This window comes from Carettochelys insculpta, chromosome 28 (genome assembly GCF_033958435.1).
Source record: "Carettochelys insculpta isolate YL-2023 chromosome 28, ASM3395843v1, whole genome shotgun sequence".
Classification (NCBI taxonomy): Eukaryota; Metazoa; Chordata; order Testudines; family Carettochelyidae; genus Carettochelys; species Carettochelys insculpta.
In genome coordinates this window covers 688,657-824,918 of record NC_134164.1, presented here as the reverse complement: position 1 = coordinate 824,918, position 136,262 = coordinate 688,657, and the positions used below count along the sequence as shown (strand labels likewise).

The 136,262-nt window shown below is 45.4% G+C and overlaps 4 protein-coding genes across 10 annotated transcripts; 1 reads left to right on the top strand and 3 right to left on the bottom strand.

The window, feature by feature from the left end:
• Positions 1–13,114: 13,114 nt before the first annotated feature.
• SLC35B1 (solute carrier family 35 member B1) lies at positions 13,115–19,702 on the bottom strand. The gene is made up of 9 exons (XM_074978997.1): positions 19,425–19,702; positions 17,870–17,973; positions 17,121–17,251; positions 16,267–16,297; positions 15,897–16,057; positions 15,392–15,518; positions 14,453–14,559; positions 13,992–14,145; positions 13,115–13,446 (listed from the first exon to the last, which is right to left on the bottom strand). Exons 1-9 carry the CDS (start codon positions 19,631–19,633, stop codon positions 13,394–13,396), a joined length of 1,077 nt encoding a protein of 358 aa, XP_074835098.1. The 5' UTR covers positions 19,634–19,702; the 3' UTR covers positions 13,115–13,393.
• A 5,397-nt stretch (positions 19,703–25,099) lies between these two features.
• FAM117A (family with sequence similarity 117 member A) lies at positions 25,100–83,096 on the bottom strand. 7 transcript variants are annotated; one of them, XM_074979364.1, is made up of 12 exons: positions 83,011–83,096; positions 79,186–79,321; positions 78,438–78,592; positions 78,232–78,359; positions 61,637–61,731; positions 38,250–38,416; positions 33,830–33,925; positions 33,119–33,223; positions 32,605–32,739; positions 29,676–29,898; positions 27,902–28,055; positions 25,100–26,878 (listed from the first exon to the last, which is right to left on the bottom strand). In XM_074979364.1, the coding sequence occupies exons 4-12, from the start codon at positions 78,246–78,248 to the stop codon at positions 26,536–26,538; spliced, it is 1,335 nt and encodes a 444-aa protein (XP_074835465.1). In that variant the 5' UTR covers positions 78,249–78,359; positions 78,438–78,592; positions 79,186–79,321; positions 83,011–83,096; the 3' UTR covers positions 25,100–26,535. The 7 variants fall into 7 exon arrangements, with proteins under 7 accessions (XP_074835465.1, XP_074835464.1, XP_074835466.1 ...); XM_074979363.1 differs by lacking the exon at positions 83,011–83,096 and adding an exon at positions 82,763–82,896; XM_074979365.1 differs by lacking the exon at positions 83,011–83,096 and adding an exon at positions 82,449–82,467.
• Positions 83,097–83,108: 12 nt separating this feature from the next.
• On the top strand, positions 83,109–98,676 carry KAT7 (lysine acetyltransferase 7). Its single transcript, XM_074979361.1, has 15 exons — positions 83,109–83,308; positions 85,288–85,435; positions 85,708–85,884; positions 86,098–86,337; positions 88,269–88,351; positions 88,584–88,673; positions 89,819–89,917; positions 90,096–90,206; positions 90,910–91,101; positions 91,695–91,784; positions 92,508–92,648; positions 93,882–93,975; positions 94,642–94,788; positions 96,128–96,234; positions 96,843–98,676. The coding sequence occupies exons 1-15, from the start codon at positions 83,294–83,296 to the stop codon at positions 96,942–96,944; spliced, it is 1,836 nt and encodes a 611-aa protein (XP_074835462.1). The 5' UTR covers positions 83,109–83,293; the 3' UTR covers positions 96,945–98,676.
• A 2,093-nt stretch (positions 98,677–100,769) lies between these two features.
• TAC4 (tachykinin precursor 4) lies at positions 100,770–108,643 on the bottom strand. Its single transcript, XM_074979301.1, has 4 exons — positions 108,292–108,643; positions 105,422–105,521; positions 102,717–102,769; positions 100,770–100,820 (listed from the first exon to the last, which is right to left on the bottom strand). The coding sequence occupies exons 1-4, from the start codon at positions 108,403–108,405 to the stop codon at positions 100,770–100,772; spliced, it is 318 nt and encodes a 105-aa protein (XP_074835402.1). The 5' UTR covers positions 108,406–108,643.
• Positions 108,644–136,262: the final 27,619 nt, after the last annotated feature.

Below are 136,262 nucleotides of genomic sequence, written 5' to 3'. Positions count from 1 at the left end.
AGTCCCCTGTGCTCTCAGGGGAAGTGCCCCACTGCACCTCGCGTATTGACCAGCCTTACCCAGCCTGCCTAGTGACCTCGCACACCTGCTGTCCTTCCCTTGGGCCTGCCGGGACCAGATAGCCAAGTGGCGTTTACTGGAGCAGCAGGGTGCAGGAAGTAAAGCCCCCGGAGAGAAGGGGTTTAAAACAACACTTTACTGGCGCATCTCTCTCCCTCTCCCCTAAAGGTTTCAGAGGAGTAGCCATGTTAGTCTGCAGCATCACCAAAAACAAACCAAGAAGAAAAGGAGTCCTGTAGTACTTTAAAGGCTAACAATTTTATTTTTCAGGTAATGAGCTTTCTTGGGTAAGAGAATCTGATGAAATGGGTCTTACCACTTCATCAGATGGGTAGAAATAACAGAATTCATAATTTATATAGTGGCAAAAAAGGGGGTGGGAGGGAAAAGAAAGTTAACTTGTTAGTAGGATCAGTTGATGAAGCACATTAAACTGGTCCTGTTAGTGACAGGTAACTTCCTTTTTTTGTTTTTATATGTACCCTGGATTCTGTTATTTCCACGCATCTCATGAAGTAGTTTTACCCATTAAAGTTCATGACCTGATAACTTTGTTAGTCTTTAAACCATAGGACTGCTTGTGAATTTGAAGTTACAGAGTAACACAGCTACCCATCTGAGTATAACCCTGAGCCTGTGATCAAGATACATCTACTGTGCATCTAAGAAAGGGGATTTTCTGCATCACCTAAGGCTGGGGTCTGCAACCAGCAGCTGCGGAGCCACATGAGGTTCTTTAAGGACTTGTTTGCAGCTCCTGATATTATAATTGCAAAGTAAACAAAAAAAAAACCAAAAACCCTCATTGTTATTTTCTATAAACAGTGACCATCTAAAAGCCCAAAAATGAACAACTCACATCTAAATAGCAAATAATATGCAATCTTGAAACACTGAATAACTCCCCCCCTCCCCCACAAGTGTCCTCCAGAGAGAGAGAAGGTTTGGGAGTGAAAGTCAGGGACAGTGGTACAAACACACACTCAAAATGTAAGGAAATAGAATATGTAAAAAGTTTGTGAACATCCTGCATTAAACATGTATCACATTACAGATCATTGTGTGTGCACTATTCTTAAAATAGGGGCTACAAAAAGTATGGTTTGAAGTTATTTATTAAGGAACATCTTGTCTTCACCTGCATTGTGGCTCCTGAATTATTGAGTTTTTTACTGAATTGGAAAAAGTCACTTTTTGGTATTTTTGGTTGCTGATGACCTGACCTAAGGATACTGGTCCTAGTTATCTGGTGTCTTGTCCCCACTTGTAGTCAATATCAGATGCTTCTGAGAAAAGTGGAGGGGACCTAAAATATATTTGGGCCATGTCTACATTAGCCCCAAACTTCGAAATGGCCATGCAAATGGCCATTTCAAAATTTACTAATGAAGCGCTGAAATACATATTCAGTGCCTCATTAGCATGCCGGCAGCGGCTCATCCAGACGGGGCTCCTTTTCGAAAGGACCCTGGCAACTTGGAAATCCCGCTTTTCCTAACAGCAGATAGGAATAAGGGGATTTCGAAGTTGCTGGGGTCCTTTCAAAAAAGAGCCCCGTCCGGACGAGCCGCGCCAATTTCAAATTGCTGTGGCTGCTGGCATGCTAATGAGGTGCTGAATATGTATTTCAGTGCTTCATTAGTAAATGAATTTGCATGGCCATTTTGAAGTTTTGGGCTAGTGTAGACATAGCCTTGGCCAAATGAATAGTGGGAGGGGAGGATAAATTCTTCCTGATCCCTGTAGATGACTGTCTGATGCATGAGGTTTATAGATATGAGAGGGGTAGCCATGTTAGCTTGTATCTGCAAAAACAATGAGAAGTCCTCTGGCACTTTATAGACTTTGTTCACGAAAGCTTATGCTCCAAAATATTGATTAGTCTACTAGGTGCCACAGGACTTCTTGAGGTTTATAGAGTATGTCTATGCTTCCATCGAAAGTATGACTGCAGCTCGTGTAGAAAGGAACTAACTTTCATCTCGGTAGCTTGAATAACAATAACAGTTTATTATCTGCAGTGGATTGATACCTGACTCTTTTTTCTAATATGGTCAGAAATGCCAGGTCTCTTTTGATGATTTCAATTTCTTATAGTGAGAATTCTGAAAGACTAAAATATTTATGGTCAATTGTTCATGGTATTATAGTCATGTTGGTCTCAGGATATTAGAGAGACAAAATGGATGAGAGAATATTTTTTACTAGACCAGTTTGATAGTGAGATAGAGAAGCTTTCAAGCTTATTCAGAGCTGAAGACGAGTTCTGTGTAGGCTTATAATGTCGTCTCTTTCACTTATAGTGGAAGCTAATGGAAATGTTCCTTCTAGTCTGCTGATTGATCAGCTACATTTGGATTCAAGGGTTTATGGTTAGATCAAGTAGAGATGGATTCTTACACTTTCAAGATTATCCATGTGTCATTTAGATAGGTGTTCATTTTTTATATATATCTTAAGAAATGTTTGACTACATGAAGAACCCATGTTTCCCAATAGGTTTGAAATGCCATTTTTTTTTACAATTGGAAATTAAATGCAGTTGAATTATGAAAAAAGATGGAATTCCTTCCAGCCTTCATATGAAGTGTTAATTGAAGTCAGTCCTGCCCTATTCTGTAGCTGTACAAGTGGAAGTGAAACATTCACACTTCGAAAAGATGACATTAGTGAGAGCGCTGGACATTTCCCAGGTGGAGGAAACTGCTCAGAGCTTGAGAATTTGAACAGTGGTGCACTGATGCGAGTTTTGACACTAGCATGCATGTGCACTGGAGGGTTCTGTATACCCACAAGTGTGGGGTATAAATTCCCAATAATAATCTGAATGATATGAGACAGATTGTGTTTTCTGCATGAAAAGATAAAGCAAATGCTAATGTAGAAATGGCTTTGGAGGTGTTGTTTCTATAGCCTTTGTGTAGATAGATGTTTGATTTTATGTGAAACTGATTAAACTGATGTCCTTGAAACAGTTGCATGTAAGAATTGTAAACAGCTTCTGCTTTTTAATATTCACTTCTTTAGTTTTAATTATGGTGTTCCTATATTTTCCCTTTCAATTTACTAAAATGTAAAAATGTAATTAGAAAACAACTGGGTTCAGAGAAAGCTGCCAGTGTTTCTACATCATGATTAAATATATCAGCCATCCCTTTTGTGAGAGACTGAAAAACTGGATTCTCATAATTATCTGCATGTTATCCAGGAAAGAATCTGTAACACGTACAGATACAAACTTATTGAAAATGCAGCACTAATTAAAAACTCATGCAGGCTCCTGATGATCAAGAGGGTATGAAAACAGTTATTTAATTATTTCCTCTATTTGCTATCTTTGTTACAAAAACAAACAAAACCAATCTCTAATTACTGAAGAGACTTAATGACGCTTTTATCTATGCAACAGTCAAACATACAATGGAAGTTATTTCATTCACTTCTCCTTGTGCCAGGGGAAATCTGCACAGCTCATTTTCCAAATGTAATCCCAAAGGAATGCTTCGGTGTATTCATGAGCAATAATGGGCTCAGTCGTAGCGCTGAACATACGGCTATTGTTTGTTTTTTTTAAAGTCAAGATTTTCGAAATGAATCTTTACGGTTTCACCATGAAATTTTGACAATAGTAACAGACACTCACAGATTTTTTAATCTAACATCCATGAGGGCATCTGCTCCTGAAAGTACAGGATTCTTCCTTATGCCTAGACAAAGCTTACATCATAACAATTTTGGACGAAATAAGTAATTAGCTTCAGTGCACTGGTTCAGTGCACCAAGATGTGGCAAGTGTCTGCACAATCTGATTTTTTATATATATATATATATATATAAAAGAAAGCAGCTGAGATTCTGCAAACCTGTAGTTTATAGATTCTATTTTCAAGGGAAAAGAAACTAGTGGAATCCGTCTTCTATAACCATCCTTCCCCTAAATTAAATTCTCAAAAGAGTAGTTGAAAGTGAGATAGAAGGGCTCCTGTATTCAATATTTTCTTCATGGGAAACTGACAGTAATTAACACTTGTATTTTCAGAATGCTGTATAAATATTAACTAATCCTCAGTGACCCATGAGGCAAGGAAGTTAAATATTACAGTATTATCCTTTTAAAGTGAACCACTGGGAGATTCAGAAACTTATTCAAGGTCACACAGCAAGTCATTAGCAGATTCAGGATTACTGTAGAACTGCGTAGTTTCTGGTATTTAGTCCTGTGCACAGACCGCTAAATTACATTTTATAGGTGATGTTCATCTGGGATTCTAGATACAGGAAGAAAAGATTGTGTGCTTTTATGTGTGTGAAGAGATGATCAGCATTATTTTAATGATTGTGAATCCTGGACTCATGCTCATTTCCTAAGTTTTATTCTTCTATCTTCTACCAAATTTCTCATGTTACTTTGAGCAAGTCATTTAACCTCTCATTTCAGTTTATCTGTCTCTTAGTATGGGGTTATTGACTATCTCACATGACTGTTGTAATTTAGTAACTGATTTGAAAGTGCTTTGAAATGATTTGATGACAGGAATATAATGACAGTATGTGGTGGGCTGCTGCAGCTTACTTTGCAATAAAGAGACCTGCTTATGTTTCAGGTAAGAAAGATGCATTTAATATACAAACATGAAAAGATTCCTAGTCTGAATCTGATGTGCGAGACAAATATTAATGCCAAGATTCATTATCTTAGGTCAGAATCTAATGGTGCTATCCCTGTACCAAATCTTGGGCCCAGATCTGAGTGCACTATAGTGTGTCAGGATTCACTTTCCCATGGACTAGTGTTCTGTTTCAAACCTAAACCCTTATTTGTGAGAGGGCCAATTGTGTTAGACAGCCCTGGTCTCCTTTAGAGAAAAATCTGATTTTGAGATTTTAAGTGCAGGCAGGCAGTTTCTGGTTCTATTTTTGCACCTATAGGAAAAGTATCAAAGTTAATTTCTAAGTGGAAGAAATCATACTTTAAAATTTGCCATTACAAGGAAATAATTCCCTGATGCCTTGGAGTCAGTGCTTTGTTTCTTGTTAGAAGCATCTCCTGTCTTCCCTGATGAGCCTGGCTCTTGTTTTCAGCGGCTGGTTTACTTTAAGATGCTTTTGATCCTGTATTCATTAAAACCTGATCCTGCTGCTTCCCACCAGCCCTAATGGTCTGTGAAATTATTTCTGTTTCTCTAAGCTGCTGTTAACTCTGCCATCGCCTACAGAGCAGAGGAACTCAAAAATATTGTCCAAAGTCCTCCAATTTACTCAAACCTGTTTCTCTCCCCAAACAAAAATTAATCTTCAGTGTTATCACAGCAGTCGGTTTTAGTGGAGAAGTCTAAAGCTTTTTATCATGTCTGTTTCTCACTCTGCAGGTGCAGGAGGATAATCGCACAAAGGACTAGGAAATAGAGAATGATTTAGCCAGTGTAATGGGAGGCAGGCATACCTGAGTGAGAGAAAAGGGGCTTAAACAGACAGCCATTAATCAGGATTTTAAAAAAGGAAGAACTATAGAGGAGGGTGAGAGAAGAAAGTGAATGAAGAATGAGATGAGAAGAGAGTAAAGTACATTAAAGAGAGATTTTAGGAAAGTAATAATAGCTATTTAAAATTTAATTTAGGTTGAAAAGGAGAGAGTGGAGATAAGTAGGAAAAGAAAGATTAAATTGTCGCCTCGCGGGGAAGGAGAACAGTATCAAAAAGGGATAAAGGACAAGAAGATGAAAAGAAGACTGAGATTCCATAGCCTACTCCATTTGGTTTTAAACTCTTAGTGGTGATGTCAGGGTACATATCTATGCAAGAGCACAACTTAGATTCCACTTTTTTTTCCCCCACTAATGGAAAAATACCTCATTTATGTCAATGTACACACTTCAGTACAGAATAAAACAATGAGAGCTCATATTAATTGAGATTTATACAGATTATAATTATAAATTGCAGCACTCGTCTTAAAGCATTTTAACAGGACTCTCTGGTTTTTCCCTATGTTCAACTAATCACTTGCTTTTGCTTGTTTCTGCTTCCTCAAGAGCAATGTCTTTCAGTAGGCCTGGAATATCATTGAGTTGTTGTAATCAAAAGTGGACAATATAACATTCAGATGTTTAGTTTTACTGTACCTTTATCAAATAAATCTTTAGGAAACATTGATAGAGAACTTGAGATGTTAAACGGCACGCTATGACATCTAAAACAATTATGTTAAAAGTTAAGGTTGCAAAGTCAAGCACTCAAAAGATAGGAAATGCCAGAATTGAATTTCTCCAAGTAATTTCAATTTGCCACTGTGTGCATATACATTTTCGTAGCCCATAGACAATTTGAATGACTTTGAATGATGGTATGAGATCATGTAATTAAAGACTGTTTTGTCTGCGCAAGTATCCAGTCTCTCTTAATGAACAAATAGTTATTTAATACTTTTAATCCATTACATTGAGTATGTGCCACCAGGCATACTTTTCACTGAAGGTGCTTTGGTTGCAGTGGTTGAATGATTCACAAACATTAATGAGTTTATGTTCACAGTACCCTTCTGAGGTTAGGTAATATTATTCCCACTTGACAGCTGGGAAACTGAAGCACAGAGAGATATTAAGGCCAAAAACTGATAAATATACAAGTTGAATGCTTACAACTGCAACTCTAAAGTAGGTGTCTCACACAGGGCACCCATAAAATGAGGGACACATTTAGTGGTCATCTGTAAAATTTTTGGTGTAAGTAATTTTCCCCAATATCTCATCGGAACACTGTAGTGCAGGCAGAGATAGAATCCAGTTCTCTGGGGTGACATTTGACTACTTTAACTGTGAAACTGTACCCTTTCTTCCTTGCCTTATTCACACAACAAGCTCCCTGACTATAAAATTCCAGTTTATGACCAGATGAAGCTCCATCCTGTACACCAAGAAAGGAAGCGATCTTATGGAATAAATAGCATGGGATCATGTAATTAAAGATTCCTATAATACATTTTTTTATATTCTACTAGAAGACTTACCTGGCATTGCTCCTCAACTCAAATAAGTGTTGTTTTTCTTCATTTAAATCACTGTCCTGGAGTGGAGCTGGGGATGTGGGGGTGTTCAGTATTCAGGCCATCCTGGGGAGAGAGGAGAACTTCAGTTCCCTGACCACAGCAACTTGGGCCAGGTGAGAAGCACCTGCCCATGGCTGCTGCAGTGGGCACAGCTGCGGGAGGGGTGTATTTCCCCAGGCTGGAGGAGAGATGGACACAAAGAAATTCTCTGAACGACATAGTAGATAGCTGTCCCTTTCTCCATCCCTATATCCCTTGCTGATCTAATGGAATTATAGTTGTTCCAGTCCCCATCTTTGTTCCCTTGTTGTCCTCTCAGCCTCCTGTGGTCATTGTACAGTGTAATTGTTCCTCCTACCAGACTTGTTCCCTTCCATTTTATGAAATAGTCTAATTCCAGGCACATCCAGTTGTCCTGGCACAACCAAACCCTTACCTTAAGTTATGATAAGAGGAAGCTGCATACCAAATTTGATGGTCCTAGCTCTTACTGTTTAGGACTCACAGACAGACACAGTTTCTGAAATACATGTAGTAGAAATAAAGAGGGACCAGACTGTGGCAGCCTCAGTTGACATCCCAAAGCAATCCCTTGAAGCTGTTGCGAGTGAAGGTGAGAGAAGAAAGCAGAAGTGTGTGTCTGCCACATGGCTAACTTTGATAGCAGTTATTTTTCCATAGAATTGCATTCTGCTGTTCACTAGTGCTGCCACACTCTGCCCCCTACTGTAAGGCTGAGGCAAGCCTTCATCAGAGGGACCTCACCCTAAATACCTAACATGAATTCTGTTGACAGGTGGCACAGCAGCAAGATTGTAAGCTTTTTGGAGCAAGGATCTCCTTTGTGCTCTATTTGTATATTGCATAGCACAATGCCATCCTATTCCACAACTGGGGCTGTAAACCCCACAGGTTACTTAAAGGAGAGAGGGTTAAACTCCTTGGAAGGCAATAGATAGATGGGATAGGGACAGGATGAGTTTTACCACCAAAAGAAGAAGTTTAGCAGACATAAGCTGAGTGTGGCTCTAACCAATGCAATAAAAAAGTAGCCATGTAGCACCTTAAAGGCTAACAAAATAATTTATTAGGTAATGAGCTTTCATGGGGCAGACCCACTTCTTCAAATGTGGAACTAGTGCTAAAAGTTCTCTCTCTGTTGTATATTTGTGGTGCCAGTTCACTTGCAGCACTATTTCCAGATCTGAAGAAATGGGTCTGCCCTATGAAAGCTCATGACCTAATAAATTGTTTTATACTTGCACACATCTCATAGAACTGAAAGGGACTTTGAGAGGTCATTGAGTCAGGTCCTGCTGTGAGCACAGGGGACTTATCACGATCCCTGACATTTTTTTCCCCCAAATGACTGTTTTTTTGTTTTGTGAAGATATAGACTAACACAACTACCTCTCTGTCACTGTCTAACCGATGGAATACTCAATAGATTGAAACTGCTTCTGTGGACCATGAATGGCCTGATTGTACTTCCAGCTGCTGTAGTCCATGTATGCACCTGAAGGGGGAAGGATGCAAAAAGGGAACTCATTATCTAAATCCACTATTTTGTCTGTCAGCTAAATGTCTCACAAAAGGAAATATATTTATGCACTTCTCACATATATCTCCCAGGACACTCTCCAGCACTCTCTTCCACCTACCAGAGAGAGACCCAGAAAGGATCGCCCTGTCTGTGTTGGACCTCTTGGTCACTACTAGTCTTGGGTCTATCTCAGATATAAATGTAAGGATAATTTTAATGTGACCAGTGAGTTTTGGATACTCAGCTTGAGATACTTTAAAAGGAACCAGATTTTCAGAATTTGGCTGCTCAGCACTTTCTGAAAATGATGCCCCATATTTTGGGAATACCAAGTTGCTATTTCCTTTAAAAACAAACAAACAAAAAAACCCTCCTGTTGAGTGTGATTCCAAGCATAAACCCAGAAATTATAAATCACTTTTGAAAAATGACAGCCATAAAATAGCAATAATCAAAAGTAATGAGCAGTTGTCAATGACTATTTAATGCTGTACTTGTGTACTGTGCCTAGAAAAGTATCTACTTTATACAGCCAGATGCACCCTTCATGGACTCTGTATTCATACAATAGTAGATTGTTTGGAGAGCGTTTACAGCTGTAAGCATTTAAACAAAAGGCTGATGGGGTTGCAGGAGACATAGTAAGAAGGAAAGGATGAAGAGGAAAGCTGCCAAGCTGTTCCCTCTTGTGGATGCTATTTTTTCAGTCTGCTGTAAAATAAAACTTCATATTTCTTAGCTGACAACCAGTTTCTCCTAGAGGGACCTTGCACATAAGCATTGCAGCAGCATAACCTGCTTTCTGTTCTATATATGTGCATGATGATGCTTCTCATTTCCCAGGAAGTGACAAGATTCTTAAGAGGATTTTGCTAGAAGTGCTTTTAAAAACAATGTCTACAATGCCTGTGGCTGCTGCTGTGAGTAAAGCCAGCAATTTGTTTTCTACAAGGATGAGAACAGGCAAGTGTGCATGCCTCCCATATGGATCTCACTGTGGAAACAGGGAAGGCTCAGTATTTGCTCTTAATGACTTGCCTTCATTATTTTATCGCTCAAGGGGAGTAGACAGAGGAGGACCTTGAGTCCCAAATTTTATTTCTGCTGTGAGCCCAAAGATTTTTAGAAATGAGTATTAACCAACGGCTTTTCTCGTTCCTATGTAATACTATCAAAACAAAAAGCAGTCAAGTAGCACTTTAAAGACTAGCAAAAAATGATCATTTTTTGCTAGTCTTTAAAGTGCTACTTGACTGCTTTTTGTTTTGATAGTGTATAGACTAGCACAGCTTACTCTGTTACTATCGGAGGGGTAGCCGTGTTAGTCTGGATCTGTAACAGCAAGGAAGGGTCCTGTGGCACCTTATAGACTAACAGAAAAGTTTTGAGCATGAGCTTTCGTGAGCACAGACTCACTTCATCAGATGCTGGTCTTGGTTCCAAGACCAGCATCTGATGAAGTGAGTCTGTGCTCACGAAAGCTCATGCTCAAAACTTTTCTGTTAGTCTATAAGGTGCCACAGGACCCTTCCTTGCTGTCTGTTACTACGTAATACTAATATGCTTAAAATGAGAGCTCCTCCTAGTGGACACTTGCTACATTTTCAGAAAGAGAGAAACTTTTAGGGGTATAAAACAAAAAAGCTGATCTGCAGTGGGTCTACCCCATGAAATCTCATTACCTAACAAATTATTTTGTTAATCTTTAAAGTGCTACATGACTGCTTTTTTGTTTTGTGAAGATACAGAGTAACCCTCTGTGACTATTAAGCATCTTAAGGACATGTCTTCACTAATTTCCCTAGATCGATGGATAGGGTGAGTGATACAGTGAAGATCAATTTGCACTGTCGTGTCTAATGTAGACAAACTGCCAAGCACTCTCCCATCAATTCTGGTACTGCACCAAACTAAGTAAATAGTCAGTGGGAGGGCATCAGCTGTTGATTTATCACTGTGAAGATACTGCAGGAAGCAGACCTATGTAGTGTTATTTATGTAGCTAAAGTTATGTTATGTTGGTGGCCTGCAGTAGTATAGATGAAGCCTAGTACATGAATTGCAGAGCAGACAGAAGAGAGAGGAGGCAGATGTGCTGTGTTCTGCACTTGCTGTTTTGCTTGCAATCTAAATCATGCACTTGTCAGCACCTCTGCCAATTCTCTTATTAAAAACCATTTCCAACCTCTTCCATCTGTATAACAGGACAATAAAATACATTGAAAGCCACTGAGTTTAGGCACAAGTCTGTGATTCTCCCTCACCAAACTCTGACAAGTCACCCAACAGATAATTACATGTCTTAGTTTGATCAGAGGTGTTATCTGCAGGGTTCGGCAGTGGAGAATAGTAGTTAGAGGGTCACAGAAGAGGGGTTTTTTTTTTTTGTTTTTTAAAAAAAATGCTCCATGGTCCTGACAACTTGGTGTCTAAGGTCTGGTAAAAAATGACTAGTCTTCCTTGGACTTGCAGTGCACACCAGGCTTAAACTCAGTTATTAATAAGAGATTGAATGTCATATCCTAAAATGTGCTGGGTTTATCTAAAGGAAGGGGAGCCCTGGTTCTACTGAGCTTGTTGGTTGGGAAGTAAGCAGCACTCCAGTAAACCCTGTTTAGGTTAAGTGTTTGTACTACTACTGGTACATTCAGCAATGAACGTCCTGTGGCACCTTTATAGACTAACAAAAGTTTTGAGCATGAGGTTTCGTGAGCACAGACTCACTTCATCAGATGCTGGTCATGGAAATCTGCAGGGCCAGGTATAAATAAGCCAAAGCAAGGCTGGGGATAACAAGGTTAGCTCAGTCAGGAAGGGTGAGGCTCACGCTCAGAACAAAAGTTCATGCTCAAAACTTTTTTTGTTAGTCTGTAATGTGCCACAGGACCCTTTATTGCTGTTACAGATCCAGACTAACAGGGCCACTCCTCCGATACTCTACAGTACATTGTTTATGCAAGGATTTCAGGCACCAGTGCCTTATTCTCACATAGGGCAGGGGCCAATCTTCTAAACAGAGGTTTAAAGGGCAAATACAAGAGACTACCCAAACACAGAGCCATCCTAGAACAACTTTACTGCTACTCCAGTTTCCTCCAGCATAAATTTATGGAGTCTTACCTCCACCTTTCTTCAAGGTGCATAGGCCACATACATCTCCCTTCACCAGTGCAAGTCTTCCTCCTTGAAAGGAGGAAGGATGGCCTTGTAATAAAGACACTGCACTGAAAAGTCAGGAGAGCAAACTCCAATTTAGCTTTGCTGTAGGCTCCCTGTACAGAGTCAATTCTGTCAGTCTCATGCTGAGCTGCAAAAATGGGGTGCTGAGAGGATAAAACTGTATCTACTGTGGGGAACCTACAGAGGGACTAAGGATAGCTAGATAAATAGAACCAGACACCAGCTTATTGAGTTCAGCAAGCTACATTTCATGGTGAACACAGGACTTGGTTAAATGACAGGATTCTCTACTACAGAGGACATGTTTGCTCTTAATTGATCAATATTTAAAAAAAAATAGGAAGCTAGTGAGGAGCTGGTAGCAGGAAAAAAAATTCTGGACAAATTTTAATCTTTCCTACAAGAGTTCAATTTTAAAAGAACTGTGTCCTTGGGGAAGAGTGGTCAGACATTAAGAAGATTAATGAAAGCCACTGTGGGGCCAGAAAGGTTGCAGGCAGTGTGGGGAAGAACAGAATTGCAGCAGTCACTCAGGAAGGTGATCAAGATCCCATCTGGAGGGGCAAGAGGCCAAAGCCACAGAACAGATGGAGATGAAGCCGCAGCTGGTGGAAACACGCTTTCATGTGTAAAGTTTTCTCTTTGGAGAATTTTGCTCTCCAACTTTGAAGGCATCGTTATGTTAATAGCTTCGCCCCCACCAACACTGCAGAGACAGCCAGTGCGCAGGGGAGCTGCTGCTCCACAGTTCTCAGTGATGCTGGTTAATTAGCAAGGGCACTTTCAACATTTAGAAGCATCTGTCACAAAACCTTGGCATGGTGTCAGCAGCAGAGGGTCTTGTTTCTTCAACAGCAGAGGGGGAGGGATGAAAGAGAATTAATTTGGCCCCAAGTGGTTAAGCAGATGGAATGAAAACTGCAGAGCCCAGGACTTTGTTACATATACCAAAGTTGCTCTATTTTAAATATTGCTGATGGAGAGAAGATTACAAGCTGTGTACGCTTGGTGTATGAATGAAACTAGAACCCTGCTAGTTTATGGCTTCACCAGCCATCATCTAAAGACCCCCATTTGCTTAGGGGCAGATGGGATTTCTCTTTCCAATAACGTCACTCAGTCCTGGGTTTTTGCTACACTGCATCAAAGTCAGACTGAGAAAAAGACCGACGTGCTTTCCTCAGGGATATGGTGAAGAAGAAATGCTAGTTGTAGTACTCATACACAGAGAAGGCGGCTTTCCAAGAACAATCAGAAGGCTGCTTTGAAATAAAAGGTCAGGAAAATTATTGTTCTCTCCTTTTCTTTAATAAGGGTCTGAGGTGTTTCTTCTCGATAAGTCTCTAATTTCTCCCTGCTACTGAGACCCATCAATGCAGTTTTGATTGCAGGGGGGAAAAAAGCTAAGCTCTTGATTAAAATTAACACTTTTAAAGCACTTCATAACTGAAATGGAAAACCCATTCCCTTCCTCTGGCACCCATCCTGAGTCCAGTTTCATGACAGATGTCGAGGTACAACACAATAAGTTAAGAGTTCATTCCAATTTTGCAGAGTTCAGAAGTCTAATGTGGTGTCTTCTTTGATCCCTTTCCAAATTTTGCATCAAGTCCAAGACCTGCAGAGAAATCAGGAAAAAAAAAGAAAACGAAGTAAGAGAAAGCCCAAGGCATTCCTTAAACAAGTACAGTCAGGTCTCTCCATAGCACAACATACTGAGGCTGAATTATTTGAGAGACGATGGGAATCTGTGAAACTTTTTAAAGAAAGTCTCCCAAAGCAACAGGATCTGTGTCCACAGCGGTAGCTGAAAAGGTCTCTCCATCCTTTCCACATCCCCTCCCCCAAACACCAAGACAGTGGTTTTGCCCGCAGGTGTCCAAGAAAATTCATTTTCTATAATCTGATGTCAGCCCATCCCCTGCTTAAACACCACCACTCTAATGGCTAAGGAAAGACTTCAAAATGCTGGGCTCTCATGCAGCGCTTCCTGTAAGTTGTGTGCTTGGGTAGCCACCCAGGAGAAATTCTAGTGTCACCCAGCTGGTTAGCAAAGCTGGTTATACTGGTGGTGCACATCTGCACATGCTTCAGTGCTTGTAACAAAACTTATTCTGCACATGGATGGTAAAAATCAGAGGGCACACTGCTCCCAGGACTTACCCATGAACACCAGGACAGTCCCCACCCACTGCACCATGGTGATTGGGTTGGCAAATAAAATGACAGATGCTAAAATGGTGAAGAATTTGCGTGTTGTTGTGATGATTGAACAAGTCAAGGGTCCAAAGTATACCACAGTCATGAAGATGAAGCTCTGGAAGACGGAGAGAGATTCAGTTTAGATGAGAAGGAAGATCTCCAACATGAAGATCCATCTTAAACAGTTAATGAGAATGTTTTGGCAAAGAACAAATCCCAACTGCAACTTGAAGATATTCTTATAAGACTTAATGCTGAACTGTGACCATCTTGATTCAAAAATGCTGGCTCAACAGTGAGCAAGGAGCAGACTGACATGGCAAGACGACCAAACAACTTCACACAAGTAGACAACAGCTGGGTCATTAACTGTTCCTTGGTCATTAAATGTCTGAGGCCAGGGAGCAAAGAAAGTTACTTACTTGGCCTAGTGTACTTGTCAAGCCGAACAGCAGGATGTTGTAGAGGATACTGGGGTAGCGTTCAGCAAAACTCAGGAATTCCCAGATCTCCCCTGTGAAGAAGATACCTGCAGAAAGTTTAAGGGAGCAGGATGAACTCAAGCCAGAAATCCCAAGCAGGAACATTCATACTCCTAAGCTCACGTTCACTGTAACTTAACAGCAAAGATGAAGTTCTGCCCAAAGAACACCAGTGGCAGAAAGCTTTCAGCCACTGTACCATGCCAGCTTGTTTTGGAAAAGAAAACAGCAAATCAGCTGTCCCTTTAGGATTTAACTCCTGGATGTTGTCTGTCTGAACTCATTGTTTGCAGCCAATAAAGGGGTTCTAGGGTGTCAGAGCAAGGAATCAGACACTGCAGCAAGATGTAAAAATGTCATCTTTGCAAAGAAGATGTCCTTCAGATTCCAGTTTTCATCTACATTAAGGCCTCACCCATCAAGGGAACACGTACAACAAATATCAGTCATGAAAGTAACAATGACAAAAGACTGTACCTTTCACTACGTATCACAGTTCTGTTGACAGCTATCTTTAGAATCTCTTTCACACGCACCCCTTAACCGGAACAGGAGGTTTCTGTTTAGAAACCTGATGTGACCTCATTCTTTGTCAAGAGAGCCACCAAACTGTAGCCTAGGAAACTATAACCTATGCTAGGGAATTATCCTGCAAGCAAGAACTGTTCAGACATGTGAATGTGGCTTTGGTAATGGCACTTTGAGGAAACAGTGTCCCCTGCTGGACATTTAAGAAACTACAGTACAATCTCCACCGATTAGGTTTAAAACAAACATCTCTGCAAGACTCACTAGGTCCTTTTCAGAACAAGAGACAAGGTTCTGGCCTAGAGGATCTTTCAAATGATTCTTCAGGTCAGCTCACTATGGATTCCTTACCAGCCCCCAGGAACAAGGTGGACCACAGATTAACATTTAGCATCATGTGATTAGAACCGGTTTGATAATGAGCTCTCATATGGTCCTGAGACACTCCTGTCAGTCCATCCAGTGTTAGTGACAGCAGCTTAGGGGAAAAAAGACAGAGGTTGGAGAAGACCAGAAAAGAACTCCCTGCCAGCTGCTCCCTTCCTGGAACATGCATTTAAATTCTGTAGTTTTCTTGTTTCCATCAGTTTGTTTAAACACCCTTCAGAGGGCATTACAGAGAGGTGCCAGACATGCCTGTGCTAGCACTTCCTCCCACGTCACCATATGGTAGTGTGCAAGCACATCCCTCTGAAGCAGAAGGAAGATTACTACCCAAGCATATTAATGCTGGCTTTGTGAATCCCTGTTAGTGTGCAGGTTGAGGCAGAAGTTGGTACTAGTAATTGTTTTCTTTTGAACTTTTCAGCAACACAAAAGCACAGAGATTCTTATGCTTCAACAGCCCAGTACTCACCAGGAGGAGTTCTCCATATCCAAAGATGTGGTCATCAGCACTGTCACTTCCCTTTTTAGGTTTGTACATGAACAGGGCCACACCTGTGACTATCAGCAGCACACACAGGTATTTCGCTAGTGGATACTTCTTCCTGAGCACAGTCACCCCTAAGAGCATGACTGAAAAGAAAAGAGGATTGGTAAGGCGCTCCCCAAAACATTCTGGTAGGAATCTACTGACTCTGTCCAGTTCTGGATTTAACTGAGAAATGCACAGATAGTTTTGGAGCAGACCTATTGCATGAGCAGCTGGACTGTTTCCAGGAATGCAATCCGTGGATTGCTTATGGCAAGAGAAACACACAAAACTATAACTAGTAGCTGCTCACCTGGAATGGGCTTACAGGACTTCCCAAGGACCTGTAAAGAGAAAGATTATCTTAACTGGCTACCTGCTACAGCCTGCCCCACACCAAGCCAGTGGACCTCTGGAATTGCTGGCTTGGATCTGATCTGCCGCACATTTAATTCACTGTCCTATCTGACACTGGTCAGCACCAGATCCATCAAAAAATGCAAGAAACGCTACAGCAGGTGGGAAGGGGAATCATCTGCTCCCTCCCCAGTGCAGGTTTCTGACAATGGCTTAAACCCTGAAACATGAGGCTTGTTCCTTCTCCCAGATTTGATTTTTAAGCATTTCCTCCTATAATTTTCCAGGTTTGTTATGCAGCTGGATAGCTAGTCCTTCATGGAACCACAGACTCCATCAGCACTTTGCTTTGTAGGAATAGACCGTAAAGAAAAGCAACAGAATGCCATCCCCTAAAGTAACAGCAACGAAGGGTCCTGTGGCACCTTATAGACTAACAGAAAAGTTTTGAGTTTCTGTTAGTCTATAAGGTGCCACAGGACCCTTCATTGCTGTTACAGATCCAGACTAACACAGCTACCCCTCTGATACTTGATCCCCTAAAGTGTCACTCCTGAGGGGCAGAACAGCAGTGTCTTGCACAGCTAATCTTTATTCTAGAGATGAATGTAGTCTTTACTTAAAATCAGTCCCAGTCACCGTGCACTGATGGACTACAGAGCCTCTCACGTGCCAAGGTGACAGAATTAGAATTTGCAGAACTCCTGAGTGGGGAAAAAAAGACAACTCTGGAAAGTTTTTTTTTAAAAAAAAAAAAAAAAAATAATGCAGCCTTCTCGCTAACAGACCAGTCCACCTGCTTCTTCTCACCTGAGTTGGATAGTTGACGAACTGTAGAGCTGAGTTGCTGGAAACCATAGCACCCAGATAGGAGAGTGAGCAAGCTGCATACAGCCAGTTCTGGGTCCGATCCACCCTGGCACCATCAAAAAGCTTGATCACTGTGGAGAAAAAATGTACAAGAAACAACCCTGGGCTGATGTAACTGGGCACTGGTATCCAGAGGTTATTGCACAGGACCAGAGGTATAAAAGCCACATTCTAGTCACTTTCTTTTCTACAGCAGAGAGAAAACTGTCCAGATCTCCAACACTACTCTGTTCTTGGCTCACGTGCTTGGAGGTACACTGAATTCCTAAAGCTTGGCATAGCAGAAGAAAAATTAAAAACACCAAGGGAATACATATGGGACCCCCTGAGAAGGGACAAAATCTCAAGACATCCTTGCCAACAGTAAAACCACAGTGAATTAAAAGAATTTAGGATCTGGTTTTATGCAATGCCTTAATAAAGAATTTTATGGATGAAAGTAGGTTAGCCAGTAGTGCAATGTCTATGCAGACAAATGGAACAGTCACTGTGTGCTCAACAAGAGCTCACAATCCCCTAGCAATTATGACCTGGGCAAACACTGGTATTGGGAGGGGGAGCCCCACAAATATGGAAATGTGTCACAATACCAGCCCACAGGAGAAGGAAGTGGGACAGGAGTAAGACTCAAAGCTGTCCTGGTGCAGAAAAATTAGGGGTGAAACAGTGACTGGCCTTGGTGCACTTACCTAATCTGGCAAAGATGGCACTGATCACACATTGAATGAAAACCAAGGTCAAAGCATATTTGAATTTTTCCTGCTTTGCACCTTCTCCGTATTTACCTCTAGTTCTGTAGGAAGAAATGAATTAAACAGGATTGAAAAGGGAAAGAGGAACACAGAGGAAAAACTGCAACAAAATCCCTGTCACACATTTACTCATTCTTGCTTCCTAGGAGGTGTAGCCCAATGGCTTACCAACCTTTTCACACAAACATGTAGCTGTACCTACTGATTATACCCTCTCCTCCTTCCATTCAGCTGTACTTGCACTAAGCCTGTAGCAGAATGAAGCTTCTCCAAATTAGTCACACAACTGCCAAAAAACGCCCCCCCCCCACATGGGATCCTGAGGGTTCTCCTAAAAAGATGGGCTTTCCTAGAATACTCAGGAGAGATGACATGTCCAGCTTCTACTGTTCTGCAGAAAGTAGGGGGACTCCACACTGAAAGTGTGCAACTTACATGTCTCTTGTAAGACTTATATACAGGGAAAGAGAAGTCATTTACATGCTTTGCTATAAGTGTTCCTCGTCCTCTGGCTAACAAGGGGCAGCCCAGATCCCAGGTCCAGAGGGGATTCCTACAGGTGCTGATGTAAGACCCAGGCCAAAGTGGTCCCCAGTGCTTAGACAAAAACCCACAATGGGCAGGGATCACTCTTACGCCCTCCTGTAAGACTTGGGATGGGAGGATGGAACTACTCAAAGGCTCTCCTGCAGGATGGGGCAAAAGTGTCTCAGAGGTGGGAGATGTGAGTCACCTGAAGAAGACCAGCAAAGGGACTCCGATGTGGGGAGAGAAAACACGATAAAAAGTGGGTAAAAAACCCACTGGCTCAAATTCTTTACTGCAGGAAAAGGGCTCCACCGTGTCAGGGACTGTTACATACACATTTTCTGGCAGGAGGCAGGGAAACGGGGAGAGTGGGAAGTCACACCAGTAGGGAGCCCGGTTGGGGTGCTCACAGGATCTCCAGCAGGGCCCAAAGGAAGTGCAATCACTCACAGAAAGACCCCCAGTAGAGCAGGGGCTCCCCAGCCCAGGGCCTGGGAGGCGGTGGGGGGTGTCCCGGGGAGGCAGATCCCCGGGGGAGGGAAGGGGATACCCGGTAAGGGAGATTCTGGGCCAGGAATGGGGAAGGAACCCGGGGAGGCGGCCCCAGGCCGCGGGGGGAGGGGGCGGAAAGGGGGCCCCAGGCCGGGGGGAGGGGGGGGAGGGAAGGAACCCGGGGAGGCGGCCCCAGGCCGCGGGGGGAGGGGGGGGAGGGAAGGAACCCGGGGAGGCGGCCCCAGGCCGCGGGGGGAGGGGGGGGAGGGAAAGGAACCCGGGGAGGCGGCCCCAGGCCGGGGGGGGGGGGGGGGGAGGGAAGGAACCCGGGGAGGCGGCCCCAGGCCGGTGGGGGGGGGGAGGGAAGGAACCCGGGGAGGCGGCCCCAGGCCGGTGGGGGGGGGGGGAGGGAAGGAACCCGGGGAGGCGGCCCCAGGCGGGGGGCCGGGGGGCGGCGAAGGAGGCCGCTCACATGCTCTCCTGCAGGATGCCGTAGTAGAAGTAGCACGCGAAGACGCCCAGGAAACAGACGGGCAGGCGGAGCCGCTCGGGCACCAGGGCCCCGCCCGCGCTCGCCCCCATGGCCGCGGCGCTGGGCCCGCTCAGGGCAGGCAGCACCTCCAGGCGCACATCGCGGAGAGGAACCGGCAGGAGCAGCTGCGGCGGCGCAGGGGGCCTCATACAGGCTGCCTGAGCGCGCCCGTCTCCCGAGCGCCGGCGGCTCGGCTCGGCTCGAGGCTGCCCTCGGCGCTGCCGGACCCGGCGAGGCAGGAGGGGCGAGCCAAAGGGGCGGTGGTGCCGCTTGTGGCATCGAGAGCGTCCTGCGAGCCCACGCGGGCTAGATCCGCCGCCGCTGACTCTGTCCTGTCACGGCCGAGCCCCTGTACCGCAGATTTGTGATCAGGCAGCGCCTTGTCCGCAAAGCTCGGGGGCCTTCCACAGCGCCGCTGCTCTGCAGTGACGTATACCAATGTGGAGATCACGGATTGGCCCCATGGCCCGAAGGCGGGGCAAGGCGCTCTGTTTCCTGCTTGGTCTTAGCGTCCGCCGAGTTCCATGGCTGCATGAGTACTTGTCACCCCGCCCACGGGGATGCTCTGGGGGAATGGGGGGGTGTCAGGAAGGAGAGGGGAGACGGAATTTGTAGGAGACCCCATGGCCCTTACTGGTCACCTCTCCCCCTGCACTGTGCCCCCCCCAGCCTGCCTGTGACCTTGTCTCTTCCAATGGCACCAGCCCATGCACCCAACCCCCGGGGCCCCCTGAAGGAGCCAGGCACTAGCCCGCTTTCCAGCCACGGTAGGTTCACTAATACATCACCTTGGGCTCCATTTGCTGCAGTAGCAAACTCCACTCAACGAGCAGTTGATGGAATTTGTCCTTTGCAGTAGGAACCAGTGGAGTCCTGAAGGGCTGGAAGTAACCCCCCACCCCATGTTAGTGCTGACCCATTTGGCCAAGCCACAGCGCCAGGTGTGTGACACAAACGTAAAGCTCTTTGGCAAAACAGAAATGGCATAGTTGCCAGTTGCCCTTTAGCTCAGGCAGTAGAGCACTGGCCTTTAGCCCCTATGATTGTAGGTTCCATCCCTGCTGCTAGCAACTCAAGTCTGTCAGCATTACACAGTCTTCATTGCTTCAGTACAGCATGAGTGTATGAAATGGTTGTGTGCACCCTGGTGGGCTTAAAGGATGTCAAGTCCTTTGTGTGGCTTCTAGGCCTGGATTTTTGTTGTCACTCTGCCACTGAGCTCTTGGGGCCCTCAGGGTTGTCCCAGAAAAGAACCGCATGGCCCTGTGGGAAGTGCTGTACACAGAACTCGTCCAAAGAGTTTAAGTCACATTCAGGCACCTCAGTGGACTAAACCCACCTCTGAAGCTACAGGCTGAGGCCTGTGGTCAGGTCAGCAATTCCATGGACTTTTTTTTTTTTTTCCAGGCACAAGGGTCAGCTCTCTAATGTAAGAGCTTTTGTTGAGTCTGTAGAGGGAGTGGAGGTAGAGGGGCACCTTCCCAACCCTCACCCTCTTCCACTGCAACTTCCAGGTGCGCTTTTGCAGGAGCCCATTGAATCTGCAGGCAGAGCACCACGAACACTTAGGCTACATCTACACTAGCCCAAAACTTCAAAATGGCCACATTCAACGCCTCATTAGCATACGGGCAGCCATGGCACATCAAAATTGACAGGGCTCCTTTTCAAAAGGACCCCAGCTACTTCGAAATCCCCTTATTCCTATGTTCAGGCCATGGCCACCCGCATGCTAATGAGGCACTTGGCTAATTTAAAGCTCTGCACAGGTGAAGATGGATAAGCTGAAGGGACTTCCTGATTATGTAGGAGCATTTTGTGATCACAAGATAGGCAACAGGCAGCCCTCTGAAGTGGGAACAGCCTGCTGTCCATCCCTTGCTACAGCCATGGCTGTTAAAGAAGGCCTGCTCACAGGAGAGGGTTCTCAGGACAGAGCCATTCCCCAGAGGAGCAAAGGGACCATGACAGGGAGTAGGGGTGCAAGTGCAGCTCTTGCCAGCTCCCTTGCCCTTCAGGGAGTCATACAACTTCCCTGACAGCACCAAGCTAGGGAAAGCAGAGCCACATTTCCCCTCCTCAGCCCCTGCACAGGACTCAGCCTATGACCACAGAATCACACCCCCCACACACACTTCCCTCACCCATATAATCTACAACTACAATGAATTGCAGTTCCTCATTCTTGCCTGCCTAGAGATCACTTCACACACACCAACACAAGGAATGTTCTTTCCTCCCACCCATCTCCTCCTTAAAAGCAGCACCTTGACCCCAACTAGCACTTTGTCTCAGCTCTGTGTAGGGATTGGTGTTGAGACTGCACCCTGCACTGTAGGAGCCCAGGCCAGTCACATTGCTTGACTTCCTAAATCCAGAGCTTTTGGCCACACCTATGCAGAAACAGTGCACCTGTAGAAAGCAGGATGTGGTTGGGGTTGGTCAGTGGAGATTCAGCTCAAAGACAGACTTTTACAAACCATTGCAGTAGTCTGTTGAGATTAGCATTTTGCCAGCTTCCACAAATGACTTGGTTTGCTGTAATTGCCCTCTAAGCTGCAGCTGTTCTTACTGCCTTGCAAGAATGGTTATCAGCTGCTGGGCCAACTCCCCCATATCTGCAAAACCATTTATTTTTAAACAACCCCTACAGCTGAGAACAGATTTGACAGCCCAACTAGATCCAACTTGGTGGGAGCATAGACATGACATTGCCTCTAGCAGACAGTTACAGAGCTGGGAATAGGTTGCGTGTGGACTTGTCAGTGTGGTCATGTTGTTGAAAGAGGCACAGCACTTTCCCAGATTCAAAAGGGGGCTCCCTAAAGCAGAATCCCAATAAAAAGCTTCTCTTTAAACATTCCTGCCTTCAACCTCAACCATGCAGCACCGTGCTACCATCCAAGAGCCAGCATGCACCCTGACTCCTGAAGTGGTGTGATGGGAGAGGATTAGGAAAGTAAGAACCATCAGAGGTTTATTAGAACTTAATTTTAGTGGTAGAGAAACAGTTTTGTTTTTTAAACCCCCTGACAGCCCTTAATTTTAACGCAAGCTTTTTAGCTACCAGGCCCCCTGCCATATTTTTAAAGATCATAGAAGGACACTAAGTCAACTGGGGGGGGAGGGAAGAGTTCTGGAGAATGAAAAAAAGAGATGGAGGCACTGAATGATGCATGAAGTGCTCATAGTTCCTCCCTACCCATGCCAAGATGAAGCTGGCCTAGAATACACAAACCCCTCCTTAAGTGAACTCTGCTAAATTTAGCCATACAGGATTAATACTTGTTATAAAACTGATCTTGTCCCATTCTGTTCCAGAAGTCCAGGCTCTAAAAACCACTAGACTTTGAATAAAGAGCTCTTGTGTAATCTAGTATCTCCTCATTATCCATAAATTGGCAACAAAAGTTTTAGACAAACTACAAGTCAGACAAGAGATGAAATATTAACACAGTGGGTTTGCAGTTATCCAAATTTGCCATTACTTCTCCAGGCCAAACCTGATAACACTGGTCTATCTGCACAGCCCCCTTTCCATGGATGATTAAGCTAGGCTATGTTCTGCTGTCTGTGCAAAAAGCCAGACATTTCACCAACACCTCAGCAACCCAGAGCTCTACGAAGCTTTGGGCATTTTTGTAATAACCAGGGCACCCTCCATTCCCTTTCCCTCCTACCTTCAGCGGGAGGAGGGACAATCCATCTAGCTTGCCGAGGCACCTATTGCAGGAACTAGGCCAGCTCCAGTTAAGAGCTAAGAACAAGGCCCCCCCTGATTTTAAAGGCTGGCTCTGCTCTTGTTGTCTTTTCTTCCTCACTGCTTCTGTCTCCTTTCAGTAGTGGTTCTTTATTCACACAATCCCAAACTTCACTAAAATGGAGACCTGTGAAAGGAAGGCAGCGCCCAGCTGGCGTACTCAAGATTTAACTGCACCCTGGAGAGGGCTGAAGTGTGTCACTCAGGCTACAGGCAGGGGTGCAGAGACATAAATGCACAAGCTATTTATGAAAAGCCGAATGTTCCATGAGGTGGCCAGTTTGCCATCTTGCTCCCCCTGAATTATATAGCACACTTGTAAACCACACAGAGCTCATTACAGCCATAACACACCAGGGGCTATGACTTCATTCTCGAGGTGAAGCACTGAGAGAGCAGATGAGCACTGACCAGTACTGCAGGCCCCACACATGGCATTGAGAGTTAAGGATGGATTTTCAGATGAACACTGAAGAAAACACTACTCCTGGGGCAACACATGTAAGCTGTTCTAGTGCCTAGTTGCTATTTTTCTTCTCCACACAGGTTAGTCTGGTTGACCACCTTTCCCCCAGAGGCTGAGATATGGCAGGTGCGCATCAGACACTGTAGTGTTAGCAGAGCTGCAGGCAGCCTGACTTGCAGTGTCAGGAAGAGGTCATTCTAATTCGGGTTTTGATTTCATATAAAGTGCAGGTTTAAGATGACTTGGCCTGTTAAAAAGCCTCCCCCCCTCCCTCCCCCTGCCAACACACAAACACAGGACTTTGGTGTTTCATCCCAAGGTGGCAACAGCTGAGGAGCTAGGAGCAGTCTGGAACTCCTCGTGGTAGCATTCCTTCCTCCTCCCCTAGTGCAGTATCAAATCCCAGTTTAGGAAACAGCTGGACTCAGAGGGACTCAAGGTTTCAGAAAAATGCAGTGCCTTGTTCACTGCACTTCCCATGCTCCGAATTCCCAGCTCACTCACTCAGTACATTTCCTCTGCAATTTTCAATCAGTTTTTGCCAGAGGTGGAAAAAAGTACCCACAAAGTTACTTGAGTAAAAAGTACAGCTGCTGGCTGGGGGGTGGGGTGGAGGAATGTACTTTAGAACAAGTTGCCAACCTCCCTCTAGAAACCTACTTGCATAAAAGTACACAACTCGCATCTTGATTGTACTCAAGTACTCAGAAGCAAAAGCAGCTGTACTTTTACTCAAGTAACTTTGTGGGTACTTTTTTCTATCTCTCGCCTTTGTTACCAACAGCTTCAGAGTTCCCACTCCACCTCTAAAATGCCATGACCACTGTCAGAGAGTTAAAGTGAAGTAGATTGTTTTGCAGCTCATGCAGTTGGATGAAGATGGGTTTATGTACGTAGGCGTTTTCCTCCCAGCCAGCTGCATTTCCTCTCCACAGCCCAATTTAGAAGCTGTATTCATACTGCTAAGATGAGCACACATCTTTAATACATTACAGAGAAGCAATTTTAATACTAGCTGCTGCTTTGCTTATGTGGCTACAGGCTAGAAACAGTGACTCCTAAGCTAAAAACAGGACAAGGAGCACTTGAGGTGCAGCACACCAACCAGTCTCTGGCATCGCATATGCTCTGAAGTGGAGCTCCAGCACGTCTAGTGGAGAGCAGTAAATAGCACTGAATCACTTCCTTTGCTGTGCACCAGCAATAGGCTGGCAATTGCACATTCTAAGCTGAAGGTACAGCATCAACATCTAGGGCCATTGCAGCAGAAAATGCCGTCTCTCCCGCCAGTCCTTTCAACAGCCATTGATTAAGCTACCCGAAGATTCCTGTTTAGACTGAAAACGCTCAACCACCAAAGACACAGAAAAGGAGCTCTGGGTGCCTGGAATAATTATTTTTTTAATTGGTAACACCAATATCTGCAAAAAAACCCACTTCTGAACACAAGACAAGATAACTCCAAGGCTAACATTCCTCCTTTAAGCTTTGCAATACATACATAAAATACAAACTTCAAACAGCTGCAAAAATAGTGTCTTTGGAAGAAAATAGAGTTTCTACATCAGATACAAGAAAATAGGCTTCTTCAGTACAACCCAGAGCCTTAGCAACAGAACACAAATCAAATACTTCCATTTTCAAGAGGCATTATAACCAGCATTCTTCATGTTATAGTTTCACCTATTTATAAGGCTGTGCTGGGAAAAGCATTGATAGGTCTACCAGGGTTCCAGACTCTTTCCCAGTTCTTACACGTGTGTCAAGTTTTTCCTGCAGCGAGACAAAATGGTTCCAATCCCCAACTTCCTGGGGCACAATCATTAATATACCAGAGCCAGTTGGGTCCGCTCCAGCATTCGGTTGGAAAGCAGCATGTAACATCTCTACTAGCAGCCATCTCCCACAAGTGAGTGGAAACCTTCTGTATGCAGCTCTGAGGTTTCCATCTCCTTCCCCTGCAAAAAGGCAATGGGGGCTTGTGCGATCCTCCACTACCTAACAAGGGATGCAGACAGCTCCGCAGCAGCGCCTCTCTCCTTGGTCAATCCTCAGTTGTATAAAAAGCTTCTCAAGAGTGCAGCTCCTCTGCAAAGAGAGGTCCCTGACGGCGTGCTGCAGGTATCCGATCTGCATTCTCTCTGTACAGCAAGGCATTCCCAGAGGCTCCTGAAAGCTGCCTGTGGCTATTTCAAAGAGTTAGAATACCCAGTAGTGGAACTGGCTCCAGCTCACTTCCTAGCCCCTCACCTTTCTCTTTTCTGTATACTGGGTGCTCAGTGGCTCAAGCTGTCTGTGACAGAGCAGATGCCTTGTCAAATTCAGCCCCATACATTCAGATAGGTAGTACCAGGCAGAGGAGGCAGTCATGCTGCTGGTGTCCCTCCCCCCAGGTGAAGGAAGTCCATGTGACAACTGCAGGGGTGAAAAGTGCTTGGAAACACCTGTCCCCTGAATACCTAGAGTAAGGCATGTCTGTCTTCTACAGAGCCAGGTAGCTTGAATTTCCATGCTGCTCCCAGCAGCAGAGTCCCAGCTGCTGTCTGACAGCAAAACAAAACAAGGACATTTCAACACAGGAGAGGAAAGTGCTTGAAGTACAGGGGGGCGGGGGGGGGGGGGGGCTCGAAGAAAGGAACCACACAACTAGCAGAGTCCCACGGCACATCGTATCTGTTCACCATTGATCTGGAGGAAACTTGCTGTGGTTTTCAACCCCAGGGCTTCCCATCCAGCCCTCAAGCCCCAAGTGCAAGGCACCACAGGCTGGTTAAGATGCACCAAAGAGCCACAGATGCTCTGCTGTGCTGGGTCTCCCAATGGCCTCAGACCACAAGGGAGCTGTGAAAGAGGACATTCTCTTCTGTCTGGCTGCGCTTCCAGTGGTCAAAGTTCAGGGGAGGTGATTTAGAGACCTCACTGAAGCCATCTGCTGCAGTGTCTTTCCGTGAGCCAAGGAAGGGGCCTGGGGCAGTGGACTGGCAGGAGGTGAACGTGCCTGGGGGCACGGGGCTGGGGTTTGCAGGGAAGCTTCTGAAGATGAAGCCCATGTTTGGAAAGAGAGGCTTTACCAGACTGACTGGACAAAAGGCAGAGCCTGTTGGGTTGAAGTGGACTTTGTTCTTATCAGGACAGGAGGGCAGAAAATTCTGATCAGGGCTGGGGGATCTGAAGGAGGGAGAGAAACAAAGGAAATTGATTAGGAAGGAAAGCCTCAGAGTGCATACAACTGTTCAGGCCACTGCAATTTTAGTGGTATGCGCTTGTTGTTTGGAGGGCACAGCTGTCTTAACCCTGCACAAGCTGGCCCCCTTCCCAGCAGGGAATCCCTGGAAACAGCCTGTTTAGTTCTTTCAAAACACAAAGGAAGCACACAGCCAGCACTGAGGCAGGGCAATGAGCGATCCAGGCAGAACACAACTCTTGGGCCAGATCTACTCTATGAACACAGATCACTATAACTGCATCACTCAGGTGTGAAAATCCACCCTCAGGAGCACTGCAGTTCTACTGAGCTAACTCCACATGTTGGCAGCACTGCCTCATAAGTGTCTCCCATCAACAGAGCTAATCCATCTCCAGGAGAGGCAGTAGCTAACAGCAGGAGACGTCTCTCCTTGGTGTGAAAGCAGCTTCACCAAGGTGCTACAGTGGGGCAGCGTTTGAAGGCTAGACCTCCCCTGAGAGGGAATAAGACTTAGTCACCCTTGGCAATGGTAGGACCCTCACTGACCTCTCTAGAGTTCTCAACTCTGCCACTGGGCTGCAGAGCAAAGGAGGGAAGCAGGCTGACTGGAGCCAGCAGGCAGTCTGAGCAGGACGGAGGGCCAACAGCCCCATCCTGCTGGAGGTGGGAAAGCAGAACTGGTTTAATTTAGGGCCAGCCCTGGTGTCCCATTGGGCATGGTGGTTAGGTAAGGAAAGGGACTGCACATGTGGCAGGAAGGCAGCCCCCATCTGTCAGATGCACTCTGGTTATTGCTTGCGCACCTGACCAGAGGGCAGCACATCTGAGGCTGGCAGGTCGCCCAAGAGCCCCAGTTTCCATCTGCTTTAGCGATGGATTTCCTTCGGGCTGGGACAAGGGGCTTCGAGGGTGTTGCAGCTTCCCTTGCCTCCACTGTATTAAGTAAGGGCTGGCACTGTCTCACTTAAACTCCCTCCCAAGGCACAGTCCCTGCTCGCACTTACAAAGCCTCTTCAAAGGCCCGGACTTTCTCACATCCCTCTGGAGGCTCCCGTTTAAACACGTAGCTGTGGTTAGGTCGAGGAGATGAGGCAAAGGCCAGGACTGGAGAGGGGCTGCCATCCTCTAGCAGGGAAGGAAGACTTTTTTGAGAAGATTCTAGAAGAATTCAACAAAGACCTTTTAATTCAACACAAGAGAACATAAGAACGGCCACACTGGCTCAGACCAAAGGTTCATCTAGCCCAGTATCCCGTCTGCCGACAGTAACCAATGCCAGGTGCCCCAGAGGAGGTGAACCGAAGACAATGATCAAGCAATTTGTCTCCTGCCATCCATCTCCCGCCTTCGACAAAAGGCTAGGCACCATACCTTACCCCTTGCTAATAGCCATCTATGGACCTAACCTCCAAATATTTATCGAGCTCTTTTTTAAACTCTGTTAGAGTCCTGGCCTTCACAGCGTCCTCTGGCAAGGAGTTCCACAGGTTGACTGTGCGCTGTGTGAAGAAAAACTCTTACTAGTTTTGAATCTGCTACCCATTAGTTTCATTTGGTGTCCTCTAGTTCTCATATTATGGGAACAAGTAAATAACTTTTCTGTATTCACTTTCTCCACACCATTCATGATTTTATATACCTCTATTGTATCGCCCCTCAGTCTCCTCTTTTCTAGACTGAAAAGTCCCAGTCTCTCTAGCCTCTCCTCATGTGGGACCCATTCCAAACCCTTAATCATTTTAGTTGCCCTTTTCTGAGTCTTTTCTAATGCCAATATATCTTTTTTGAGGTGAGGAGACCACATCTGCACGTAGTACTCAAGATGTGGGCATATCAGTTATATATAAGGGAAGTAAGATATTCTTTGTCTTATTTTCTATCCCTTTTTTAATTATTCCTAACATCCTATTTGCTTTACTGACTGCCGCTGCACACTGCGTGGATGTTTTCAGAGAACTATCCACTATAATTCCAAGATCCCTTTCCTGATCTGTTGTAGTTAAATTTACCCCCATCATATTATATGTATAATTAGGGTTATTTTTCCCCCCAGTGTGCATCACCTTACACTTACCCAACATTAAATTTCATTTGCCATTTTGCCGCCCAATCACTCAGTTTGCTGAGATCTTTTTGAAGTTCTTCACAGTCTGCTTTGGTTTTGACTATCCTGAACAGTTTGGTGTCATCTGCAAACTTTGCCACCTCCCTGCTTACCCCTTTCTCTAGATCACTGACAAATAAGTTGAACAAGATTGGTCCCAGGACTGACCCTTGGGGAACGCCACTAGTTACCCACTTCCATTGTGAAAATTTACCATTTATTCCTACCCTTTGTTTCCTGTCTTTTAACCAGTTCCCAATCCATGAAAGGATCTTTCCTCCTATCCCATGACCACCTAATTTACATAAGAGCCTTTGGTGAGGGACTGTGTCAAAGGCTTCCTGAAATCATAAGTAATGCCCTGCAACTCAATGGCATTCAGTTACCAGCAGTATCTCCAGTCAGACAGATGCTGAAAATTCCCAAGCAAGTAAGAAAAAGCTGCAGGACTCCTTGCAACTCTGGTTTGTTCCAGCACCTACCTAAGGCCTCCTATCCCACCCCACTCTCCCCATTTCTTGTTCACTCTTTGGGTTCCCACAATCCCAATTCAGCACACACTGGGTCAGTCACTGCACTGAAAGGCTTAATGTGTTCACACTGTCCTTCCCTTGCCTTAGTTGCTCTATGCTTGGAGGTGACTGTTCTTGAGCCTTCTAGCTGTTGCCATTTACCTTTCTCCTTGGGGTCAGGCAGCAGTTCTTCCAGGGCAGAGGAAAGTTCCTCAGTGGCAGCTCTTGCAGGAGCAGGTGGAGACCGGGGAGGCACAGAAGGGGATGGGGAGAGAGAAAGGCTGCTGCAGCTGCTACTGCTGGGTTCCAGCCTCAGCAGAGAAAGCTCCTCAGAGCCTCTCTGGGAAGGGGCTGGAGCCCTGTGGCCATCTGGCACATCCAGGATCTGAAGAGAGGGAAGCATACTGAGCAGGACTCCCCAGGCTCACCCACCTGTCATGCAGGTGGCATTTAGCGCTCAGCTGACTAAAGCAATCCTACTGCTCCAGACCATAGGCTTTGGGATTTATGCAGACAGGGACCAAACATCTACCTTCTCAGAACACATGGAGGTGCTGAATTAGTCATTTTGCTAGTAGACTTCACACCATTTCCCACTCTGACAGTTTAATGCCACACACCCTAGGCAAGAACATAGTATCTATGCTGAAGCAACATCCAGATACTTTAATCAGGCTTTGGGCCTTGCTGGACAGAGCCTTCCCAAATACAAAGAAGCCCTTGCTCTGAAGAGTTTATATAATCTTAGACAAGCAACATATAAATGGGGCAAGAGAGTCAACTCTATGCAGTCCTTTCAACCACAAACTCTCTGCATAGGAACTCTTCTGCATATGCACAAGGGGCTCTGATTCTCAATGGGACCATAGGAAACTGCCATAAATTAATATACTTTTGAACATTATGGCCGTTTCTACACAGGCCACTTACAAAGGAAAGTGTAGAAACAGCCCATGAGCACTGTCTCAACACTCATTACTTGGCTGTTTTAAGTGTCCCAGCAAAGGTGGGTTTGAAGTGGGATCTGGAACAGAGGCCCAGCTCTTAGGGTAGCATTCATACCCAAAAGACCTGAGGAAAAAGGTAGGATATGTGACAAACGAGCAGATAATTGCTAACATCCACTGGCAAAGGAGCCATAAGAGTTTGAGAACTTCCTTGATTGCTTCCAAGTTTTAATGATAAACCCCAAGCCCGTAAACAAGAGGAACAAGGGTCAATGGCTAGGGCACACAAAAGACCACATTTCCTGATCCCTGAAGTGTTTTTCATGGCTGTGAATTTGGGAAGATCCTACTAATAATTGATGGCATCAAGGAGGCTGAGCTATTTAAGGCCTGTTTTGCTTCAGTCTTCATTGAAAAATGGCCACATCAACACAACTAACATAGGGGAAAGAAAGTCAAGACAGAGAACGAACATATGGAAGAACAATTTGGTAAGTTAGAGGTATTCCAGTCACCCTCGGGTACTTCAGGAATTAACTGAAGCAATCTTAGAGTCATTAACATTATATTTGAGAATTTGTGGAAGAAATGGGTGAGGTTCCAGATGACAGGCGAATGGCAAATACAGTACCTAGGTTTTAAAAGGGGACCAAAGAGGACTCAGTTGCATAGTTATGTGCCTAACTTTGATACCTGTAAAGACAGTGGAACAAATTATTGACCAATCCATTTGTGTGCACCTAGAGGATAATGAGGTTATAAGGAATAGCCAACGTGGATTTGTCAAGCATAAATCACGCCAAACCAATCTAATTTGCTTTTTTCACAGGGCTACTGGCTCAGTGGATAGGAGAGAAGCTGTAGACATGATGTATCTTAATTTTAGTCAGACTTCTGATAGTTTCATATGACATTCTCATAAGTAAACTAGGGAAATATGCTCTAGATGAACTTAAAAGATGAATGCACAACTGATTGAAAGACAATACTCAAAGAGTAGTTATCAATGGTTTGTGTCTGACTGGGAGGGGATACTGCCTGGGACTCCATGATGTGGGGTCAGCCCTACATCTGGGACTAAATATTTTTATTTATGATGGATGACAAAGTGGAGAGTATGGTTATAATCTGCAGGAGACAATTGCAGATATACATCTCCTAGAACTGGAAGGGACCTCAGGAGGTCATCTTATCCAGTCCCCTGCCCTCTTGGCAGGACCAAGCACCATCCCTGACATCTATTTGCCGCAATCCCTAAATGGCCTCCTCAAGGGATGAGTTCACAACCCTGGGTTTAGCAGACCAATGCTCCAACCACTAAGCTTTCCCTCTAGGTCTGAGGACAGGACTGGAATTCAAAAGCATTCTGACAAATTGGAGAGCTGGTCTGAATTTAACAAGATGAATTTCATCTTGGTAAGTGTAGCGCAACAACTCAGAAAGGAACACTCCAATGCACAACTACAAAATAGGAACTTATAAACCAGGTGGTATACTGCTGAAAAACCTGGGAAAGAGGGAAGGGAAAGAGTTTAACAGTGGGTCAACTATAAGACATTTGTGCAAAAGGTGAACAACATTCTGGGGTGTATTTACAGGAGTGTCTCATATATAAGGTAATCCCTCTCTGCTCAGCACTGGGGAGACCACAGCTGGAATACTGTCCAAGTCCAGGCACTACACTTTAGAGAAGATGTGGACAAACCAGAGGGAGTCTGAGCAACAAAAATGATAAAAGATTTAGAAAACCTGATCTGTTAGGAAAAATTAAAAGCCTGCATTTAATATTCAGAAAAGATGGGAGACCTGATAAATCTTAGGTGTTAACAGCAGTTATGAACAAGACTGATCCATTTTCTCCGTGCCAACAAGTAGTGCAAGGGCTCAACCTTCAGCAAGGGAAACTTTGGTCAAATATTGGGAAAAACTTATACCGGGGAGTTAAGCTCTGGAACAGGCTTCCAAGGAGGCTGTGAAATCTCCATTGCTGGAGGAACAGCTTGGACAAACTCCTGTCAGGGACAGTCTATGTTCACTTGGTCCAGCATGAGTGCAGAGGCCAGCACTTTGACTTCAAGGTCCCTTCCAGCCTGATACTTATGATTCTAGGCTTTTAGAATCTATCCTGAAGGGACATAACTCACCCTGAGAAGCTCTTCATCTCCTTGTTCCTTCACGAAAACCTCCTCCAGCTCCTGATTTAGTCCCTCCAGGCTCCTATGTAAGCAGGGGTTGAGCCTCAAAACCGGAGATGCAGGACAGAGTCCAGGAGGGGAATCCTGTGACAACACAGAGCATCAGACAGAGGCACAGGAGTCCATTGCATCCATGCAAACTCATGCTACTATCCTAGCACAGCTGGGTCGAAACTACAGCTGTGACTCTTCAGCCAGGTTGTACTAAGAAGCCAGCTGATTGGGGAAGCCTTGATAGGAGTGTGAATTAAACCAACAGACTGCAGTCCAAAGCCTTCAGGGATGTGGAGAAGGGTGGGTGGTGTTCTTCCTTTTTGCTTAACACTGGATATCAGTATTTAAACATGGAGAACCATTTGGAAACAATTTATACTCCAGCAGGAACAGATCTGGACTATGCTCCTCAGCCTCAGTAGGATACATTGCAAAATGGCTTGGGAAAGAAAGGAAACCTGAAATATACCTGGACTGATCCAAGGACAGCATGATCCCCTGGGAGTGGGGAACTCCGGTCCTTCTCTTTGCCACTTAGCTTTGTTCGCTGGAGCTGCTGCTTCAGTTTAGCAATCTAGCAAACAAATTCAGCATACACAGAACTAGACAAGAAAACAGGGCTCACAAGCTAAAATTCACCATCCCCTCCCAGTTGTTCTCCCACAGGAAGTTACAAGACATCCCACAGTCAGTCAAGCTAGACCAAACCTTGAATATTTCCCAGAAGTCATTTCAACCACTTAACAGTGAATTCCCCTGGTTAGAACAATGCGCACAGCTTTCCCTCTCTACAAGTCCTGGCATATTAGTCTTCCATTTACACCATCAGTGGAGCTCACCTCAAAGGGTAGTGGGTGGGCATGGCTTCTCTGTAACTGATGTACCAAGATAGCCAGACCTACTCACCATGGGTGCCTGTTAAAGGATCTGGCTAGAGAAGGGACTTGCAGTTTATCCAACATAGGGTGGGTGAGGTGGGAAGAGCAAACTGGCCAGCAGGGTGAGATTTACAGGCACAGTAAGAATATTTGCAGCCCTCAAGCTAAGGGCTAACAAGCAAACAGGGGAGTTTAACAGCCCAGCTTCAGTTATAGCCTCTTTCCCCACCTTATGAGCAAGGTACTGTCCATAGTGAGTAAGACTTGCATTAGTTGCTAAGCTGTAGAAGGGGTCTGTTTACCTCTCTGCGGTGATCTGTGCTCCCCCAAGATGCAGAACGCTTATGAGTACTGGCACTGGCCTTCCCCACTTCCACTTCATGCCAGGATGTTGGAGTCTGAAGGGAAGAGATTATTTAGGACTGCACCCCAAACTGACTTCCAGGCAGGGGTAAGGCCTCCTAGGAAGGGAAGTGAACAAATACTGTCCATCCATCCTTCTATTCAGTCTCTCCTTCAGCTCTGAACAGACCATTTGGGGTTCTAGTACTATGCAAAGTAAAAACAAGGTTAGAAAAAATAGTTAAAATTCTAATGCTCTGAGATCAAGCAAATGTTTGCCTGGATCTGAAACTCTGAATCTACCAGGAGAGAATCACTCAACCAGACCCTGTCTTTATCTTCTGGGCAGGTACTTTAATATTAGCATGCAGAGCCAAAGAAAAAAAGCAGGCATATACACATGACCTCTCCTGCCTTTCGCAGAAATCCAGTCAGGGCTGGTGAGGGAGCGCTGTATTTTCCATCTCACTCATGCTAGTCTAGCAGAGTCAGCACAGTTCAGAGCAAGTTGTTGTATTGTGATTGCTAAATCAGATTTTTCCTCCTCCTCTCACCTGTCCAACCTCAATGAAGATGGAGTGCAAGTCCCTATGTGCCACCAAAAGCAGCAGCTGACTGGTGTCTTGTACTGGTGCTGATGCACTAGTGATGCAAGAAACCAGATTGACTCAGACCCATTGGAGTCTACAGGGCTGAGAGTAAACTGAGCAAACTGGAACTTACTGGGGAAACAGACCCTCTGGACAGTTTTACAGAACTCTACATTTTAATTATCAAAGCAATCATTTGCCAGTCTCCTCGCATTGGATGAGATATGGAGGTCAGAAAGGAGTCCCAAGGTACCTCATTTACACACACACACCAGCAGTCTTCTTCCCACCACACTGATATGTACCACAAACCAGTCATCCCAAGTCCCTCCCCTCCCTTCCATTTCTGTGGGAGGGCTGGATGTTAATTTCCTCCTCAGCCCTCAATGGACAAGCTGCCAGGAGGCGCAAGGACCTGAGAACAGTTGCTCTGAGCAACTCAGCTAACCTCCCTGGAGAGCTCATTGCAAAAGCGGCAGCTGTTTCAAACAGCCCTGTTGAGTCACGAAGGCAGAACCCTCTCTTCCGAAAGTTGCTTAAGTTACAGTACAAACCAGAGAGACAAGAGAAGCTATCCAGAAACGCACACGCTTTCCTCTGGCAGATTAAGCTTTGTACTAGGACACAGGTGATTTGCAGGTGGTCCTCCAAATTTCACAGACAAGCAAGGGTTGAACTAGACCCCCCAGGGCACCAGTAATTTATCATTCTACTCTTCTGTCAACAAGCTTGTGACTTTAAGCAGGGGATCCACTTTGGGACAGCAGCAGCAGCAGCACTTTTCTCTGGTGTGCCATGCACATACGAAGGATAGTCAGGCCAAAAACCTTAAGTGACGCCCTCTTATGCTGACAGATTGGACCCTGTTGCCCATTTCCAATAAGCCAAGAGAGCTCTTCCTTGCAGTGCCTGGAATTTGTTGCTACTTATTGGTTTCCAAGGAGTGAACAGACATGTGGCTGACCCAGCTTCACATTCACCACCCACATCAGAGCAGCAGGGGTCGGGACACCTGAAATGTATCCACCTGGGCTGCTACTGCACTAGTGTTAAAGTAATTCAGCTCTTAAAATGCTGGCCACCTCATATGTTTGTGAGCCAATGCTGAGAAAGAATAAATGGTCTTGAATATACAAGTTGTGTGTAAAATGCCACTGGTCCCTCGTAGCAGGCGTGTGTGTTGGCAGGGTGGGCGGCATGGGGTGGGCTATATTCCAAAGTTGTACTTGGTCTACTTTTCCTTCCAGTCACTGGACTTCCTTCAGGATCCCTCACCACCTTAGCATGCTGCAGACATCTACCCTAGTCTATGTCCTCCTAGGGCTAGGTAACCATGGCACCAAAGCATGTAGAACAGAGTCTAAAAAGGAAGAAAGAACCCAGCAGGAGTGGGAACGCCTGAAGAATGAGCATGCATGTGCCTCCTACCTCTCTAAGGCCAAGTCTGTCAGCAGAGAAGGAAATTACAGAACCTGTTGTACTAACTGTGGCAAAAACCACTTCCCCTCAGAGTGAGTGGGGACAAAATGCTTTGTGCAGCAGAGAGATGAAACCACAAGCTCCAATCATGTATAGTGCTGCCATCTTCGCCCTCCCACTGAGCACCTGCAGCTGCATCTAACTTAACCACCCTAAGATAGCAGGTCTACTGAGTTTTGCAAGACAGCTGATCAGTAGCTATTTAAAGAAAGGTGTGAACATGCAGTGGTCACCAGAAGTTCCAGGCTGTCAGCTTTATTGTGCCTGAAGACACTGAAAAATTCATTCAGTCCAACACACCACAGATAGCTACAGCATAATCTGCGTTGCCACAGTAAAAGTCTGAATGGGGATGACAGGTGGAAAAAACACAATATGGATAAGGCACAGGAATGGCAATTACAAAATTTGGAGCCTACTCCCAGTTTGGCCACAAGTTTACTGTGTGACCTATGCAATTCACACCACATGTGTCTCAATTTCTAAGGTTGGCATGGTATTTACCAGAGGTGTTTTTAAGCAGGTAAGATAATCATGGTTATTATCACCTTAGGAAAAACTAGTTAGTCCCTGTCTGAGGCATTTGCTACTTTAAAAACCAGTTTTATATTCAATTTGTGGTTACATAGGGCAGTAGATTTAGACTTGTACAAAAGAAATGTAAAATGACAGTGGGACTAATAAGAGTATATTTAATCACAATACTGAACAGTGCAATGCCTGTACATTAGGGTTCAGTATTTTCTCAAGGAAGCACTACAGGATGTGACTCATTTCAGTCTTCAATCCTGTATAAGCAAAAGTTGAAAACATCTGATTGCATGAAACAATAATGTAGAGTAGTGGGCTTGAAGAGGTAAGCCACTGAGTGCACACAGGGTTGCAGCATACCAGTGTAGGTCCGTTTGGTCATGCAACATTCTGTTCCAGTCTTGGACAGTTGTATCCCAGATTTGAAAAGACTCATTCTGTGCTTCCTGATCTTGCCGGACACTGAGGCAAGTATCTTTCCCAGTTTAAATCACACTTTTGTCAGTGTTCATGGGTGCCAGATCCCAATTAGCTTTTCCTCAGGAAACTGCTAACCCTATCAGTTTTTCCTCTACCAAACAGGGGTGTAAGCTTTCATGGGCAAAGACCCACTTCATCAGAGGTATGAGATCTGCATCTGATGAAGCGGGTCTTTGCTCACAAAAGCTTATGCTCCAAAATATCTGTTAGTCTATAAGGTGCCACAGGACTTTTTGTTGTTCTCGAAGCTACAGACTAACATGGCTCCCCCTCTGATACTAGACAGGGTGGTGATTACTTGTTTCATAGGTGTGCTGGAAGGTGTTTACACTATTGCTTGTAAAGAGCTTTCAGTCAAATGGAGGTACTGTCACCTCACTGACATGACTTGCTTTAGAGACTGCATTGATTAAATCCACACCAGGAATAGAGGTCAAATGAGCTTATCAGCATTTCAGGTACTGTGAAAACGAGGGCTTAGAAAGCAGATCAAAGGCCTAAAAAAATTACGCTCTGCGGTGGAGCTCCAAAACCTTAAGGTTAAATCTTCTCCCTCATATTCCACCCCAAAAGTACAACGCAAAGGAATTCCTTTCCTTTCTGGTCAGAATGCCCTCCCACCCCCTGAACTGCTCGAGTGCCAGGTTTGTTTCAACAGACAGTAACAGGGGAGAATACATTTAAATGTCACAATGGAACTTGGAAACCAATTGAAGAATTTCTTGCAAACTCCCCAGTAAGTAATCAATTGCTGGAGAATGAACACTCCATGAAATGGCTGACTAAGTGAATGGATGCTCTTACCCTACTAAATTTTTCCACCCCTCCACATGCAGAACCAGTATCTGTTGCTATACAGTAATATTTACAGGTTGCTAAGAGTTCCTCAAAACCTGGAGCCTTTCCACTCTACAGCAGAGTGCTGTGTGGCTCGCACTGAGCAAATCCTTTTGTGGCAGCCCCCTTGACTTCTTACTGTGTGGCACGGAGCCCATGAGTGTTATATAAGGATTTGGCCCAGAGCTGCAAACCAACAAAAAAAAAAAACCTTAACAGTGAGCCAGTATTGCGGCAGAGACACAGAGGCCATCTGCCTCCAAACAAGGCTCAGAGAATTCTAATTCCACACCAAACCAGAACGAAGTGAGGCTGGGAAACAAGAGGGGAAGGTCTTCCTAGAAAGTTGCAGCAGAACAGATGAAACTTTGATGCCGTCTTTAGCAATCAGCAGTTTACATAGCCCCATGGTAGCGTTCTGTAATCCCCCCAACTTCAGACCTTCTAAAGGTGACTTCCATACCTGGGTAGCTTTGTCATTCATGCATAAAGCAAAAGCTCCATCAGCATCCCGTGGCCACTGTCCTAGGAGGTACGATCCCAGGATAGTATCTAGTGAAGAGGTGCGCCTCACTCTGGGTGTTCTGGTCTGGCATGTCTTTTCAACAGCAGTAGCACATGGAACACTAGCTGCAAGAAGAGACAGAAAAAAATTAAGTTTCTGTCCACAATTAATACTAAGTACTTTAAATGTCTTCCACATGATAAAGTGCAAGCAAGTGAATACCTATCACAGGGATGATTCTGAGAGCAACCAGAATGGACAGGAATAGAGAAATTAGTTCTCTGGAACCAATCAAGTGAAGCCCTACTGTCCTTAATTAATCCACTGATCTTCATTCTATTATAGTGGCAGAAGCTTTATGCCCTCACTTGCCATGTCGCAGCCTAAATCTAGACCGTAGTGCAAGTCCTATTTTTCATAATCAACTGTCAGAAGTCACCAGAGCATTGGCTGGCTGATCCAGGGAAGGGAATGCTGCCTATATGCCCCCTCTATAGAGATCTATGCTAATGACCATAAAGTAAGATTCTTTTCCTAGCGCAGGAACTTCCATTTCTGTGCTGAAGTTGCTGCTTGAACCTGTGGGTAAGAAATTCAAACTGAATTTAAGAATTCAAGGTAGTTTGCTCAATGGCATACAAAAATACTTGGCACACCTACAGTACTTTTGCATTAATATGGTACTGTGCAAACATCTATTAAGCCTACATGGTAATAGTGCCTAGTGGCCAAGTATGCTACTGAGACAGAAAACCTGCATACTCATCTATAATAATGACACTGCATGCAAGCTGGAGCCTGTGTGCCTCAGTTTCCCTCATCTGTAAGAAAAAGGAACCAATATTTACTTACATCACAAGAATGTATTGAGGCTTAATGACTTGAGGCACTTTGGGATCCTCCAATGGAAGGTGCTATGTAAGCACTAAGGGAGGCTAGTAAATACATATCCCATTTGACAGAGCAAACATGAAGCAGAGACAAGTAACTTGGGTCAGCGTCACAGGCAGAATTAAAATTCAGAAGAGTCCTGGCTCCCACTTCATGCTCAGTCCACTGGACAATTGTGTTACTTACACAGAATGTTCTTGCTTTATGCTGGCCAAAAAAGCTTTTGTAAACACCCCCACTGTAAGTTCCCATGTCAGTAACTGTGTACGCAGACATGCTTCCATTTCATGCCAAAAGCTAAGCGAGCTGAGTGCCAAACTTCTGTCTTGGCACACACAACGAAAGAGAGTGGAGCTGTCACACACAACCTCACTCCCCAGCATATTATGTTCCTAGAGTCAGCTCTAAAGTAGGTGTGCGCTCCATGTGTGGCCTGGTGACACAGTGTTGTTCCCTTCTCCCTGCAACTGCAAGGCAGTGACAAATAGCAGGTTTTTATTGCTGATGAAGTCAAATGAATGTTTTCTGTTCTCCTTAAGAATATGTAAGATCAAGCCAATGTTAGCTATGTTTACTTTTGCTTACACATGTAAATTAGTATGCAAATTACAACCAGACCAATGGACCCTTGGCAACAAGTCAATGAGGTCTTGGAAAGCCCGTTTACAGGTGTTTATATAGAGGCATCCCCCCACCATCAGAGCACAGTGAGAAAGAATTTAGCACTGAGGTGTTTAAGTGTAATTTAAGCTTGTACATATATTCTAGAAACTACATGATTCACTATCCAAAGGCTTTGAAGTCCTTGCCACATGGCATCTTATGTGGTCAGAAACGGCTTCACTCTGGTTCCTAACCTTTTGTTTCAATGAGATTGCCAATCAACTTAATTTGTGTTATCTAAAAATGATTTAAGTCATGAAGATTGAGTTCCAGGTGAGGAGGAACAGACACAAAGCATCTTGCTAGAGGGGTCTGTGGTAGGACTGGAAAAGATGATTTAATATTCCTACTGCAGTAGGACCTACAAGCTCTCCAGTGGAATTACAGACAGCCCTGTAGAAATATGAAGGCACAGTCCCTACCAAAACCAGCTTACAATCAGAGACATACCACCCCCCTAATTCTAGTGTGAAAACCTGCTCAAATGTTAGCAGCTCTTTTCAGCAAGTCACTGCTCCACAGACCGCATCATTTGTGTCTCAGTTACGTATCATATCAGCCGTCTCCCCAGCGCATGCTGGTCCCTAGGAATAGGTTTCTGGCAGAAAAGGAGTTAAACAACCGAACAACCCCCACCCTCAGAGTCCACTAAATCCCAGAAATTCCCTTTTATGTTTCCACTGGAAGTCTTCTGTATTGCTGTAGCCATCACCTGCTGATGCAAAAGGACCAATGCCTTTTCATTAGCAAACCATCAACTGGACTGTGGGGATGTCTGGCAAATATCAGCTCTCCATTCAGAAATAACTTCTACAGCATAAATGAGAAACGAGCGTGGACATGAACATTGTCTCCTAAGGCACCCATGCCCGCTGTGCAGAGAAGTTTCGGGTGCATGGACTGAAGTCCCGAGAAGGGAATCTGAGTGGCCAGGCCTCAATTCCTTCTTTCAAATGGAGCAGTCTGCCACTGCAGGTCAATTCTGCAAGTGGGCAGTGCTGTTCCCTTAAAGGCAACAGCAATCTAAGATGGGGAAGGGTGTAGATATGGAGGAAGTCAGATGGCAAGACTTGTGTTGGATTAGGGCTGCCCGCCTCCTTCCAGTCAAAGTGAACAGGGCTAAAAAAAGCTTTGGAGACAGTAAAACATTTCCAGTGTGACAAAGAGGGTGCATGAGAGAAGTCAAGGCAGGGCGGAGTGTCCTGTTTACAGTAGTTCAATTATCATCCTAGTGCACTAAGTCCAAACAGCCCTGCCACCTAGCTGGAGGCTCTGGATTTGGTCCAAAGCTAACTACAAAGCTGACAAGTGTCAGGTTTGAGGGCTTTCAATTTTCATGTGACAGCAAAACCACTTAAGATAACAGAACCGTCACTGTATCTCAGAGACCACTTGGCTGTCTCCTACTTCTGCATGAACAATTTTTGCATGATCCCTTTTATTCATTCAGGTCAAGTGTGACCTGAGAGTTAAGGTGGGTGCCCTTTCAAGTTTTCTTTTTCTGTTTTTTTAAAACTAGAACTCTGGACTCTACGCATTCCCACCACATTAGCATTGGGATCTCAACTTGTACAGCTTTCTAGGAAGTTGTATGGGAAAAATCTATTGTCTGCAGAAGGAAAGATCAGACCCTGGACAAACTTATTCAACATCATTACAAGGACATCAACACAAAGACTCATTTGTAGATGAAATTTTTGTATGCAGTATAATGACAAAATACAAAGTTATAAAAAATATAATTTCACAATCTCCCCAAGTTTCTCCCTTGCTGAGCTAATCCCTATCACAAGGGGAGCAGAAAAATGTTTTTATGAGTTCTAAGACCTACAGTTAAGTCAGACACTAAAGTCCTTTGAAACATGTCAACTCTTAAGACTTACTGTGACTCTTAAGGATCTAACCTAAGCTGACTGAGGAAAAAACTGACCAAGACAAAGTTAAGGCTGAACTGCTGTGAAACTTTTAATTGTGCCTGAGTGTTACAGATATCAGACAGCGGAGAATCCCTCACTCAAGGCCACTCCCATTCACACAAGGAAGACAAGAGTCAATAACTTTAAATGTGTGGAGACTGCCTGGTTTGGCCAGCATACCTAGCAGAGGAGCACTGCTGGCACTCGATAGCACATATCACATTAGTGGATGTGTAGGCATATGAGGCATATGGTGTAGCTTATGTGGTTAGATCCTGCGATGATGTTGCTTATATACGTATGTGGACAGTTTGCACCAGGGTTTGTTGCAGGGCTAGGTTCCCGGCGCAACACTTCTATGGTATGGTGGGTGCTTGCTGGTGAACATTTGCTTCAGGTTCAGGGGACAGGCTGGGGTTTGTCTGTAGGCAAGGGCTGGTCTGTCTCAAGACTGGTGAGTGAGATCATTTTTCAGGATATGATGTAGATTGTCAGTAACGTGCTAGAGGGGTTTATGCTGAAAACTGTAGGTGACGAGCAGTGCTGTTCAGTTATTTTCCTTGTTGGGCCTGTCTTGAGTCAGTAACTGATTTATTAAGTACCTTCCAGACAAATATTCCAAAGCATGCAACAAACTTTATAGGCTACATATGAACAGTTCACATTACTCACTTGGGCAGAAATTTTAAAGCATGCTGTAAATAGTTTATTCAACAGAAACTCTGGAGGAAATTTTAGACAAATAAAATGCAACCACCCCACTGGAATTTCATAAGTGCTCTTGAAAACCACAGTAGGTACTTGGATTTCAAGGTTATCTGAAAGACCTCCCACAGCACAGTGAAACCTAACATCAAGCTAAATATCTGTTTAAAAGAAAAAGTGCTTCCTCCAGAATTAGCAACAGTTTCTTCATGACCTAAGAGACTATGTCCACGCTGGAATGCTGTAGTGCTTTAATTAGACTGGCATAAACCTTTTAAAATAGATGGGAAGGGGAGTAAATAACACTGGTATAAGCCACATTTTTAATCACTGTAACTGTGTCCACACCGGGGATTTTACCAATAACTATGCTGGTCAAAAAACCCCAAAACACCACAACTCTACCTAGTTATATCACTACATAAACTGTATAAACTAGGCCTTATTAATAGCACAGCTGTTAATTGACAAGATCCAAATTCAAGATGTTATGGATACAGTTGGTAAGAAATCGGCTGGGATTGCTCTCAAAGAAAAAAGTCAACAGGGTGTGTGTCTGTTATATCTACTTACATTTTAAATACAAGATACATGGATGGCTTTGACGGACCACATTTTAGAGAAAATACAGGTGTCCACATACCACATTCAGGGAAACGTTACATCTGACATCACTTTAAATCAGGTGTGTCTAACCTGAGGCCCGCGGGCCACATGCAGCCCTGGACAGCTAGTAATGCGGCCCCACAAGATCATAAACTTTTAACATTATTATGTGATTTATATACATTAACTATTATATATTTTATATGCAGCTCAAGACAATTCCTCTTCACTCAATGTGGCCCAGGTAAGCCAAAAGGTTGGACACCCATGCTTTAAATGAAGGCATCAGACCTCCCAACACCAGCAGATATTTGCTGCCTTAGTCCTATAGAACGTCAAGATGTTCCATAAAAGCACTATCTAGAGGTTTCAAGTACAATGATCAGCAGTAAAAGGATTAACACTGACAAAAATGATCAAAGCTGAAGTTTCAGAGCTGCACCCTGTTAAGGAATGAGAAATCGGAACTACAATGCGAATTTCTTGGCAAATTCAGAACAAAAGGGCATCACAGTTTAAACTGATAAAGGTCTTGGTCACTAGCAAGGCTAGACCATCTAACAGGGATCAACTTCTATAGATTTATCCTCTGTTTTCCATTTTTAACTTGGCTTTTATATTCTGCAGAGTGGACAGGTGTAAGGAAGCTTCCTTACTACATTTCAAGTTACACTGCAGCATCCATGAATCCTACTTGCATCATCCATCACTGGAATAAAGATTAAACCAAACATTTATTATTTCCTGGAGGTGGCTCTCTCAAAATCCAGAAGCGATAGAGGAATAGCTATGTAAAGATTTGATTTTCTCCCTTAATGCTTCTCAATAAGAATATTTCATGCTCTGCTAAAACACAATGGCTGTGTCTACATGAGCCAAAAACTTGGAAATTGCCATGCAAATGGCCATTTCGAAGTTTACTAATGAAGCGCTGAAATACATATTCAGCGCCTCATTAGCATGCAGGCAGCTGTAGCACTTCGACATTGACGCGGCTCACCGCCACGCAGCTCGTCCAGACAGGGCTCCTTTTCGAAAGGACCCCGGCTATTTCGAAGTCCCCTTATTCCTATGAGCAGACAGGAATAAGGGGACTTCGAAGAAGCTGGGGTCCTTTTGAAAAGGAGCCCCGTCTGGATGAGCCACGTCAATTTCAAAGTGCCGCGGCCGCCCGCATGCTAATGAGGGGCTGAATATGTATTTCAGCGCTTCATTAGTAAACTTCGAAATGGCCATTTGTATGGCAATTTCCAAGCTTTTGGCTAGTGCAGATATAGCCAATATCTCACTGGGAGCTCCCTCCTCATCAAGCCATCAAAAGGTTTGAGATCAATTTAGTACATCTTGACTTCACCTGTCAGTTGTTATGAAGTTATGAATTTAAAACACTTGCTCAATGCTCATGTGTTTAGCACACAGAAAAGCTCTACAGAGAGCCTAATAAGACAAGCAATAGGAATTTAGGGCGTAGTCAGAAGCCAAAAGCCAAGACTGAGATCAAGGTGAGATGTGGAGGTGGGTAATGTTCAGAATTAAGGCTTAAATGGATACCACAGAAGAGACAGAGCTATTTCCATGGGAGACAACACACAGGCACTCTGCAGCGGAATGGATAAAAGGCCGATCTAAAACCTGTAATAGATACAAAAGGAGCATTTGTAAGTGACACCAGAAGAGAATGTGAGCAAGAAGCCAGTGTCTTCAGCAAGCCCTTCATCACCACAGTATTGGAAGACCTCCCAAGTATTGGAAAATAAAAGCTGAACTGGATATGAAAGGATCCATGATGCAAGAAAAGGAGCAAATTAGCTACTGAGGAATCTCCTTGTCCTGAAAGCTGAATACAGAAGGACAGTGCTGATTCTAGGGGGGAGAAAAGCCTTTTTTATCCAAAAAAAAACTCTCTAACTCTCTCTCTCTCTCACACACACACACACACACACACACACACACACGACTATATTCACCAATAAATATGTGGTATGGGTAAAGTCAGGTGAGATATCACTTGATAACTTAAGTCAATCCTAGAACAGACAGGCCATTCTGGAAGAAGTTGGAAGAAGGTTCAGCCAGGGGCCTTATTAATGGTAGTGGAAAGTTTAAAAATCACCAGGCTAAAGGCAGAGGTAGACAGAGGACAAAAACGCACATACCCCTCACAATCAGCACTAACATTTCTCTGTAGCACAGTTAGATGAAAACATCCACAGCTCTTGGCATTCATTTTAGGATGAAGTTTTAGGCAGATTAAGTGTTTTACTCTACCTCTATTCAACACCTCCACCTTCAGGACTATACTCCTTTTACTTGTAAAAGATGATTTACAATCAACATGGCAGATTTACCAGTTACACATTTCACAGCCCTTTACTCTTTTTTAGTAAACATACACAAACTGCACAGCCTTGGGAGCACTGAAATCCACAGTATCTTCCGGTGATTAGGCAGAAGCTGAGGTTAACCCACAGAACCCCTCTGACTCTTGCAAAATCTGTGCACATAGTTCCAAGAAACCCAGATTGTGAACTCCAACACAGTTTTGAGACATTCTACTCCGAAATGTAAGTCTCCGAAAAACATACAATAGCCTTCCAAGTCATCTAACTTACAGGCTGAATTTGGAAGTTAAGCTACTATTTTGCACTGAAAGAGGTAGTCCCCTCAATGATGTTATGAACAAGAATTTTCCTTCACTCACAGCCAAAAGTATGCAGTCATCTATGAGAAGAGTAGTTACCAGGTCAGAAAGCTGCACAACATTTGTTATGACCCAAAAACTTTTCCTGAAGGCACTGCTAAAGAAGGCTGGAGTTTTAAGATCTGGCCTGCAAGCAAAACTAAAGAAATTGCAGCCTTGTAGCCTGGTTACAAGCTTTATTAGAATGCAGCTGGAGAAAGATGTCCAAGAGGAAAAGACTCATCTGCAGATGTAATTTGAGGAAATTATTCAATAAGGAACACTGGAAGTTCAGGCTTTTCTGTGGCATTCAATCAAATCCAAAGACAATGCATGCATTAAGGAGCAGTTCCACGGACCCAACTGAAAGTTACTTTGGGTCCACAGCTATACCTAAACACCCAGTTACTGGGAGGAAATGAGCTCAACTTTTTACCTTTTATCTTAATGCTCTAAATCTTATTTTATAATTAGAAAAACAATATAGAGGATTTCAACATCCTCCCACTTGAAATCTTTGGCTCTGATGGACATTCTCGGGCCTGGTCTGAAGTGAAGGTATTCTTCAATCAGGGCCTCAAGCAAGCAGATTACTTAAACCCAGTGCACAGATGCAGCACTTCTGCCGATTTTTATGCCCTGCAAGGTTAATGGTGAGGAACACAAAAAAAACTGGTGGGTTACTGCCCATATATGAACCATACAAAAAGCTCATGAAGGGTTGCTTGAGAAACAGATTTTTGTTTTTAACCTTTGAAATTTAGCTTGTTTACTCTTTTGTACCTAGTGCATTACAGATGACTGGTGAACTAGTAAGATTATGTCAAACTACAGAAAGTGAAACCCTGAGCAACTGAGAGGAAACGATTTCTAGTCCTTGTTAAACACTTTGGCTTTTGTTAAATCTATTTAAACAAGACACCTGACAAAGTTAGGAGTAGAGATCACCAAAATGAAACAGCCTAAGGATGAAATGCTCATTTAAACCTGGGTCCTTGGAAATAGTCCAGTAAAAAAAGTTAAAGGACCAGATTATATATTTCTGGTCTGATTTATTTTTGTACCCAACAATTTGCCACAGGAAAATTTACTTTATTACATATGACATATTACAAGGGAGCCTAGAGGCCTGATATGAGATCACAACAGTGCTAAACTAGGTGCTATACAAAGTAAAACAATCTTTGGACTTCAGAGTTCACAATCCCAAACATATTAGGGCCTCCAGTAGTTCTGGACCCATACCATACTCAGCGTATCAGAGGGGTAGCCATGTTAGTCTGTATACTCAAAGCAATGTCACTGAAACTTGTTGGTAAGATTTCTGGTTAACTTTTGATGAAACAGAGAGGGTCCTGAGCAGGAATCCAGAGCAGGGTTTCCTCTATCTTTTTTCTACCCATGGACAGAATAAATTTTGTTATGTACACCAAGGCATGTGCAGATGTGCACCACAAGTAGAAACGTGCTACCAGGTGGGGGTGCTCTGCTAAATCTCTTCTGGATGGCCCACCCAAGTGTTCACCCTACAGAGAATACATATCCAGAGACAAAAACCTACAAGGCCATTTCAAGAAAACAAATCAGATGTCCCATAAAAACCATCCCATTCCTTCAGGGAATATGCTAATCTCAAATTTACCCCAGAGAAACAGAATTTTAAAGAATAGCCTGAATTTTCAAAGCCGGAATCAACTTCTTTGATACAGAATTGTCAACACAAGTCAAAATTAAATTAGTGACCAATGGGATCACATCCCTTATTTCCTCCCTCCCACATTTGTAAAGAGGCCAACAAGCTGAGAGCAGCAAGTTTATAGTGAAGGTATGATCCACATCAGCTGAAGACACCAATACCCTGAAGTGGCTCCAATTACCCAGCTCATGAGAAACTTGTTATACACTTAACATTATACCACCTGTGTTTTGCATCCAGCATTAAGTCAAAGGCTTATCCCATACATAGCTATACTTTATAAAGAGAACTGACTTGATAAGGTAAAGTTGAATTGCTTTTGTTTAAACTGCAGCAGCAAAAACATCAGCTTCAAGAGCTTCTCATCCTCAGTCCAGCCAAAAAAGATATTTCCTTTTTGGACATCCTCCTCCCTGTGCCTAACCCCTCGCACCCTTACAGAAGCCCTTAAAAACAAAAACCAACAGGCTCACCCATGATTTTTTCTTCAGCTTTGTTCTGTCAATTTTGGCTGAGCAGAGTAGAGCTTGTGTACATGTGTCTCTGCTGTGTGACATAGCACAGTACACTAAGGCCTCAGAGTACGCGACCCCAGAGTATGCAACCCCGCTCTTATGTGGCTGACCCCGATTCCTACAGTAAACACTGGAAATGCACAATTTCCAGTTATACTTAACTTGCTCCCACTCCCCAGTCCTGGCTCAACGCCCCTCCCAGCTCAGCTCACCACCTGTGCATAACTCCTGCTCACCCCCTACCCCCGCCTGTGGCTCTAGCTCACCACCCCTCAGGAACGACTGTCTAACCTCCCCTGCCCCAGTTCCACCCTGCTGCCAGCTCACACCCATGCGCGGCGCCAGCTCACCATCTGCCCCAACACCAGGCTCTGGCTCAAACTCCACCCCCGCTCCCAGTTTAAAGACCCCACATGCAGCCCGGGTTCAAGCACCCCTCTCCCCCCGGCAACCACCACGCAACTCCAGCTCCATCCTCTGGCACGAGTTCAACCCCCTCCCTGTCCTGGTTCATACCCTCCACAGCCTGGCTCACCACCCAAGCAGGGCTCCAGCTCATCTCCACCTCATCTCCCTGCAGCCCTAACCCCCTCCGCCCACCTCACATGGCTCCAACCCACTGCCACACTTAACCTGCCCCACCCCCACCCCAGGACTTACCTTTCTGCTGCTTCCTCAGCTGCAGAATGTGTGTTCCACCAGGGAAAAAACCTTACGCCAACTTATGCGAAATCTGGGTTATGCGAGGGCACGTGGAATGGAACCCTCGCATAACTCGAGGGGCTACTGTATAATCCAAATTATGCTCTATTATTGGCCATTATTACTGAAGTTCACCACATGAACTTGACAATCTTGAGTTACCCTTCTTTCACTTACTGCCATCTTAACATTTAGCTAACCTGCATTAAACAGCTTAGACAACTAGAAGCAACTCTATTTGAAGGAAAGGGTGGCTGCAGCATATGGAGACAACAGATTTTCACATGCAATGCTAAGTAGTCATTCATACAGAACAACTCTTCACCAGAACTCACGTACATATTAAAAAGGAGTGGCAGGCTGCGGGCCCCACTCTGGCCATCCCTGCATAAATGCACCTGGGGAGGTTACAGGTGTTACACTACAGTATAAAGGAAAACATAAAAACAGCAAACCCACAAACACCTGGACCACTATTTTGGTAATGAAAACCTTCATGTGTCTCCTCAGGGTGAACACTGGAGCAAATGTCTAGTTAACAGAGGCCTTCAAGTTCGTTTTAGAACTGCTATGGCAGAGATAAAGGGAAGGTAAAGAGGGAAAAGAAATAATTTGTTCCCAGGCCCTTTATCATATAGACAAAGTATACTCACATTGCTTTCAAGTGGTACACAGACATTTTTCCTCCTATACATTTATGTTCTGCCTAGCATACACTCTGACTTAATGACTTACAAAGCAGCATCCCAACCAGTCAAATATATAATATTCACCAGACAGTTTCACACTGATACCAAAGATTTATCATGCCTATTTGCTAAGTTCTTCACTGGTTTATCAAGCTCTACGCAGCCAGAAAAGGATTTAGCATCTCAGAGCAGTCAAGGAAACCCTAGCTAGATGAATCACCGCAGTTAATAGCAACTTCCTGAAAAGTTAAAGAACAATATAGAATTCTGTATGTTACAGGACAGAGAAAGTTTGTATCCTGGTGAAAAGGGAACTTTTACCAATAAGTGATAGCATCCATAATTCTTCACTTTACCAGTACAGACCCAATTAAGAGGACAGGAGGGTATGGAAAACAGAAAAGACATCCCTAACCAATGTCTTCCCATAGCCCTGGCTACATGCATACACAGGTGAAGATGCTTTGTCTGCATCTCTAATCTTGCACTGTTCCCCCTCTCACACATTACTCTTGCCACTAACATGGACTATGTCCCCTATTCACTATGCACTTTTTTCACACTACATACCATATGACAATCTCTCTCTTTCAATAGGCCAAGAAATGTTCTCCCTATCCTCCAAGACCCCCCAAAAATGCAGTTTGTGACCATGTGGGCACCGCTAACCAGTCATCCCTGACATTTTGACACAGATTACATTACATTAAGCCTAAAAAATTCCACAGAGCTGATTCCACCTCTAAGAAGAGGCTCATGATTGTTACTGCACCTATGGAATTTTGGTAGCAACAGCCACCTCACAGCCATCTAACTGGTCCATATCTGGATAGGAACTTCAGATGGGGTAATAATTTACCTATTTTACCAGCATAAACACCATTGAAGAGAACAGTACAGCAGAAATGTAGCACTTTAAAGACTAACAAAATAATTTATTTGGTGATGAGCTTTTGTGGGACAGACCCACTTAATCAAATCCTTGATGTCTGTCCCACAAAAGCTCATCACCAAATAAATCATTTTGTTAGTCTTCAAAGTGTTACATTTCTGCTGGTTTGTTTTGTTGGAGTACAGACTAACAGTTACCTCTCTATTGCCACTGAAGAGATAAGAGATTAACAAAACCACCACTAACTCCATAGCCAAACACCATGAACTACAAAGCCTGAAGACTTCTAGACACCAAGACAACAAACTCATCTCAGAATTGTGTTCCTAGCTCCTCCACTGCAGAATAACTATGCAATTTAGCAGAAGCTCTTTATGGTGCAGATTCAACAGCTGCTCCCTATTTTATTTCACTGGTATTTTCTGTCAACAGAGCAGCTGAAGAATCAGACTGGCTCGTTAAGGTCTCTTCCTCAGCTCTGCACATTGGATTCAAAATGTGCCAGTCACAGCCATGGAAAGACACACAGCTAATACCAGAGAAACTATCTGGCTTCAGCTCTCTAAGATTAATCCACCTCAGAAGGCCAGCTGCCAAGCCACAAATGAGCAATCCAATAAGCCAGGGCACAGGGATGGAGAAAAACTGATACCAACAGATTTCAGCACTAAGATTCCAAGCTTGCAGAGAACATTTTAGAGTTAGGACTAGGAACCACTAAGTTTTTAGTTAAATCACAGCCAATGTACTGCAGTAGCTCCCACACAAACAAAAGGTAAATTGAGGCTTATTACATGAACAGTGACTGGGGCACAGCCATGGAAATGTAAATACATCTCACACTGTACACAAAATGACTACAATCAAGAGGAAAAATTCAAGCTGATCAAGCCTGAACAGTGAGGGCGCAAAGCCAGGAAGAAATGAAGACCAGCAATTCCTGGTTTTGAATAGACTTGTCAGTGGATCTTCAGCCTTTTAACCTTCAGAAAACCTATACATTACTGCCTGGTGACATGGCAGCAGATAAGACCCACAGGAAGACACCATGATGCAGCCAGCAGAAAAACCTAGCCTCCATGTGTTCTGATGTCTTGATAATTATTGTCTTAACTGTCTGTCTTCAGACTGTCAAATGATAAAATTGCCAGGTTCACAACAGTTTCTCTTCAGTTTCAGAGTAGAGGAGGTGGGAGTGGGGATAAGTGCACAAAAATGTGTCGTGTAATTCATGAACTCATTTCAAGTATAAAATGGGCAAAATACTCTAATGCTTTCTCTGATCAATAATCATTCTTGCAGTGGCAAGAAAAACAACTATTACTATAATCCTTAAAGCATGACATGCACAATATTGGAAGAAAGCCTCGAATTCTCACTTTACAGAAGTGATTGTTCTAAGGTGGCCAGGGTGGCCACCTTTTTTCATCAGAAGCCATATGGCAATTTTGTTTTGCTTTTACATGTTCTGGGGCCAAACAGAAAACAGCCCCAAACCTGCCCCCTCAACCCCAGGCTTAACCCCTCTCAGCCCCAAACTGCCTCCCCTGATCCCCAGGCTTAACCCCTCTCAGCCTCAAACCCAGGATTAACCTACCTGAGGCACTAGATCCATGCACTGCCACTGCTGCACACCCACTGCTCCTTCATCACAACCATAGCCACGACCACCTCTTCCTCAGCACAGCCCTCCCAAGTTCTCCTACTCCTTTCCCCAACCTGCAGCGTAGGCGCTCCCTGCCCCGCTGCTTTGAAATAATGGAACTCAGTTTAATTGGTTTAACAGCTAGATCCCTCCTGCTGGCTGCTAAACCAATTAAATTATGTTCCATTATTTCAGGGCCGCAGGCCCTGAAGCTCGAGGAGGAGTCAGCGGTGGCAGCATCTGGAGCTGCAAATGGCTCCTTAAAGAGCCACAGGTTGCTGACCCCATGCTGCACAGCTGGTTATCAAAATGGCACCACTGGCAGCTTTATGGACCGTATGAAAAGACTCCCCAGGCTGGATTCTGGCCTGTGGGCCATGTATTAGCTCTCCTGCTCTAACCCACCCTAGACATAAGTGCATTTCAAATTGATGCTGTCAAGATTGGTATGCCAAAATTTGACTAATTTTTCTTACTATTTCAAAACTTCATGCAACCCCATGCATAGCCCAAAATAAGCATTATGGTAACATTTCATATAAGAAGGAAGATTCCAGCATCCATTGGTAACCCTACAAATAAAGCAGCAACCATGAAGGAAAAACACCACACACACACACACAAATTCTCAAAGGTGATTAGTGGTTTTTTGAAGAATTTAGATACACCTTGGCAATGCAGTGTTGGGATCCATTATGGCTTTTAGTACAAATGAATTTAAATGACTTTTTTCTGAGTCAAGTGACCTCAGAAATAGGATGTGCTGTTTCACTCTAAATATATCATTCCATTTAGTTTCTTTTAATTGTGACCTAAAGCCATCTTAAAATAAGGCAACTTGTTATAATGCAAAAGCAAAGAACAAATTCCCCCTGCCTCAGACATGTGCAGTAGGGATCTGTAAATCTCAAGAGCTGCAAAATGATAGCTCTTAATTTATCTACATAATTAGAACGGCCACATGGAGTTTTAAACTTACTATATCTAGCCCCAGAATTGTTTTAATGCAGTTAAAAATATCTTCCAGTTCGCTTCGCTCTTGTTCTAGTATATCTTTTCTTCTTATCCAAAATCTCCTCACAGCTCCTGCCACCAGTGTTTTTTCCTCCTATATCTCATCCATTGCTGGTTCTCATTACTCTCTCTTCCACCCACTCAACATGTATGTAAAAAGCGGTCACAAGTACATACTCATTTTGTGTACTTTCCTTACATTAATATTCTGAACAGAGACTTCCATTGTTGAATCTAACAGCACTTTACAGAGGTGGGTAAATATCCCTATTTTAGGGATCTCTGTGTTATAGAAAACTATGATTTTCTCAACACCAGTTGCAGAGGTGGGAACAGAAAACAAGCCTAGAACTGTCCCTAGTTCTAGTCCCTAGGCAATGATCTTCCCATGACACAATACTGTACTTGATAAGGATTAAAATTATCTCCCTTTTAAAAAAAGAGAACAGTAAGCCTCAACATTATGTAGTGAATAATATCCCAAATGGGATATAAATACAACAGCCGTTGATAAAATTGACACAGTATGCAGCTGAAATAATGCACTGGAGTAATTCACTAATAGGAAACACTTTTTTTTTTTTTTAAATTAATCATCCCAATTGTGTCTAAAAGTACTAGAAGCCCCATGAGCCTTCAACTTGCACTGCTATCTAATTTCAGCTTAAGCCTGTGTCACAGCAGCAGCCATTTGAACTCTATGTATTTGTGGCTTGGGCCAAAGTCACTCTCTGCTCAGGTTGAGGATCTGGGTAGAATAAATAAGCTGTAAGTTTAATCAACTGGAGAGCATGTTCAGACCAAGATGCAGCTTTCTACCAAGCCTGTTCAGGAGAGCAGCTGCTGCAGTTCAGATTTAACTCTGAAACTAACTCTGAAGCCAAGAATGGAGTTTCTAACCAAGATCACTAGTTACTGTTATTAAATTAATTTAAAAAGAAATCCTACCTATTTGCTCTCTACTAGATATTGCTGTTCCTCCTCCCTTTTCCAGCATAGAGATCCTTCCGTGGAAGACAGTGTAGCTAACAGGTTTTTATCCATATGCTGGGCGGGAGCATTGGTTAATCTGTCCTGCACACTTCATAAGGTTTTTCATTTTGTCTTTATGAACATTAAACAATGCTCCCAATCATTTCTATAAGGGAAATTACCTTATTTCTTTTTTAAAGATGATAAATTTCAGGCAATGAATTGGAGACATTTGGAAAGTCATGTCACCATAACCAAGTCAGTGCCAGATGATAAATACAGATTATGTTTCTAATCTCATCCAACTGTCATGTGGTTGTGTGTTTTTTCACATACTCGCTGCCATATTAACTACCCACTGGAAATACCCTTTTCCCCCCCCACAATTAAAAACAGCTCACTACAAAGATTCTGGGCTCAGTAGCAAAACTCAACCTTACCTAATCAACAAAAGTCATAAACCACTCCATCCCTTCCTTCAGGCTAGGAAGTAGGTTAACAGCTAAGGTACTTTGCAATACATACTAAAGGATAGATTAAGCTTTGCAGGAGCAAAGCTTTGGGGCTAAGGATGCCTCACTGGATCAGAAAAGGGCCTTGTTTTTTTCCCCCACGAACAGCTTTTTGTTTTCCTTGTGTAAATCACATCCAAATAGAGCCTGCTCTACAAGTTCTCTCTCTCAACGTGCTCAGTTCAGTGCCATATCCTGTACCACACCACAAGCCAAAATAAAATGTCTTCCTTTAGGGCACCCCACCACTTCTTGGGCCAGCCTCCCCACTTCCTTCAATCTTGACCTGTTTCACGCTTACCCACCTAAATCCAATTATTATTCCTTCAAGGCCCTGTTATATGCTCCCGTGCACTTGTTTACCGCACATGTAAGAGAACAACAGGTGAGCAACACATCTGGCTGTACACGGACATAAAAACGGGCACCCAAATGGCACCGGGGGGGGGGACGGGGGACACACAAGACCTGTCAGCTGGGAACCGTGCACAAGCAGCAGCAGAGGCAGTCCAGCAGGAAGCTGGAGGGCCCGATGGAAGGGGCACTACTGGGGTGCACCCCACATGGCCCTAACTGCGGGAGGGCGTGCTGCGTCCCAGGGCCGGGGTGCGCAGCCGGGCCCCCAACTAACAGAGCTGGGCTCGGAGGGAGGGGCTCTCCCCTAACAGTCCCTGGAGCGGAGGCTCTGGAGTATAAGACCCCTGCGCATGGAGGCACCGTGGGGCAGCTCTCCTCCATACAGCCCCTCGACGGCCCCTCCCCCACGCGGCTCCTCACACGCTCAGCTTGCACCTGACAGACCAGCTGCTGCCCCATTCCTCCCCACAGGGACCTCCCACTCCAACCCCAGCCCCTTTCCCCTGCAGCCCAACACCCTTCCTCAGATCCCGACCCCCTCAGCCCTTCCCCCCACCGCATCCTACCCCACTCTGACCCCAGCCCCTTTCCCTGCAGCCCCACACCCCCCCTCAGATCCCGACCCCCTCAGCCCTTCTCCCCACCGCGTCCTACCCCACTCTGACCCCAGCCCCTTTCCCCTGCAGCCCAACACCCTTCCTCAGATCTCGACCCCCTCAGCCCTTCCCCCCACCGCGTCCTACCCCACTCTGACCCCAGCCCCTTCCCCTGCAGCCCCACACCCTTCCCTCAGATCCCGACCTCCTCAGCCCTGCCCCCCACCGCATCCTACCCCACTCCGACCCCAGCCCCTTCCCCTGCAGCCCCACACCCTTCCCTCAGATCCCGACCCCCTCAGCCCTTCTCCCCACCGCGTCCTACCCCACTCTGACCCCAGCCCCTTTCCCTGCAGCCCCACACCCTTCCCTCAGATCCCGACCCCCTCAGCCCTGCCCCCCACCGCATCCTACCCCACTCCGACCCCAGCCCCTTCCCCTGCAGCCCCACACCCTTCCCTCAGATCCCGACCCCCTCAGCCCTGCCCCCCACCGCATCCTACCCCACTCCAACCCCAGCCCCTTCCCCTGCAGCCCCACACCCCTCCTCAGATCCCGACCCCCTCAGCCCTTCCCCCCACCGCATCCTACCCCACTCCGACCTCAGCCCCTTTCCCTGCAGCCCCACACCCCCCCTCAGATCCCGACCCCCTCAGCCCTTCCCCCCGCCGCGTCCTACCCCACTCCGACCCCAGCCCCTTCCCCTGCAGCCCCACACCCCCCCTCAGATCCCGACCCCCTCAGCCCTGCCCCCCACCGCATCCTACCCCACTCCGACCCCAGCCCCTTCCCCTGCAGCCCCACACCCCCCCTCAGATCCCGACCCCCTCAGCCCTTCCCCCCGCCGCGTCCTACCCCACTCTGACCCCAGCCCCTTCCCCTGCAGCCCCACACCCTTCCCTCAGATCCCGACCCCCTCAGCCCTTCCCCCCGCCGCGTCCTACCCCACTCCGACCCCAGCCCCTTCCCCTGCAGCCCCACACCCTTCCCTCAGATCCCGACCCCCTCAGCCCTGCCCCCCACCGCGTCCTACCCCACTCTGACCCCAGCCCCTTCCCCTGCAGCCCCACACCCTTCCCTCAGATCCCGACCCCCTCAGCCCTGCCCCCCACCGCATCCTACCCCACTCTGACCCCAGCCCCTTCCCCTGCAGCCCCACACCCTTCCCTCAGATCCCGACCCCCTCAGCCCTGCCCCCCACCGCATCCTACCCCACTCCGACCCCAGCCCCTTCCCCTGCAGCCCCACACCCTTCCCTCAGATCCCGACCCCCTCAGCCCTGCCCCCCACCGCATCCTACCCCACTCTGACCCCAGCCCCTTCCCCTGCAGCCCCACACCCTTCCCTCAGATCCCGACCCCCTCAGCCCTGCCCCCCACCGCATCCTACCCCACTCCGACCCCAGCCCCTTCCCCTGCAGCCCCACACCCTTCCCTCAGATCCCAACCCCCTCAGCCCTGCCCCCCACCGCATCCTACCCCACTCTGACCCCAGCCCCTTCCCCTGCAGCCCCACACCCTTCCCTCAGATCCCGACCCCCTCAGCCCTGCCCCCCACCGCATCCTACCCCACTCTGACCCCAGCCCCTTCCCCTGCAGCCCCACACCCTTCCCTCAGATCCCGACCCCCTCAGCCCTGCCCCCCACCGCGTCCTACCCCACTCTGACCCCAGCCCCTTCCCCTGCAGCCCCACACCCTTCCCTCAGATCCCGACCCCCTCAGCCCTTCCCCCCGCCGCGTCCTACCCCACTCTGACCCCAGCCCCTTCCCCTGCAGCCCCACACCCTTCCCTCAGATCCCGACCCCCTCAGCCCTGCCCCCCACTGCATCCTACCCCACTCTGACCCCAGCCCCTTCCTCTGCAGCCCCACACCCTTCCCTCAGATCCCGACCCCCTCAGCCCTTCTCCCCACCGCGTCCTACCCCACTCCGACCCCAGCCCCTTCCCCTGCAGCCCCACACCCCTCCTCAGATCCCGACCCCCTCAGCCCTTCCCCCCGCCGCGTCCTACCCCACTCCGACCCCGTTACCTGCCCGGCCGCCGTCCCCGCCTGCTCCGCACCGTTGCTGCAGCTGGAAGGGGATGGTTGCCCTCAGCGGCTGCAGCCCCCCCGCTCCGCCCCGACAGCAGGAGGCCCCGACGGCCCCCGCCATCCTACCTCGCATCCAGCCTCCCGCGAGCCCCAACAGTAACCAGCTACCCCCCCCCCGCAGCCGTTTATCTGGTCTTCAGGGGCGGAGCTTACCAAAGCACCCCGCTGCCCATTGGGCCCCGGCGGGTACCGGCTCCGCCCCACGACCAATAGGAGCCGATTGCACCCTGTGCGTCAGCTCGAAGAGGAGGAGCCCTAGGCTCGCCGAGCCCCTTGGCTGGGGCCCAATCGGAGGAGGAAGAAATGATAACATACCCCATGGTGCCTCTCCGCCTGGAGCGCGAGCTGGGGCCGACGCTCCCCATGGGCCAATCAGAATAGGAGTAGCATGCGGAAGGCCCACCTCTCTACGGGATCCAATTAAAACCCCCAGGCCGGGGCCTCGCTCCAGACACTAATCAGAAAAGCAGCACGTGCTCCCGCACCTACCAATCGGAAAGGGCCCCCACCCCGGCGCAGGGCGCGCTTTCTTTTTCGCTTTCAGAGCCTGCTGGCGTGGGCCGGCGCCAGCACCACGCGGGGGAAGCTCGCTGGGCTGAGCAACAGGGTAGTTTCGGCAGAACAAAACATCATCTGCGCCCTGGTTCCCACGAAAGTGATTAGTAGGGGTTGGGACTCCTGCCTTTGCACCACACGTATTGCTAAGGCGTGTCCTTCAACGTCACTGGCTTCTGTATCGCCACCTTCAACAACTGTGCACAGCAGGACCTTCCCCAGTCTCTCCCCCTTTCCTCAACTATTGTGCCCACAACTGGACACAGTGCTCCCATTGAGGCATAATCACCCTAGAGCGGAAGAAGGGCTTTTCCTGTGTGGCTCACACTTTTGTTAACGCAGCCCAGAATCTCTCCCTTCCTGAAGTATGGTCTTCTAGACTGTAGCTTCTACTTCTATATGTGAGATGCTGATTGTTTCTTCTTAAGTGGAGTATTTTGCATACATCTGTTTACTTACTGCAGCATATGCCTTCACTGGTATTTAATAGAAACACCTGATTTGACCTCTGTTGATGAAAAGTTTGTTTCACTACTTACAGTGAATTTCTTACAAAGACACGTCATTAAAAGGTTGACTTATTTGCAGTTAAAATAATCTTTTAACATGGTTCTTGCATAAGGAGCAAAGCTAGCATAGAATATTGATTGCAGTTATACTACTTGCCTGAAGAGATTATACTTATTCTTTCCTCATACTATATGAAAGAACTGGGACAAGGAGCAATGATGGCTCAAATTAAACAAAATCTACCACCGCTCTAGGCCTAGTATTTAATTTGTAGCATAACAGGGAAAAAGTAGTTGTGGTATACTACTCCACAGGATGTCGATAAACAGTTTGAGGACAGTAGGATGAACAGCAGCTTTAGGGTGACTGAGAAATAGATGTTCGTGCAACTACACCCAATCTCCATCTTTATCAATTTGAGTATTCCCAGGAGCTGTCACATCAAGACCCTCTAATCCTTTATTCACAATGCAGTTACAGTAAGCACCCCCCCCGACACCTCCTTCCCTGCCCGTGAGCCTCAATGGCTGTCAGTTGCAGTCACTGCTGCGTCAGATTTAAACACTGGGACTTAGGCTTTCACCTCTTCTACAAATCCTCCAAACCACCTCATATGCCAGTTATTGATATACCTAAATGCAAAAAGGAGGTCAAAGAAAAAGGGTAGTCTAAAGTTCAGTTTTTAGTGCTCCTGTTCTTTGACACCTTTCTTTCAAAATGAAATTATAATTTTTCAGGACTGGGGAAGTAATTAATTCCATTTTTTCTTAACACAAAATACTGTGATGCATTTGCAGCAACCCTCCTCCAATATTATGCTTCATGGAAATCACGATTTCTCCTTCCAAGCAATGTGATATAGCTAGAGAAGCAGTCTCCTAGGCATTAGAGCTCAAAAGAAACTGTAGTGCAGGGAAATGCAGATAAATGATCAAAATATGAAGTAATGTTTATAACCACAGAAATTTTAGAATAAAAGCTACTATGGGGGTGAGGAGAGAAGGGAGGGGAGTGGTTATAGAGTTCATCTCCTAAGGAAAATATTTTATATGTTTAGGCTGTTACCTACCAGTAGGTGATGGGTTGCTCAATTTAAAGATAATACCTAGGGGAAAATCTGATTTCCCCAATAGTAACTGGTAGCACAGAAAGGGAAGACAAATAATACTGTTGCAGCATTTTATAACTGCATCTACTTAGATGATGATATCTTTGTAGCCATTTAAGGTAATAGTATGGTTTGACTGAACAGTCCATTTATTTAAAAAAAAAAAATCACTTTTGCCATCATCCATATCAAATAACTTAGCCATGTGTCTCAGCAATTTCCTGAAGTGCTTTACAGTATTTTCTTTGAATTGATATAATTTGTGTGAAGGCGGCTGGATCCTGGGTGACTGCAAAGCTGTTTATGAACAAGTCACTAATGAAACTATAATTGCTAAGTATTTTCAAAGACATATAAATATTTATCCTTCCTCTATAACTGAGAAAGAGAAGCTTTTATCAGCTTTTACAGTTAAGGAAACTTGAGGCAGGAAAGGTTTAAATGACTTGCTTCTGACCATGCAGCAAGTCAGCAGGCAGTATTAGAACTCAGGATTCCTAATGTCTGACCTCATGTTTAGTCTTTGAAGTGTAAAGCAGATTTTTTAAGAGCAGTTTTAGCCTACTTCTGCTCTCATTGCAGTCAGTAAAACGTGCTTTGTCTTTAAACTAGGAAACCTTAAAAGGAGAGCTCTCTCAACAAAAGTTTTACTAGTATTATTTATTACTAGAAGAACCATAGCTTTTCCCCTTTTCCAGGGGAGATCCAAAAGTCCTCTCTCATCATAGCTTCCCCTTAAAATAATTTTCAAAAATGTGGTGGAAAGAAAGAAAACAGTGAAAGCTAAGAAGTTACCATGGATTCATTCAGAGTTGTAAACATGATATAAAAACAAATTAAAAACAGGTATAGCCAAGGAAGGCAAAGCCATGTGGACTTAAGTGATACATTAAGGTTTGTCTACAATAGCAATTTTTGCACCAGTAGCACTGCACTGATGCAAAGCCTCAAGGCAGATGTGCTATACCAACGTACAGTAGGGCTTGCACTGATGCAACCTGTGCTGCTTTTAAACCAGAGTAACTCACCCTCTAGTGCTGAGTACACAAGCCATTAGTGATGATGTTCTGTACCTCCAGGACTTGTTCCCAGTCCAGGTTTTAGGGTCTAATCCAGCTCCTGTTACCATACCTCAGACCCTCCCTCTCTAGAAACTAATCCTCTGATCTGCAGAGTGCCCTCAACTCAAATGGGCTTTTGGATTATTTACATTCAGTATCTCCCAAACATCCTATGCTACTTGCAGGATCAAGTGCCTAGAAATGTAGATTCTAATTAAAATGAAGGAGCAGCACTTTTAGACTCCAAAGATCATTCCCAGCCCCTTCCTGAAGGTAGATAGTTGTAGTATAGGTCTTTAAACAATTGGGAGAAAAGACAGGATCACTGGACTGCCTGTAGAGAATACGAGAAAATCCAAGATGTTCCAGTTTGTCAGTCCAACATGTGACTACATGATGATAATACACATAGATCAAATCCTATGGAATGAATAAAAACTGACCTTATGGTTAGGCTCCCTATTGTTAATATATTTTGATATCACTTATCTGCCACAGCATTCCGGGCACCTCACAATATATAAAATTTAAAATAAACCACACAACATCCCCATTAAATATTTAATAGTATCCTCAGGAACATGATGAAAGTGGTTAAATGCATTGGGCCAAATTCACATCCTAGTTTATTACTATCAAATGCACTAGATGTATTTGATTCCATTCTGCTTTATGCTCCCCATCTTACTTTTTGGATCCTCTAAGGGAAGAAAAAAAAAAAAAGAAACAAATACACAAGGAAAATTAAGCGACATTTTAAATAGATTAAAACAGCATTAATGAATTGGATGAACCTTGCAAATGCCAGTAAATGCATATGCCCCCACCTTAAGCTATCTTGTACAAGGCAATTCCCAGAGCCTGTAGGACAACAGGACAAGCCAACTTACCATGGGCACAACAACAGAGGGACAACAAAGCAGGTTAGGTACTCCATATTCTCACAGGTCAGATATGCAAGACTTACATGTACTCTTGGTTTTATGCCCAGTGATGAGGTCTGCAACCTGCAGCTCCAGAGCCCCATGCAGCTCCTTAAGGACTTCTTTGTGGCTCCCAATGCTATAATTGAAACGTAAAACAAAAAAACCACACCCTTCAGGTTATTTTTGATAAATGGTGAACGTCTAAAAGCCCAAAGAACAACTCACATCTAAACAGCAAATGATATGTGATCTCAAAACGTCAGGTCACTCCCCCTTAATATGTGTAATGCATTGTGAGATATGGTACTGTATCTGTGCTTTGATTGTGTTGCTAAAAAAAAAAAATCTTGATTTTGAAAAGGAAAAGAAAACTTGTGGTATTCTTGCTGTGAAAGGCAACATGCATTTTAAGAAAGGAAACAAATGAAATGTGAAGTAAAATTGACATAATTAAAGTGGGCTTGGGACTGAAAGTCAGGAAGATAGTGGTACAAACACATCTGTGAAGTGTAAGGAAACAATATATAAAAGGTTTATGAACATTCTGCAGTAAACATGTATCAGATTACAAACCACTGAGTGAACTGTTCTTAAAACAAGGGGTTACAAGTAGTATGACTGGACATTATTTGAGGACCATCTCATATTTACATGCACTGCGGCTCTTGAATTATTACCAAATTTAAAAAGTCTCTTCTCGCTATTTTGGTTACTGACCCCGGCCTAATGCATATTTTCCTGACATAAAGGTAGCTTGTAGTACACAGAGTTAAAGTGATGGCATGACAGCTGCAACATGAGTTTGTCTGTGGATGAGGACAGTTTAAGTGGAATGCTGAAATTTTCTAAAATATAGAATTTTCATGCAAAATAAGACAAACATCTTGCTTACATTGATACTTTCTTCCTCTGCTATCAGCCTCACTTATCGTTTTAAACTTATTCACTATATAATGCCTTCACACCAGTTTTCTATAATTTACACCATTTTCTGTCTGGTAGCTGAAATTCGCAAAGTCCAAAAGTTTTGGGAACGCATTTTCTTTGAAAAGAATCTATTCAGTACAAAAATAAGACCCAGTCCTGTAAATCAGATCCACACAAAAAAGGTAGACCTCTTACACTCAGGTAAATTCAAAGCCTCTGCATGGACTCCAGGGTCCACTCACACAATTCTAAATATCTGTTCTGCAGATAGATTTGTATTTTGTTTTGGCACAAGACCTGTCTGCTTCTATTCCCTTCCCTACCTTTTCGACTCAGCAGGCCAGAGTTTTAAAGAGAGCTTAGCATCCACCAGAACCAAATTTTTACCACTACACCCAAAATCCACATCAACATTTCTTTTGAAATCTGTTTGTAAGTGTCACAACGTGAGCTGCTAGGTGGTGAAAATCTGGCCCTCCAATATTTGGAAGTCTTGTCCTGAAATATTTGAAAACTACAGCTTCTAGAATCTGCTTTCCATTACGTCACCTCTTTGAGTGTAAGGCCGTTCTCCCTTGCATTTCCCACTGCCCAGAAGAGCCGGTCACTGTCTTTGTTCACAACCTCATCCACCCCCTCAAGCCTCAAATATCATTAGAGATCATCTCTCCTGCTCTTGCTTCCATCTGAACTCCATAGTAGTATTTGACACATTTTGTGCAGAAGCTATTATGCAACATATAGTTTTATGTCCCAATCTGAACTGAAAGGTATGATCAAATTGAAAGTTGTGCAATTAATTTTTAGGTTAAGTCACTTTGTTATAAAAATGTACAGTGGCTCTTGTTATCCTGTCCCACATTGGGATCAGATTCTGCCTTATGGGTTCAGACATAATTTTCCTGCTTCCCAATGGGTGCAGACAGGAGGGGATGGTTGATGAGCAGAGAGGAGGGTGTGGTATGCATATCTCACACAGAGGCAGCAGAACCTGGACAGCTGTGGCTTAACTAGATAAGGGGTGGTGGGGTAGCAAAGTAGCCTGAGCTCCACTCTAACATTTCTGGAGACAAGAAAATTTGATGTGAAGGGAGTGAGCAGCTGATCTCTATTAGTAGCTATCACAGCTTAAACAATGCTCCTCACCCTCTTTGTCTCTCTCCCTACTCACAAGGCTGATAGTGTTCCCCATGCAAATGAAAACAAAGGACACAAAATTCTTGCACTGAACTCAATTGCCTTATTTCAAGAAGAGCTCTCTAGAGAGTGTGTGCGCACTTTGCAATACTTCAATTAAATGAAGTGGCGGACACATAGAATTAATCTTCTAATTAAACCACACCTGAACTATAAACTGCAATTTTGTTACTAAATTGTTACTAAATTTTTTTAAAAGAAAAATCTCTTAGTTCAGTCACTCTTAATTGCAGCTACTATAGAATCAGTCCCTTTATGCAAGGTCACAGATAGCCCAGGCCAAGCCTCTGCTAGCACTTCACGCTATAAGAAATGGTGCAGGAGTACCAATTGTGTGGGAAATACACTTGTCTACTACAATCCTACCCCTTCATGGGCATGAATGATTTAGGATAGACTACAGCAGACATGAGCTTTTGCACACAGCTTTCTATATATGTCAAACACCTGCCACCATGGGATTCTGGTCCATGATTGGGGTTCCTAAGAAACACAGTAATACAAAACAATTTATAGAAAATGATAAAACTCTCGTCCCATCCTCTCCCAGAACGACATATTATTCACCTTATTTCACTGCACCAAAGGGAAAGTTATATTACATATTCCCAGATGGCTCTCTTCTGCTGGATGCTGTTTATACAAAGTTCTCCACAGTTATTCTGAGATCTCACAATAGTACTTCAACTTCCTGTTAGAAACTCCCTGAGTCTGTTCTCTTGACAGACCACACACAATCCCCACTACCCTTCCAAAATGTGTGTATGAAATTAAGAGTAAACAGATATCTGTTAGAAACAGTCTTTTCTAGGTTGTTCCTGCATGTTTATACACAAAGCCTTTTCAATAGGAAACCATTGGCCCTGGAAATAACTATACTTTATTATCAAGTTCATTGGGAATAGTATCAAAGGAATTGAAGATGCATGTAAATCAGCTGGGAGTGCCAAGACACAAGAAGAGAGCAGGAGATTGAGGGTAAGAACAGCTTCATAATAAGATCATGGTAAAGAATGGAACTGAGAATGCTGAACAGAGACCAACTGTGACTTGCATTCTCATCATAACTTTTGACTGTTCGCTTTATCGTTCTATTAATCTCTTATCCTTAGTCCACACTTTGTGAAAATTCAATCACCTTTAAAACAATTTCTGCAATTCATGCCTCTTCAGCACTGGTTTTTCCATGCTTTAACACAAATAGATGTCTCCCAGAACTTGAGCTAACAAGATCATGTGTTATAAATACACCTGAGGTGTTTGCAGGCTGCAGTGGGATGCATCTTAATTATGCTCCTTTGAGGAGAAGCAGTGCCCCAGCTCTTCTTCCCAATTTGATCCAGTCATCCCCATCAACTTGTTTCCCCCTGCCCCCCCTATATTCTTAGGCATGGTCCTCACTTTAAAAAGTTAGACTGATGCTGCTACAGCACTCAGGGATGGGAAAATCCACACCCTTGAGCATTGTGACTATGATGAGCTAATCCCCAGGGTAGATTCAGCTGGGATGACAGACGACTGTTTCATTTGACCTAGCTACTGTTGTTCAGGGAGATGGATTTCCTACAACAAAAAACACCTTCCATGACTGTAAAAAGCATCTATATGAGGGGATTACAGTGAAAGTCATAAATGACTTACTCATAGGGTTTCCTGGGGGCATGATTAACTTTGTTCTGTCAACACCCCTAAAATCACCACCTCCACTTACCTGTAAGACTTTTAGGCAGAGCTCCCCAAGAAGGAAAGAAAAAGACCCCGAAGGAAGGATGATTGGTTAAGGAGAGGGATTGAACAGATCATTAACAAGGCTGACAGCGGCAGTATTTGGCATCCTCCCATAAACTGCTAGTTTCAAATTACTCCACAATGGCAAAACAACTAGCTATTATCCATTAAGAGCACTACAGCTATCTTAAAATCTCACCTCAATCAGCTTGGGATTATCACAGCAACAGGAGCAATCATCTACATGTTGTGCATTCAATCTGGATTTCTTCCCTGTCTGCTGCCCTTCCAGAAGTCATTGCTACAGCTCCGAGTACTGGCAGAGGTAAAGCAGTTATGTTTCCGATGTGCTGAATCCTGAACTTAAATATATAGTCATCTCCTCACAATAGGGGTTCTTGAATGCTGTGTTATAAAAAGAACTGAACATGTGGTATATTGCTATTGCAAATGCTAAAGAACCATAAGATTTAGAATCAAAGTTTATTAATCTTACTGTTGTAATTTCTGTGACCTTCCAATCTTGAACAGTTAAGAAGCAGAACTAATGTTCTGCAGAGATCTACTGCAGCCAGCTACCATCCACCCCCTCTCTCTTCACAGAACCCCAGAATGCCAGTTACCTCATCAGAAAGAGAAACTGCATCAGAGCTTCAGAACCCATCAAATTTCTCCTGTGGTATCAAAAGAAAAGTGCTATTCTAGTCAATACTCTCTCAAAGGGTAGCCTTAAAAAATAAATTAAAAAAACCACTGTCTGTTCAGCATTAGTCTCACTTTTTATATTCCATGTGTGTAGGAGCATCTATTTATGTGCAACAGGTTTTTCTCCTGTCACTGCTCTGAGTCACACTAACTCCACATTCCCCCCTCCACACGGCTCTGAATCTGCCTGTCAGTCCCTCAAGTGAAGCCAACAATCTCAGAACAAACAGAGCAAGATCCAGTACCACCCTTTCTGGTCCATCACACAAGTCCCGAATGAGATTAAGTAAATTTCTTGCTGTTTACTATTTAATCTTAGTTTTAATATTTTGATCTGCTGAGCATAGAAGTGAAACTTCAAAGTGCATCTTTTTGCACTAAACAGCCTCTTTCCCTCAGTGTCCTTAGACAAAATTCTCATTCATAGTAAATTGTTACATAAAATGGCTACCTGCCCCGTTCCCCAAAGATGGCTGCCTTTCACTAGTTTGTGCATTCATGTGGTTTGAAATGAAGAGCTCTATAGAATAAAAGACAGCATAACCAATGCTATTTTTTAAAAAATTAGAGGCTTTGACAGATTATTCACCACACAACTAAGATGTCTCATGCTGAATTTAGTGGGACCATTGCCACTGATCTCTCATAAAAAGACAAGGTACTCTAAAACAGAAAATTTGCACTACATTTACAGAAGAAAGGGGAAAAAAGTTTAAGAGGAATTACTGATGTCAGACACTGCCAGTTCAGTAAGGGGAGCCTATAAATGAATCAAGAATGCAACGGTGAGAAGAAGCCAGTACAGCACTCAGGAATCAATGCCAGATAATGCATGGATTCAGAAACTAAAGGGCCTGGTATGAGAAACCATGTGGAACGCTGTCCAGGGGACAGAGTAAGACACCAAATAGCGACACTTTTTGGTTCTCTTCCCAGCTCTGCCACTGAATCACTCTGAGAAAGTCAATATACCCCAACATAACAGGTATAAAAAGTTACCCAACCTCAGAGATTTAACTAATGTTTGTCAAAATGCTTTGAAATCCCCTGGAGAAGGGAGGTTACATTAAATTCAAATTGTCAATAATCACAGAACAACAGATTGCTTAGGAGAATAAATTAAAAGACAGTGGGAAGAAGCATTATATTCCTGGAGCAGGGGGTTGGGGGGACATGGCTTCTGAACTAGTCTATGAGATCCTCTATAGCAAAGTGCCCTTATCTATGGGGCAGTTGCGATCCACAGAGCATTAGTTGGTGGCCTGCAGATAGCTGGCTGGCCACTTGGTGTTGGATTGCTTTGTTTCCAGCTACTAAGCTGCATTAGAATAAGTTAAATATACATTGAATATTTTCCTAATGTTACTTTTACCATCTAAACAGCTGTATTTTTGGCACAGGAATGCTATTCTGTCACAGAGGCAAGATTGGCTCCAAATGACAATTTTTCTATTAAATTGAGTTTCTCATTTTGAAAATGCTTCTGACACCATAAATGAGGAAACAGGTTATAGTACATAGTCTGCCAGTTAGTAAACAGCTCTATATGAAGAAAAGGCAGACGGTGAAAGAAAACAACACATTTGGCCAAGCATAAAAGAGTCTAGAAGTTCCCATGGAAAGAAGGTTGGGGGCTTTTTTGTTTTACTCATGAATAAACTTAAAGCAGGAGTTTTTAAAGGAACTCTGAATTCAAGCTGGCATTCCTGAACTTCTTCCTAAGGTGGCCATCTTGTTGAAGAGCGATTCTGGCAAAATGCAAGCCCACTGGCCGGAACTGTCATCTAGTTTCCCCACATGTTTTGATAACAGTTTGAAAAACAGTAGAAACAGGACATGTTATTGGCCCAACTCATCACTGCACTGGTGTAATGCAGGGTAGAGTGGGCACAAAATGCTAGCAGCCATATTTGGTAACATTTTACACATATGGGTGACTACAAAAGGCATAGTGTAATGAAGAATTGGGATCACCATTCAAATACTAAAACACTGCAAACCAGATTGTGGCCCAGTACACCCACTGACGCCAGGAAAAGTGATCAGCTGTAACCAAGGACATGATCCGTAATTATAATTTTTTTAAATTAATAAAGTCAAACCACTATTTAGATTGGTAAGAAATTCACAGTCTGTGCTACTCATCCATGTTGCCTGGGTCAATATTAGCGGAAAATGACTGCCCACAGGATAGGGTCAGAAATGCCAAACAGGATAAACAATTTAATCTCCCGTCCCATGTGTGTAATAGTTTCATTCCTGGTGAAATGTTTCTTACCCATGTGAATATTTGGGCCATAGGTCTGAATAAAATGAATAGAGTTTTCCTTTAAGAAAGTGTGCAAAGGACTTGATTGATCAGGAAACAAGTCATTAACATCAGTGCCAAGCAGTTGGAGAACACTGCCCAGATTGGAAGGAATGCATTAAAAGGAGCAGGTCATGAATTCAAAAGAAGTCAAGAGGATACAAAAAAAACATGCAAATTTGATGGAGGTGGGGCAGAAAAGGCATAAAACATCTGGCCCATTGTGAGGAGCTTTTACTCTACTTTGCAGAATAATTAGTTTCACTATGGACCTACTTAATAAATTCAATTATCGCATAAGAATCTGGAGTGAAGGAGAGGCAGGGGGAAGGACCAGGAAATCTGGCTGTATGCAGCTGCAGGCTGAGTGAAAACTTTTCCACTTTCAGCAAAGCAGACACTGGATGGCTTTCCATTACACTACAAGTCAGGTAGGCCAAACTGGCCTGGACCTTGCTCCTGGATGCCAGAAAATGCTGGCTCCACAGAACTCCCTGAATGCCAGAGCCACAGCAGAAGAAGTGATTGTGAGGTTCTGTCGGAGTTGCCTGCAGTATCTTTGTCTACCTAAAATTGACTGTGCCCTGTAAAACTTCAAATTCACTAAGTGGCAGACGGCCAAGACTGTGCCTTGACTTTGAAGATTTTTTGTAGCTATTCTTACATTTAAATCCAGATCCTCATTTGGAAAAGGAACTCAGGGTAGCCAGACAAAAGGATCCTGAGCTGCCCTCTGCCTTGTTGGAGATCAGAGCAGAAAGAGTATGAGGAAGAGGCATCCTATCCATCTTCCAGCTGTGCCTACAGTCCTTCCAGCAAACACTCTCAAAACTAGAGTCTCCTTTGCATCGAACAGCTGATGAATATTTTAATGGCTAAATCTATGAATAACTACCTTGTGCCAACATGGAAATGAATCCAACATCCTAGACCAGGCGTGTCCAACCCGCGGGCCGCATGCGGCCCCACAAGATCGTAAGCTTTTAACATTATGTGATTTATATACATTAACTATATTATATATTTTATACGCAGCCCAAGACAATTCCTCTTCACTCAGTGCGGCTCAGGCAAGCCAAAAAGTTGGACACCCATGTCCTAGACCATCTTCATGACTTCGACAGTGGGGCTATTCACAAGTTCACTCAAACTGGGCCTAGGCATGGAAAGTGCCAATGGCCTCTTGAGAAATCCTTGGCACCCCCAACTCCAACTGAAGTGGAGCCTCAACAGCTTGCAGAGTCAGGCCTATTGCTGTGAAATTGAACGTACAAATAACTAACTTACAAGGATCAAGACAGTAAAGCAAGGGTGGCCAACTAGTTAGGGATTAAGACACAGAGCACAAAGAACATGTATATTTATTTATCTCTAACGAAGTGACTCAGACCTCCTCCCTCCCCAGAGCCAGAGCCCCCCAACCCATGCTCTAACCCAATCCCCCTCCCCAAGAGCCAGGCACCCCCAGCTCCCTGATATAACACAATCCTGCACCCCCCATTTTGCCCCAACCCTCTCCCAGAGCCAAGCACCGCCAGCCCCCTGCTATAACCCAATCCCCCACCCCTTCTCCAGAGCCAGGCACGCCCAGTCCTGCTCAAACTTGATGCTGGAGACTCAGAGCCACCATGCACTTCTCCCACCAAGCACTGGGGTTTGTGCACACAGAGTGGAGAACTGCACTCCCGGCACACGACTGAGCAGGAGCCACATTTAATTGCTCAAAGAGCTGCACGTGCCTTGAGAGTCACAGGTTGGCCACTCCTGCAGTAAAGAATCAGGCTTAAAATTCCTAGCCAGCAACACCCACTTGGCAGCACCTAGACACCATCATCCATGAAGGAGAGATGCTTTTGTGAAAGACAGTGACAATTTGTCATGTACAATCCAAAGACCTCTCTAGGGACCACACACGCGAGTATGAAAATTGTCCTAGCATTACTTGCTTGGGAATTAGAAGCTTTTCTGCTGCAGCTCTAATTAATAGAGCTGTTAAACTAAGAAAAGAGAAGCAGATTTATGACAACTCCGTGAAGCTAGAAAAAGCACTGATTGAAACTATTGATAAACACTTAGGCTATGTCTAGATTGCAGAGACCTGTCAGCAAAAGATACATAAATTGGGCAATGCATTTCTGCATTTTTTGCCAACAGTTCTGTTGGAGAGGCTTTTCCAACATTTGGACTGTCTACAAGGGGCTAAACATTGGAAAAACCCCCTCTGTTGAGACATCCTTTGATCCTCCTGGAATGAGGTGTACAGGGATGTTGACAGAATGCTCCTGAATGGCAGATCTCTTCTGACAGATCTTGTCTGGACACACACTTTGTTGACAAAACTTCTGTCAACAGAAGCCTGAAATCTAGACGTAGCCTCAGAGAAGTGTGTTAATGAGAAAAGGGGAAGTTGTTAGACATTCACAGCAGTAACCCAGTACCTCAAAAATGGTACTAAATCATTAGTCTTGTTGCTGCTAAATAGCTGTGATAGCTCTCCCATCGGCTCTTAGAGCTCACTACCTGGATTAGTTGTATGTAAGCAGACAAGACTTTTGGATGGGTGGGGGAACCAAAACCAAAGCAGTTACTACCTGTTCTTTAAACTACTGTTCTTCCAAGAGGCATTGTGTGCATCTATTTCACTGCTGGTGATGTACGTGCCCAGGGTATCAGAGTAAGAGGTTCTGTCACCTAGCGGTACCCAATAGGATGCTACACGTGCCCTTTGCTGCTTTGTACTGCTGAACAATGGGAAAAGAGCAGAGCCACCCCAGACTTCCAAAAAGCTCCATCTTACCAGATGGACTCCAATATAGAAGGAAAAGAGGAGAGGTTACATATGGACAAGTGCAACAATTCAAAGAATAGTTACCAAATAAGTTAACAGTTTTTACTTCATCTAGTGATTGAGAGTCACCTGATGTGGTATGGACATGCCAACAGTTCAACATAGAGACCACCCACTGAAGGATTACTTGTTCAAGCTTGGCATCCGAATACTGAGATACAATGTGAAGAGTTAAAAAGATGTGTACTGATGATCAAGGGGCAGTTCTACAAATGTTTTGATACTTGAGGGGAAAAAAGCTATGGAAGCTGCTTGAGATCTTTTAGAGTGTGCTACAATCCTGCTTGAAGGGGATTCATGGGTATGTTATGCCACAGACATGTTCAGGACATTCATGACAAAGTCCTCTGCAACAGGACTGGAAAGCTTTTCATCCTGTCTACAGCTGGCATGCCTGGCTGGGAAGATGACCTAAAAGACCTAATTCTATCCAACTAAAAAGTGAACGTGTGGATCTGTATGAAAGAGAAAAATCAGGCTTCGGAAAGAAAGTAAGTAAGTTTCCTGAGGCAGAATTCTCATACTTACTTTAGCCAGAAATGTTGAATGCAGATGTAGGTATACCTCGTCCTTACAGAAAAAAAAAACAAAAAAAACCACACACACACACCCTACCTGCATAAGGAGGGTCAGCAACACTAGTAATCTCTCATACGTAATAGTTACCAAAAATGCTATTTTCATAGACTGTCGTCCTGAAAGATCACTTCTAGTTACAGTGGAAGTGTCAAAGAAGTTCCACAGCGTGGATCAGCAGATTGGAGTATCAATGCTGGCAAGGCTAAACAATACTCTGACGATCATGCAAGAATCACAGAATACTAGAACTGGAAGGGACCTCGAGAGACCATCAAGTCCAGCCCCCTGCCACCATGGCAGGACCAAGTACTATCTAAACCATCCTTGACAGACATCTATCTAACCTGTTCTTAAATATCTCCAGCGATGGAAATTCCACAACCTCCCTTGGCAATTTATTCCAGTGTTTGACCACCCTGACAGTTAGGAACTTTTTCCTAATGTCCAACCTAAACCTCCCTTGCTGCAGTTTAAGCCCATTGCTTCTTGTTTTATTCTCAGAGGCCAAGAACAACAAGTTCTCCCTCCTCCTTATGACACCCTTTTAGATACTTGAAAACCACTATCATGTCCCCCCTCAGTCTTCTCTTTTGCAAACTAAACAAGCCCAATTCTTTCAGCCTTTTTTCATAGATCATGTTCTCTAGACCTTTAATCATTCTTGTTGCTCTTTTCTGGACCCTTTCTGATTTCTCCACATCTTTCTTGAACTGTGGTGCCCAGAACTGGACACACTACTCCAGCTGAGGCCTAACCAGTGCAGAGTAGAGCGGAGGACTGACTTCTTGTGACTTGTTCACAACACACCTCTTGAGCTTGAGCCATGCCAAGGGGGTAAAAAAAAAAAAAAAAAAAAAAAAAAAAAAAGTAGTTATGTAGTAGCTTATCTTTCAAAGAAAATAGAAAAAAGTGTGTCACCAAACCCTGACTGTGACCTGCACTAGAACAACAAAAGATGTCCTATTCTGTTAAGCAACAAAACAGGTCCACCTGAAGGGCCCTCCAGATTTGAAAAAAATCATATGATGTTTGGCCTGACAAATCACTTGTGATCTCGACTGAACAATCTGCACCAAGCTGTCCTGAACCCCAAGAAGGTGGTATGCTTTCAGATGAGTTAACCGAGTGATACAAAACTCTCATAAAAAGGTAGTCTGTCCTGGGCCTTCCCTGTCTGCTCAGGTACAATATCACAGTGCTGTCCATGAAGTTCCCCTAGCACAAAGGAAGGGTGGGGTAGGGGAGTCAGCAAGAGAGGCAAATGTACCTCCCACTTTTGCGGCCAGAAACTGAGTTTGTAGGTTTCTTAGGTGAATTCCTCAAGCTGAGAAGTTTTCTTAACCAGACTCAACATGGGTAAGGTTGGAGCAAAGGGAACTCCTATACATATGTTGGCCATATCCATTCAACACACCAAAAAGGCTAGCACTTCTACAGGCACAGAAATTAGCATCCACAGGACATGATGGGCTGGAAAGTACAGACTTTAATCTGCCTTGCAGCTTTCCAAGATGAAAGTTACAAGACTTCCATGTGGCATGCTGAAGCACGTACATGCAAGAAGCCACGTGCTCCAGTAGTCTGAGACCAATTCTCACTGTTGGAAATAGATGAGCTTTGAGATCTCTGGAAATATTTAACAGTCTGGAATTTGGCTCGAGGTGAGAACCTGGCTACTGTAGAATCCAAGAGCACCCTCTATAAATTCTGTTATTTTAAACTAGGGAAAAGATCACAGTTCTCATTCATCAGACTCAGAATACTGAAGAGAGACTGGATCCCAGATAGACTGGCTCCTATCTAGATCTTGGATTGACCTCATAACATGCCAGTCATCCAGATAAGGAAGTAGTTGCACACCGGCTTTCCTTAGGAACTCATCTACCACCACCATGCATTTCATAGGGCAGCAGACTGGTGGAAAGGTAGGACTATGAACTCAAAATGGATGTTACTAAAATTTCTGGTCAGCAATCTCCTGTGGCTTTGATGGATTGCCATAAAGAAATATGAATCCTTCTATACTAGTTGCCTGGGGTTCACTATGGGTGGAGGGGATGGTACAAGCCAGAGTGACCATATTTATTCATGTTTAACAAATCCAGTAGGAATGTGAGGCCTCTTTTTGCCTTTGGAATGGTATGAACAGAAATCCTTCCCTTGTTAAAGAGGGGGAAATCTTTTTCATGGTTCCTAAAAAGAGAAGAGACTGCACTTGTCAGAGTAGGACAGACTCATGAGAGCAGTCTCTGAAGGACGGACAAGCAACAGGTGGGAGAGGGGGAATGGAAATAAACTGTAGGGTATATGCATTCCCTAGTACTTCAGTTCCATCAAGCTATGGTAATATGGCACAAAGCACATAGGAAGTGGCTATCACCTGCAGGGGGGGGACGGAGGACAAAAAACTGGTACATCACAATATGGTACTGAGTCCTTTTAAAAGAGTTATGTAAATTCTGTAGTTATCCCGGACAGGTGAGCAATTTCAGGGATATTGGTGTCATCAGTTGAGGAGGAGGAAGACCACAAAGGAAACTGAGGCTGATCCTCCTGTAAAAGTTATAGGTTCCAAAGACTGAAGTTCTTGTTTAATCTCTGTACCGACACAGACAGACAACAAGAACTTCATGGATGTCCTCATGCAAGCACGCATAATCACCTGCTTGACAGGCCGAGAATCTGGGACCATCTGGAAGTGGGAGGCATGCCCTCTGGGATCACTTACGGCCATGAGTACAGCATGTTAGCTACAACAACTGACCGTAGAGTCATTGGCTCTAAACATCTGGTAGGTAGCAACAACAAAATACCCTTGACGAAGGAAAAAGAGAGGTGCCATTGCCTCCCTCAGTCTCTGAGAAGGAGCCAGAGTTGCCTAACCATGAAAATACTGTGCTAGATGATGCTGATGTCAAGGGATATCTCTTTAGAGATTTCAGCACCAGGAAAAGCATACTGGTTGTATCCCTGGACTGCATTAGTCAAGAAAATGCTGCACATTCTGAAAATATAGGTCCTCCCCTCACTGCTGAGAGCTAATCATGAGTCATAGGTAGGTCCATAGCTGGGGCCTGAGGATCCACCAACCAGCTTGTTTCCTGGACCTACAGAGGGTATCGCTGAAAGGTAGAGTAGGTCTTTTGCTGCTATAGAGGTATTCTAGCATTTTTCTGTTACTTCTGTTGTTGCACTGAAGGAGTCAACTCCTGGTATTGGTGCCCAGGCTGTTAAGAGGCTGGTACCTGAAAGAATATTTTCCCAGATGATTGTCTGCCCTGTCCTCCAGATGGATCTCTACTTGATTGTTTAATGGAGTCAAACATCTGCTCTTAGAATTTGATCTTCTATGCTTCTCTCTGGACACCAGGGTAGGGATCAGTACCAACATTCAGAAGCTATGTCCAAAGGAGCAGTTTTCATTGATGCTGAGTACTTGGTGTGTCCCCCAACAGAATCACAGGGCTGGAAGGGACCTCAGGAGGTCATCTAGTCCAGCCCCCTGCTTCAAGCAGGATCCACCCCCACTAAGTCATCCCAGCCAGGACCTTGTCCAGCCAGCACTTAAAAACCTCAAGGGATGGAGAATCTACCGCCTCTCTAGGCAATGCATTCCCATGCTTCACCACCCTCCTGGTGAGGTAGTTTTTCCTATTATCTAACCTACACCTCTCCCTCTTCAACTTCAGACCATTACTCCTTTTTCTGCCATCTGACACCACAGAGAACAGTTTCTCACCCTCCTCTTTACAGCTCCCCTTCAAGAAGTTGAAGGCTGCTATTAAATCACCCCTTAAGTCTTCTCTTCTGTAAACTAAACAAGCCCAAATTCCTCGGCCTATCCTCATAGGTCTTGTGCTCCAGCCTCTTAATTGTTTTTGTTGCCCTCTGCTGAACCTGCTCCAGCAAATCCACATCCTTTTTATACTGGGGGGCCCAAAACTGGACACAATATTCAAGATGTGGCCTCAACAGTGCTGAACAGAGGGGAATAACGACTTCTCTAGTTCTCCTCAAAATGCTCCTCCTAATCCACCCTAGTATGCTGTTAGTCTTCTTGGCTACAAAGGCACACTGTTCACTCATATCCAGCCTTTCATCCACTATAACCCTTAGGTCACTTTCCATCGTACTGCTGCTGAGCCAGTCAGTCCCCAGCCTGTAACAATGCTTGGGATTCTTCTGCCCCAGATGCACCAATCTACATTTCTTCTTGTTGAACAGCATCAGATTTCTTTTGGCCCACCCCTCCAATGTATCCAGGTCACTCTGGATTCTCTCTCTTTCCTCCAACATATCTACCTCTCCCCCTAGTTTTGTGTCATCAGTAAACATGCTGAGGGTGCAATCCAGTCCCTCATCCAAGTCATTAATAAAGATGTTGAACAACACTGGCCCCAGAACTGAGCCTTGCAGCACTGCGCTTGAAACCAACCACCATCTAGATATTGAACCACTGACCACTATCCGTTGGGCCTGACCATCAAGCCAGCTTTCTATCCATCTTATAGTCAAGGGATCCAATCCATATTTCTTTAACTTATAGACAAGAATGCTGTGGGAGACCCTATCAAAAGCTTTGCTGAAGTCAAGGTATATCACATCCACTGACTTCCCCATGTCCACAGAGCTTGTTACTTCGTCATAGAAGCTAATCAGATTGGTCAGGCAGGACTTGCCCCTGGTGAATCCATGTTGGCTACTTTTGATCACTTTTCCCCTCTTCCAAGTGCTCCAAAATGGATTCCTTCCATTATTTTCCCAGGGATTGAGGTAAGGCTGACCAGATCTATAGTTCCCTGGATCATCCTTTAAGGATGGGCACTACGTTAACCTTCTTCTAGTCATCCGGTATCTCCCCCGATCTCCAAGAGTCTTCAAGGATAACGGCCAAAGGTTCAGCAATGTCTTCTGCCAATTCCCTCAGTACCCTTGGGTGCATTAAATCCAGATCTATGGACTTGTGTACATCTAGTTTTTCTAGATAGCTCAGAACTTATTCCTTCCCCACAGATGGCTGCCCTCCACCTTCCCATACTGCATTGTCTAGGACCGTCATGTGGAAGTTGACTTTGTCCGTGAAGACTGAGGCAAAAAAAAAAAAAACACAAAAACACACACCACAAACCACTGAGTACTCCAGTTTTTCCTACATCTGTCACTAAGTTACCTCCCTCATCCAGTAATGGCCCCACACCTTCTCCGATAACTGGTTTATTGTTAACATGCCTGTAGAAACCCTTCTTACTACTCTTCACATCCCTTGCCAGCTGCAGTTCCAGTTGTGCTGTTGCTTTCCAGATTACTGCCCGGCATTCTCCAGCTGTATATTTATGCTCCTCAGTCAGCTGTCCATGTTTCCATTTCTTGCATGCATCCTTTCTGAGTTTAAGCTGACTAAGGATTTCCCCGTTAAGCCAAGCTGGTTGCCTACCATGTTTGCATTTCTTACTATGCAGCAGGATACTTTGTTCCCCTGCCTTTAGTAAGGCTTCTTTAAAATACTGCCAGTTCTCTTGAACTCTTCCCCCCCGCCATCTTTGTTTCCCAAGGAATCCTGCTCATTCGTTCTCTCAGGGAGTCGAAGTCCGCTCTCCTGAAATCAAGGGTCTGTATGGTACTGCTCACCTTTCTTCCTTTTGTCCAGATCCTGAAATCTACGATCTCATGGTCGCTGTAGCCCAGGTTTCCTCCCACTTCTATTTCTTCTACTAGTTCTTCCGTTTGTAAGCAGTAGGTTAAGTTGGAACCGACCAGGGGCTGTGTGCACCAGCACTTGTACCAAGAAGTTATCCCCCACATTCTCCAAATACTTCCTGGATTGTCTGTGTGCTGCTGTATTGGTCTTGCAACAAATGTCTGGATGATTAGTCTCCCATGAGAACCAGGGCCTGTTTTGGAAGCTTCACGTAGCTGCCTGAAGAAAACCTCATCTGTCTCATCTCCCTGATCCAGCAGTCTATAGCAGACACCAACTACAACATCTCCTCTAAGTTTAACCCACAGACACAACTGAATTTTCTCCCTCCTCATACTGGAGCTCTGAGAAATCATACTGCTCCCTCACATGAAGCACAATTCCTCCTCCTTTTCTCCCGTCTGTCCTTCCTGAACAGTTTATAACCTTCCATTACCGTGCTCCAGTTATGCATATCGTCCCATCAAGTCTCTGTTATTCCAACCACCTCATACTTCGACTGTGCCAGGGCCTCTAATTCTTCCTGTTTGTTCCCCAGGCTTCTGGCATTTGTGTACAAGCATCTTAGAGAAGTGGCCGATTGGCCCACTTTCTCCTCTTCACCCAGGAAACCCACTTGATTCTTCCCTCCTCCTTCCCCACTTACCTCAGGGCTTGTGTCATCTTCCCCCAGCGAACCTAGTTTACAGCTCTCCTCGCTAGGTTTGCAAGCCTGCCTGTAAAGATGCTCTTTCCTCTCTCTGTGAGGTGGATCCCATCTCTTCCCAGCAATCCCTGTTCATGAAAAAGAATCCCACGGTCAGAGAAACCAAATCCTTCCCTGCTACACCACCTACGCAACCATGCATTTACCTCTGCGATTTGACGATCCCCACGCAGACCCCTTCCTTCCACAGGGAGGATAGATGAGAACACCACTTGTGCACCGTATTCCTTGATCTTCCTTCCTAGGGTTACATAATCCACTGTGATCTTGTCAAAGTTGCTCTTAGCTGCATCATTGGGTCCTGCATGGAGAAGTAGGAAGGGGTAACAGTCTACAGGTTTAACAATTTTTGGCAGGGGCTCAGTAATATCCTGGATTCTAGCTCCAGGCAAGCAGCAAACTTGCCTGGATTCTAGGTCTGGACAGCAGATAGATGACTCCATTCCTCTTAGGAGGGAGTCCCCGACCACCACCACCTCTCTTTTTCTCTTAGGGGTGGTGGTCATAGAACTCCCATCCCTAGGGCTGCATATCCCATGCCTTAGAAACCATGGGGACTCTTTCAGATCCAATCCCTGTGAGGTATCAGCCCCAATTATCTCTGCTGTATCACCTGCGGAGAGAAGCTGAAAGCAGTTACTTAACTCCACTGGAGATGGAGAGATCTGAACTGGTTCTCTCCTAATGGAGGTAACATGCTTCCAGTTCTCCTCCTTGTTTTGGGGAGTCTGCTGTTCCTGCAGTATTATCTGTTGCCTTCTATCCAGAAAGTCTTCACCCTCTTTGATGGGCCTGAGGGTTGATATCTGCTCCTCAAGTCCTTTAACCTTTCAGGTCCTTTAACCCCAAAGACCTACACAGGGCAGTATCCAAGAGTACATGACACAGCCTTACCTCTCCGTTCTTTTTTGTCCAGGGCTGAAGTCCTGCAAATCAGGCAGCAGTCAGGAATGCGACCCTCTCTGAGGCACTTTGGACAGGCAGAATGAGGGTCACTCAATGGCACAGGTTTCTTGTGGCCTGAACAAGGCTTAAAACCCAAAGAACAAGTTATATTCCAATACTAGGAATTGATACCCAGTGAAAAGAGGGAATCCATGCTCCAATAACAACAAAGAAAACCTATACTAAACTAACACTAGCAAATACCATTTACTATTCACAGAACAAAAGGCAATTTTCCTGCAAAGGGAAAACCTGCAGCAGCAAGTCGATGCGCTCTGACTACCAATCACAATGGTAAGAAGGAACTGAGAAGAGTCTGGGTGGGGTGGCCAAGATCTTTATATCAAAAATGTAGCAGCACAAGGTAGTAAAGGGTACAGGTACTGCTCCAAAAGCTGCTACAATCTCATTCTGGCTCTCTCTCTCTCTCTCTTTCTGGCTCAGGCTCTCTCTAATGGAATGGATATGTGCAATCATTTGTTTCTACTTCACCTAAATGTACTGCTGCCGGTCAAGTGACCCCTTAATCTCTCACTAAAAATAAACCCCATCATGGCAACTAACAAGGCAGAATAACACAACACTTCTTGCATAGTACTTTGCAACTGAAGTCTGTGAAGTGCTCTATACACATTTACTAAGCCTCAGGACACCTCTGTTAAGGTAGGTGTGTATTATCCCTATTGTATGGGTGGGCAATCTAAGACATCTTTAAATGATTTGGCAAGCCTGTAAACAGAGCAAGGTACAGAACTCCAGTTTCGTTCAACTCAGTCTTCTATCCTAACCACTACATAGCACTGTTTCTCTAGATATTAGGAAGACTGACTTTTCTTCTTAGTCAGGTTGTTTTTCAGGAATGCTTTTCCTTTCACCTCTTACAGTTGCTGCTACTGTTAAGATTTGGAGAGTACATCTCAATTCCTTTCAATGAAATAGGATCCTCAGTCACTCTGGAAAATTTAAGTTAGGCTTCTAAGCCATTTAGGTGCTTCTGAAAATTTAACAAAAAGTTACTCCAGAAAATTCTTAATTTTCAGTCCTGGTTATAAGGGACCACAGGGCTCCATCCCCAGAATCTCTGCCACAAATGTTTTTCCTTCATGGATAAAAGCTAATCTGATTACAGCAGATAACTGAATCAGATCCAACCCTTTCATATCTACAAGGATGAATAAATTGCTTCAAACAGTGACATCTAGTGGAAAAGCCATGTCAATCCAGAAATGACATATCCAGAAATGCCTTATTCCAATATTAGGTAAAAAAGTATATTAGACAGGCTTCAAACTCTCTCAAAGAGTTAATGGGCACAAAACAGACATCAAAACACTCCTGATCCACAAACCAGTTAGTCTACATTTTAATGGAGTGGGCCACTCTGTTAATGACTTAAGAGTCTGCGTTTTATTGAAGAAGAATTTCCAGTCTGCTTTACAAAGAGAAGCTGCTGAACTCTCTTTCATATTCAAATTCGACACATTAACACGTGGTTTGAGCCAGGATGCAAATTTTCTGGGACATTATCGGGGCTCTTTGGCATACTTGGCTTAACCTAATTCTTGACTTCCCTCCCCCCGCCCCCACCCCTCTGCTCTCTAATTTGCTCACCTTAATTTTTTTTCTCATTTGTCAACTTTGATTACTGTTTTGGTTCTCTATGCCTTAAATATTGAGTGTGTTCTGGTATGGTTATGGTCTGAAGAAGTGGGTCTGTCCCACAAAAGCTCACCTAATAAATGATTTTGTTAGTCTTTAAAGAGCTACTTGACTGCTTTTTTGTTTTGATAATATATAGACTAACACAGCTCCTTCTCTGTTACTAGGTAAAGAAGGAAATTCCTGAAACGCTCAACACAGAAAGAAAGAGTCCTCCTTCTGAACCAGCCCACTGCTCTGCAAGGGAATTTAGTTCAAAACACAATGGCCAAAAAACAAAAGGAAATAGGCAAAAGTCCTCCCCAAACATGGTCCCAATCCCTAATATGTCTTTAAAAGGTCACTGTGCTAGTGAAAGAGAGAGAGATTGTACTACAGTCTGAAATAAGCATCACACGTACAGGCACAACAAACTTTTACTATACAGCTCAGCCAATGCACCTCAGAACTGATTTCCAACTCCCTGGATTACAGCCCCACTCCTTCCCTCCCAGCTACATAAACATCTCTAATCCAGAACTCTCACATCCAATAAAATCTGTAATGCAGCATGAGTTTAAGTTTGCCAGATGACCCCTTATCATGGGTGTGGCCAAGTTTCCACTGGTCCCATAAAGTTTGTTTGCAACCACCAGTTTTGGCTCTCAGGGTCCTGTCCTGTTATTTAGCTGTAATTTACCCCAAACACATTCTAAGAGCCCAGTAAGCAGCAGAAGTGTTGGTAATGCTGCTAGACTATATTGACCGTCAGTGGTCCAACAACTTCTCAGACCGGTCAGGTCTCAAGTGTGCTGGATTAGAGAGATTTAACCTGTATTAAAATGCCATAGAGTCACACCCCTACACCTTATTATAATGGTAAACATTTCTAGCAGAGGTCTGGTCTTATTTACAGCATCTCGTAAGACTATTATGAGTTTTTTTAAAGGCACTTTGAGATATTTGTAAAGCCATATGGTGTTAATTAAACATAACATTATAAATTATTATGGGGATAATCAAACATTACAATAACCTTTTAATTCATTAACTATTTTCCACAAAGCCATTAGAAATCTGTTTAGCTAAGCAGGAGATGAAGGAATTACAATTTTAAAAATTTAACATGTCCCCTGTTTCTTTTAATTTGACATTATTTGTGACTGACACCCAAACTTTCTATTTAGAATATTTCTTTCTCAGGCTTGCAACAGACTAACAAAATAATTATTAGATAATAGTATAGATTTAACTTATTCATTTAGACATATTGCTAAATTAATGGGTCATTCCTAAAAATCCATATAGGAAGTATTATTAGCCTCATCTGAAAGATAGGAAAATGTCACACAGCATCCCAATGCCAGAGTAAGGAAAAGCAGAAGCTAAAAATAATGGGGAAATTGGAGGTTCTTAGCTTATTATTCAAAATTTCACCCCAAATTGTCACGATGGGCAAAGTTTTCAAAAGCACGTATGTGATTTTAACAGCGATGTTCCCAATAGTAATGAACACACATAATTCTCGGGCCATTCTAAGACCCTGAAACTGGCTCGTTTATGCGCCGGCTCACCGAGCTCCGAGCGCGCTGTCATTTGTGAGCTGTGACGTGAAGAGTAGCTAAGGCTCCAATCCGCTCCAGCCCCCACGCTCGCGCTGCCATCCCCCGCTGGGTGGCGGGGAGAGAAACGGACTCGAGAGCCATGTTTCCCAGTCCCCTGCCTCACCCCCACCTCAACAGCAGGTATCCGAGCTGCGTGTGGAGGGGCCAAGGAGGAAGCCCCATAAGCCCCCGATGGTCAGGAAGAGAGACGGGCCTGGTGGAGCATCGGCGGCGTGGGACCCTCCTAACTCCCCGTGCCCCAAAGGCAAATCAGCGATACTCACCGCTAAACCAGCGGAGGTCTATTGCCAGCAGCCAAAATGGCGGCTCAGGGGTTCAGAGACACCAGGCCTTATTGGGCAGCATCGTGTCCGAATTCCAAACGCCCCTTCGAACGTCAAGCCTCCATAGAGCCGGCGCCTTCTTAATGCCCTGAACCAAGATGGCGGGTAACCCTGCCCTCGGAAAAGGCCGGGCCCGCATCCAAAATGGCCACCACCAGCTTCATCGCTAATCGAGCCTGACTCCTTACCTGTCCGAATCCAAGATGGCGCCGGCAGCTAGCGTGAGGCTCGATGCGAGTCACGTGACAGGGGTGTGGATCGTGTCCCGGCGGAAGCGTGAGGGACCTGGCTGGGAACGGGCTCTGGGGGCGGTGGAGGAGCGGCCTGGCGCGCAGCGACCGTCAGCGAGACAGACCTAGCGACACGGCCGTCACCACGGAGCCCAGCGGTGCTAACGCGGCGGCCACCGCCGCGTCCCGGGCCGGGGGCACGGGAGACCAAGCGCCCTCGCTGCCCCCGCCCCCACCACGGATGCCGCGCAGGAAGGTGCGTAGAGGGCCGGGAAGGCGGGAGAGGCCCTGGAGAGAGGGAGGGGGTGAGATCTGCTTTGCCTTTATTTCTCCCCACCGAACAGCCCCCTCCAGCCGTGAAAACCGAGTGAAAATAGCGGCCTTCAGCCCCTTGCACCCGCCCATCTTGCAACCTGAATGGTGCCCCGTTAAAGCCTGCTGAGTCCTGATTGGCTATAGCTGCTATCGTTCATCGGCTCAACGGTCGCGTCTTCCCCTCCCCCGCTCTCAGGGCACGTCCCGCCCTCTCGTCTTTCTCATTGGACAGCGCTTGTAGATTTAGTCTTTGATTGGCTGCGCCTCATGGTTCAGTTGGGCACTGATTGGACTTCATGGCTGCCCGTCTCCGCCCCCTGTGGCCGTTCCCACGCGTGCCTTGTTTCTCCAGTTCCCTCTCCCTTCTGTCCCATTCAGTCTGTCTTCCCTGAGTGGCTGTGTCTGTGGCAGCAAGGGGCATGCTGATTGGCAGACGTACCTCGTCAGTCATGCCGTAGGGCCGCGCTTCTTTCTCGCGCGTGTTTCTATTGGTGAGAGTTACTATACGCCCCGCCCCTCTCCTATCACGATTGGTTGGACTAGGCGGTGGGGCGCGCGGAGGGAGCGATCGTAAGCCCGCGAGCGCAAAACAAAGCGGCGGGGATGTAAGAGGTATCCCACGGCCGAGACGAGGGCGTAGTGGGTGATTTCCTCACCGGCCGCCCGCCCGCCTTCATCTCCTCCTGCTCCTCCGTGCCTGGCAAGCCCCCGCGTGCCCCTCTTCAGCGCGTCTCACCGCGATATCTCGAACCATTCCCCCGCCCTGCCCCCTCAGGTTGCTGTATTTCCCTCTAGAGCAGCCTTCGCTGCCCCGTGCTCCCCAAGCCACCTCACACCGAACTGCCTTGCTGCTCTCTCTGCCTCCCTTCGCGCATCAGCACCCCGCCATGCTCCCCTTTACCCACCCGGCCCGACCGCCTCCGCTCTCCCCGGGCGGCTGTCGAGGTGCCCTCCTTCGCCTTGCCTGATTTCTCCTCACGGATTTCATGCTCTATCACACGTATCCACACTGGGCTGCTTAGCTATTCCTGCTGTACTACTGCCCAAACACTGCTTTAGCTCACCTCTCCCCCGTTGTCCCCCTCTACACCGCACCACTGTGGACTGCCAAAGCTCTCTCTTGGTGGACTTCATCAGCTACCCCATACCTCCTCAGATTTTCTTGGGCTCCTTCATCTTCCTTCTCTCCCCACTTCACGGTGTATATATGGGACTTCCTGTATATAGGAGCCTCTGGAAGACAAAGCATGATACACCTGCATTCATCAACCAGCCGTGGCATGAAATTCTGCATGTGCAATCTGTCCTGGGCTGCTTTTCACATCTTTCCTACTGTGGGTCTCAAAGCCTGCCCCAGTGGGGCAAGCGAATGGTTATTTGATCATGATATTTGTAGACCTGGGCTCTTGTCTGTGCTGCTAAATCTGCCCAGGCTTGCTCATCACTAGGATACAGAGGGTCTTGGCTCCACTGTTTCACTTTCTTGCAGCATGCTTTCAATGGTAAAGGTATCTTTTCAAAGGTAAACAATGTTACATATGTGTATGGTTCAGTGAATGCCCAGAATTACGGTAGTCTGTGTGAAATAACTTGTGTTAAATTACAAAGACAATATCTGAACTGCTTGGAACTTCAAGTACATTCTTCACAAAATTAAATTTGTGTTCTTTATAGTTTTTCAGACACGATCAGTTTGCAAAAATTCTGTATTATGGATGGTGCTATCTAATATCTCATGTTTATCATATTAAAGTGAGCTTTCCTCCGAAGGCAACTACCTAAGTCTCATTAGTTTTGGGGTTTTTTTGTCTATTGAAATAATCTTTCTAGTATCAAATATTCTCTTCAATTTAATATTAATATAAGTTAAGAGTAGAAGTACTCATTCTTATGCTAATGTCTGGGTCTGTGGTGTTACAGAGGAACGCAGGCAGTAGCTCAGATGGAACCGAAGACTCCGATTTCTCTACAGATCCTGAACACACAGACAGCTCTGAAAGCGATGGCACATCACGACGATCTGCCCGCGTGACCCGCTCCACAGCTAGGCTCAGTCAGAGTTCTCAGGGTAAATCCCTTTCTTCCTAGTCCAATGAAATGCAGCTGGCCAGTCACAGTACCCTTGCTTTTAATACTGAAGGGAATTATAGTGAATCCACACCTTCAGTTAATTAAGCCTGTTAATTATTTTCTCTCATTGAACACAGGCGTGCCAGGGAAAGGAATAAAGACATTGCCAGGATGCATTGTGTAAACAAGCGTGTTCCATCTGATGATTAAAGATGTTTAGTGATCAGCAGTGGTTGGTCTCCATTAAACTGTATTTTTTTATTAAACTAGATTCCAGCCCAGTTCGTAATCCTCCATCCTTTGGCACAGAGGAGCCTGCATATTCTACTAGGAGGGTGACCCGCAGTCAACAACAGCCAGCACCTGTTACTCCAAAAAAATACCCCCTACGACAGACCCGCTCGTCTGGATCAGAAACAGAGCAAGTGGTCGACTTTTCTGATAGAGGTATGGCGGTGTGATTTGGCTTGGAGTACTTTGGGGATGTGGTCAGCTGGGGGATGTGCTCTCTCTTGGAGACCAGCCCTCTGAGACAAAGCTTTTAATGTAAGGCTCTAAGAACGAGGGTTTGCAGCACTTGGCTGTGTGTCCTGTGAAATCAATTAATTACTTCGTAACCTTTTCTTCTTGCAAATCTGTAATGTCTCAACTCTTGTTCAGATACTAAAAATGCAGTGGACCATGATGAGTCTCCACCACGCACCCCAACTGGGAATGCCCCTTCTTCGGAGTCTGACATAGACATATCCAGTCCAAATGTGTCCCATGATGAGAGCATTGCCAAGGACATGTCCATGAAGGATTCTGGGAGTGACCTGTCTCATCGCCCCAAGCGCCGCCGCTTCCATGAAAGCTACAACTTCAACATGAAGTGTCCCACTCCTGGTTGCAACTCCCTGGGTAAAGTGATCTCCAAGATTAGTTCATCTCCCTTCCATTTCTGACATTGGGATCAGTGGCCCATGTTTCATAGGGTTGAGAACCTCACTGGGTGGAGTTGCGTGTCTCAGAAGCATGCACTTTGTTGGGACTGGGGTATTTGTTGAGTCACCGAAGCAGAAAACCACTTTTGGGGAATGGAACAGACCAACAGTACGTGCTTTCCAGGGATCTCTTTTGACCAGAATGATTGAGGATGGTGTGGAGAACAAAAGTCTGAGAATGGATGGTTACAATGCTGATTTTGCCAGTTTCCAGGGAGTTCTCAACATGCACTACCACTTGTACAAAAAGCTCTGAATTTCTGCTAAATTCTCTTCAGAGCTGGGCTTGTGGAAAATTGATAGACTATGAAATCTTTTTAACTCCTAGGCCAGTAGTTGAGCTCCAGTCTATTAGTAGTAAATCATGCCGCTGTTTGGCATATGTGGATATAATTTTGATCTTGCTTCAGTTTCTTACTACACAAACTTTGTTTGTCCTGTTTTAATAGTTTCTCAGCAAAGAGAGCAACTGAATGGGCTGTGGAGTTTGAAATACCTTTTTTCACTTTCTGGTCAAAGTGTGCCAATATTGAGGCAGAATGGTGTGGAGGTAGATTGTCCTGCTGCTGTCTGAACTTTGCCTGCTTTGTGGACAAACGTGATTTATAGTAAGATGAAGGCATAAGCCCATACAGCACGGGCCTGGTTTGAGACCTGAGGCCTAGCAACAATGAACAAAACATGGCTAACATAAAATAAAGCTAAGCTGTAAGCAGAAGGCAAGCCTCTGATAATGGAACTTGACACAACAGGGCAGAAAGTACAAAACATTAATTGGTAGGAGGCTGAGGTGCAGAACAATAATTGGCACAGATCATAGGTTGAAATCACAAGGTGTCACCAGCTTATTAAAAAAGACATTGGTACCAACTCCCAACAGATACAGACCCAGGTTCAGAAAAGGGTCTAAAATGACAGCATGATAGATGATCTAATCAAACCATGAGGTACAGGTTGATAGGTGGTATCTAGCCTTGGAGGGTGGCCACCTGATACATGAGCAGAGAGGTGTGGTTTGTTTGTATCTGTATATACAGTGATGTCTAGGGGGACAGTCTTTGTATGACCTACGGGGCAGTAGAAATTTTCCGTTTACTGAGTCATTACATTGTGACAAGTACATACGCCCAGTGGTTCAGTAGAGTGTACTTGACAACAGTTGTTATTCTTTGCTCTCCAATAAACGTGGCTGGGTGTGTTCTGTCCTTATCTGGTCTGTGGTCTCTGCACTCTCTCTCTCTCTCTCACACAAACGCATGCGCACGCTCTTGTGCTTGCTCGCTCACTCTCTCTCGTGCAGCCTTCTGATTATCCTTATGGATGAAGCCAAACACCTCAGAGGGCACCACAGCAGTAAATTCATGTTAAAACAAAATGATAAAACCTTGTCTACAGTGATGTCTTTCTGTATTCTGGGTGGAACATCAATGAAATTTGTTGGTTCCAATCCTAGTAAATTTTGTTGGAAGTGTTGCACCTTGCAGTAGAGGGGTGAGAGTACAAGGGGAATGATCACATGTAGAAGGGAAGTGATCTATCAGAAAGAAAATGGGTCATCAACATGAAGGCTTGGGGAAGATAGAGGGTCCTTGAGGTAAGAAGCAGGATATGAGGAAGGAAAGTGATCTAACATGATGATGTGGTGTAGAGTGTTTATTTGGGTTTCCTTTTTGGTCCCTACAGCTTATCTCTTGAATCATGAGATTTTTCATCCTGTTTTATTGGTAATACATTTATTTAGCCTCTTTTTGAAATACAGCCATAGTGTTTAACCACCTGATCTAAAGATGCTTTAATCATTGGCTCTTTTTACTGATTGTAAGATTTTTCTCCCCTGGTTCTCTACAGGACACTTAACAGGGAAGCATGAGAGACACTTCTCAATATCAGGATGCCCATTATATCATAATCTCTCAGCAGATGAGTGCAAGGTAACTCTTTTCTTCTTCTGTTTTCATTCGGCTTTTGTGGTACAAGATTTCAAGGCCTGTCATTAATACCCTAGGGTTAAATAGACAGTTGTTATGCTCCAAGTGTAGTCTCACTTCAGATATGAAACAACAGCACATAACTGTGTGACAATGTGTATTCTGTATACTGCAATTCAAGGGGGACCTGAAAAAGACTCCTCGGGTACTTTGAGGGATTCGTTCTGATTTCCAGGTGAGAGCCCAGAGTCGAGATAAACAGATTGAGGAGAGGATGCTGTCCCACAGACAGGATGACAACAACAGGCATGCCACCAGACATCAGGTATGCTGCATTCTCTAAATAAACATTGTTTCACAATTCCAGGTGTGAAACCTCAGTTTGGTCTGGAACTGTTGCGCTCTTCTCCCTGATGGATCTTTGAGATGGGCTTTTGAGCTAGTCCTTGGGCAGTTTTATCCTCCATCTCTGATTTTTTTGTGCATGGGCTAGTCCTTTATAATCACAAGATGAGTGTTTTGAGCAGCACAAACCCTAGTTTCTCATGAAACTACTGGACATTTGCTAGCCACATTCCATAGTCTGTTACAATTGTGGAAAATAAGATGTGGCTGTTCTAAGTAACTATTGACTATATGTACTTATTGAGATGCAGGACAAATGCATTTCTACAGAAATGCATTGGTCAGTCTACCTTCTGCTAAACCAAAGAGAGAGCCTTCAGTGGTCTATGCTTCTCAAATTCTGGACACTAGATTTCAGTTCTAGGTTTGTCTCTTTTGTAACAAGTTTGAACTGAGTCTGTTTTGTGCACATGATAGAACCTGTAAGAGACAGAATATGTTCTCTGCAAGTACACATCAGTCCCAAAACAAGAAGCAGATGAGTTTGGGATAGAAATAAAGAATGTCCCTTCTTTGCATGTGCATTTCCTGACAAATCTGTAGTGTCCTGCGCACATACAAATTTCTACCTGCCAATGTAGATAGCCACAGATAGAAATTGATATCCACTGATCCGCAGGCCTCTGCTCCAAAGAGCTTCTGTGGCCAAAGGAGAGGAATGTGGTACCGCTGCACCAAGGAACCAGCACCCTGTGCCAGCAGCTGTTCCTGCCCATGGGGCTGTTCCACCCTCCAGTCCTACAGCCAGCAGGTCTTTAACAACTCCCATACAGAAGACACAGTGGGGACAGTAGAACTGTAAAGTCTAGAGGCGCTGCCAGTGCAGGCCGCTGGATCCTGGGAATGACATCACCATGTTCCGCTCATTACTTTATGTTGCCTTGTGATTTCATGTTGCCCTCTCTAACTATTAGTGATGTGCAGTCAATTCTACATACCCTTCTGGGAGAAAGACTTGATGGAGGCAAGAACATATGAATGGTTGAGTCCTTTAGAATTGAAAGGTTGTGGGTAGTGTCTGAAGCAAGTGAAGTGCGTCAGCTGTTGCCAACTTCCCTCTTTCAGGCGCCAACAGAGAGACAACTGCGGTACAAAGAGAAAGTAGCAGAGTTGAGGAAGAAAAGGAACGCAGGACTAACCAAAGAGCAGAAAGAAAAGTACATGGTATGGCAGCACTTTTTTCTTTAGTTCCTTTCTCCAGTAGACCACAAGCAACTGGAGACTTGACTTTCCACTTATTCTTCAGAGTGCTGGGCTAAAAAGGCCATGGCATTCAGTATCCCACGGTTGGCATAGATAGATCACTCAGTGGTTGAAAGTGTCTAATACTTAATTGTTTCAGGAACACAGACAAACATATGGCAACACCAGAGAACCCCTCTTGGAAAACCTGACTAGCGAGTATGACCTCGAGCTTTTCAGAAGAGCACAAGCACGGGCCTCTGAAGACCTGGTGAGACTCCTAGCCCTTAACATGTCTGATAACAGCTGCCTTTGCTTTTCTAAGAGCTGAATGTTCCCAGTCTGCAGCATTTATGCTGGCAAGAACTCTGAGACGAGAGTGATTCAGTCCAATTTATCAAGTGTTCCTTTGCAGCTTTCCTCGTGTCAGAGAAAATCAAAGTATTTCTGGGCAAAATAGACAATACTGTCACACAATGAAATAGTAGTTGAGGACTGACTGAGTTGAGAGCTTGAAATGCTTTGCAGGAGGTCAGCCTATTCACTGCCATCCTGAAGATCAGAACTGTCTTAAGCTAGACTGATAAGGGCTTCTTGAGATGCCTCTTCCCACCCTTGCAAGCTGATTCAGAAGTAATTTTGATGGTCTGTGATGGTAGCTTGGGGCCACCTTGATCTGAATGATCAGTTGCCCTTTTTCCTTTGTGGGAATGAGAAACTAGATAGTATGGAGGGTAAATTGGCTTTGAAGTTCATAATATCAAGTAAGATTTAGTGATGCAAGGTCCTGAAGATCAAATGCCATCTCAGCATGAAAAGAAACTTGTTAATATGTATCAGATTAGAGGGTAAGCATGGAAGGGTTCCTTGTGGTTCTACGTTTTGTAGGATGGGTGTGGAAGAGGCTCAAAAAAGGACATAAGCGTTTATTTTTCTCTTTCTTTTATTACATTCCCTCTTTCTTCTGCTGATAGGAGAAGTTGCGGCTTCAGGGCCAGATCACAGAAGGCAGCAACATGATTAAAACAATCGCCTTTGGCCGTTATGAGCTAGACACCTGGTATCATTCACCATATCCAGAGGAGTATGCTCGGCTGGGACGCCTCTATATGTGCGAGTTCTGTCTCAAATACATGAAGAGTCAAACAATATTGCGCAGACACATGGTAAGGTCCTTAGTGGTCATCTGATTCTCTCAGTTTACAGATTGAAATTATGGTGAAAACTTCTCAAAACACAGTAGCTGTTTTGGGCTGTAATAGTCTGTTTTGGAGTCTGCTTGACTAAGTGCTGAGTGAAAACGCAGCTGTGCACCACTTTGACAGGAAGACCGCTTTTTTCAGATTATCTTAATCCCTGGGTCAGTTGGATGGACCCCAATGGAGTAGGAGTTGGTGCTGGTCGGAATCCAGTTTATTGTTGAAGCTGAACAGGATTTCCCTGCCAGGAACAGTTGCTATTTCACTTTCCCTGCCTTCAAAGCAGCTGCTAACACAGTATTGTTACCTTATCTTTCACTACAAAAAAAGCAGTCATGTAGCGCTTTAAAGACTAACAGAATAATTTATTGGGTGATGAGCTTTTGTGGGACAGACCCACTTCTTATCTGAAGAAGTGGGTCTGTCCCACAAAAGCTCATCACCCAATAGATTATTTTGTCAGTCTTTAAGGTACAACATAACTGCTTTTTTGTTTTGATAGATTACAGACTAACGTGACTATCTCTCTGGTACTTATCTTTCCTGTCATTTTCCTGCAGGCAAAATGTGTCTGGAAACATCCACCAGGGGACGAAATTTATCGCAAAGGCTCCATTTCGGTGTTCGAAGTGGATGGGAAAAAGAACAAGGTAACAAATTGCAATGGTGGCACAGTCTTGTTTCTGGGGTTCACCTTTCTAATGCACTTCATATGTTGCTTGCTTTACACTGTAGAGGAGCAGGGAATATTAGCATCTTTCCCTCTGATCCCAGAAGGGGTGTTAGTGCCTGGTTTACCTCTTCTCACAATGATCGCAGTTATCTTTAATACACTAGATGGGTTCTTCCAACACTGTGCTTGAATAATATTTATCTGCATCTTCTGGCTGTTTCTCAGCCCTCCTGCACATTCATGGTTCCATCTGCTTGTTCACACATAAGTATTAGTCCAGCAACATCTCTCAACTATATGTTCACTTCCTCTTCTGAGCCTTAATGAGGACCCTCAGTTCCTGGTCTCATGCCACCATTACATGTCTCACATTCAGTGATAAATGCTATAAATTTCAGAGGAGAAGCCCGCTGTCGTGGAGTGAGTAATGGAAGGTATAAATGAGGCCTTAGTCTAGTGAAGTGATACAGTTGCCTCCAAATGACTAGAACTGTTGCTGTGGAGGAGAGCCTTTTGAAGCCCTGCTGGAAACTGTATATTGTGGGGGTTTGTTGCAATCGCTAGGAATGAAACTGTTTTGAGGAGGAACAGATCTACTCTATTTTGTTACAGTTCCCATCCTTTCAAAAGTGGAAAGGATTCTCTTTCAGAGATGCTGGGTCATGATAACAGGTGTGTTAGATTCTCCTTCTGCTTCCAGATCTATTGCCAAAACCTGTGCCTGCTGGCAAAGCTTTTCTTGGACCATAAGACTCTCTATTATGATGTTGAACCCTTCCTCTTCTATGTCATGACTGAAGCTGACAACACTGGCTGCCACCTGATAGGGTATTTCTCCAAGGTCAGTAGCAATCAACTCCCAGTATACTTAAAATCTTGTACTAATGCCATAGCATAAGATGGATATCCTCTGTGCGGGCCCTCACATCTCAGTTTGCTTCATGTCCCAACATCAGAGTTAAAAAAATGTCCGGGAAGATCTAAAATATCAAAGCTAAACAACCAAAGTTTTTCAGACACTTTGCTATTGTAGCTTTCCTAATTGCTAGCAAAGCCAAACTTGCAAAGAGACTTTATATTAAACAGTAATTCATAATCCCTTGTGTACAAGTTAGCTAGGATCTCATTGTCTCAAATGGAGTTGTATTCCTCTCTGATTGCTAGAATAATTTTCAAATAATAGCTAACGCTTCTAATATAAAGCATTTTAAGATGAGGAAAATATAGCAATTTTATAGATAAGGTAACAGAGGAACAAAGACGAAATGATTTGCCCAAGGCCACACCACATGTCAGTGTCAGACTCTGGGGTAGAAGTCAGGTCTTCTTGTTCAGTCCTGTCCCTTGTTTTCACATCCATGTCACCACTTTAATAGAAGTGTGTCTAGGTTTTTTACTTACTGTGTATTACATCTTTTTGAAGCATATTTCCTAGCTGTCTTTAGTTAAATGTGGTTTCTATGGTACAGTTGCCCTAAGACAGTAAAAATTGCAACAAATGAGAACCATTAGACAGAAGAATAGTCTCCCAAGGGGAGGGTTGGAAGCTCTGTCTCTTAAGCCACCTAAATTATGGCTGGACAGAATACTAAAAAATTCTGTATTGACCTTTGGATAACATTGTCTTAATGGTCTCTTCCCTTACTAAACTGTTCGATAGTGCCAACAGTATGTTATTCTGATGTAGTGTTGACTTTATTTGCACGTGCAGTTAAGAAGGCTGTAGGATTCAGAACAGACACTGAAGGGGCAGCACTAGTCTAATGTCCTTGCTGCTATTTTAAATGAGCAGTCTCTCATGACAGGGATAATTTTGCTTTCCTTCTTAGTCTCAGCAATCATGAGAGTGGATGCCTGGTTTAATAATTGATATAGAATAAACTCTAAGCCATCTTGGTGGGTGTGGAGAAAGCACATATTGAAAGTTAGCTGTCAGACTGGCTCTACATTGCTGGTTCACTCCACTTATATCATGTCAGTTGTGTTGCCTTGTTTGGCCTTTCGCAACAGTGATGTACTTGCCATTTGTGCAGATTGAGTCCTGGTGATCCAGTGTCCTTCTTCTTGTTTTCAGGAGAAGAATTCTTTTCTCAACTACAATGTGTCTTGTATCCTGACTATGCCCCAGTACATGAGGCAGGGTTATGGCAAAATGCTCATTGATTTCAGTAAGTATATGGAAGAGTTTTATGGCAAAATATTACAGAAGTGTCTGTGAAAAGAGACAAATCCAGGGTTCAGATTTTGTCTCTATTCTTGCCCTGTCCTTTTGAGCAGTAGAGAAATGCGAAGCTAAATCAGATAAGGTTCCATCAAACCAAGTTTTTACATAGTGTATCAGCGTCAGTGACTCCCTAAAGAGCTGATGAGCACACCCTTTTGTATATGTTCATCAGTGGGCTGGCTCAGCAGGATTGTAAGAGAGATGTGGGTGCAGAAGTGGCCAATCAAGAGAAGAGACTTTGGCATGCTTCACATCCAGATATTGTTACTCCTTGTATGGAAATTTATGTTGACAAAATCTCTACAGTTGTCTCTTGTGGCTCTTTTCAAATGTGTCTCAGTTAATACTGATACAAATCAGCAGCATTTCTTGGACTGAATAATTACTCACCACCTAACAAACTATTCTTGGTTTGTCTGTATGGGAAAAGACTTCTGAGCTGCCTTTCTAGTGCTACACATAAGGTGGTATTCAGGAGGCAGACCTAGATTGTTTCTTGATGAATTTATGCAACATGCATGTTGTCCCTGGTGACAAATCTGTGCAGTTGGAGAGACTTGACAGGAGAGAGACTGGAGTATTATGAATAAATGCCACCCTTTGCCCACAGGTTATCTACTTTCCAAAGTGGAAGAAAAAGTTGGTTCTCCAGAACGACCACTGTCTGACTTGGGCCTCATCAGCTACCGTAGTTATTGGAAGGAAGTTCTTCTTCGTTATCTGCATAATTTCCAAGGCAAAGAGATCTCTATCAAAGGTATGTTCTAGTGCTGAAAAAACTTCTAGGGAATTTGTTGGTAACTGTCTCTGTGCTCTTTGTTCTTCACCTTTCACCCCAGACCTGCAGTGATTGATGTTTAGTACACTTTACCCTCATTGGTGAGTTTCTCTTTCTGAAGCTTTTCTAGACTCTGTTATGGTGAGTTTTATTTTGCTGTCTTGCCTTCACAATTTTTAAAATTAAGCTAAGTTCCTGGTGTTTGAAGATTCACAAAGCACTCCTATATATGCTTTTAAATGTTTGTTTATAAAAAGAAAGACAGTGAGCAGTAGGGATCAACACAGCAGCTTCAAATGCAGCACCATTCTGAGCAGCTCTCCATTGCAGCTCATTCTCCAGAAAAGCAAGACTGAATAATTAGATACAATTGAAGGTTTTACATCCCTGATGCTATGCAGATCTAGTTAATAGGAACGCAGGAGGCATATGGACTGCTGCTTAGCTCATGCCTGCATTCAAAAATCAGCTCTTTTTTCATTGCTGCATTATTTGTCATGGGTAGTGAGTTTTCCTTCGATCCTTCCAAATAGATCCAAGTTGTGTTCTTCTAACATTTGGTGTTGATGGGCAGGAGGGTCAAATATTCATATCAGGAGAATATGAGGCTACTTTGCCTGTCTTTTTGGCTTTGTATGAATTGATGTTTGTGTGACAAATCAGTAAATCTTTATAGTTTTCTGCTGCAAAAAAACATAGCAGTTAAGTTGTGGCATAGCCTTATGGGCTACAGAGATTTCTGGGAGGTGGATGATGATTTATGTTGTGACTTTCTATAAGGGGTGAAATACATTGCTAATTTAAAATATTAATTTCAAAAGGGAAAAAATGGCTAAGGCAAGATTGCTAAAATAGTTTGAATATATGAAGTGATAGATGTAAAATATGTAAAATTAATTACTAGCGATTCGTATAGCATCTAAGGTTTTCCAAAGTGCTTTCAAACAGTTAAGCCTCACAGCCATCTTTTGGGAAATAACAATTGTCCTTGTTTCACAGTTGAGGAAATTAAAGCACTTGCTTAAGGTCACACAGCTGGGAATGTACTACAGACTCCCCAGTGCAGTTGCTCTTACCACTGGATGACACAGCTTCCCTAGCCATTTCCTAAGCTGAAGCAGAGGAGCGAGTATTGGCATTAAACTTAAAAGATCTTACTATTTGCAAGGCATCTTGTGAATAATATGAAGGGTGGGTATAGCTTAACATGAAGTTGTATTTGAGAATGAAGCAGATATGACAGCTGTAATCTGGAGGGAATTCCTTGGTGGTCTTGCCTGCTGCCTTCTATCTTGTGGACTGTGATTCTGTTTTTCAGAAATCAGCCAGGAGACTGCAGTGAACCCTGTTGATATTGTTAGCACTCTACAGGCACTTCAGATGCTCAAGTACTGGAAGGGAAAACACCTGGTGTTAAAGAGACAGGTAAAAGTTCTGAAGGCTACATCTGCCTGTGTGGTTTCTTACATTTACATACAGTTTTCTTTGTTAGGATAACATCCTATGGACCCTCTTAATCAACATTCCCTACGCACCGTGTTGGGTTTTATGCTTTGATTCTGGTGATGGAGCTTTCTAATCGTAAAGTGAAACAAAATATGTGAAAAGTTTCAGTTGAGTCTCCAATCTGATTATTTTTTTTTTTTTTTTTTTTTTTTTGCTGTTCTCGCTCCTAGTGTATAAATCCTCTACTTTTAAATCACCATCTGTGGGTTTTTTTGGCGTAGGGAAATTCCATCGCTAATCTTAAGCGAGTAAATCCACAAACCCAATTCCCCTCTTTGCTGGCTCTTTTATTTATTTTTTTTTCCCCTGCTTCCTGGGGCTTTCACCTGTAGATGAAGACTGCCTAACCTATGTTATCATTGGCGTACCAAAAAGTAATATGGGCTATTTTAGTCATGGTGTGTCATCTCAAGCAGGTAGTGGGCAAGTCATCTCCAAAGTGCTGAATTCACATTGTAAGTTGTCAATGGATATTTCACATTAGATATTCTCTTTGGTTTAACTTGTCCTTTTATGTGCTTTCTCAGGATTTGATTGACGAATGGATAGCCAAAGAGGCAAAAAGATCGAACACCAATAAAACAATGGATCCCAGTTGTTTGAAATGGACTCCTCCCAAGGGAACTTAACTGACCATCACCTCAGAAGCCCATGAAGAACCCCAACAGTAGGAAGTACCCTAGGGATCTCTGTTGTATCTGTTGCTGTTGTGATTGGCTGGTACAGTACCCTCCAGGAAGATCAGGTCCCCTTGGTACTGTTCTGGTCCAGACCTTTGTGCACACCACAGACATTGGTTCTGAGGAACTTTATGTTTCGGCCTCAGTGAGGTTGCAAGGATTGGATCTGTAGAGGACCCAAATGAAGCTCCTGGCAGCAACTGGCCCAAGGAGTTCTGATATCTGGTACTGTACCTGTCCAGTCACTGGTCCTACCCTCATGTTCTTATTCCAGTGAGGTTGTATTGTGTCCTATAATCTGTTGGTGTTCCTTTCTGCAGGCACTATGCTTTATAAGTAACCAACAGAACAACTTCTGTGGCCTTTGAACATGGTCTATAAATCTGTTCTCCACATTATTCTATTAACATTTTATTTGGGAAAGGGGTTGTAAGTATGCACCTGAAGAAATTGCCAACATGTGGTCGGTATACTGTCTTCAGCATTCTTTATAACTAACCCTAACTGATGAACTAATTTACCCCATGTATCCATTAGTTTCAGTAAGACAGCATGACACCTCTTTAAAGAGCGCTTCCCCATATAATATACCAGGTCTTTATGTAACAAAAACTGATTGCTAATATTGTACACCCAAACCTGCATCTGCCAGTGAGTGGTGTGGTCATTGGTATTATCTTGGAAGAGCCAAGATTAATAGTGTAAGAGCACTGTTATTTGATATAATGTTAGAGTACCCCTTGTGGATGTGGCAGGCTCTCCTGAGGTTAATAGAGTGTCATGGCAGCTTAACAGACTTCTTAGGTCAGATGTTATTGGTTCCCTGTTGCTGGAGTTGGTTTCCTTTACGTATACACTAAACTTGTTTCTGTACTTCAGCATGTTTTTTTCTAAAACAGTCTTTCAGTTGTAGCTTTCTGAAGGGACTCTGTCTATGTTAAAGGAATAAAATATTAATTTCAGGTGAATATTTGATAACCTTGTCCAAACAGCCACAGAAAGTGTCTGAAACAATATCAGCAGTTGTTGGATTGTCTAAAGCGTACCTTCTGTGCATCAGCAGCAGCTTCCGCTAGCTGTGTGGATGGTTGCTTCTCCTACTGACAGTACATCCTGCCTGTTCTTGTAGCACAACAGTGACACCCCCTCCACACACACTCCCATGCCTCTGTACCACCAAATGAAATCTCCATAAAATGGCTTTCAAGTATAACCACTGTCCTCGTGTCATGAATTTCTTATATATCTCCTCTGAGGGGATGATATGAGGTGAGTGATAGCTGCATTTAGATCCTTCCTATGGTCTCTTGTTGTGCGGTGTCTGAAATTAAGCGCTTACCATGCGCTGATAAATAAGGGCAATTTCTTGTTAATCACTGCCCATTCCCAGTGTGGAGAAGTTCTCTGTGGGCCCTTTGATGGTGGGGGCTGTGTCTTTTTTTTCTTTGCCTCCATAAATAAATGGATCTTTGGACAGGATTTATATCCTTGTGGGCTTTACTGAGGATCCCTTCCAAGTGCCCTTGGATCCTCCATTGTAGCTAAAGACATACCTTGGAACCATCTGGCAGGAGACACTCTTGGGAATGGGGGAAGAAGGCCAGTCGTGCAAAAGCTAAGCCCTGTTTCCCTGTTGTGGTGGAATGTGCTATTCCTGTATCTGCTTCTCAATAAAGCATGTTCTCTGCACAAGTTGTCATTTCCTTCCTTTTAGTTTTGCTGAGCAGTGGAGATTTAAGGCAGCTCTTCTGGTGAGTCAGATTGCTTTTCCATTCCTAATGTGTAAGATACTTTAATTTTGACCTTTATGTTGTGAGTGTAATGTAATGGACATAGAGACTGAAGCAGACTTCAGGTTAGCTGCATTGAAAATATCCTGGATCCTGTATTAGCTTTGTTCAGAAATAACTCTCTGCAGTGGATGGTGCTGTTGAAAACATATAAATCTACCAAGTACAATAACCCTAAGACAACGCTGCCACTGTTTCTTCTTCATACAGAGCAGACTGTGGTGGTCACCCAAAGTTGTTGTAAGAAGTTAGGAGCTTCTGAGGATTAATGATCCTAGTTGTTTACCCTAGCTGTTCTTCCATGACTATAGCACCTTTTGGTCTCCTCCTATTTTCTGTTGGTTGCACGCAGTTAGTCTAACTGAAGTTTTTAGGCTTAATATGGGGATATCTGGCTGATAGTGGATTGTGCTATGCAAGAGGTAAGAGTTGGGTGAACTAATAGATATTTTGGCCTTAAACTTTTTGGAGCTAGACCTAATTTCTGTCTCTCCCCCCAGCCCCATGGAGGGTTTTGAAGAGCTGTGTCTCTGTCGTTTGAAGATCAAAAGGTTGAAGTTCAAGGCAGACCTCAAAGATTTTGAGCCTTTGCTACAATTTCTGATTTAAATTAGAGACTAATCAAACTGCTCTGGTTGTGTCTTGCACTAGAGATTCACTGTGGGAAGTAAATCAGCCTGGATTCCTCTTTTCTCTGACATACCGTTTTATACGCTGGGTGGTACAAGAGTCTGTGCACCTACCTGTCTTGCCATCTGGACTCAGCAGCTTTTCATCCGTTACCCGGAAAGAGCCTTCGATCCACAAGGATAATATGTGAAACCTGGATGTTTAGTGCATTGCCAAATAGTTCTAGCATCATTGCCCCTCCCTTCTCCTAGAGTGGAAGGGTTGGAGATTAGAAATAAGTGAATGTCTCAGATTAGTGAAGTCTGGTAGTCATTCTCCGTGGCAAGCATATTGTGGTGAATTTGGTGGCGAGCCATTCATCTTTGTAGCTGTATGAGTAGATCACTGCCTCATTTGTTAGATTACAGGGCAAGAGGAATTATTGAAGTGATGCTCAAGGCTTTGGTGTGAGGATCACACAATGTTTCGGGGGGTGTAGAAGGGTGTGTCCCTTCTCTCTCAACCAGCAGGTGTATGTATCTCTTACCATGAAAATGGTATTGAGACAGATCTGTTTGGCTTTAGGCTACTCATGACCTCTAAGAAATTGATCATATTCTTGGCTGAAAGTTTACTGAATGCAGTAGCCACCTAATAGCACTCTGTACCTTATGCTTCAGAGCACTGTAGCCTAACTTCCCTTATAACACCACTGAGCAGTTGTTCTGTGTACAAATGTAGAATACAAAATCACCACCCCTGCCTACAATGAGTTGACTCGAAAGGTTTTCAGGTGCTGAAATGTGCTTGCTGCACAATGGGTGCTTATTAGATAATGAATTGAAAAAGGAGAATGAGAGAAAATAAAGCTTTCTTACCATGTAACCTGTACCCATAAGCTGCTTTTCACTTTAGTTACACCAGTTATGTCCCCAATAGCTCATTTTCAGTTATTAACTTAAACTGAAGAAAGATACTAAATGAGCTTTTCCTTCCTCTGTTTTGATTTTGTTTTAAAAACTTAAATGTCATACTTTATTGCCTTATCAGAAATAGTGCAATAAGGAAATTCAAGTGTGTGTTTCTCTGCACTGGAGTAAGGAAGGGACCTACCAACATGAGCCCTGCTCATCAGGCATGATATAAAGAAAACGACAACTCTTCCCAGCAACAGCAGTGTATTTATACATTAGAGCAGTCTGACAAAGAGAGACAGTGGTGAAATAAAAGATCCTGAAGAGTGTATCTGGTTCTGGAAAACCACTTTGTTACTCTGCTCATGGGGCACAAGTCAAAATGAGCACATGGAATAGCTACTGTAATCTAGTGCTTGTGAAAGAAAGGAACAGATATTGGTTTCTGATGGAGTGTCATGCTATGGCTCCCATGCGGGAAGTGGCAGGCTCTTGTCCCAGTCTTCTGCTGACTCTGTAGGAGGAGAGAAAAACATACGTGTGAGGGAAATCAATTTGGCTTATGTAGCGAGGAGGGCTCATCTTGTGCTTGAAATGCTATTGCAGCGCACTTACAGCACTATAGTTGCACCACTGATGCTCTTCAGTGTACTCTACATGTGCCAATGGGAGGGCTTCTCCAGATGAGCTGTCTCCCGCAGTGACGGCTGCAAGATCAAAAGAAGATGTTTGTCAGCCTAGCACTGTCTATACCAGGGATCAGTTAAGCAAATGTACATAGTTGGGAGGTGGGGGGATTTTCACGTAGCTGGATCTACTTAACTTTTTAGTGGTCTGAGATCCAATTTTTGCAGTAGGCTTTAGGAGCCCTAGCCTGATTTCTTTTCTTGGCTCTGCTACAGACTTCCTGTGTCACCTTGGGAAAGTTTCTCAATCTGTCTGGGGCCCAATTTCTGATCTGCAAACTTGGAATCATTTCTCCTACCTCTTGTTGATCCTGTCTGTTTCTTATTGTGTGTCAGCCCAGATCTTGATTGCAGCCTATAGGTGATACCCTAATACAAATAATTTCAGAGCAGAAAATAGGTGCAAGTGGGGGAAGGTGTAAGAAGAGACCTGTCTTCCAGTAAGTTTTAGCTTCCTTCAAAATCCTATATGTTACAGCTATAAAATATTGGATGGATGAGAAAAACAGTGACTTGGAATAACTGCTCAGAGGGAATGAAGTCCTGCTCTTACGTGCAGCTATGATTGCTAGCTTTTAGGCTGTGGTCTCTTATGGACTTAAATATGAGAAATGTCCTATCCAAAACCCTGCTCTTTGGGAATTAGTATCTTTTTACACTGTACTATAAACTAATTTTGGTAGGAGAGTTGGATGAGATATTCCAGTTTGTTAATAACAGAGAATCGGAGAGGTAGCGATGTTAATCTGTATCTTCAAAAATAAAAAAGTCCTGTGGTGCCTTATAGACCAACAGAAAAAATGGTCATAAATCAGACATCAGGAATGGTAACATACAAAAACCTGTGGAACACTTCAGTCTCCTTGAACGCTCAATAGTAGATTTAAAAGTAGCAGCCCTACAGCAAAAAAATTTCAAAAATAAAATGGAAAGAGAAATTTGTGAGCTGCAATTCATTTGCAAATTTGACTCCGTCAGCCAAAGATTGAACAGAGACTGGGAGTGGTTGGCCCATTACAGAAGCAGTTTCTCTGCTCTTGATGTTCACACCTCCATGTTAGCATCTAACAACGGGCCACACCATTTCTCCCCCCCACAATGAACGGACTTTTCTCCTCTCTTGATGTTCACAACTCCACATTAACTGCCAACGATGGGCCATTTCCACCCTGACTGAATAGACCTTGTCAGCTGAGGCCCTCCCCTTTTACTGAGACCCCCTCTTTAAATCCTCCTCTGAAACCCCTCCTCCACACTCATGCATCTGATGAAGCAGGTCTTTGCCCATGAAAGCTTATGCTCCAAAATATCTGTTAGTCTATAAAGTGCCACAGGACTTCTTGTTGTTTAATAACAGAGACTTCTCAAGAGGTGGAGCTGGAATAGTAAGTCAGCAGAATGTAGTGTATATATGAGGGTTAATTGCCAAGACGGCAGTTCCTTAGGGAAAGAGCTTGTGGTGGGGAGTAATAAAATCCCAATGTTGCATGACTAAGATACAACTGTACATACACAAATACCACCAGAGAGTAGTTGAACCACTGAGGAGTTTTTTGGATCAGGCAAGCTTTTTGCAGACTGCAGCAGCTATAAAGGATTCCTATAAAGGAGTGGGTGGAGGAGGAGGACAGGTAAAAAATGAGCTGAGAGCAAGTTGTCAGAACAACTTGACAAGGGTGGGACTCTTCTCTGAAGGAGCATCAGGATAGGCAACTCACGCACCTCTGCTGAGTATCTTCGTCCCATGAGTCCTATGAATTTCTCTCCTGGGTGCCCTGCCGTGGCAAAGAGAAGCAGAGGTCAGCAATGAGACTTTTACAAGGAGTAAATATAGGATGGGGGTTACAGCAATAGTACAGCTACAGTGGCAGTGAGAATTGGTCATTTCAGCTTCCTGTAGGCCTGGTTTATGCATACTTCTTGTACCAGTATAACTAGTTTGGTGAGTGTAGTTATTTTTCTATAAAAATAATTCCAACTTATACAAGGCATCCTTATATGTATTGCATCCACGCTAAGGGAGAGGCATACAGCTTTAACTGTATGGACTTCAAACAGATATTGGCTAAACATGCAATGCCCAGACAACATGTAGACAAGCTCTTACTCTGTAGTTTTGTCACACATTCCCCTTCTCCTATGCTAGTGTAAGACACCGTCCACTGCTGAACAGCCATACTCCAGAAGTGTGAAGAGCCTCCAGTCTCTTCTTTTGCTGCAGGCCCAGAGCTACTCCAGAGATCCTGGAGCTGACCAAGGATAGTACTGTCCCTAACAAGGGACTTTGGTTCAAAAGGTTTTTGTGGTTTAAAGCTATGGGGGAAAAAAAAAAAGTCCTGGGCAAGTTAGTCTGTTTGGATCAACTTGACCCCAGGAAAGCCCAGAACTAAGTGTTGTGTTGATCTGTGCAGCTAAGAAACATTTGAGGGAAGGGTGGGTCTGGTGGAGGGCAGACGCTTCCATATGCCCTTCGTTGTTTTAAAAGAGAAGTATATTCCAAGGGTGTGAGTGTGTGATGTCATCTAGGGCCACCTGACTTCTAATTCCATTGACTTCTCCAGTGGCTACTGACAAGTCTCTGTACCTCCCTGCCTTAGTTTTTGTATTGGCGAAATAGGAATAGTATTGTTTATCTGCCTTTGTGAGGGTGGTGAGGAACACAAGTATATTTCAAGATCGCTTTTGCACTCCTCTCTTTCCTCTCCCACAGAACGGAGCACATCAGTATGTTACAATTTCATTGGTGACATTTCTCCTCCCCCTAGCAGCAGATCAAGGTATCACTTAGATTCCTCCTAGCATTAGTCAGTTAAAAGCTCATCTGCCATTTTTAGGGCACAAAAGCCAGTGACTCTGTCAGGGATCTCAAACTCAATTTACCCTAGGGCCAGTGCCAGTCCTCAGATCTTCCTAGCGGGCCAACAGCTACCCTCCTCGGGCAGTGACTCTGAGGTTTGTGTGTTCCACTCACCACCACCACCCTGTACGTGTCTCCTGGTTCCACCTGCCAGCCTGCATGTTCCGTCCCACCCTGCTTGCCACCCCCAGGCATCTTAAAATAGCCCAGGAGTGCCTGGTACCACCACTGGCAGTGCAGTCAGGCTAGAACGGCTTCCAGCTGCTAGCTCTGCACTGCTGCCAGGATGTCCCTGTGCCCTGGGCAAGGTGTGTTTAGAGCCTATGGGTGGGACAGTGGGGGCCCTGGACAGGCTGAGGCTGGCAGCAGGGCTCTGGCCTCCCCAGCATGCACTGCAGTGGCACGAACCATGGGCAAATGGAGTGATGCAGCTACTTGTTCTGCTCTGCTGCCCATCTTCCAGGCCAGCCCATTCTCACCACTTCCCTGTGACTCCCACCAAAGTGGTGATTTGGAGGTCCCAACCCTGCTGCTGTCCTATGTCAAGCCTCCAGTAATCCCCAAGGCCACATCCCTCAGGGGTGAAGGGCCTTGAAGGAAGGATGAAAAGGGGTGAATGGGCAGGGATGGGGCAGAGCCAGGCTGGACTTGGAGGGTTCTCTCTGGGCTATGGGATGGGGCATGCCTCACTGGCTCATCAAACAGAAAGACTAGAGGGCAAAAGAAGCATGGAAGTATGTGGTACCCCTGTGGCAAAGAAAGAAACAAAGGTTGGGTGTGAACATCTTGTCCTTTTCCCCAGAACTTCTCCCAGGTGTTCTGTGTAAAGTCAGACATGCATTTTGCTTATTACAGTGCGTGCATCTGAGTGAGATGCAGAAGTCCATGGGCTATAATTGCACAGGGATTCCCTCTTGGGAGGATATTTAGTGTTGGAGAGGAAGAGGTGGTGGATTAATTCTATACTGTGTTGCCAGATTCTTGGATTTAGTCTCAGCCTTGAGCAGAGGTGAACAACAGAGACTAGTTTTGATGTTCATGCAACACGCTCTGAGCCAAGGGAGGTCTTGTTCCTCAGAGCTGCCATTTTATCCTAGTGATTTGAGCAAGGGACTACGAAAGGAGAAAAGAGCTGCTTCTACCTCTGCTACTGACTTACTCTGTGACCTTTAGTGAAGTCACTTCATCTCCCTGAGCCTTAGTTTCCCCATCTCTTAAGATAAAGATAATGTTGCTAAACTTTCTCTCTTCTGATAAGAGGTATTATTATGAAAATGTGGCCCCTTTGATTATCAGGGTATCGCTAATAAGGTCTGAATGAAATCTCTTGAGACAGAATGATAGTTGTCAGAAGGGATCAGAGAAGTGAGGGGAAAATAGAAGACCCTGGGAGTTGCAGTATGAAAGCAGCTGACCTCCACTTCATCGAAAGAAAAGTCCAACAGTTCTCTTGTTGGCCAAGGGAAGGCACTAAGTCTTTGCATTCAAGGGCAGTTGTCATGCATAGGTTTGATGAGCTAAGCAAGGGTGGTTTCCTGTTGTTTGAATTTCTGATAAGCATTGAACTTACCAGTAGCCCGTTTTCCCATCAGGCCATAGAACTGCTGGAACTTCCCCCTTTTCACCAGCTGTGCAAAGCGCTGAAACGAGCTGCTCTTCAAGCCCTCAGCCTAGAAAGCGGAAGGGAGAGCCAAGGACAAAAGCTGAAATTCCATCTCTGCTATTAGTAATAAATGACAAGCTGAGGCTCTGGGAGCAAAATTGTGCCTTCAAGCAGCAGTGGAGCACTGTGGGTGAAACAGTTGAGGGACGCCAAATTGGTCAAGCTACTAGATTAGCTTCCTACCCATGCAGATACTGATATCCTCCAGAGATCTGATAGGACTTCACTAACATAGGTTAGTGTTTAATTGCCATCTCGTGCTGCTTAGCTTGGGCCAGTGCCTCCGTTCATCCCTTTGCTGAAATGATTCCAGGAAATCCAGTCCTTGTAGCTAGATAGTCCAGGCTATGAAACCTGCTCAGAGCTAGATTGTTTTAACCATTGTCAGGATTAATGAGATGATACATGTTATGGCAAAGAGTGATTTTGATCATCGCTCTTGTAAATCCTCAGGAGACTAAACAGCAGCTTTTGTTGCATACACTCTGCAAATGAAGAGGTAAAAACAGTCCTCACTGTGTGGAGGCCCAATTCTCCATTGCAACAGAATCAGGCTCTGTGTGTGCATTGCAGGGGAGGTGTGTGTTTCAGCATTTGGTTTTACACAAACTCACAATTCCACTTTTTCTTTTGTGCTTTATTTCTAACTAGATGCTGAGATTTAGCACGTAACTGATTGGCCCCACTTTTAGTGTGAAGACTCTCAGATGTGTTAATGCTTGTTGTGAACATGGGTTTTTTTAACTCAAACCTCATGCCCTGGAAATCTTAAATGGTAGGAATTGGTTCCTGTTTAGCATACTGTGCTGTGAGTAAAAACAAGGTTTGAATTTTTTTTTTAAATCAGTTTTTCAAGGTATTTAGGAAGCTATAATCCTTCCTGCTTCAGGGTATGTGACAGCCTCTAATGGGTGGAAGTCAGAAGGAAAATTATTTGATGGACCTGTCATCCCATGACTATCTGCTGTAGAATTCTTGGACTTTCCTCTGGAGCAGTGGTACGGCCACTGTCAGGGACAGGATAGCTGTCTTGTTTGATCCAGTCTGGCAATTTCTATGTACCATTAAGACATTGTGGGATTATATCTGTCACTGTCAGCCATATCCCAGTCACATTTGTACAGCTTACAAATTGTAAGAGGAGTTTTCAGACTACTGGGGCTGCCAGCTGAACATGAAATCTGGAACTCCATGAGACGGTAGTGTAGTTCAAGGGTGAAGGGCAATAGAAGGTGAGTCAAGACTCTTGCATTTTGTTCTTAGCTCTGCCACTGACTTGCTACATAACCTGGGGCACATCATGACCTTGCTCCAGGACTCAGTTTCCCCACATGTAAAGTAGAGATGAATATCATTGGCTTCTGGAAAGTACTGTGAGAGCTACAAATGTGTGTACAAGCTAAGTATAGGGCTTATTTTTTCCCTTTATTGCTAATAAGAAAAGACTATCCAGTGGAAGCTTTCATGACAATTTAGCTGCTGTTACACGGAACAGAATATATTTTAGCTTTCTGTCCCTTAGCTGTGTTGACTGACACTTACCAGAGATAAGCTGCGTCTACACGTGCACGCTACTTCGAAGTAGCGGCACCAACTTCGACGTTAGGCGGTGAGACGTCGAAGTCGCTAACCTCATGAGGAGATAGGAATAGCGCCCTACTTCGACATTCAACGTCGAAGTAGGGACCGTGTAGACGATCCGCGTCCCGCAACGTCGAAATTGCTGGGTCCTCCATGGCGGCCATCAGCTGGGGGGTTGAGAGATGCTCTCTCTCCAGCCCCTGCGGGGCTCTATGGTCACCGTGGGCAGCAGCCCTTAGCCCAGGGCTTCTGGCTGCTTCTGCGGCAGCTGGGGATCTATGCTGCAGGCACAGGGTCTGCAACCAGTTGTCAGCGCTGTGTATCTTGTGTTGTTTAGTGCAACTGTGTCTGGGAGGGGCCCTTTAAGGGAGCGGCTTGCTGTTGAGTCCGCCCTGTGACCCTGTCTGCAGCTGTGCCTGGCATCCCTATTTCGATGTGTGCTACTTTGACGTGTAGACGTTCCCTCGCTGCGCCTATTTCGATGTTGGGCTGAGCAACGTCGAAGTTGAACATCGACGTTGCCGGCCCTGGAGGACGTGTAGATGTTATTCATCGAAATAGACTATTTCGATGTCGCAACATCGAAATAAGCTATTTCGACGTTGGCTGCACGTGTAGACGTAGCCATAGAGAGCTAAACTGATGGGACTTGAAGCAGGTGCTATATTTAACCTAACCCCTTTTCCATATGCAGATGGACTTTAAAGCAGATAAGCTGTCTAGAAATGTACCATATGAAGTATCCCTTCAAAATACCTTATTTCTAATGTATCCTTTCCTGTGATTTCTAAGCACCAAATGCAATTACTGATAAATGTTTTCCCTCCTTAGAAATCATTCCTTTAAAATATGTAACGCTTTTTCTTTTTTAACCAGAAAAGCTCAAGGCGAAGTCACTTACTCTGTCTAGTTTTCAGGTTTCTGATTTGTAAACTGGAGATAATAAATGCTTCCCTCCCTAGCATGCATCCTGGGGTATTCTGAGTATTGTTGTTTGGAAAGGACTTTGAAGAGATCAAGTTCTACGTAAGTGCAAAACATCACTTCAACTTTTTAGTGGTTCTCCTTTGCAGGGGATGCTGAAGGAAAATCATGCTGTGCTAAGACTCTGAGGAAATAAATTTCTCAAGCCGTAATAGCTTCAAAACACCCTCCCAGCCTTCAAAAATATGCAACAAAAAGAATAAGTCATTTACCTTTAGAGACGGAGTGGTCCAAGGGTCTTCCTCTGAACTGAGTACCTCATCTTCAAAACAAAAAATTTGTGAACACAGAAAAATCAGCAGGAAAAAAATTCTAAAGCTTTCCATAGTTCTTGACAAAGAAACTTGTCTAAAACGCAGCTTGCAACTGTTTAAATAGTTGGGTTTGAAAGAATTCTTAGAGGATTGCGGCTCTTGTGCAGTCTACTGTGAGGTGGTTTAGAAATGCAATTTGGGTTTTTTCTCCCTCGTTTTGTTTTATTTTTTCTTGTAGCTGCACTTGTCAGTTTCATACAAAATCAACTCCCTAATTCAGCACCTGTTTCTTTCTATTCCATCTTGTCAAAGTCCTAGATTCTCCTTTTACCAAATCTGAGCTGTTCTGCCTCTATTTATCCAATTTTCTCGAAGGTATTTACTTTCCCTTGTCCAATCAATGAGCATTTACTAGTATGACCTCATGAATTATCCAGTTGTTCTAGCATAAATCGCTGACAAGGAGGGCTTTGTGTAAGAGACGGAGGGATGCTTTCTGCTCCCCTGTCCTCCTGTCGTTGATTCTCTTTCTTCATCTCGCAAACCTCCAGGCAGGTTCACTGCAGTATGGCAAAGGCATTTCCGTATGCCTTTGTAAAGATTCCTGATAATTCATTCCAGTTTGAAAAGCACATTCACTTAGCTTCCTCTCAAGCCTTGGGGTGCATGTTACTGATCCTTTTCCCTGATGTTTGCAGCATTCCTTTTTTGCACAAAAAATGAGCAGCCAAAGTTGTGTGGCTGTTTCTTTACAACTCTCTCACTCACACTGAGAGAAAGAGAATGCCTTGTCATTTGCTTTAGGTTTGGTTATTCCAGTGGATGCTCTCCTCCAGGAGTGGAGGTGGGAGGGATGCCAGACCCTCTAACCCTTACGAAATAAGGAGTTTAAGGCTTCATCTTCTACTGCCAAGTGTTATTTTATCCCTCTTCCTGCCATCTATTTGATGTTCATCTGAAGGGACAGCTCCTTCCTTTGAGCCAGGAAATGACGCATTGGGCCTCACTGCTCTGAAATTGCACACAACACAACCAGCCACATTGGAAAGAGAGTTTTTGATTCTACAGCTTAACCACAAAGAAGCATCCAATTAAATCTGGCAAACATTGTTGCCGGCTAGTTACACAGGAGTAGCCAAGCAGTTACAGGAGGCGTAGAGCTCTAAAAGGAAATCTCATTCACTCCACATACAGCACTGCATACGAAGCCATGCAAATGTGTGTTGGGGAAAAAGCGTTCACCTTGAGGTACTAGACAAGATGGACCTCTTTTCTGATCCACTTCTTTGCTTCCTGTATGTCCTCATCAGCTTATTTTAACACTATGTTTTCACCCACTGAATAGGTTCTACATTTCTTCTGCAGTCTGACTCAGCCTGTACCGCCATGTACCCACTCTTGAGAGTGTCTCATTATAGTTAAACTCTGGAACAGATAGTGACTAATGGAACAAGAACTTAATTATAACTTCTTCATCTTGTAGTTGTCAGGAATCTCATCACAATACTTCTGCCTTGCCAAGTGTGTGCTCTCACTACTGCTTTGTTTATAATCACTGCCACTAAATACCCTGCCGGCAGGGAGAGATAATGAGCTTGAAACTCAGTCCTTTACCCTGTATTCTCCTTACACTGTGTAGGAGGGACTTTTTTTTTTTTTTTTTTGAAAAACCTTCATTTGAAATAGTAGCTCTTTGAAATGGAGTATAGATTAGGAAACTTGAGATTGGTATTCAGTGAAAATTTCTCCTTCACAACTTCCCTTACAGACCTGTTGTGTAAAACCATCTAGCAAAATACCTTTGCTGGAGAAAAGAGCCTGCCTTGGTGGGTATGCTTACAGCCCCACCTAGCTCCACAGCTCTTTCTCACTGCACATGGCCCTTAGATACATATATCTCCCTGCAGAAGGCCCCATGAGGTGTTGAGAAGGCCCGGAGACCTTAACAACCTGCCAGAACCCGGGAGTGCTGGAGCGAATTCTGACCCCTTGAAATCAGAGGGGGTTTTCCCATGGGCATTACAGGTGGGGTTTCACTCCACAACTTGCCAGTTCACCACTTTTGCCAGTAGCCAGGCAGTGTGCAAAACACAGACTGACCTTGCCCTGACTCTCACACACCAGATTTAGTGAATGTACTCCTTTAGAAAGTCATGCTACTAAAAGCGTGAGCTGTGTCATGGACAAGGGGTGATGCAGTAGCCAGGAGCACCGTAGGATGGCCCAGCACTAACAGACTCACAGACAGACTGGCCTTTTTCTGTCCATGCAGAATGCTAACAGACTGACAATAAGCAGCAGCCGTTAAGCCTTTCATACTAGGTAAGTTTGAAGTAAGACCCACGGGAGGGATCAGTCTGAACTGTTCATCCACATTGACAGGTTCCAAATTAACTTGAAGCCACTCATCAAAGCGGTCAGAGTGCCTATGTGCTTAGGTCCGCAAAAATCTCAGTTCACTGAGACCTGATGACATGAAAAAAATAGAAACAATGGAAGCAGTGATCACAAACCACTGCAGAACAGCTGGGTGCTTCTGTCTTGTCGTGCAAATTCAACCCCTGTTTGCTCTCAGGCGCAGCAGACCAGAAACAATGGGGACCTGCTTGACTCTGTCTTGCAGGAAGGGGTAATGAGAAAGCTGGGGTAGCGTATGTGTGGAATGCAAGGACCAAAACAATGCAAAGCAATCACACTCCATACCAGCTAACTGCTCAGCTTGACGCAGACACGTAAACAGGCAGTGAAGCACTATTCCCTTTTTGGCTCACCCCCTCGGCATTTTCACCATCATCACCGTAGGTTTGCTTATAATGATAAGGTCCCTGGATGACCATGAGGTTTTCAGGGCAGCAGGAAGAGACAGCAGACCTTCCAGCTGATGACCATAGCACTGGGCACGTCTGAGTGAAGGGTCAATGAGCAGCAGCCAGTTAAGGGCCTGATCCTGCAAGGTGCTTCACCATCCTCTCCCACTGAAGCCATTGAGTATGGGGAGTGTGGAGCACCTTGATGGCCTGGGTCGTAAGGTCAAAAACGGAAAGCTGGAGTGGTCTTGAACTGGAGGGAATTTCTTTCTTTCTTATTTTTAAATACCACCATAACCCCAGGACCCCTGGTTCTTCGCTAATCTGAACCCCTATAATAGTTGCATACTCAGATACTGCTTTTCACCAAAAGTGTGGCAGTTTGATATATTTTACATAGCAAAATATGATTTAAGGCGGAGCTCTGATTGAAGTCTATAAAATTGTGACTGGTGTGAAGAAAGCAAATAAGGGAGTGTTGTTTACTCCTCATAACACAAGAACTAGGTGTCACCCAATGGGCAGCAGGTGTAAAACAAAAGGAGGTGTTTCATCTCACAATGCCCAGTCAATCTGTGGAACTTGTGGCCAGAGGATATTGCGATGGCCAAGACAATATCAGTGTTCAAAAAAGAGCTAGGTAAATTCATAGAGTATAGGTCCATCAGTGGCTGTTAGCCAAGATGGGCAGGGATGCGAATAGCCTCTGATGCAGGACTGGGAATGGCTGACAGGATGCGGATCACTTGATAATTCCCTGTTCTGTTCATTCCCTCTGAATACCAGACACTGGCTACTGTTAGAAGACAAGATACTGGGCTAGATGGACCTTTGGTCTGATGGCCATTCTTACGCTTTTTTTTTTTCTCCCCAATGACACTCCTCAAAAGGCAGAGACTCAGGAATCTAGCCCTTGTCTTCTGTTTCTTTTCTCCTGCTGAGCACTGAAAGCTGTGATGGCTTTTCTTTTTGGATGTCATTGTGTGGGGTAAGATGTGGCAATGAAGCATCCACTTATGAGGCTCTCTGAGGAAGGAATAAGTGGCTGATATTTCTATTGAGCATGGAAGATGGAAAAGGGAGGAGAAGCAGGAAGGAAGGAGGCTAAAGAGGTGACATTATTTCTGTCATTTCTGTTGATTGCTGTTTAAGTTAGGGCTCATTTTTACCCCACATTCTGCCAGTGACTCTATCCTTCTTCTGGGTTATTCCAATATGGAAAGAACAGGAACAGCCGCATCTCCCACCCGCTCAAACAGAGGAGGGCAAGCTCAGTTCTATTTTTAAAAGTGTCCCCTATAATTAAATCTGCTTCCCTCCCACCGTCTCCTGTGCTCCTGCCCATGTGCCACACGAAAACATCCAGCCCAAGTCTGGGGTGATAGCAGAGGCACTGAAAAGAAAGAGAAAACAAAAGGAAAGAAAAATGGTCCCAGAGAAGCAAATAGCTCTTACATGTTTTCTACAGTCCAGGGGTTTGTTCTTTGGCTTTAAGGAACACTGTTAAGAATCGTGGGCCTAAAACTGGCCCACTCCCTGGGTCGCCATTAGCAGCTGTGCACACGGAATGTGACATCCACCATTCTGTTTAGTGCTTGCTTTGCACAGATGTGAATGGCTGTTCAAGATGTGAAACCAACAGTAATCTTACACCATATGGCAACAGTGGGCAGTGAACACAGGGCTAAAAGGAGTGGCCTCTGCTTCTGGAGCCAAAGCAGTTATTCTGCTAGCTGTAGATTTTTCCATGCACTAGCCCTTTGGACTAGGGTGCACAGCCCTCCAGGAATTAACAATTAACCCTTAATTAGTGATTGTACCATGTATAGAAACCTCCAGGAATATGTCCAACCAAAATTGACAACGCTACTTTGGAGAGGACAAAACACATGCACCAGTGAGGGAACTGAGATGAATAGTGAATGTCCAAGAAACTGGCAACTGGGTAGGGAATTGAAACTAGATCCTCCCATGTTTGGGCTAACATTCCTGCCAAATGGGTCCTCCTTCCTTTTAAGGAAGAACCAAGCAGGGGAGAAGCTGTCCCTAGATCTCTAGTGCCCCTCAATGTGCTTCTAAAAACACCTGAACATCAGCTATGATGCAACTTGTGGTATAAGGCTGAGACTGTATTATTGTGCATATTGATGAAGGCCCTTTACATGGCATAATAACAGATTTATTGTACCCGTTAGCTTATGACCAATATCCCATAACATATTTTTGCTTGTTGTTTAACCAATCTGGACATGTTTAAATCTTTAACACTCTAGTCATCAGCAGGACTTCCAGGCTCCAGTCTTGTTCCTTGTGTGATGGCTGCCATCTTTGCCAATAAAACAAGGACTGAACTAGGGACTGCTTGAATAAAAAGATTAAGCTCTTCCGGGTGAAGAACCCAGGTTCCCTAGCAGGGGATCATAACAGCTTGTAGCCTCTGTGAAATGGTACAGATAGGGAATCTGCAATACACACTCACCCATAGGTTACACTTGCTCTTCTCCAAATTCACTCCACTTTGTCAATTTCTTTCCAGTGCCCAGATGCAAATAGAATCTCTTAGATCTGGAGCAAAGTCACCTTGCTACTGCTTGGCTCAAAGCATTTTCATGTTGGAGTTACACACAGAAGTGCAAAGTCTTAGAACCCAATGGGATGATTTATTCAGCTGACACCAGCACTTGCCCGCTGAAAAGATATTCTCTTCTCTCGCTGTAGAGCCTGCTCAGCTGAGAGTAGGAGGAGGCCATTGATCAACAACTACAGGGTTCGATGCCTTTTAATCATTTTTGATGGATTGCATGTCACTTCCAGCCTCTCATACGACATGGGGAACTTAACCGCAACACTGCCCCAAGGGAGGGATGCATCAGATGCTTGTTCCTGCAGGGGAGAGGCTATAATTTTCTTCTGAGTTTTATTATTTGTCCAGGAAACATTTGATTGCTCATAACGATAATAGAATAGGTGTCTTTAGAGAGCCCAGGAGAGACTGAGAACAAGAAATTGTTATGTAACCTGCAGAATTCTAGATAAACATATGATGATTAAAATCATGCCACTAAGTTTTCATGTTTGGAGGGTTCTGTAGTTATGAGGTCACATTTGCAAAAGTGCTTACGAGTTTTGTGGTCCATTGAAATCAGTGAGAGTTAGGATGTGAGGGGTAATTTTCAAAAAGAGCTTAGATGACTCAGCAGTGTGGTTCCATGGTCCAGAATGACATTGAAAATCAACCAGACTTAGACTTCGATGTTATTTAAGTTAGTGCCCTAAGCACTAGGCCATCCTTCCTCAGTCTGGTAGGTCATTGGCACAGCAAGGATGAGACACACATCCAACTCCTAATCTGGTGCCTTCTTCACTAACCCAGTGTCAGTCCCTCATGATTACTCTTCCAATATGTCAACCACACATTCCACAAATACATCAAGCACTGCACATGGTAAGATAAGATTCAGGGTATAAGGGTCATTATGGGGGTTAACTGACTCAAGAGTATTATGGATCAGAGTCACATTCCACCCTTTCCTTACTTCCTGTTTAGTTAATGGGCATTTCCCTCCTGGAACCTCTCTGTTTGTCAGTATAGCTACACCAGCAAAACTTAAGCAGGCTAGTCTTAAGTGATTTAGGAGCCTAAATAAAATTTTCACACTTCACTTGGGGCCATTGAAAGTCACTGGGATTTAGGCTCCAAATTAATGGAAGTTAGGCACTTTAAGGACTTGGGTCGTAGGCGTATCCCTTTTGAAAATAGGGATTAGGCTTCCAAGCCACTTAGGTCTTTCTGAGCTGAGCCAAGGGTAAATGATACATCAGCAGGAACAGGAAGCTTCTGTTTTCTCCCTGTCAGTACTACAGCTGTTGCTCCCTAGCAGCAGACAAAGAGAGGCACAGGGCACATCAGGTGGCAGCTCCCAACACTGTATGATGAGCTGATGCACCAGAGCAAGAGACTTAGCTGTGACCTTCCCGCCAGCTGCCTCACTTGCTGAGTGGACCTCTTACTGTTCCCTCCCACAGATCAATCCCCTGATGTTCTTGCTGCCTCATTTTGTGATGTGAGGTTGTCTCTTGAGACGGTTTATTGAAAGGCAGTGACAATCACAGCCTTTCTCTGTGAGCAGGGGATTAGGTACATTGGAGAAGAATGTGTGGACACAGGCTAATGCACCTCTGGAGAGCAAAAGAGAGGATAGTGCTCACACAGGGCAATGCCTTAGCGCAGAGGGCTGGGCAAAGGGAACTGTAACATTACCCCCTAGGAAAAACAATGAGTTCCCCAACACCTTAGAAACTAACAGATTTATTAGGGCAGAAGCTTTTGTGGGTAAAACCTACTTCATCAGATGAATGGAGTGGAAATAAAAAAGGCAGGTGTATATGTAAAAAAGTTACTGCAAAAGAAGAAAATGACTATCTATTGTAAATCAGGATGATTGTGATTGTGGCCATTCAGTGTAGCTGATGGGAAAGCTGGAAGCCGGTGCAGCTCTCAGGCTGTACCACACCAGGGGAGAGGCAGGATCGTCCGCGCACACACTGGAAGCTGCACGTTGCTGATGGTGAATGTGGAGGGGGATGATGCTAGAGAGTGCATGGGACCCACTGTGGAATGCCCATGTGTCACTGCCGTCCCAGAGCCTAGAGGGCACCCACAGAATCTAACCCTGCAACCCCAAAAGAGCTGATCTGTCCTGCGGGAAGTCCTGAACCTTGGTTTCCCCCCATGGGGAAATATGCCTCTGGACTTACACCAGCCTTACCAAGATCTGAAACTGGTCCTTACACCACACTTACAATGGCGTAGCCAAGATCAGAATCTGGCCAAGAAAATATAGTTCACACAGTTTAACATTTTCTGAATAATACAACGCTAAAATAGAAACTCCAGTGTAGTATTTCAGTGGATTAATTTCCTTCCCATGAACAGTAGAATACCACTTTGTCTTCATGGGCTTCAACAGCACAGAAGGCTGCCCAGAATCCTTTTCCTGTTGAAGAACAGGACAAAGGGACGCTTTTTCTATCAGCTTTAGCATCTGTGCAGCAACCTTTGTTGGTTTTTGAAGGCAAACAGCAGGATCAGCGTGGGTTTGGATGGTCCACACAGTTCCAGTGTCAGTACTCAGGGGGATAGGGACTTCTAAGTGAGCAGGTCTGCAATGATGTGCTGGGGCTGGGATGGAATTTGAGCTACACCTGGAATTAGGCTCTGCTGCACCCCCTCTGATAGGCGTGGCTGACCTGAACGTAAATCAGGACATGCAGAACAGGGACAGGCCTGTCTCCTGAGCCCTTCATTGCTTGGAAGATGAAAAGCCCCAGGTACATTATCTACATGTAATGAGTGATTGTTAACTTCCTGGTCTCTTTACCACACAAGCTGTGTTGCTGTCTCATGATGCATCCAGGGAGTGTTTATCTGTTTGTTAATCACAAGTGTCTTGAGATACCCTGGCTCCTTTTCAGTGCCACTTGGAAAATAAGGTGGCCAGAGGTCTTCAAAAGTGCCCAGCACTCTTTGGAATATCTGTCTCCAAGTGTCACAATGGGATGCTAGGTGCAGTGTCCTTTGGAAAATTTAGCTCCCCAAGTCTTTTAGTGGTTCCTGAGTAGAGTGTATAGGAACTCAGTGATACTCCTTTAACTAGTTGGTGGGCCTCTTTGTCTTTTACTGCAGAAATGAAGCCAACAGAGCAGCATACGTTTATGTGGCTAGGCTTTGCATGTTGGTACGTAGCAAGTATTCAGTTATCCAAAGTCCAGCTCATAGAATCGTAGAATCACAGAACAGTAGAGCTGGAAGAGACCTAAAAAGCCATCAAATCCAGCCCCCGGCCCAAGGCAGGACCAAACCTTGATCAGATGTCTCTATGTGGTTTCATTATATTATGAATTTTGCATAGAGAGCATATGCCTAACACTGAGCATTTATCTTGTGACTGGAGACCTTTTGCCTTCAGCAAGGTCTCTTTTAATCACATGCTGCTTCTGTCACTAGCACAGGTCAGGTTTTCACATGTTCATTGCCCTCTTTGTGAGCACAAAACAAAAAAGCAGTCATGAAGCACTTTAAAGACTAACAAAATCATTTATTAGGTGGTGAGCTTTCATGGGGCAGACCCACTTCTCGATCTGCTTTTTTGTTTGGTGAAGATACAGACTAACACAGCTACCTTTCTGTGACTCTTTGTCAGCTTAATTCCATAGCTTGTTAGGCTTAAATAAGTCAACAGTCAGCTCGCATGTGTTTGGGAGTCTAACCTTCTCACAAGCAGGTGTGCAAAGGATACTGGAAATCTTATCTGAAATGTCCCAAGGTGTTTTATGGCTGGATCGGCTTTGCTGTCAGCAGCCAGCAGAGGGCAATTCATCTCTTGCTTCAGGGAGATCTGCTGAAGCCTGTTGAGTGTCCCATGGAGTACAATCCACTGGTTGTAGAGGGTGTGGGCGAACAAGTATGTCTTTCTCTCTCTCTCTCTCTCTCTCTCTCTTATTACAAACAACTATGCATTTACTGTGTTCTTTTTTAAAATGAAAACAGCTGTGTGTCCAAGCTCAAAGGAAAAGGCTGTTTACCAAATGTGCAGTATTGAGGGCAGCCATCCTATGTGGGGTATGTACCCCTGTGGGGCAGATGTGTGCTTGTGTTTGACACATGTGCACTGGAGGACGTACCTTACTATTAGGTGGGGGCTTTAGAAAGGTTTCATACATACCTAGTAGATGGCACAATGGTCTGGGACTCAGCAGCCCTGGGTCCTATTCCTGACTCAGCCACTGGCCTGCTGGGTGGCCTTAGCTGTGTGCCACAGTTTCCCCACATGTACAAAGGAGATAGCGACCCCTCCTTTTTAAAGTGCCTTGAGATCTACTGATGGACAGACCTCTGTAAGCATTAGGTATTATTAGAGTATAAACTCGTTGAGGCAGGGATTGTCTTATTGTTCTGTGTTTGTGTAGCACCTGGCACCATGGGTCCTGCCCCAAGGCTAGCCGCTATGACAATAACTGGTGTGTGCTTTTGAGCACATCAGTTTCATTCCCCCACCAAGTCCTCCTGTGTGGCAGGATTAATGAAGAAGTGCGGATTCTGGGTGGAGCGTGGCATAGGGTTCTTGACAAATGTGCAAGTCCTTTAACCATTCTGCTTCTGGGGCCCAGCATTGCAGGGCTTGGGTAAGCTTGGTGATAAAATCTTTGTATGCAAGGGTCAAGAAGGTGCCCTACACCCCAGTTCTTCTCTAGGAAGGGATTGCTGATGTGCCCCCGGCTCCAGGCTGTTTCTGAGAGTTCTGCTCTGGCTTTTGCGCTGCCTCAGTCTTTTCAGCTGCAAACAAACACAGTGCCTCCCAGTCCCACTGGACACTGCTGCAGGGAGAGGCTGTTGGTGGCTCACTCTCCCTATCCTTTCCAGCTGCTGCGGGCGAAAGCTGAGGTTCTACCATCATCAGGGCCATTCTGCTTAGCTTGGCTGCCTGCCCCTGCCTGTGACAGGTCCTTTCCTGTGCTCACTCAGATGGCATAAACCCCATCAACGCCCCCTGGAGTCAGAAAGTACCTCTCTGCCTCAGCACAGAGAGCGGCCAAGGCATGATGTGGGCTTTAGATGGCACTAGGTCTCTACCATTGGCTTCACTTCCGTGGGTTGCTTTGCACATCAGCCAGTTCAGAAGATGACTAATGGAGCTTTAACCCATTGGTTGCGGGCAGTGCAGATGGCCCAGATCATTGGTGTAATGCTGCTCCTTTTGTGTTGTTTGTATTACCCTAGCACATAGCATCTCCAGTCGTGCACAAAGCCTTCATTGTGCTAGGCACTGTACAAACATGGAATAAAAAGCCCCTGCCCCAAAGAGCTTGTATCAGCCAAGCTCTATGCCCAGTGAAAGCAACCTACTCAGCTGCTGCCTGCTATATGTATAGGTGGCAGCAAGAGGCACCTTGGAGGGTCCCCTGCCTTCAGCACTGGGAGTGGGCAGGGCTGAGTGGTGGAAATCAGGCTTTTCCAGTGTTCCAGTTTCCCTCCAAATCTGCATTCTGTGTACTGATGCCTAGGACAGTCCCTGACATCTCAGAATGGATTAGCTGTAGCGTTCTAAAGTCAATATGTGGCAGATGGGGAAGTGCCATGGAGCTGAGTGTAGGACCTGGCTTAATCAATTATTATTCTGTTTTCTGGTGGCACCCGGCATCAGTACCTAAGGTTTGGACTCCATTATGTTGGGCATCGGGTAGAGACAGACCCTGCTGAAGGGCTACAATCCAAAAGGATAAGATAGTCATGGAATTTATATGGGGCAAGGTGACTTGCCCAAGGTCATACAGCAGACCAGTGGCAGAGCCAGGAAAAGCATTGTGTCTCAGTATGTAACCCTATACTGCCTAGTAGGTGGCAGAGCTTCCTGTAAAATATAAACATACCTAGCACTACCCGCAGATACCGCCACACCTGGTGAGTCTTGGAGAAGCAGAGCTATAAGGCTGACTCAGAGGAGTATCTGGCATGAGGCCTAGGAGTCCCCATTTCAGTAGAGGTGGATGCTCCCACATGGGCAGGGCATAGTTCCTTACTGGCGCTACTGCTTAGACGCTAATACAGAGAATAACCCTCTAGGCTTCACCAGAGGTGAACATCTCCAAGCTCATCTTCTCAGGGGAAAATCCCAGCTGGGGCAAAGGGCAGGATCTAGAATAAGGGGGAGCTGTGGCTTGTGCCATAGGGTAAATGCAGAGAATTCTAGCTCAGGGCTAAAGTTAAGTCATCCTGGACAGCACGGGGGTAAGAGGAGTCAAATAGAAATGAATAGAATCAGAAAAAATAAAAGGGACCTTGAGAAGTCATCAGGTTCAGTCCCCAGCAGCGAGACAGGGCTGAGCAAACCTGGACCATTCCTGACAGGGGCTCGTTGAACCTGTCCTGGAAAGCCTTCGGTTCCAGGGATTCCACAATCTCCCCTGTAAGCCTGGTCCAGAGCTTTACTCTTCTTTTAGGTAGAAAGCTTTTCCTAATGTCGAACCAATGTCCTGCCTCCTGCAGATTAAGCCCACTGCTTCTTGTCCTGGCTGTGGAGAACAATGGCCCACTGTCCTCTTTATCACACATGTGCAGACTGTTCTCAGCCCCCCTCGGTCTCCATTTCGCAAGACTAAGCAGGCTCTGGGTTTTTAACCTTTCCTGATCGGTCAGGTCTTCTAAATCACTTACCCTTTTTGTTGCACTCCTCCATCTCTGCCAAATTTGTCAACATCTTTCCTTCAGTGCCATGCCCAGAGCTGGACACAGGACCGAGCTGAGGCTGCACTGGTGTTGAGTAGAGCAGGACAATTACCTCCCAGTAATTTCCTTACCTACAAAACCCCTAGTAATACACCCCAGAATATATAGTCCTTTTTCTGCAACTGAATCATGTTTTTGATTCCTTCACTTTGTGACCCATTCTAACCACCAGTTTGGAGAGGCCCAGCGCTACCACCTCATTCCCACTGCTTAGACCTGGTATTGGCCACCTGCACCAGATGACTGTCTCCCTATATGCCTCCACCATAGATCATCCCTCTCTTTGCTGGCCTGAGCAGTTACCGTGACCTAGACCAGGAGGGATTCTGAATTTCAGCTCCTCCACCCCCCATCCACTCGCACCCCACCCTCGTGATTTGAAGTGTTTCAGACTACGCTCGTGCCCAGCCTATGGCCTCAGGTTCTCTGCTCTCCATTCTCATTTCTCCGGGACTTGGTAACTCTCTTACTTAGAGGGGGTGGCTTCCTGAGGCACTGGAGCAAGAGACAAGAGGGGAAATTCTCCCTTCATGACACCCAGTGGCAAAACTCCCCTTTCAGTCTTGCAGGCTGCAGGGGCAGGGGCAGCAGCTCTCTCCTGAGGTGAAGGAGAGAGACAGCACTGCAGGGGTTACAGGAGACAGAAGTGGGGAGAGCTCCAAGCCTGCCGGACAGCCCCAGACGGTGACAGCACAGAGGCAGATGCACACTAGCTGGGCTGAGCAGACAAGACGACTCTAGGCCAACTCAGAAGGCGAGGGAAAGGTAGGGCTGCATAGTGCCTGGGGAAACATCACCTCTTAATCTTGTGGCTGCTGCTAACCCTGCATTGATTTCAGGAGGAGCAGGACTGCGCCCCAAAGAGACAGATGAGGGGTGTCAAATCAGAGATTGTGCTGTCGTGGGCAGAAAGCTGCTGCGGCAGTTGGGAGGCCTGTCATGTGATCTGGGGGAAGTTACTTGGACTCTTTATTTTCACTCCCCCACCCTCTGTCTGTCCTGTCTACTTCCTCCATTAGCTTGGGGCAGGGATGTGTTTGGACAGCTCCTGGCACAGTGCGGTCTTGATGTGTTGTAGTGCCAATAAGAAGCCAGTACTGAACTGGGGACGGGCTGAACAGGGACCCTGTAATCAGGAGCGAAGATACCCTGCACAAGCCTGGACTCCACAGCAGGCTGTACCCCAGGGTGGTCCCCTAAGCACTGGGTCTGTGAGCTCAACAACGTTGTGTTTGGCTGATTCCTCCGTGGGAGTGGTCGGTGCGAAGCCTGCTTGTGCAGGAAGCAGTGCTGGTGATTCAGCAAGTGGCACTGTTCCTTCTGAGTCACCCCTGGACAGGGAGACTTCGGTCCCTGTGCCTCCAGTCACTGAGATCCAAAACTAAATCCACACAGGTTATGGCCATTAAAGAGCCCCTGACCCTATATCCTGCCAGGAGTCCCATTACTCTGTCTCTGTCCCCTCCATCCTCCTTCTCTCCCCTGGCGTTCCAATGGGATACAGAATCTCAGGTGAGGCACTGCTGTGTCACTGCCCTTCAGAGGTGGTTGTATTTCAACAGGGAAAGGAGGGAGTGTGGCCTGGCTGTCAGAGCCGGGGATTGGGCATCAGGAAATCCTGCGTGCTGTGCCTGTTCAGCTATAATAATACAGTTGTTGGCAAACTAAACCGAAAATGCTGAAACTCTCTTCTGCAGTCCTGGCACCTATCTCAATGGGCTTGTGCTGCCCAGGCAGTTTGGAGCCGGTGGGGAAGCTGTGCCGAAGTCAGTAGGCCAGATTTTCAGCAGGTGGCAAACAGCATAACTCCTCTGCAGTCAGTGGTGCTCTGCTGACTTATAGCAGTTGAGGTCCTACCTAGGGGTCTTGCCAGGGATCAGTTACCCCCCAGGACTCTTCAGCCGATTTTTGTGAGTGGGCGCAGAACCCTCCATCTGTCTGCGGTAGCCCTGGGCTCTGAGGAGTCTGAACTCCTTAACCCCATGAGTTAACAGGAGGCTAGAAAGTTCAGCCAGCCCCTCTCAGCACAGTGTGATCATCTGGGCTCTGAGCTCCTCTGTTGTCAGCTGTGGTTAACTTTGGGGAGGGATGTGACTTTCATCACTCTTGGTTCTTTGCCAGGCTGGGATGAGGACAGATGCCTCAGAGGAGACCCCAGCTATCCTCTGTCCAGGCTTTGGAATGATCTCTTGCAGGATAGAAACTACACACATCCCCAGTCCTTTCTTCAGGAAGACTGAGCATCTCCATTTCTAGTTGACACCCTGATCTAACAGCAATGGGGATTAACTTTAGAAGAGCTGCAATCCCTCCCTCCTCCATTCAAAGTGCAGGAGGGCCTGACACCTCCTGGAATGTAACCGCAGCAGGGTGGAAATTTTCACTGGCCAAGAGCAGTTAATTGTTCTGAGCAGCAGAGGCACTGGGGAAGGGATGCTGGCATCCCTGCATGCCACAGGACTTCCCTGAGGGGGCTATCTGGACCTGTGGGGCAGAATGTACTTGCTGCGATCCAGGTGGCTGTCCAGGAGGTTCATTTCTGCCTAACAGTGGAGGCAGAGAGGGCAGTTAGTGCTCAGAGCCTTGGTGACCAGATACCAGCAGAGCAGAGCGCTCTGAACTCCAGACACCCTGCCCCTCTGTAATTAGGGTTTATTTTTAGGTGTCCCTTCCTTTGTCTATTTCAAGCCCGCGTCCTCCGCAGTGCACTCCAGGGAAGGTGCACCAAGCCGAACCCACTGTGTTTGGGAAGCAGTAACACAAGGCTTCTAAACTGGGCTCCAGGGCGTAGGAGCCAATGGTGAAGCTGGCAGGGTGCCCTGGCAAAGGGCAGACCTCAACTCTGCTCGCTTGAGGCTGCCAAGGAGCGCACAGCCCTGGTGGGCTGGAGTGGGGATGGGTGTGAGCCAGTCTGGGTTTGTGCTGGAAGCACAGAGGGGTCCAGTCCCTGGGTAGAATTTCAAGCAGGTGGATGTGCAGCCTACTAGTCAGGGTATGTTATGTCTCTCCCAGCTGGAGCTGATGTACAAAAGAAGCAAGTGAGGACACAGCCGGTGGGTGTGTAGTGACTGGCTCCTTAGCTCAGGCCATGTAAGCTCATGAATTAGTCCTGGAGATGCCAAAGTCAGCTCTCGGGTGGCTGGCTGTCCTAGATATGCATCACTTGACTGAAAACCCTCTCCTCTAAAACAAATCATTCTCTCTCTTTTCTGGTTGCTTGGTTAGTGCCTGTCATCCAGTTGCTGCCGGTGTCTCTGACTGCCTTTCACCGTGGCAGCCAGCAGCAACAGAGAGAACAGAAATGAGAATCTGGAAGCAGCTACCTACCCATCTCCTCCAGCCACCAGGGTTTTGGCTGAAACATGGGACCCTCATCCAGTCTCCCAACTGCTGCTTTGGGGTTGCAAGTTCAGACTTGACTGACCAGGTTTCACAGAACAAAAGCCCAGCCATAGCTTTTCCCTGCTTGAGAAGCATTCTCTAAAACTGTTCACAGGAACACCTTTCCTGCCCTGGCTGGCCACCACAGGACATGGCTCTGTGCTCCCAGTTGCTTCTCCGATGTTAGACTCACCTGCCCAAAGCTCACTAAGAAGTTCGCTCCAATGTCGGTTATGTGACCCACCCTGTAGTCCCTTGCCAGGCCTTGTGGCCAACTCCTCTTCTCTTTACCTCTATTGCTGGGACTCTCCTGGATCCTCCTCGGTCAGTCTCTACCCACATCCCACCCTGCATGCTTGCCCTTTCTCTCCACAGACAGATTCCTTTGCTTGCGCACTGCCTCTTGATGCTGTGCTCTTCATCTCAGGGAGATGCAGCTTGTTCCACAACAGGGGAGTATCTGGCCAGCACTGAAGCCGCTCACATAGTCCCTGAGTCCCTGGTGGAGGTAGGATGCCGGGGCTGTGGGTTTAACCCACTCAGAGCATCCTCCTTGTATCATGGTGCCTGGGTTTTCTGCAGTGTGAGATTTGTGTGACTCTTGCTGAGGATGGACCAGTCAGCTCCAACATGAGGCCTGACTGTGGAACCACTTTCCCAGTTCAACTCCCTCTTGCTGCACTGCAGTGAGGGAGTTATACAGTGACTGTGGTACTGCAAGCCACACCTTCTTTAGATGCTCTTGGCCCTCCCAGGCCACAGACTACTGCAGCTCCCTTAGGAGTTGGTGCCCGGAGGAGGAGGAGGAGGATACCTAGCTCTTGTGTAGCACTTTTCATCCCTAAGTCTCAAAGCACTTTAAAAAGGAGGACAATATCATTAACCCTGTTTCACAGGTGGAGAAACCAAGGCACAGACAGAGGGCACAACTTGCTCAACGTCATTCAGCAGCCCAGTGGCAGAGTGTGGAGTAGAACTCTGGTTTAGACCATCTTTGTACCTTCGGGTACAAAGCCTTGTGTGTGGCTCTAGAAGCAGGAGCAGTCCCCAACATAAAGTAGAGCAGCCGGCAGGCTGCTCTAGTGGGCAGCATCCTCTCATCAGTTGCTGCCTATTCTGGAGCAACTCAGACTCTCTGCAGTGCCAAGGACTACAGAGACTCCTGTACCACCAGGGTTTGCAAGAGGAACAGCACAGGATGCTAACGGCAGCCCTGAGCAGTGCTTGCTGTGGGGGAATAGTGACAGCATTCCTGCTTCTGCATACCTCTGGTGCACAGAAGGACTGGGGATGGGATGGAGGACACCCAATCCTGTGTGGCCCCAAATAAGTTGCATCAGTCACAACCCAGGAGCCCACGCAGGCTGCAGCTGTGTTCTCTGCCTTCCTTTCCAAGCTGGGCCCATCACAAGATACAACAGCCTCCTGGGCCTGGTGGCAGTGGCTGGGCCTGGAATAGCAGTTTTACCATGGCAGCTGGTTTCAGTTAGCACTCAAGACACATAAAAGCCAGCAAGGGTTTATATTTAGCCAGGCTTCTTTAAGAGGAAAGCCTTTTATCCTCCTGGCTGGTCATCCATCAAGCCCTCATGCGGGCGGGGTTGTGTCTCCAAATAGATCCCACGGACAGGCAGCCACTGCAAAACCACATTTCCTCCTGGGAGGGCCCTCCAGAGACAGGCGCTCACTGCGGCGAGGCCGCTGGTCGCCAGCCTTGCAGCAGGCTGGTCACGGGAGCTGGCTGGAAAGCAGAGTAGAGGCAGAAACGCCATCCACCAGCTGGGCACCAACTTGGCAGGGTGGTGTTTAAGCAACTGTAGGGCCCTCTGTCTTGCAGGCCTTACTCCCATTGCCCACAAGGCAAATTCCAGCTGGGAATTTTCCTTTGGCTCCAGATGCCCAATTTTTGCCTGGAAACCTAGGCAAGTGATCTATTTCTTCCTGGGGGAGTAGGCCATCTGATGGAGACTAGTAGAGAATTCAGCAGAGGACAGGAGTAGGCTTCTGATGGAGTCTGCTGACTTTTCTGCCATGGAAGTTGTGCCTGCATTAGGGGACTGAGACCATCCTGTCTGTGTGCTGGCATCCTAATCTAGACTGACAGCTACAGGCAGGACGCGGGTGAGACAATGGCTCTGGGGCTGGAATACAAGCCAGCGCTGCTGTGAACACATCTGGCATGCCAGTTTCATATTAGCCTCCTTTAAACATGCCCAGTATGGGAGGTCCAGGTACCCTCACCGTGGCACTGCCACATAACCTGTGGTGTCTCTGGAGCACTAGAGGGCTTTAACAAAACGTTGCCATATGGCTCTTCCAGCCAGATGACTAGAGCGTTGCTTCGGGAATGCATGCACTGCTGGAGTTCTGGTACCCATTGCCAGGTTAGTGGTACAGGGGAGCTCATGGTGCGAGCGCTTTCACTGCTCTGAGAAGACTTCACTGAAGGGGAGGAACCTTTGTCCAGGACAGGAAAAGAAACAGAGCTTGAGTCTCCTCTCACTTACCCCAGTGTATATGGCCACGGAGTCAGTCTTTGTTTACAGTGAGCAGAGAGGGGAATCAGGCCCAGTGTGTGCGTTAGAGAACTGGGGAGGCAGAGAGCATGTTTGATTATTGCAGCCCCTTCTGCTTTTGGTCTGACTGTTTCCTGATGCTGATGTTAAAAAGTTCAAGCTGGCTCTGTGGGTCCCCCATTGGGACACTCCACCTGGTCAGCTGGGATGGCCAATTTATATTTTATTCTCTAGGAACATTGATGTCCCAAAATGCAAAGTAAATTACAGCCCTGGGACAGGAGGACCCATGAAGAATTATCCTGCTTGATTCCAGAGAAGTTCTGTTTTCTAGAAAGGAGTTTGGGAGGAATTCTGTGTTTGTTCAAGTGAAACCAGGATGGAACTGGGACCCGTCTGAAGTGGAACTGTTTTCCTTTGCTCTCCTTCCAAGAGTGAACGTTATTTTTCCAGTTGATCTGGAACAGAGGGCATTGGGGCTTGCATTTTTGCTCCCCAAAGCTGGATGCTTTCCCACAAAAACACTGAAAATAAAACTTATTTGTTTTTCTTCCCAGTGAGAAAGTATCTTCTTTTCTGGGAAGAAGTGCAGAAGTCAGCCCAGATCTTCTATCTGCAGGACTTTTTCGGGGAGCTACTACCCATCATGGCTGTCCTGCTTTCTAGTGGAAGAGGCTGAAGGACAAGTATGTGCATACTAGGGATGGGAGGAGGTACACCTAGGACTAGAGACAGAAGACATCTGATTAAAGATCTGCTCTCTTGGAGTCCTTCTGTTGCCACGGACTATGCCCATGGTGGGCAACCTAGTTTCTGTGAATGAGCTGCATGAGTTAGCCTTCTTGACATTCATCTCTCTTGTTGCCATATGGTCCCTGCCTTACTTTCCTCTTGTCTCTCAAACTTCTGCACAACTGTTTCCAGTGCACTGAGAGCAGTAAGATGCTAAGTGCTGCTGAAAAGCCCAGGTTCACTAGTGTACACTTGGGGCATTGGCCCAGAGTTCCCCTCTCAGTCAGACCTGGATGACTGGAAACCCGTAACTTCCCCGCAACCTGAGAGGCACTGCGGCAGGCTGCAGTGACTCTCACTCAGGTTTGGCCCAGCTGCCTCCTCTGTTGTGATGAACCTGGTCGTGAAGCTAGTTGGGTGGATCCAGATCTCCAAAATTCTTTCATCCAGCTCTGGAGATTGTCTTGTTCTTCACTGACGTTGCTTTTGTTTTGTGATTTCCCCACCTTGGGACAAACGGTTGGTAGAACAGATTTGTGGTAAGCCAGATGTTCGTAAAATAGAGGTTCTATTGGACCAGCGATGTACCAAAATATCTAGTATTAGCCCAGAAAGAGCAACCTCTCCCTGACTCAGGGTGATAACAACATGCACTGTGCTGCCTTCTCTAATGAGCAGTTTAGCATTTCAGGCAGCAAATGTCTGGTTAGTTCCTTGAGATCGTTTGGATGTGAGGATCGTGCAGGAACTTCCAGATGCCCCCGTATGGGAGGGAGGCGGCTGGGAATTTTCTGTCCATGTCTGTAAGTCGGGGGAGGGGTTGAATACAAGCAGTGTGTTTCCTCACTCTCCTCATTTGTTCCCTGTGACAGTGTGTGCTGGGGGAGAGGGGTAAGGGGGCTGGCTGATCATTCTACTTCCCCTCTTCTCCCTGGGTTCAGAGATCTCCCAGGAAGATGTGGTGACAGACACTGTGGGGAGGATCCTCCATTCCCCCAGGCTCTAACCACCAGAGGAACCAGCCTCTTTGGCCTCACAAATTGCAGGTTCTTGCAATGGATGACAGAGTACATGAAACGATCCCCACCAACCAGCCCTTTTGCTGGGCAGAGCCCCTCTTGTCTCTGCAGCTAGACGGACCCTTCAGCAACACTGCGGTGGTCATGTGTGCATGTGTGCGTGTAGCAGCCACCCCAGGAAAGGGATACACTGATGTGTGAGTGCAGGAGCCAGTGGCAATCTGGGGCAAGTGCCAGGCTCACCCCACTCTTCCCATCTTCCCTATGCCGTGCTTAGAGGGCTCAGGTGCAGACATCAGGTGGCACCTCAACAGAGGGTGAGGGGCAGAGAGGAGTTCTCATCCGGGTCAGAGCAGATGCTTGTGTGGCTCATTGCTCCTATGTACACCTCAGGGGAGCACAGGAGAGCCAGGCACCCTACGTGATCCTTGCTTCTGCCAGCCAACTGCCCCCTAGGTCATTGCCTATGGACTGGGCATTAGCAGGCACTGAGATTCTCTGGAGATGGGCACTTTCCAGGTGCTTAGAGACTCTTGTGCTCCAGGTACGAGGCTGAGACTCAAGAGATTTGGGTGCAATTCCCAGCTCTGCTCCTGACTCCTGGCATGACATCAGGCTGATCACTGAATCTCTCAGGGGCCCTCTGTAAAAGGAGGGTAGGGATCCTTCCTTGTCTCCCCTGCATCTGTCTTGCCTAGTTAGACTGCAAATTCAGTGAGGCAGGGACGGTCTCTCACTTTGTGTTCGTACCATGCCGAGTGCACTTAGAGCCTCTTGGCTCTCTCAAGGCACAGATGAATAATTATGGCTGTGTGGCATTTTAAGGACAGTGGAGAAAACTGGGCACCAGCTCTGGCACTGGGTGTGAAACTGATCCCCGCACAGTGTTTGGAGCCACAGAAAGCCTCAAAGTGGGAGGTGAGTGGTGCCTGTGTTTTGTGCAGTCCTGCAGAGGGGCAAATTTCAGCCTAGGACACTGAGTGCCAGGCCTCCATCTAGGAGTTCATCAGTCCCAGTGGGGATAATTCTGCTGAGCTGGGCCCAGGTGAGTGTCAAGTCCAGAAGATAGTGAGACACCCCCCATCCCCACCCTCACCCCCTGCAAGGGGAAATGACCTTCATTGGCACGAGAAGGTGGGGAGGCACTGGGAGCCAAGGCAGGCAGTGGGAAGAGCTTGATGCGGGAGGTAGGGCTGATGGAGTTTTGCTGCAAAGCAAGGTGCCTTGTATGGCAGGAATGAAACTGGTAGCTTTGAAATTCACATGTGCTTGGGGCCTGAGCTGTCTATGCCTTGAGGTATTCCACATCCAGTCATGTCCATTTGACAGGGAGGATGTTCTCCCTAAACTGTGGTTGCAGAAGAGGCAGCTCTTTGCTGGAGTTCAGATCCGGTACCCAGGGAACTTGAAGGAGCTGCCACCGTTCACTTGGAAAGCAGGGGTGGGGGAAATGGTTAATAAAGAAAGGTTCCAAATTAGAAGGTGAGGGAGTGTGGCAGCTGCTTGTAAGTACAGCCCTGCCTGTCAGAAATGCAGCTCTTCTGCTTTGACTACTGCCTCACATTTATGGCGTGGGCTGCATGCCAAACTGTGGAGCTGCTGCCACACAGGATGAGATGTGTGTGCAGCTGTGCACATTTGCACACCTGCATCTGACAAAGCAGTTCTCTGCCCATGAAAGCTTATGCTCCAATTCATCTGTTAGTCTATAAGATGCCACTGGATTTCTCGTTTTTGTGGATACAAACTAACACAACTACCCTCTGGTACATCTCTTCCCCATACATCTTTCAGTTTGTCTGTACACCATCATTTTCCATCTATCTAAGCACTTCCATGGGATTTTGCCTAAGTAATGACTATAGGACCAGAGCCCAAAGTACTGGGGTGAATGTCAGTAAGCCCTTGATGTTGGGTGCTTATCCAAGCCTCTGGGGCCTACAGCCCTGCAAAATCTGGAGATGTATTTAGGATTTCAAGGTCTCACGTAATCTGATCTAGTTTTGAACCAGCCCTTGAACATGATGTTGCCAGACCTGGTGAATGGCTCTGATTACAGCCACCATGTTGTAGTCCATAGCTTCCACTGCAGGGGAGCTATGCTACAGGCAAAGTCACTGCTAGTCTGATGGAGGTTCATACATGCTCAGCACTGTCTGATTCCACTCCTACTGGGGCCAAAGGCAGCTGTATCATCTGCTTCAATGGGAGCAGAATCTGACTAGCATAGAGCACTTCTGAAAACCTCATGCCCGTGCAGATTACTCCTGCCTGGAAGTGGAGTGACTTGCACTGGTGCCTGTTGTGGATTACCAAGGCAGTTAAATCAGGCCAAACCCCCAGCAAAGGCAGGGCCTGAATTCTCTTGTGGATGATGAGTATGTGACAGGCAACACCCAGGGCTTAAACTGGGGACCTCCAGGGCTAGGAGCATGAGCTAAAGAGCCAGCTTTGCCTAGCTCTGGCAGTAGGCGCACATCTGATGTGAACTGGCATAATGGGGCCCTTATGGGATTCGCTGATCAACGGGTTATACTTAAGAGTGGCAGAGATTTTTCTCAGACCTTTTACGTTAATAACCTGAAAGTTCTCCTCCATTCATCCAGATACCACTGTTATTTCAAAGAGACATTGATTTTTAAGTCCAGAAGGATCCACTGTGATCATCAAGTCTGACTTCCTGCCTGAGACAGAATTTCACCTGGTGATTCCTGCACCCTGCTCAATGCCTCGCAGGTGCACTGGAGTATGTATTTATGAAAGACTGAGAGTTTCAAAGCTGCCTGAAGGGAGCTGGATGTTCAGCGTCCATTAGTTTCAAGAGGGAATTGGCAATTCACATTCTGTTGGTAGTTTTGAAAAATCTCAGGGTCAACCACAATGTAAAACGTTGCCCGTCTGCTGAATGGTACCAAATTACTAGAATCTAGCAGGTTGGTTTCCTGTTGGAGAAAAAATCAGTGATGCAGAGACATGGCAAATCAGTGTAACTTGTTTTATTTGCAAGAAGGTTCCCCAGTCCTTGAACAGAGGGGATCTGAAACAGCAAGCAAGCAATTCCCTCCTTCTGGGGTCTCAAGCCAACACAACGCATGATTTCCAGGGAGCAACCCTGTCCCAAGAACTACCTCTCATTCAGGGGTGGCCCCCACTTGGCCTATGGGCCAAAATCTGGCCCTCAAAACCTTTTTTTCTGTCCCACAAAGCTTTTTCCTGCGGAAGCAGCACCATTTTACCCAAGCCAGCCAAAGTGAGCATGGGGCACAGGGATAGTCAGGCTCGGGCAGGGGCTGGCCACCTGCAGCTTTGCAGCCACATGCAGCTCTGTAAAGAGCCACTTGCAGCTCCCTGTCCTCCCATGGCTGAAATAATGGAACTAAATTTAGTTGGTTTAAGGGCCGGCAGTGCGACAGGAGGGACCCGGCTGTTCAACCAATTAAATTTAGTCTCGTTATTTCAGTGTGGCAGGGCAGGGAGCCACCTGCACCGCAGGTGGGGGAAGTGAGCAGGAGAGCTGTGGGGAGGGGCAGCCTAGTGTGCCCCCAGTGGAACCACACAGCTGCGCTGAGAATGCCGAGGTGGGGAGGCAGCTGAGGAGGAGCAAGGGTAGCACATAGAGCTCATCATCTGAGGCAGGTTAGTCCTGGGGATGCGGGGATGGGTTTGGGGCTGAGAGGGATTAATCCTGGGCATGGTGGGGGGTTAATCCTGGGGGTGGGGGGCTTGGGACTGAGAGGGGGTAAGCCTGGGGATGGGGGGAGCAGGTTTGGGGCTATTTTGTGTTTGGCCCCCTAGCATGTAAAAAACTGCCATGTGGCCCCCAGTGCAAAAAGGTTGGCCACGCTGGTCTAGTTAGAGAGAACAGGGCATGGAGCAACTCCCTCTGCTGCTTGCAGCAGGTCCTGCAAAGAACACAAATCCCAAAGGAACAATACAGCATTACAGAATTCGCCACATCCTTTAGCAATCTGTTTCAAGTATCTGTTACTTTTTCAAGTCAATTACCTTCATTGTTAACATTTTGCAGTTGTTGCTTATTTATGAAAACCACTTACTGTACCATGCATTTAGAGCGCCAGGGTCAAAGGGAAGAGATTTTTCCTTTACCATCCCCCTCATGGATCCTTCTCAAACATGCTTCCTACATGGAGATGTACCAGCCAGTGCCTCAGTGACTGATGTATTTAGTTTCATTGAGTCATTGCTGCTGGCCACATACATATTCCCACTTGAGTTTGCCAGTTCACGTTTTATTTAGCAACCAGCATGACTCACTCTGGAGGAAGATGACAATGTAGAGACCAGAGATGGAGCAATAATGGCATTTGATGTTTGGTGTCTTAGGGCTGAATGCTCTGCAAGTTTCCTGGCATAAACCTCTGGCTGAAGCACTAAAGCCTGGCATTTGGAGGAGGTGTAGCCACATAAGAGAGATGTGCAGAGAACTGCCCATGCTGCACCAGGGCAGGAGAAAAGGTGGGAGGGAGCCTTTGTACATGGGGCACTCATGGCAGAGCCTGTTAGCCAGAGCTATGTCAGCGTTGGTTACAAAACATGAAACCACCCAAACCCTGGTTTCAGGTCTTGCTTCATGCAAGTCAGGGCTTGTCTGCATGGCAGGTTACTGCTCAGCATCTCAGAGTGTGAATATACTGTTCTCCAGATTGCTGCACAGCAGTGTCTTGCAGTGAATGTCTCTGGGTCCGCTTTAGCATGCTATAGGGACTTTCTTGCAGGGAGGAGGGCCACATGACTCATTTCTTTCTGTTTGCTCCCTACACTACTGCCAGGCCAATCATCTGCTTAACACTGTTCCAAAGGGCCCCTGAAGAGGCCATTCGGGGCAGTGGTGTGCTAGAGCTGCCCCGAGGAACACACTGTCAGTGCATGATGTAGCATTTTACACGTGCAAAGTACAAGTATTAACTCTTACAACACCTGGGTAAGGCAGGTAAGCCATTATTATCCTCATTCTGCAGGTGGGAGGAAACTGAGGTACAGGGAGGGGCCATGACTTGCCCAAGGTGACACAGCTGTTCAGTGGCAGAGCTAGACGAGAAGTCAGGACTTGACAACACCTAGCTCGGTGCGTGAACTGGGACTCACGTTTCAAGTTTCCAAGTACAGTAGGGTCCACACTTATGCTGGGATTCACATTTCCTGTGTTAGAGTGCACAGAGATCCACCTGCGAGGATACTAATATCAGGGTTTGCTCTCACAACTGGAGCCAGTGGGACAATTTTCAGTGTAACAGTTTCCCGTCAGACAAAGCAGTTTCGTCAAAATCAAAACGTCTGATGGAAACATCAATTTTGATGGAAGAATACTGAAACCATGTGGAACTGAAATAGAGTGTTTCATTTGGACTTCCTCCTTTCCAGTCAGGTTGATGCTTGTTTCATTCGATTCCAACTTTTATATTCATTTGAATATAATATATATAATATGCAGTCTATATATTATCACATATTCATATACAGTTATTGCTTAATATTTTATAATATAATCTTCTGACATTATCAAGATGAAATATTTCAAGAAGGTGGTTTGGATGTTTCTGAATTTTTTTTTATTGCAAATTTTGACTTTGTGGCCTGATTTGGGTTGATTTTTATTCCCAAAATGACAGTGTTTCTTGTGAGATGGAAATTCTATTTTCTGACTAGCATTACCCACACCCGAGAGAGCAGGGCAATCCACACCTCCATGCACTAACCCCAGGGTTCACTCACGCAGTTGACGCATGCATGAGATTCTGTGCCTGTTACCACGATTGAAAATTAAGTGTGTTGAAATATACCTGCCCCTTGTCACCACCAGATTTACCTTGAAACTGCTCTTGTGCTCAGAAGAGAAAGCCCCTGATCTAAGTAAAGGTTCTTGGTAACAGGTGTAAAGTGCCTTTAGATTTGTTCTTTCTGATACAAAGGGATGTGCCTGGGCTGTCTCGACCTCATTCTCAGCTCCTTCCAGCCATGCTCTCCTTTGATGCATCTCTGCTCTGAGCTACTTCAAACAGTCTGGGCGGGTGGCTCAGCCGGGGCGGTAATTACACACTTTTACATCTTGCTGGTACTGCAGCCCCTTTGATGTGATTTTACCACCCAGCCTTGTCGCCAAGAGCCACAGCCACACACACATACCATAGAGTTCAGTTGCCCTAGCAGCTCTGCCCTAGGGGGCTCATGGGAAGCTGGGAGTGGAGAAGGGAGACATAGGAATGAGATGAATTAGGCTTTGAAAAAAAAACACAAAAACCCATAAACCATCCGTGGAGTGTTTGGTTAACCCTTTGGATGCCCAAGCACAGCCATGAGACCTCGGAACTGACACTCCACAAACTCCTCTGTGAGTCCAGCTCTAGCGCAACTGGTGTCGTTCACGTTCACTCTGCTCTCTTGCAAGTGCTGGATGGTTCCCAGAATCCCTGTCACCTATAGTCCACTGGTCCCAGCAGGGTTCAGGGAATCCCAGCCTTGGAAACATCTGTCTCACAGCACTGCCCTGAGGGGGGAGTCAGCGTACAAACCTGGCCCTACGCTGCCTCTTGATAAGATGCTCTTGTTGAAACTGACTCATTGGAAGGTTATTCCTCTGACGCCCCTACTATTATATTAATACATTTGGCTGAACACAGAAGAGAGCAACAAAGTAGGGTCCAGAGCACAGGCCTCTCAAGCACTAGGCTAGTGTCCTAATCACTGGGCCGTTCTTGTGACCATCTTAAATTCACTTAGATTTCTGTCTACTTGGATTTAACATACACCCAGTCCTGAACAGAAGAGCAGTCCTGGAGCACTTCAAAGACTAACAAAATTAGGTGATAGGCTTTCATGGGACAGACCCACTTCTTCAGATCTCCAGCCCTACCAGAACAGACTCAATATATAAAGCACAGAGGTCCAAAAATTGTTATCAAGGTTGACAAATCAGAATTGTTATCATTGTTGGCAAATCAGATAGAAGAGAAAGAGAGGTAGGTGAGGGTGGGAAGTAAGTGTTACATCAAACATCAAAATTTGTAAAAGAGTCCTTGTAATGGGTCAGGTAATCGCTGTCCCTGTTCAAGCCACGCGTTAATGTGTCGAATTTGAATATGAATGTTAGTTCTGAACATTCCCTCTGCAGATGGTTGTTGAAGTCCCTGAACAACTTCTTGGACTTTGTCACTGTGGTCTGTCTCACCCTGGTCTCCTCTGTCTGTCTGTCCTTCCCACCACCATATCATCTGTATGTGGACAAGAATAGAGGCCCTGATTGTGCCACGCACTCTGGCACATGCTGATGGTCTCACTGAGGTCAACAGGACTGAAGAAAGTACCTTGCTGAGTTAGAGCCTCAAAGAAGCTCTTTGGAAGGCCCCACTTGTGACCCGCCCTCCTCATGGTCATACGTCTAAGGGTTGGTCCGTGCAGGGCAAAAGGAAAATGTCACAGAGCTGCCTTCAGCCTTCTTTACAAGACGCCTGTGCAAGGAGGTCTCTTGTGCTGTGCTTGCAAGGCCTGATCTAGTGCTCACCAAGGTCAGTGAAGCTTTTCCATTGGCTCCAACAGCCTTTAGATCAGGCAGAGAGATAAGACACGAAGTTAATCTTTGTCTTTGGAGTCTCACTGCTGAGGGTTGACCAGCCAGAGTCCAGTGGTAGGTCCCGTTCAGAGAATCCCCTTGGGGCACCGTCCCTACAAGATTCCAATTCACCATGGCATTCCAAGGAGGGTGCAGAGGGAGACCGGAGTGGCTCTGTGATGTCTCTGGAGAAGAGGAGCTTGGATTGGATGGGGAGCTGTGGAGTAACTCCCCTATCAGAGGCTGGGGCAGAAGAAGGGTTACACAGTTAGCCTGGAGAACTCTAAAGTGCCCAGGGCCCTGCCCCTTCTGGGAGCACAAAGCCCCACCCCCGCCCCTGCCCCTGCCCCTGCCCCATATCTTGCCCAGGGGCCTGGCAAATTTGTTGGCTCTCCTGGCAGAGATGGGGGTTAGCTCAAAGTCATGCCACAGGAGCTGTGATAAGCCTGAGGAGTAAGTGGAGCAGATGTGATGATTAGTCTCAGCTGGGTGGTAGCTGATCTGGCACAGGTGACCTGGGCCTAGTTCCCTGGCAGGGCGTGTCAGCACTGTAATGAAACTCCTGTGGCAGTGACTCTCTGAACATGGGGCCATGAACTTGGGCTTGTGCTATTGCACTCA

What these genes read in the sequence shown, in the direction of transcription:
- SLC35B1 (XM_074978997.1), bottom strand. Translation starts at nt 19,633, where the DNA reads ATGAGGCCCCCTGCGCCGCCGCAGCTGCTCCTGCCGGTTCCTCTCCGC. An exon ending in GATATGGAGAACTCCTCCTG is followed by an intron (nt 15,519 to 15,896) that starts GTGAGTACTGGG and finishes TTTTCCCCTAAG; the next exon opens with CTGCTGTCACTAACACTGGA. An exon ending in GACTGTCCTGGTGTTCATGG is followed by an intron (nt 13,447 to 13,991) that starts GTAAGTCCTGGG and finishes ATTTCTCTGCAG; the next exon opens with GTCTTGGACTTGATGCAAAA.
- FAM117A (XM_074979362.1), bottom strand. Translation starts at nt 57,508, where the DNA reads ATGCGAGGTAGGATGGCGGGGGCCGTCGGGGCCTCCTGCTGTCGGGGC. An exon ending in GCACAGATCACCGCAGAGAG is followed by an intron (nt 33,224 to 33,829) that starts GTAAACAGACCC and finishes TTTGTTTGCTAG; the next exon opens with ATTGCTAAACTGAAGCAGCA. An exon ending in CTGTCCTTGGATCAGTCCAG is followed by an intron (nt 32,740 to 33,118) that starts GTATATTTCAGG and finishes GTGTTGTCACAG; the next exon opens with GATTCCCCTCCTGGACTCTG.
- KAT7 (XM_074979361.1), top strand. An exon ending in TCTCAGCAGATGAGTGCAAG is followed by an intron (nt 88,352 to 88,583) that starts GTAACTCTTTTC and finishes TCTGATTTCCAG; the next exon opens with GTGAGAGCCCAGAGTCGAGA. An exon ending in TGGATGGGAAAAAGAACAAG is followed by an intron (nt 91,785 to 92,507) that starts GTAACAAATTGC and finishes TTCTGCTTCCAG; the next exon opens with ATCTATTGCCAAAACCTGTG.
- TAC4 (XM_074979301.1), bottom strand. Translation starts at nt 108,405, where the DNA reads ATGGAAAGCTTTAGAATTTTTTTCCTGCTGATTTTTCTGTGTTCACAA. An exon ending in GGACCACTCCGTCTCTAAAG is followed by an intron (nt 105,522 to 108,291) that starts GTAAATGACTTA and finishes TCCGCTTTCTAG; the next exon opens with GCTGAGGGCTTGAAGAGCAG. An exon ending in GACGAAGATACTCAGCAGAG is followed by an intron (nt 100,821 to 102,716) that starts GTGCGTGAGTTG and finishes CCTCCTACAGAG; the next exon opens with TCAGCAGAAGACTGGGACAA.